The sequence below is a fragment of the Cetorhinus maximus genome, chromosome 13, assembly GCF_964194155.1.
Source record: "Cetorhinus maximus chromosome 13, sCetMax3.hap1.1, whole genome shotgun sequence".
Lineage (NCBI taxonomy): Eukaryota > Metazoa > Chordata > Chondrichthyes > Lamniformes > Cetorhinidae > Cetorhinus > Cetorhinus maximus.
This window is the reverse complement of record NC_135891.1, coordinates 114814064-114958242: the sequence shown is the minus strand read 5'-3', so window position 1 is coordinate 114958242 and position 144179 is coordinate 114814064. Positions and strand designations below refer to the sequence as shown.

The window sequence follows — 144179 nt, the reverse complement described above, 5'->3', positions numbered from 1 at the left end:
GTTCCCCTCCAAGCCACTCACCATCCTGACTTGGAAATATATCGCCGTTACTTCACTGTCGCTGGGTCAAAATCCTGGAACTTCCTGCCTAACAGCAGTGTGGGTGTACCTACATCACATGGACTGCAGCGGCTCACCACCACCTCCTCAAGGGCAACTAGGGATGGGCAATAAATGCTGGCCCGGCCAGCAACACCCACATCCCGTGAATGAAGGAAAACCCCTCCGTGGGTGGTTAGTCCTGTACAGTGGGAGGGTCTTATGGGCTCTCAAAATCCATAAGCGGTATGGGCGCTATCCCACACCCACCGGGTCTAAGCATCCTTTTGAACATTAACCAGAAATCTGAGCCCAAGCTCTGGTGTCGATTTGCTGTGGCATTCTGGAATGGGGTTTTGATTCTAATCCAGAGGCAGGAATCCCAGAAGGAAGAAACTTTTCGGACCAGTACCCTGATTTCCCAGTTTTTACTGGTGTTCCATTTTAAGGTATGCAAGAGCAGTTCGGACCAGTGTTCTTACCACCCAGTCTTTACTGGGTTTTTTTTTCCCCCTTCTGGGATGCTCCCACTGGGTTAAACACCAGCTCCGGCTGAAGGGTTACACTTTGTTCAGCCACATTCGCCTTTCGACGGGTTTACCCCCTTCTGTCGTGTCCGTTTCACACGCACGATCCTGGTTTGTGCTCAGGCCTGTGCCAGAGTTTGGGGAAAACCCTGTCAGTGGAATCCTGGACAGACAGTGGAGCAATGAACGGCTTTGACAGTAACAGACGTAACCCGGGCCCCCTGTGCAACCACCGACCCAGAGGAGGGTTCAGACCCTCCCCGGGGCTGTCACTGATATTTTTTGCTGCGAGTATTGTTGGAAGTGTGCAAGACCCTTTCATGTAATATCCACTGAATTGTGGAAAAAAAAATACAGCCGGCAAATACAATTGCAGATTTCCACACCCACCCCCCCTCTCTGTTCACTGAAAGCTGGACTGTGCCCATAGGGGTGGGGATTTAGAACATTATTGCTGGAGGGTATTTGAGGTGAGTGGCGCATCAGAAGCATGTCGTACAACATTGGCATTCACTAGCTGAAATGTGATTAATTTTTCGGGGAATGCATTCCTTCCAATGTGCTTACTGTGTACACAGTGTGGCCAATGATTCGCTTAAGCTCGTCTCAGTGCAAGAGCTTTATGGTCAGCCGATTGCTCAGGGGTCCGCTGGCTTTGTGTTCGCGGCGTAGGTGTGGGGTGGACAAGCAAAATCCGAATTTTAGAGTCTGAAAGTCATTACGGCACAGATGGAGGCCATTCGGCCCATTGAGTCCGTGCAGGCTCTCCGCAGGGCAATCCAGTTTTAGCTTAAAGGAAGTACTCACATTTGTACAATGCCTTTCACAGCCTCAGGACATTCCAAAGTGCTTTACAGCAAATGAAGTGCTTTCTGAAGTGCAGTCGCTGTTGCGTTGCGAGAAATGTGGCAGCCAATTTGCACACAGCAAGCTCCCACAAACTATAACCTGACAATGACCAGATCAACTGTTTTGAGTGATTGTTGGCTGTGTCTGCTGCAGGAGATTCCCTGATATCTTTGGAACTGAAACTCAGGCTGTGGAACTAAACCCCAATGGGAGCCAGCACCTTCGGGAGAGGAGAAAACGTGAACAGGGAATAAAATAAAAAGCTTCATGGTTTGATTAAAGCCGACCTCCCCTGTCAGAGTAACAAGACGCTAAAGGATCTGCACGCACATCATGGACCTTGAAAGGTTGATGGTCAGGAGGATAGTGGGGGAGCTGGATGTCTTTCGGAAGCGATAAGTCTGTCAAGGATGACGCGGGGGGTGGTCTCATGGAGTTACAGGCAGCAATTCAAGTACGTTCTGTGGGAAGAACTGCAGCAACTGGAACATCATGAGGTAGCCAAGAGGTAGATTGACAATGAGAACGAGGAGTCGTTTTTATTTATAGCAACAATACACCAGTCAAGGCTTCAGTTGCAAATCACAAACTACAAGGACCAGGCAGTGTGGTGGAAATAGGCAGTCAGTAGGATTATACATCTGTAAAATAGGCAGATGTCCTCAGGGTATCGCAGAATGGAAATTTAAAACCCAATTCACACAACCCATCTGTTCTGTTCACTCCGCAAATTGCAGTCGATGGGACCTCTCTGATATAGCTACTTCATTCCCTTTCAATTGATGAATTAGGCATTCTGATCTCCCTCGTTTCTCAGTAAGTAAAGGTACTGCCACAACTCTATCACCAGGCAATGAAAGATCGGCTAAAGAGAGCGAAACTGTTTCCACGTGTTAGTTGTGGCTCAGTGGATAGCACACTTACCTCTGAGTCAGACAGTCAGAGTCTGGTTCAAGTCCCACTCATAAGACTTGAGTACAAAGATCTAGCTTGACATGCTCAGTGGAGTGCTGCACTGTTGGAAATGTCGTCTTTTGGGTGAAACATTAAACCGAGGACCCAACTGCCCTCTTAGGGGGATGTAAAAGATCCCATGGCCTGATTGCAAAGAAGAGCAGTGGCCTGACCAATATTCGTCGCTCAACCAACATCACTAAAACAGATTACCTGGTCATTATCGCATTTTTGTTTGTGGGAGCTCCCTGTGTGCAAATTGGCTGCTGTGTTTTCCTACATTATAACAGTGACTACACTTCAAAAGCCCGCCATTGGCTGCAAAGCGCACATCTTGAGATAGTGAAAGGTGTTAACAGAATCCAAGCCAGTTGGTGAAGTCAAAATCAAAACACAGAGCTTTTCTTTACCAAGAGAGTTTATTAACTTTGTTCAGTCTCACAGCTCTCCTTCTTCGACACCTAGGGCCGAATTTTATGTTCCGCAGGCGGGCACACGCCCGACCCGATTGGGCATAAAATCGCAAGAGATGATGTCAGGCGAGTGTCCCGACGTCATTGTACACTTGTGCAATATTTCACTCGGCGGGCACACACAACAGTCGGAAGCACGCCCGCCGACAATTAAGCAGGCAATTAAGCCCATTAACGGCGCGATTGTGATTTTTCGTGGCCCATCCAACCTTACGCTTGGCGGACGGGCGAATCGGCCAGGCGGCCTTTACATTTTTCATGACACCTCATCCAAGGGCGGGATGAAATCTCCGTTAGGAAATAAAATAAAAAGAAATATCTGGGGATAGCATTTTTATGAGGTATGCTGTCAAGTGCTTGATTGTGATGTATGGATGTTTTTTGTTTTGCAGCTTTTTAGCGCTGTATTTTATTTTTTGCAGGTCTGCAGCTCCTTGGGGCAGCTGTCTGTCTTCAGGGAGTTCAGTGGAAGTGCTCACCTCCACCTCTTCCCGCCCCCACAGTGCTGAACTTTCCAGTGCGTGTTTCACGCTGACTGGCCGTTAATTGGCCAGCCAGTGTGAAATCGCGGTCAGGGCCGATTGCAGTTTGGGGCCCGTTTCCCGGCTGCTCCAGGGCCTGTCGATCGTGCATGCCCAACAGGGAGAAATTCAGGCTCCAGTGTCTCAGCTGTCCCTGGTCAAAGTACTTAAATAAACAATGCCCTTCACCTTGTGTCTTAACAATATAATTAACATACTATGAAAGGATTCCCCTCTCTTTCTTGAAACCCACTCTCTTTAGGGGAGGCGGAGGCATAATGGTATTGTCACTAGCCTCATAATCCAGAAACCCAGGGTAATGCTCTGGGGACCTGGGTTCAAATCCCACCACAGCAGATGGTGGAATTTGAAATTAATAAAAATCTGGAATTAAAAGTCTAATGATGACCATGAAGCATAGAAACTAGGATCAGGAGTAGGCCCTTCAAGACTGAACCACCATTCAATATGATCATGGTCGATCCTCTTATCTCAATGCCATATTCCTGCTTTCTCTTAATAACCTAATCCAAAAATTTATCAATTTCTTTCGTGAATATACTCAGCGACCCGTCCTCCACGGCCTTCTGTGGCAGAGAATTCCACAGGTTGACCACCTTCTGAGTGAAGAATTTTTTCCTCATCTCAGTCCTTAATGACACAAAGATTGGCCAGGTGGTTAACAATGAGGTTGAGTGTCTTGGGCTACAGGAAGATATAGACGGGATGGTCAAATGGGCAGATAAGTGGCAGATGGAATTTAACCCTGAAAAGTGTGAGGTGATACACTTTGGAAGGAGTAATTTGACAAGGAAGTATTCAATGAACAGCATGGCACTAGGTTGTTCTGAGGAACAAAGGGATCTTGGCGTGTGTGTCCATAGATCTCTGAAAGCAGAGGGGCATGTTAGTGGGGTGGTAAAAAAGGCGTATGGGACACTTGCCTTTATCAATCGAGGCATAGATTACAAAAGTAGGGAGGTCATGTTGGAGTTGTATAGAACCTTGGTGAGGCCACAGCTGGAGTACTGTGTGCAGTTCTGGTCACTACATTATAGGAAGGATGTGATTGCACTGGAGGGGATGCAGAGGAGATTCACCAGGATGTTGGCTGGGATGAAACATTTAAGTTATGAAGAGAGTTTGGATAGACTTGGGTTGTTTTCGTTGGAGCAGAGAAGACTGAGGGGCGACCTGATCGAGGTGTACAAGATTATGAGGGACATGGACAGGGTGGATATGGAGCAGCTGTTCCCCTTAGTTGACGGGTCAGTCACAAGGGGACATAAGTTCAAGGTGAGGGGCAGGAGGTTTAGGGGGGATGTGGGGAAAAACTTTTTTACCAAGAGGGTGGTGACGGTCTGGAATGTACTGCCTGGGAGGGTGGTGGAGGCAGGTTGCCTCACATCCTTTAAAAAGTACCTGGATGAGCACTTGGCATGTCATAACATTCAAGGCTATGGGCCAAGTGCTGGTAAATGGGATTAGGTAGGTAGGTCAGGTGTTTCTCACGTGCCGGTGCAGACTCGATGGGCTGAAGGGCCTCTTCTGCACTGTGATTCTGTTAAATGGCCTGCCTCATATCCTAACACTGTGGCCCTTGGTCCTAGACTCCCCAACCAGGGGAAACATCCTCCCTGCATCCAGTCTGTCTAACCCTGTTAGGATTTTATATGTTTCAATCAGATCCCCTCTCATTCTTCTAAACTCTAGTGAATACAGGCCCAGTCGAACTAATCTCTCCTCATATGACAGTCCTGCCATCCCCGATATCAGCCTAGTGAACCTTCACTGCACTCCCTCTATGGCAAATATATCTTTTCTTAGGTAGGGAGACCAAAACTGCACGCAACACTCCAGGTGTGGTCTCACCAAGGCCTTGTATAACTGCAGTAAGACATCCCTACTTCTGAACTCAAATCCTCTTGCAATGAAGGCCAACATACCATTAGCCTTCATAATTGCTTGCTGCACCTGCCAGATCCCTTTGTACATCCACATTTCCCAATATGTCACCATTTACATAATACTCTGCCTTTCTGTTTTTCACCCCAAAGCGTATAACTTCACATTAATCCACATTATACTGCATCTGCCATGCGTTTGCCCACACACACAACTTGTCTAAATTGCCCTGAAGCCTCCTGGCATCCTCCTCACAACCCCACCCAGTTTTGTGTTGTCAGCAAACTTGGAAATATTGCATTTAGTTCCCTTATCCAAGTCATTTATATATATCGTGAATAACTGGGGCCCAAGCACTGATCCCTGCAGTACACCACTAGTCACTGCCTGTCACCTGGAAGAAGACCCATTTATTCCCACTCTCTGTTTCTGGTCTATCAATCAACTCTCAATCCATGTCAGTATATTACCCCCAATCCCACGTGCTTTAATTTTTCCCACTAGCCTCTTATGTGGAACCTTATCAAAAGCCTTCTTGAAATCCAAATACACCACATCCACTGCTTCTCCCTTACCTATTCTACTAGTTACATCCTCAAAAAATTCCAGTAGATTAGTTAAGCATGATTTCCCTTTCATAAACCCATGTCTTTGTCTAATCCCGTTAATGTTTTCCAAGTGTTCTGTCACCACGTCTTTTATAATAGACTCTAGCATTTTCCCCACTACTGATGTTAAGCTAACTGGTCTGTAATTCTCTGTTTTTTCTCTCTCTCTTTTTTTAAATAGTGGGGTTACATTTGCCACCCTCCAATCTGTAGGAACAGCTCCAGAGTCTATAGAATTTTGGAAGATAACCACCAATGCATCTAATATTTCCAGGGCCACTTCCTTTAGTGCTCTGGGATGTAGATTATAAGGCCCTGGGGATTTTTCAGCCTTTAACCCCATTAATTTCTCTTGCACCATTTTTTTTACGAATACTGATTTTCTTCAATTCCTCCCACTCACTAGACCCTTGGTTCCTTAACATTTCTGGGAAATTATTTGTGTCCACTTTTGTGAAGACAGAATCAATTCTGCCATTTCTTCGTTCCTACAATAATTTCCCCCATTTCTTACTGTAAGGGACCTACATTTGACTTCGCTAATCTTTTTCTCTTCACATATTTATAGAAGCTTTTACAGTCAGTTTTTATGGTCCTTGCAAGTTTACTCTCATGTTCCATTTTCCCCTTCTTGATCAATCTTTTTGTCCACTTTTGCTGAATTCTAAACTGCTCCCAATCCATTGTCGATTGTTGCATCTGGTTCACTAATGTTCTTTAGGGAAGGAAATCTGCCATCCTTACCTCATCTGGCTTACATGTGACTCTGGGCCCACATAATGTGGTTGACTCTTAAATGGCCTAGCAAGCCACTCAGCTGTATCCAGCGGCTAGAAAGTCAATAAAAAATGAAACTGTATGGACCACCTGGCACCGATCTAGACACCGGAAACATCAAGGCAAATTAAGCCCTGTTGATCCTGCAAAGTCCTCCTTGCTAACATCGGAGGGCTTGTGCCAAAATTGGGAGAGCTGTCTCACAGACTAGTCAAGCAACTAGTCATACTCATGGAATAATATCTTACAATGTCCCAAACACTACCATCACCATCCATGGGTTTGTCCTGTCCCATCAGCAGGACAGACCCAGCAGAGGTGGTGGCACAGTGGTGTACAGTCGAGAGGGAGTTGCCCTGGGAGTCCTCAACATTGACTCTGGCCCCCATGAAGTCTCATGGCATCAGGTCAAAACTGGGTTAAAAAACCTGCTGATCACCATGTACCATACTGCTGCTTGACTGGGTCAGGTGCTACAGGAACAAACGAGAGAAAGACATACTTGACCTCATCCTCACCAACCTGCCTGCTGCAGGTGTATCTGCCCATGACAGTATCGGTAGGAGTGACCACCACACAGTCTTTGTGGAGACAAACTCCCGCCTTCACATTGAGGATACCCTCCATTGTGTTGTGTGGCATTACCATCATACTAAGTGGGATATATTTCAAACATATCTAGCAACTCAAGACCGGACAACCATGAGGCACTGTGGGCCATCAGCAGCAGCAGAGTTGTACTCAACCACAATTTGTAGCCTTTTGGCCCAGCATATCCCCCAATTTACCATTACCACCAAGGCCAGGGGATCAACCCTGGTTAAATGAAGAGTGCAGGAGGGATGCCAGGAGCAGCAGCAGATATACCTAAAAAATGAAGTGTCAACCTGGTGAAGCTACATGTCAAACAGCATGAGCAACAAGCAAGAGACAGAGCTAAGTGATTCCACAACCAACGGATCAGATCTAAGCTCTGCAGTCCTGCCACATCCAGTTGTGAATGGTGGTGGGCAAGGAAACAACTCACTGGAGGAGGAGGCTCCACAAATATTTCCATCCTCACTGATGGGGGAGCCCAGCACATCAGTGCAAAAGACAAGGCTGAAGCACTTGCTACAATCTTCAGCCACAAGTGCCAAGTGGATGATCCATCTCGGCCTCCTCCTGATGCCAATCTTCAGCCAATTCGATTCACTCTACCAAGAAATGGCTGAAGGCACTAGATACTGCAAATGCTATAAGCTCTGACAACATTCCAGCAATAGGACTTGAGCTCCAGAACTTGCTGTGGCCCTAGCCAAGCTGTTCCAGTGCAACTACAACACTGGTGTCTACCCGGCAATGTGGAAAATTGCCCAGGTATATCCTATGCACAAAAAAGCAGGACAAATCCAACCCAGCTAATTACCACCCTATCGGTCTACTCTCGATTATCAGTAAAGTGATGGAAGGGGTCATCAACAGTGCTATCAAGTGGCACTTGCTTGGTAATAACCTGCTCAATGATGCTCAGTTTGGGTTCCGCCAGGGTCATTCAGCTCCTGAACTCATTACAGCTTTGGTTCAAACATGGACAAAACAGCTGAACTCCAAAGGTGAGGCGAGAGTAACTGCCCTTGACATCAGGGCAGCATTCGACTTGGGTGTAGCATCAAGGGGCCCTAGCAAAACTGGGGTCAATGGGAATCAGGGGGAAAATTCTCCGCTGGTTGGAGTCATACCTAGCACAAAGGAAGATGGTTGTGGTTGTTGGAGGCCAATCATCTCAGCTCTAGGACATCACTGCAGGAATTCCTCAGGGTAGTGCCCTCGGCCCAACATCTTCAGCTGCTTCATCAATGGCCTTCCTTCCACCATGAGGTCAGAAGTGGGGACGTTCACTGATGATTGCACAACTCATTCAGCACCATTCGTGACTCCTTAGGTACTGAGCAGTCCATGTCCAAATGCAGTAAGGTCTGGACAATATCCAGACTTGGGCTGACAAGTGGCAAGTTACATTCGCGCCACACACAAGTGTCAAGCAATGATCATCTCCAACAGAAGAAAATCTAACCATTGCCCCTTAACATTCGTTAGTATTACTATCGCTGAATCCCCCACTATCAACATCCTGGGGGTTACCATTGATCTGAAGCTGAACTGGACTAGCCATATAAATACTGCGGCTACAAGAGCAGGTCAGAGGCTAGGAATCCTGTGGTGAGTAACTCACCTGACTCCCCAAAGCCTGTCCACCATCTACAAGGCACAAGTCAGGACTGTGATGGAATACTCTCCACTTGTCTGGATGAGTACAGCTCCAACAACGCTCAAAAAGCTTGACAACATTCAGGACAAAGCAGCCCGCTAGATTGTCACACCATCCATAAATATTCACTCCCTCCATCACCAATGCACAGTGTCAGCAGTGTGTATCATCTACAAGGTGCACTGCAGGAACTCACCAAGGTTCCTTAGACAGCACCTTCCAACCCCATGACCGGTACCATCTAGTAGGACAAAGACAGCAGATAGATGAGAACACCACCACCTGAGCTGGAAATATATCCATATATATGTTGTCGATGGGTCAAAATCCTGCAACTCCCTCCCTAACAGCACTGTGGGTGTACCTACACCGCATGGACTGCAGCGGTTCAAGAAGGCAGCTCACCTCCACCTTCTTAAGGGCAATTAGGGATGGGCAATAAATGCTGGCCTAGCCAGTGACGCCCACATCCCATAAATGAATAAAACAAAAATCATAATACAAGATGTCCCTCTTCTGGGACCTCCAACAATTTCTTCAAGCAAGCATTCCTTTTTGTAAAACAGTTCAATAATTGGTGACTTGTGTCAACCCATCATATCTTAGAGATCTCTTTTCTCGCTAACATTTCTTTTATGCTAGCAAAGTCAATCCATAACCTTTTCTCAAGCACACTCTTGTTGAAGGCATATTATCCCATTTAGAAAGGATATCCACATAACATTCAATGGGCAAACTTTTCTCAGAATGCCTGTTGGATAGGATTTCCCTCAAAATGTTTGAAAAGTAAATTCCCATATCTACTGCTTCTACTAGAGCCAGTGTTTCTGCAGCTAAGGTACTTTTAACTACTTTTTAAAATTTCCTTTGCTTCCCAGGCCAATGGACAACATTTGTTATTGTTTCTCACCAAGAATATGATGAACCCTGCTGTACTAGAAATCCATTCTGGAAGATCAGCATCCCTAAAAATGATCAACTTCATATCTTCTGGATCACCCAAGGCTGAAACTTGAGTGTGCATTTCTCTGAATTAAATTTCTTAAATGCATTACTTGCTGTCAGAACTTCCTCAACTGTAGCATGTTTCATCATATTACTCGGTTCCAATACATCATAACTAGCATCAGGTCTAGTCTGAGTGCACAGTTACTTCAACTGCCCAATCAAACTTCTTAATTGGTCCATTTCTTCCTTGGATGCAGGATCGTCTTTTTGTGCAGATCTGGCCCAATCTTTTGGGATGTGTTATGACATGACAGGTGATGTGTGCTAGGCAGACCAAATCCACAAGGAAAACTTGGCCATGCTATCACAATGGCTTTGCAATTTGTAATTATTACAAGAAGATGTGTGCACTGAATTCAGAAGTAATGAGTCCACTAAGACCTTTAGAGATGTTTAAAACTAAATTAAAATATTTATTAACAAAAGAAAAGATTTCAAGCACATGCATAAGATTACAGTTACTTAATGTGATAACAAATCCTAAAATTCTTAATTAACCTAACTCCCAACTATCCACCCCCCCCTTAGGCAACAGTCCAAAATAGATTTTAAATTTAAAAAGCAAGCCAGCATGTTACCACAGCACCCACTCAACAGTGGAACTCCAAAGACTTTTGTCCAACTTTAGTTACTGGACACAGCAGACTTTTGCAAAAATGGCTTGAGGCTTATTCAAGGCCATTTCACATACTCCTCTTATATCTTACATGGTCCCCCAACATAGCCTTTCATTCCCCTTTATATATGCTGCTCTCTCTTCAATCTGCAAATTCCATTATTCCATATGCCTTTGCAAATTTACTTTTCCCATAGTATAAAAATCTTTCATGTTACCAATATGACCTCTTTCCTTTTGGGAAAAATAAACACACTGCTTGACCTTGCTTATCTTACCAGTGTAAACATCATACCATCCCTTTGAAATCCAAACAACTCCTTCGCTTATCTAAAAGTGCAAATTTCCTTCACACCTTATATGCTAAAACCTCATCCATGTTTACTCTTTAGCATTTCAAGTACCCTTCTACCTAACTCCTTTTGATAATTTCAAGCTTGCAGTCTAGCTGACTCCAATTCAATTAAACCACACAGACTGAATCACCCATACTCACCCCTTTAAACTTACTTTACAATAACCCACAATAATATTATGAAAATTATTATAGTTTCATAACAGATATAATTGATACTTTCTACATAAGACTGTTGATTAAAGGTCACTCCCAACTTATTCTGCTTAATGTCTTACCCTATATATTTAAAGGCCTCCAAAGCCTGACTTCTAATCTTAAGCTCCTTTTTCATTTTATCTATCGCCCATTGCTTAAATTCTGCAGAACCTCCCCACAGAAAACCATTAATGTGTGTCATGAAGATGCCTGCTAGTTTATCTTTGTGATGCCAATAGAACATTGCTAGGTCTGCTTTTAGCTGAATACAACCCATTTTCAACAGGACGGAGCTAACTGAAAAATACCACACCCTTGATGAATCATTCAACCCATAAACACACCTGTTTAATTTCCAATTTCCCTTCCTTGCCGCCAGCTTGTTTTAGGTGGTTTCAAAACACTTCCCTTTGAAATCTCTCATCCTGCAAAAAATGCAGCTTTTATATCAATCGATTTACATTCCCAGGAACATGTTGCTAAAAGAGCTGAGAAAATCTTCAAGCTCACTTTTCCTGCAGTAGGGGAGCCCACTCTGACATCTTGATCACCAAGTCTCTCTTCAAAACCCCGAGCTAATAGTCTAGCTTTAGCCTGATATGTGCTGTCAGGAAGCACCTTTTCCGTACATATCCACTTGAGAGATAGGCTGGCTATCTCTGTCTGGTATTTCAGTGTACACACCGAATTCTTTCCAACTCATTTTGTTTGGCATCCTTTATCAACTTATCTTCTAATTTGTTGTAGCCACTAAAACTTCTCAATCATGAGGGCTTCTACCTCTAGTGGCATTCCTAGCCTGTTCAATAGTCATTGTTCTTGTCAAACTATGACCTCTACTCTCCCTCCCATCTCTTTCTGAACTTCTACATGATCTCTCCCGCTTACGATCAGAGTCCCTTTCACAAGTCCATGATCTTTTTCTAGGGCTGTAACCACTTCCCAGTCCCAGAACTCTCACATCTTTACCTCGTTTTGCCCATCCATGGGTCTTACCTTCTGTCCTTCATCTTGCATATTCAGCCAATGATTGTATTTGCTGGTGGTGGCTTCTCCTGCTCTCCCTATCATGGTGGCATCCTTCCATTCACTGACCCCTACTGGTATATAGGTTACTCTAATGCCAACTTTGGGTAGCTGTTCTTTGGGATAAATAGCCCTTCAATTAGCCCTTTATCTAGCATAATCTGCTCCTCATAATTATCCAACGTATGAATATGTGAAGTGCACGGTGCCTCTTTGCTTTCCATTATCTGTTCAGTTTCTGTAACTGTATAATCAGTTAGCCTCGAGGAATGTACCCTAACAGTTTGATTTCCATGTTGTAAAGTTACAGTTTTTCCATTACTGCCTATAACATTACCCGGGCCTTTCCAATTTTTCTGCCCTTCTCTTTTGTAACATATCATATCCCCGGATTAAAATTTACTTCTGGTGGCCTTATGCAGAGCCGTAAGACTTGCCGAATTTTCTCTGAAACTTCAGCCTTGATAAATGCCCTTCTCCCTGCATGCAGGGGACTGAGGTACTCAGAAAAAATCGAACTAATCATAGTCCCCTTCAAGGCTGGGGGGTGATCCCACATCATCGAGGTTTTTTTTTTGGATTTCTTCAATAAATAAATTGATAGGGACTGTCGCCCCCTGCCCCCCCAACCATTTGAGGTGAATTCTTCTCGTGGGCTGCCCACGCTAGGGTAGATGTCAGTGGACAGCTCAGTTGGTCAGCTAAGATTTTGTGAAGCATCTCATCAATTACTGTGTGATTTCTTTCACAGCCCATTACTAAAGGTACTTTCCGCTGCTGTGTTCATTACAATAATGTTCATATTTTCGCACATTCTTTTAAATTCATTGTTGGTAAAATCCCCCCCCATTGTCAGCCAGGATTTTAGCTAGTGCTTCCAGTCCAGTTCTTATCTATTTTCCCATTTTTGTGTCCACAATTACCTGTTAGCCTTTACTATATATTACTGTTGACGGACTGAATCTAGTAGCCATGTCTATGAAACGTAAGAGAAAATTGATTTTGTCCTTATCCCATACCTTCAAGTTCAATGCTACAATTACATTAAAGTCTCTTGCTATTGGGAGACTAACTGCGGCCTGTGATAGTATCCACCTATATTTTTTAGAAATATCACATTTCTCACAGATCTCTTCTTTAAGTTTAGTATATTCATCATCCATTACCCTGCATCCTTTAGTAGGATTTTTAACCTATGAGAAGATGGATGTGCAAACTGCTGATGTAGCTTTAAAACAACTTGACATTTTTCCTTTAAACCTCTGCCTGCTGATGTCATCAACATTTCTTTAACACAGTGATTAGAAATGTTAGGTCTTGTTATAATGTCCCAAAAATGTCCCAATTGTGTAAATTGTAAATCTACAGATTTTCCAAAAACAAATTGCTTTATCGTGGTCCAATCTAATTTCATTGAGCCTTTTTCATAGATGGTTTACTCAATAGCAAGGATATTTCACTGGATAGTACATCCGTACTGATAAAATAGTTTACATCTCAGCTATTTTATATGGAATTACCACTCTCTTTAGTGACTTTGATGTGTTATCATTTCCGAACCTGAAGGAAGCAGAACTTCCATATTCCTTAACCTTACTTCAGTTTTTACTATATAGAGAATCCAGGTAAGACTTAACCAATCCACTCCACATACTGTGGGCATGCATCCACTGTCTAACACAATACAATTGAATGAGTCCACGACTGGAACACGCATTACCGGACTAAAGCTTCTGGTGGCCAGTACAATTCCTTCTGACTGATCACTATTGCATATTCCCCTTCCGAATCTTCCTTGTCATGCGTCATTTCAAAAACCCTGTTATTCCATTTTGGACAATTCATCACAATATGATATTTCGTGTCACATCTGAAACAGCTGTTTGCTGTTCCTCAGTTATTCCTGGAATTCCTTCTCCTGCCATTGTTACCCATTTCCTGTAAGTTGTTAGAGCAACAAAAAGAGTTTCTATCCTCATTTCTTTTGTTTGCGGTTCTTCTTTCATATTGATGCATGTGCCCCATATCAAAATGGTCGTGAAATGTTGCCAACATCGAATCCTCCATCTTTTGTGTTACCTCTGAAGGTCCCATTGGTGCCATGAGAGTAGCTGGAAGTGAATGTTCCCCCCAATTTTTTTTTTTTAAAAGCTTCAGACATCTGTTCCAGAAGCATATCTCTTTCTGAGAATCTAACTCCAATCAAAACCAGGAGCCTAACTATGTTCGATACTTTAGCACAATCCAACGATTTGAAAGCAAGCACTGAATTAGGGATCTCCAAATAGAATTTCTGCGATATTGTATATAACCCGTTAAATTCCATAATAATACCTTCTTATGGAATAACCGTCCATCCTTCTAAACTTATCAAAGCTTGACCATGCCAAATATGCATTTAACAGGTCATCTTTCTTATAAATTTTTGCCCATAAATTTTAAGAGATTATCCAAACCTTCCTCAGTGTCCGGTTAATGAGCCTGTAGCTCTGAAAATGCTTTGCACCTGATTCTGTTTCTGGTGGGAAGTAAAAATGCTAAGGCCATACCTTGCCTTTTCTTTGGTAAGGACATAACCCATGTCCATATATCCACAACATTCATCCATTGGTCAAAAGGTTCAGCTTCACAGAACAATGGTGGAAAATAATACTCTGATACTTTACAATTGGTTTCAGCCTTTCTTCTCCAAAGTAACTCCAATTACAACCTTCTGTCTGAAAATAAGTCTTGGTTTCCAATCTTCACCTGTAGGCCAACCATTGTCTGCTAACAATGTTAACAGAATCTAAACCCATTGGGGAAGTCAAAACCAAGAGACAGCGCTTTTCTTTACCAAGAGAGTTTATTGACATTATTCAGTCTCATGCCTCTCCTCTCACACTCAGTGTCCCAGCTATCCCCTATTTATACTCTTGGTAAAGCCATTTAATAAGGGGGAAAAAAATAGCGAATTGAAGTGATAGCCCCCTAAAGGGGCACGAGAACAAAAGGACAAAAATGTATCTAACCAAATTAAAGTGTCATTTTCGGAGCTGATGACGCACTCCAGCTCCCACAGCACCCTCTCTTTATACTCTTTTGAATTGATCAGTTAACCAAATAACTGATTAAAAAACAATTAAACCAAATGAATACCCCCTAAGGAGCACTTAACTAAAGAAAAGAATTCAAGGAACCTTTACCAAATTAAATCAGAACATCTTTTTGTGGGATGAGGAAGCACTCCAGCCCCTGTGGTGCCCACCAGTCATCAAGTCCCCTATTTATATATGTGATCAAAATAATATCATAACAACATAAATATAATGAACGTATTAACAAACGATGTTATATAAATGCAAGCTGTCTTTGCTATTGGCAGGAGGGACGGTATCCAGAGGACTGAGATTAAAGATAATTGGCAAATTGGAGATGAGGAGAATTTTTTTTAAACACAGTGAGTTGTTATGACCTGGAATGCAGTTTCTTCCAATAGTAGCTTCCAAAAGGAAATTGGATAAATACTTGGAAAAAAATGAATTTGCAGATCCATGGGGAAATGTTAGGGCAGTGGGATTAATTGGATAGCTCTAACAAGGAGCCAACACAGGCATTATGGACCGAATGGCCTCCTGTATGGCAAGATTTCTCAAAATGAACGATTCTCTCTCCAGGGGAGAGAGTGGTGTGAAATGCGGCAGTCATTCAAATTCAATGGATAGTTTCTTACATTAACCGCCACACTAGGAGGTGACTGGCACTTTCTCACACGAAGGGTGATGGAAATCTAGAACTTTCCCTCCTAAAAAATTGCTGGGGCTGAAATGACCCTTTGTTTCCTGCCACTGATCCAATTTTGTATCTAGCTTGCTACATTTCCCTGGATCCCATTGGGCTTTTATTTTTAAACCAGTCTGCCACGTGTCTTCAGCCGCGAGGACAGGCACAAAATAATTGTTCAACATCTCAGCCATTTTTTTCATTCCCCATGATAATTTCTCCTCTCTTTGCTTCTAAAGGACTGTTTACTTTGACTATTCTTTTCCTTTTTATATAGTTCTTACAATCTTCTATATTCCTGGCTACTTTACTCTCACATTCTATTTTTTTCCCTTTTTATCAACCTTTTGGGGGCTTTTCTAAAACACTCCCAATCCTCATTATACATTATAAGCCTCTTCTTTTAACCTAATACTATCCTTAACCTCCTTAGCAAGCTACAGATGGATCTTTCTCACTGTGTTTTTGTTTTTCAATGGAATGTATTTTTGTTGAACATTTTGAATTATTTCTTTAAAATGTTTCCCACTGTTTATTTACCACAACTTTTAGTCCATTTGCCCAATTGACCTTACCCAGCTCTCCCCTCACACCTATGTAATTGGCTTTGAGTTTAAGATTCTTGTTTGCGATTGGAGTATGTCATTTTCAAACTTAATGCGGAATTCGATTGTATTATGATCACTATTCCCCGGTGGATCTTAGACTATGATATTACTAATTAACCCTGCCTCATTGCGCAATATAGATCTAAAATAGCTTAAACCCTAGTTCATTCCACAATGTATTGCTCCAGGAAAGTGTAACAAAATTATTCTACAAATTCATCCAGGCCATCTTTGCCAATTTAATTAGTCCAGTCTATGTGAAGATTAAAGTCCCCCTCAAATATTACATGACCTTTGTTACAAGCTCCAAGGATTTCTCGTTTAATGTCCTGTCCAACAGTATAACTACTGTTAGGAGGCCTGTAAGTTACTCACACCAGCATTTTTTGGCCCTTGCTATTCCTAATCTCACGTATACTGATTCTGCTTCCTAATTTTCTGAGTCAAGATTCTTTCTCACTAATGTCCTTATGCCATCCTTTATTATCAGGGCTACCCCTCTTCCTTTTCCATTCTGCTTGTCTTTTAGAAATGTTGTGTACCCTGGAATATTTATTTCCCAATCTTGGTCACCTTGTAGCCATGTTTCTGTAATGGTGATTAGATCTAAACCAGTTATCTCTATTTATGCTTCTAGTTCACTTATCTTATTACACAAGCTCTGTGCATGTGGTAAAGTGACTTCAATTTCTTTTATTACTATTCCCTGCATGGGCCTTACTCTCCAATGCACTATTACTGTTAAACTCTTTGTCCCTTCCTCTCCCACTCAGCTTGTCTTTATCCACAGTAATATACTTATTACCTCAATTTAATATTTGGATTTCAAAATCTCCCTTCACCTAAATCCCCCCACGCCCCCTCTGTTTAAAGCATTTTTTTCCTTCTCCCAGCCAATGCTGGTGCACTCATATTTGTATGCTCTGTCACGCACTGGTTTCCATCACCCATATCATTACCCTGCACTACTGCCTTGTTCTTTTTCTTTAACTTTCCAAATCTTCCTTCATTTCCCCTTGCTGTTCATAGTTTAAAGCCCTCTCGACAGCCCTAGTTATATGATTCTAAGGGATATGGAGCAACGGTGGGTAAAGTGGAGTTAAGATACAGGTCAGTCATGATCTAATTGAATGGCAGGGCAGGGTCATGGGACTGAATGGTCTCCTTCAGTTCCCATGTTCCTATATCAGACCTGAGAACACTCGGTGTTGGCGCACATCCTGTATCCTCTGGAAATGTACCCTTGATGGATAGCGGAAACTCTCACAGCCCCCACCCCACCCACTGAATCCCGCTGGCATTACTCACGATTCAATGGGTCCCGTGCCACTCAATTTTCTATAAACTGCTACTTCCCAATGCATATCCTTTACATACACAGAGTGAGACTGGTTTCCTGTAACTGTGTTGTACGTGTTGTTTGGGAGAAATGCAGGAAATGTATGCAGATATTAGCTTCATAATAATAAAATGGAAGAAGAAAGTGCGGTCATTAAAGATAGTCCATGCCAAACCCTCCTCCAGAATTTATCACAGAATTTTAGAATAGTACAGCACAGGAGGTGGCCATTCGGCCCGCCTAGCTCACTTGAAGACCAATCCAGTTAGTCCCACTCCCTCACTATTTCTTCATATCCCTACTTTTTTTTTCTCCTTCAATTATTTATACAGTCCTCACTTGAAGGCTACTACATTGTGCATGCCCTCCAGCCCCACAACCCTCTGAGACATGCACATTCCTCTGATTCTGGACATGTGAACATCCCCGATTTTAATTGCTTTACCATTGGCGGCCGTGCCTTCAGTTACGAGGTCCTAAGCTCTGGAATACCTTTCCTAAACCTTTAAGACACGTCTTAAAACCTACCTTTTCCGACCAAGCCTTTGGCCACTCCCCCAATACCTCTTTATGTGGTTCGGTGTCAAATTTTCTGTGATAACACTCCTGGGAAGCACCTTGGGACATTTTACTATGCTACAAGCATGATATAAATGCAAGTTGTTGTTGTATTCCAAATCCTATCCATCCATTGCACAAAAATCATCTTCCTTATGTTGCCTTTGGTTCGCTTGCCAATCACCTTTGGCCTGTGCCCTTTGGACATCGACCCTTTAGCCACTGGGAACAGTTTCTCCAACTTCTATGGTTTTAAACACCCCTAGAAAATCACCTTTTCGCCTTCCCTGCTTTCAGCAGATCAACCCCACCTTCTCCGGTCTCCCCGCACATCTGTAATCCCCCATCCCTGGAACCATTCTCGTAAATCTATTCTGTACCCTCTCCAAAAACTTTCACTCCTTCCTTAGCCACGGTGTCTGGAATTGGACACAATACTCCAGCCGGGGCTGAACTTGCAGGAATCTCCTTGCCCACATTCAGTCCAAACTGTTCCAACTCCACAAAATGGTTGCGTGCACAAATATTATAGGTAGTATTGGTACTAAATGGGGCCGCCCACTTAAGACCGAGATGAGAAGAATTTTTTTCTCTCAGAGGGTAGAAAATCTTTGGAACTTCCTTCCTCAAAAGGCAGTGGAAGCAGAGCCTTCGAATGTTTTCAAGGCAGAGGTAGATAAGATTCTTGATAAACAAGGGGATGAAGGGTCATCGGGGGTAGAGAGGAGGTTACAATCAGATCAGCAATGATCTTATTGAATGGCGGAGCAAGTTCAAAGGGCAGAGTGGCCTACTACTGCTCCTTGTTCATATATTCGCAACTGATCCATTTTTAGGCCAGAAGATGCAAAGTTAGAGCCCTAGTCTGTGACGAGTTAACTGATCTTGGTTCTGAGTTTTTTTTTTGAGGCTCTACATTTCTTAAAAATACAATCTGAGGATATGGGCGGCACAGGCAAGGTCAGCATTTATCACCCACTCCTCGTTCCCCTTCAGAAGGTGGTACCGAATCACCATCTTGAACCACTGTGGTCCTCGTGGTGTAGGCCCACGCAGTGCTGTAAGGGAGGGAGTTCCAAGATTTTGATCCAGCATCCATGAAGGAATGATGTTATACAGATTGAGCATCCTTCATTCGAAACCCGTGGGGCTGATTGCATTTTGGATTTCAGATAATTTCGGTTTTCAGATACTACATATAAACTTACATTACAATAGTCTAAGCCTGGCTAGCTATAGTCTAAAGTAAATCAAATGACTAGAAGAGTAAGATGTATCTTTGAATAATAAATACAGCTAACCTGTAATAAGTTTCTTTTTGATATGTTCACAAAGTAAACACAGCAGACAAACAACTAGACTTCCCACGCTAAAGGTCGATGAAGGTTCAAAAAAAGTGCAGCATTTGGATGTGTTCGATTTTTGGATTTATAGATAAAGGATACACGATGTGTATTTCCAAGTCAGAAAGGTGTGTGGCTTGGAGGTGGTGGTATCTGCTGTCCTTCTTGTTCTTGCTGGCAGAGGTCACAGGTTTAGGAGGTGCTAGCAAAGGAGACCAAGTTGTTGGAATTTCAACCTGCGGATGGTACACATCTGCAGCCACTGTGCGCCAGTGGTGGATGGAGTGAACGTTTCAGTTGGAACTTAACTCCCCTGCTCTTCTTCAAAGTAATGCCATGGAATCTTTTACATCCACCTAAGAGGATCCTGGACCTGCATCTGAAGTGCTGTAACCTGCAAGGCTACGGCCCAGGTGCTGGAAGGTGGGATTAAAATGAGCGACTCCTTTTATGGCCGGCACAGGCTAGATGGGCTGAACAGCCTCTTTCCGCGCCATAACTTTTCTATGGTTCTATGGAGGGGGCAGATAGAGCCTGGGTTTACCATCGCATCCAACAATGCAGCACCTCCAACAATGCGGCACTCCCTCAAAATTTGCACTTTAGTCTCTGGAGCGTGTCTTGACCCAGAGGCGAGAATACTACCCGCTGAGGCATGGTTTTGCACCTACTTAAAACAGCAGCCTCTTTCCTTCAAAAGCGTTAAGGGTTAAAAGTGAAATATAGATTTGTGCAAAACAGCCCATAATTCAGCAGTGAAGCACTAACTGGCAATAAATTGGCTGCTGCAGTCAGAACAGGTCACAAGGGGTGAAGGTGGAATTATCAGAAAGCAGGGAACAAGAGGAAGCTGTGTGGTTCTTGAACCTTCTGCCTTCCCCGTACAGTATGTACCGCTGTAGGTTCTCTTCAATTAAGTTCATCTCCTAAAGAGATTAAAAAAAATACTAGGGAAAATTTCAGAACGACGAGAGGTCTGGGAAACTTCTGTTACCCCCCCCAATCGGTCCGGCCTTTGCAAACCCTCAAACCGCAGAAGGCAGAAGGCATTTTCCCTCAGCCTGATATCTGAAGAACACTTATAGAATCTCAGAACGATGCACGGAAGGCTATTCGGCCCATCACGTCCGTGTCAGTCCTTTGAAAGCGCTATCCAATTTGTTCCATTTCCCCTGCTCTATCCCCCATAGTCCTGCAAACTCTCCCCTTCAACTATTTATCCAATTCCCTTTTGAAAGTCACGACTGAATCTGGTTCCATTGCTCTTGCAAGGCAGTGCATTCCCAATCACAACAACCCACTGCATTAAAAAACATTCCCTCTGTTCTGATTCTTTTGCCAAATGTCTTAAGTCCATGTCTTCTGGTTATTGACTGGTGCTGCCAGTAGGAATCCTCAAGTTACCCTCACCAAAACCCCTTCGTAATTTCGAACACTTCTATTAAGTCTCCCCGTAATGAGGAGCTGAATGCCCTCCTTCTGTGCTGTGATTCAATGTATTCAGCAGCTAATTTGTCATGGATCGTGTGCAAGTTTTGTCTTTTTTCAGGATACGAAGTGGGAACAATATCAAACGCTTAAATATCAAAAAAAAATTGAAAGAAACACAAACTGTTAATGAGACGAGGACACAGAAATGTGACGGCAGCTGATGCAATGCCCTGCAGGTCTAAAGCTGTGTCGCCATCCTGAGGCCATCTATGGTACCACAAGCCAATATCCCATTAAACATTCAATATTCTATTAAATCTCCCAACAGAAATAACTACAAGTCGCAGGAGCAGTGGCTATGCCAAAACTGTTTTAGCCAGACACACACATTTTAGTGCAAAGCACCTCACACACAATACCGGCAAATAGTCACTTGGTAATACAGAACTTGAGTGTTGCTGAAAAGAAGGAGACATGCTGTCGAAGCTTTCCATCTTGCACTCATCAGGACAGATGGAAGAATACCAAATTTTAAAGGGAACAACAATTTATACTGCATGAGAAAAGGGACTCCAGCTGGTTGAGGTGCTGCCATGGAGAATGCACCAGGTGTCTTGCATCTCTCCTGATGAAGTGCAAGGCAAAAACCTTTGAAAGCACGTCCCTCTTCAGCAATAATCAGGTAAATATAGTTCATAAGATGTCTATTTACATATCACTGGTTAAGATCTGGAATGCGCTGCCTGATAGGTTGGTGGATTGAGGTTCAGTAGAGTAGCTTTCAAAAGGGAATTTGAAGGAGAAATTTGTACAGAGTGGGGGACTGGGACTAACTGGATTGCTTTTCAAAAGAGCCAGTGCAGACTCGATTGGCCAAAGGGTCTACTTCTGTGCTGATTCTATGAACATCTAGCAGCAGTCAGTAACCATGAAAGTGCAGCACCCACAAGGGTCATCCCAAAAAAAAGACACACACTGCTTTTCATCTGACCATTTTACCAACAAGTACACAAAATGGTTAAAGTTGATATGCATATACCATGTGGGATCGCACAACACACAACTGTATCCATTACTCATTTCTTATTCACTACACAATGATGCACTTGGCCACATGTGGCTTGTGGCTATAGAATTGGGCAACACTACACAGTTAATGCAGTAAACGTGCACCCACAAATGCATATCAGTGGCTTCAAATTTATGACAATATAGCAAGAAACCACTCAGTCTATTTTTTTTACTGTGTTAATTAAGAGCCAGTGATGCACCATTGCCAGATCAGATATTCTAGCTTAGCGATGCGGAAAGATTGGAGAAACTTGGGCTTTTCATGACATCCTCAGGAGGGTTTGAATTCCCAGCAGCTAACATTTATACAGATCCTTCAACATAGTAAAATGTCCCAGGGGGTTTCACAGAATTATTGCAAATTAAATTTTGGCACTAAGCCACACAAGGAGATATTAAGGCAGGTGACACAAAGTTTGGAGTGTCTTAAGGGAGAGAGGTGGAGGGGCAGAGACATTTAAACAGGGAATTTCAGAGCTCAGGGCCCAGGCAGCCTAAGACAGGGTTGCCAATGGAGGAGTGATTAAAATCAGGGATGCGCAAGAGGCCAGAATTAGAAGATCATAGATATCTCGGAGGATTGTGGGGTTGGTAAGAGATTACAGAGCTGGGGAAGAACGAGGCCACAGAGGGGTTTTAAAACAAGAGTGAGAATTTTAAAAATTGAGGCATTGCCTGACTGGGATACAACATAGGTCAGCAAGCACGAGGCTGACGGGCGTACGCGACTTAGAATACGGGCAGAGTTTTGGATGACCTCAAGTTTATTGAAGACTTGCATTTAAATAACACTCCAGAGACAAGTGGAAAACAGATGGCAATCTGAAAGAAAGCGAGGGATTGGGAACGGATAGGCCAAAGAGCTAGGAGATTAAGAGCAAAATGGGACAAAGGAAGAGGAGAAGCATTAAAATGCTGCATTACTCCAAAGTGATCCATGACAGCAAGTTCAAACAGGTGAAAGGCATATTTACGACTGGCATCAGCAAGTTTCTCACACAAAGATCAACCAAGGGATAGGATATAAAATAACACAGTGGGTGTGAAACGCAAGAAATGTGGTAATTCCAAAATTGGACCATTTGGCCCATCGAGTCTGTGCTGGCTCTTTCGAAAAACAATCCAGCTAATCCTAGCCCCTACTCTTTACGAATTTCCCCATCAAGTTATTATCCAATTCCCTTTGGAAAGCTACTCTACTGAACCTGTATCCACCAACCTGTCAGGCTGTGCATTCCAGATCCTAACCAGTGATATGTAAATAGGCATCTATGAACTATATTTACCTGATTATTGCTGAAAAGAGAGATGTGCTATCAAAGCTTTTTGTCTTGCACTCATCAGTTTAAGATCCAGCGGGAGGGTTGTTATAGGGGAACCGTAGGAACTTTAGATAATTTTGCAGGAATCAAAAAATATTTTTCATCTGGACAATTCACATGATTTATGCTGGTTTTATTTTCACTTTTAGATCAATCTTCCTTCATTAGTTGAATGCGCAACAGCACCATTGAAGCACTGGGTTTCTCTGGGGGGGGGGAGGTGACCCTAGGTATCTCTGGAATTAAATGACCAGATAATAATTTTTTCCTGTAAGATGCTGATTGATGGATAAATATTGGCCAGAACATTGAGAACTCCTGTGCTCTTCTTCAAAATACTGCCACTGGACTTTTTTTTAAAACAACCCAAGGGGACAGATGGAATCTTATCCAAAAGATGACACTTTTGAAACTGTAGCACTCCCACAGTGCTGCACTGGGAGCGTCAGCTTAGATTTTGTGCTCAAGTATCTGGACTGGAGCTTGAACCCACAACCTTGCGACTCAGAGGCAAAAGCCACTGAGCCACAGCTGACACCACACTCAGTTTTAATTCACTAATTTCTGGGACAAGTGTGTTAGGATTTAGTTAAATGAAAGTAACGTGTCAATATTGCCACTCTCAAAACCCAATAACTCCCAACGAGTAGAGGCTTAGCTTACAGTCCCCAACTATAAACTTCCAGCTCCAGCAATGCAAGGAATGCCAATTCCTGTTTGAGCAAAGGCAAATTTTAACTAAAGAACTCAATGCTTGGGACCCACTTTCAATGGGGTGCACAAGAATGCAGGGTCAGAAACTCTATAGGTTTCTCATGGGCCCTAATGGCACAATTCCAATAAGAAAGGCGGCAGAATAAAGAAGGTGGTTTAAAAATTTTTTGGAACAGTTACCAATCGTAACCCCTTTCCAAACACAGGTTTTCTCCTCACCGCCCTTTAGGGTTCCCAACACTGGTTGGATGCATTCCTGGAGGTTTCGTGACCTTCCACTAGCCCACCCCGTGCTCCCTCCCACTACTGACCACCCAAGGCGGCCATCCTCAGAGACCCATCGCCATTCCCAGGACCAACTGGAAAACGCACAGGCTCTTCATGCTTCAGTTGGAAGATAGCGGAATTCTGGAACTCTCATCCGCAAATGGCAAATGATGCTGGGCCGATTGTTCGTTTAAATCTTCGATTAATGGATTTTCATCATCCAACATTGTAAAGGGGATTTGGCAAAAGGTATATATGGAGTTAGCATGCAGATCAGCCATCATCTCAACGAGTGGCAGTAGAACAACCTCGAGGAGCTAAATGGCCTCCTCCTGTTCCTAAACTGTTTACAGCCATTTTACCCACAACTCCTAACTTTATACAACTAATAAACTAAACAGCTCAAAGAAAATGATCTTTAAAAAAAAAAACTCCTATGGCTTTTCTCCCCAAACTGCTCGCAGCAGAATCCAGATTAATCTTCAATTCCTGGAATCTCTATGACAAGGGAGAGATAGAGGTGTAGTGGTCATCCAGAGGCCCAGATTTTATGTTGAGGACATGGGTTCAAATCCCACCATGGCAGCTGGTGGATTTTAAATTCATAAGTTAATAAGTATAAGTAATAAATATGGAAATGAAAGCTAGTCTCAGTAATGGTGACCATGAAACTATCAATTGTCAGATAAACCCATATGGTTTGCTAGCGTATAAAACACTGGTTCAGACTCAACTGGAGTGTTGTGTCCAGTTCTGGGCACCACACTTTAGGAAGGCATTCGAGAAGGTGCAGAAAAGATTCACAAGAACAATTCCAGAGATGAGGAATTTCAGTTACGTTGAAAGATTGGAGAAGTTGGGATTGTTCTCCCTGGGGAAGTTTGAGAGGAGATTGGATAGAGTTATTAAAAATCATGAGGGGTCTCGATAGAGGGAGAAACCGCTCCCATTGGAGGAAGGATCAAGAACCAGGGGGCACAGATTTAAAGTATTTGACAGAAGATGCAATGGCAACATGACGAAAATTTTTTCATGCAGCAAGCGGTGAGGATCTGGAATGTGCTGCCTGAGTGTGTGGCAGAGGCAGTTTCAATTGAGGCAAAAAAATAAAGGGAATTGGATAATTATCCGAAAGAAAACATTTGCAGGGCCATGAGAAAAAGTAGGGGAGCAGCACTAAGTGAATTGCTCCTTCAGAGAGTCGGCACGGGCACAATGGGCTGTGCTGTAACTGTGTCAATTCTATGATTCTAATACCCTTTAGGGAAGGAAATCTGCCATCCTTACCCGGTCTGGCCTAACATGTGACTCCAGACCCACAGCAATGTAGGTGACGCTTAAGCGCCCTCTGAAATGGCCTAGTAAGCCTCACAGTCAAGGGCAGTTCGGGGTGGGCAACAACTGATGGCCTGGTCAGCGATGCGCAGGTGAAATAAAGAATTCTTCCTTCATTCCCATGAAAGAATAAAATAACTTGCAGGGAGTTCACCCAAAATCACAGCAGAGGTAAAAAGAACTTTGATGAATTTTGAAATGAAAGCAAATTTTTGGGGATGCGCAGTCGCTTACTCAGCATTGCGAAAGAGAAAAAACTTAAATCACGATGAAGGTTTCTCTCCATCACTGAACAAACTTAAGTTTCAAGACTGTCAACAGGCTGACTGCTGGCATCTGGTGGACACCTACAGCACTGCAGCCAAAAAGTATTGAACTGCATCTCAAACCTATTAATCCCACTTCTCGACATTCATCAGAGGTGAGCGAGATTCGATGCAGACTGAAAGCTCGGCGGTTAATAGCTGCCAAGAGAAAGCATGCTCCCTAACTGCACTGACACCCAATTAAAGATTCAGTCGGGCTTGCAAAGTGGCTCACTTACGCTCGCTGGAAGCTACGTACATTCATACACAGGGTCCTGCTGTCCTCTGCAGCCAAAAGGAACACGTCCTGGCAATTTTGAATTAAACAAAAAAGCATAGGGGGACAACAGATTCCTGGTGCATTCTCCATGGCAACACCTTCACCAGAGTCGACTTGCCACCGACCAGCACTTTTCTCCTGCAGTATATAAATTGTTGCTCCTTTTGAAATTTGGCACTCTCACATCTGTCCTGATGAATTCAGGACGAAAAGCTTTGACAGCGTGTCTCTTTCCCGCCCCCCACCCCCCCCACCCCCCCCCACCCCACCAGCAAGGCTCGCTAATTGCTTGAATTCACACCATCGGAGTTCACACCGGAGTTTAATCGCCAAATGTAAGTCATACACCCCTTAGAGCAAATATACAACCATCACGCCCTCAGACTGTACGACGGAGGATGGGCAAAGTTTACAAGAAACCGGGCAGGCAACTTTTAAACAGCAAAAAAATATAATCAGACTGAGAATGACACCACAGCAGTATCCGGGTGGAATTTACAAACTGCTGATATGTTTCAAACAAGGTGAATTGGAAATTCAAAGAACAGTTAAAATAACTCACATGGCTTCATAACTTTAGATCCATAATAGTTACTGGGCCTTAATTTTGAGAATCTTCTTACCTGTTTCCAGAAGGTTCTGCTGCTTACTGGGGGTACAGTTTCACAGTTAGCAGCCCTTTTTTTTTATTTGTTAATGGGATGTGGCCCATCGCTGGCTAGGCCAGCAGTTATTGCCCATTCCTAACTGCCCTTGAGAAGTGAGTCTAGGCCATTTCGTAGGGCAACCAAGAGTCAACCACATTGCTGTGGGTGTGGGTCATGTAGGCCAGACTAGGTAAGGACGGCAGATTTCCTTCCCTAAAGGACATTAGTGAACCAGATGGGTTTTTACAACAATCGACAATGGTTTCATCGTCCAGGTTTTTTTATTGAATTCAAATTCTACCATTTGCCGTGGTGGGATTCAAACCCGGGTCCCCAGAGCCTTCAGTGGCAATACCAGTTTGCCACTTCCTTGTACTGGAGTGGCAATTCTTCAGCTGTCAGCCAAGACACCGAGTGTCAGCAGCATATCCAACTGCTGTTCTGCTGAAGGGTCATGAGGACTCGAAACGTCAACTCTTTTCTTCTCCGCCGATGCTGCCAGACCTGCTGAGTTTTTCCAGGTAATTTTGTTTTTGTTTTGGATTTCCAGCATCCGCAGTAGTTTTTTGTTTTTAGCCAACTGCAGAAGCCATCACAGCCAAACTCTATCCCGTCCTTGCACAATACATGTGCACTTTCCAACTGGGAAGTGACTGGAAGCTGATCAGGAGCAAAGATCCTTGCTGATTTTCCTCTCCCCTAGCTCTTGGTGCTACCTGACAACCCAGCCCATGCCCACAGAGCTTGAACCTGGAGCTGCCCAGGTCTGCAAACTATGGCAATGCCTGCACCCAGGAGAGACTGGCTCGGTAACTCTCGTCCCACTTTGGACAGACCATAAGTGAGGCTTATGTCTGAACCATAACAGATTTTTAAATTCTCATGTGTTCAAATCCCTCCATGGCCTTGCCCCTCCCTACCTTGGTAACCTCTTCCAACCCTGCAAATCTCCAAGATCTCGGTGCTTGTCTAACTCTGACAGCTTGCGCATCCCTGATTTTATTCACTGCACCATTGCTAGCCGTGCCTTCAGCCTGCTAGACACTGAGCTCCGCGATTCCCTTCCTGAACTTTTCCCCCTCTCTTTTCTCCTTTAAGATGCTCCGTAAAGCTACCCCGCTTTTGGTCACCTGTCTTAAATCTCTTTACGTTGCTCAGTTTGATGATGTTCCTGCGAAGGGTATGTTTTACTGTGCTGAAGGTGCTATAAGAATGCAAGCTGTACTTGCTGAATCTCAAAACAGACCTTGGAACCAACCGCGTCCATTTGACTAGCTGTTACACGGATGCGTTGCAGATTCATAAGTGTTTTAATAATTTTTGCAAACATATCAGTGAAAATTTAGGAGCACAAATGTAATAAAAGTCCATCATTGAATATATTGCACCAGGGCAAGAGGAAAAGTTAGCAGTTTTGTAATCCTGTAAATAGATGTATGTTTAAATTACTGGTTAATCTTTAGGCCTAAAATCCTTCTCTTGCTGCGAGGGGCCCACGTGCAGTGGATTCGGGGGTAGATCACGCCGCGTTCGCCCTCTACGTTCCACTCCTCCGCTCAAGCCCGTTCCAGCTGCAGCACTGATGAGCGAGTCCGTCAATCCAGTCAGGAGGAGAAGCAGGACGACCTCTGTGGGCTGAAAGCTATTTGAACCTCCCCAACCCCCGCTCCCCGCCCCCCACCCCTCTCAGTGACCTGTGCGCGTATGGTGTGGTCCAGATTGGCGGGGGTGGGGGGCTGGAAAACAACGATTCTTCGGTCACCTGAGCTTGGGGAAGATACGGATGAAGAGGATCATACTGATGAAGGTGAAACACACCACGACCAGCATCAGCCACAGCAGCCAGTTGACCGATTTCTTCGTGTGCTGCTCCAGACGCTCAGACTCCACCTTCAGCTTCTCAAAGTTCTGATCCGCCATCCGCAGCGACTGGGTCAGCGTCTGCGCACAAACAACACAGGCTCAGGGGTGCATTTCACCGGTTAAAAGACGCTCTCTTCTCCACCCCCCCACCCCCCCTCCACTCCCCTTCAATCCCAACCACTCTCGGCTTTACACCCCTTCCTCCCCTGAAGCCACTAATTCTCGCGGGGAGGAGGTTCAGCACAACGGACGCCGGCCAGCATTTACTGGCAGCTCGCCTGTGTGGCAATGAGCGTTGGCAGGCTGTTCAACTGCAAGAGGCCCCACAGCCAAACTGATCATGCCCTCGCACCGACTCCGGGCAAGACCGGTCGGTGAGTATTCACTTCCCTAATCCAGGAGTGAAAAAGGTTACTCGCAGCTTCCCCGATCCGTGACAGGAGTGACCAAGGGAGACTTACCCAGGGGGTTGTTAGTTGTCTAGGCAGTGCACATCTAATGAGACTCCCTCTCTCCCTTTACCACATTTATTCAGCGTGCAAGCATGAGAGGGAGGCAAGGGAGTTAAGATATTGAAAAAAAGGGCAGGCAAGTGGGATACAAGCTTTAGAGAACTCATTTCTGGGGTAAATTCTCTTAGTAATTTAGATCTATTTCATAATCCCATTTTAAAGTAACTGAAGCAATTTGGTGTCTCATCCACTAGAAACTCAGATGGAGGAATCATTCATTCAGTGGCGATGGTGTGTACAGATCACATGGAGTCCGAGTTGCTGAGGCATCATACACTTCTACACGCATGTTGCAGTCTGGAGCTATGGATAGTGATGGTAGAGGCTCCAACCTTCTTTCCATCACACGGCTGACCAGGAATCTCTCCCACTCTTACTGCCTGCCACTGTCGTGTGTTGGAAGGAGTTGCAGGTTGATACTCAATCTGTTTAACCATGTTATGGTCACACCTTCCTTAGCCACCAACTCCTGGGGAGGGACTCGAACACAGAGCTTCTGGCTCAGAGGCAGGGACACTACCCACTGTGCCACAAGACGTGCTTAGTCATTCAGTACTAGGTTACTATTTTATCATGTGTGTAGAATACAATCTCCAGCTATTTTTTAAAATGTTTCTACCCAACTATAACAGTTAAATTAACCTTCTTTAAACCATCAAATTTACAGTGCGGGAAACCATTCAGCCCATTATTCCAGTACTAGCTCTTCAAACTGGTAACAGCTACTCTGATCCAATTTTCCTTCTGTTTTCCTGCTTTTCATTTCAAAAACACTTTAAACAACTTCCCTTTAAAGCGATGATACTGCCTCGGCCTCAGTCGCTCCTGTGGTACAACGCTCCATGTTCCAATGTGTGAAACTATTTCTTCTGACCTCACAAATTCATCCATCTATTCGGAATCTTTCATTTGCACCTCCTGCTACCAATTCGCCAACAAGGGGAAAGAAACTCTCTCAAAACCACAAAACATTGGTAAAATTCCTCTGTCTGCCCCCATTTAAGCGTCTCTGTTCCAATGGAAAAAAAAGAGCCATTTTGTCTTTTCCCTAACAATAAGCAGTCATTCCTGGTGTTTTCTTACTTTATCTTCACCCTGCCCTTTTCACTTGTGAGTGAGTGCGTGCCCAAGAGGAAGGTGAGTGTTTTACTTCCAATGAGATTGACAAATCAACTGAACCTTTATAGTTTTACTATAAAGAGAGATCAAGTAGAATGGGCCTCTAACTACTGCATTTGAAAGAATAAGAGGTGATCTCAATGAAACGTATAAAATTCTTAAGAGGGCTTGACAGAGGAGATGCATTGAATATAAGTAGATCATTGAATATTTTTAAGGCAGAGGGAGATAGTGTCTTGTTAGGCAAGGGAATCAAAGGTTATCGGGTATATATGAGAATATGCAAATCGAAACACAAGGTCAGCCATGATCTTATTGAATGGCGGGGCAGGCTTGAGGGGCCGAATGGTCTACCCCTGTTCCTATTTCTTATGTTCTTATGCTAAGCACCTGAGTACGTTCAAAGCAGAGTTTGATAGATTTCTAGATACCAATGACATCAAGTGTTATGGGGATAGTGCGGGAAGATGTTGTTGGGGTAGAAGGTCAGCCAAGATCTAGTTAAATGGCAGAGCAGGCTCGAGGGGCTGAATGGCCTACTCCTGCTCCGGCTAGTTGGAGAGTCTAAAATTAGAAGTCATAGTCTCAGGTTAAAGGTGTCGGCCATTTAGAACGGAGAAGATGAAAAATTTCTTCCTAGGGTTGTGAACCTTTGGAATTCTCCACCCCAGGGAGCTGCAGATTCTGTTATTGGATTAATATTCTTGGGCACTAAGGGAATAAAAGGATTTGGGGATATTGGAGGAACCTGGGCAAAAATCAAGAGGAGAAAGAACAATAACTGGGTAATAACGAGATGCAGATGCCGAAGTAACAAGAAAAGGACAAAATCAGGGGGTCAGTGAAGATTACAGGAGCATTGAAGAAAGTAGCTGAGAAGAGATTGAAATGGTGTGGTCAGCGCGAGAAAAATGTGGTGAGGCGAGTGATGGAGATGGGACTTCCAGGAAGAAGGAGAAGAGGAAGGCCTAAGACCAGTTGGAAAGATGCAGTTGTGAGAAGGTTGCAGCTGGGTTGGAAGAGGAATGGATGACTGACAGGATATGAAGAAGAGTGATCAACTAGCACTGTGCTGACCCCAAGTAAAATGGGGAGGGAAGAGGAGGAAGAAATAGCGGAGAAAGCGTAATTGGGAAAAGATCAGTCATGATCTCACTGAGCAGGCTCATCATGGCTCAGTCCCACTTATGTTCTTCTGCACTCACTGATGTGATCAACTAAGGTTTGCTGCAATTAAATCGCAGTTTAACTCTTACCCTTTCGCCATTTTATATCAGGATATTTGTAAATGAATTTGCGAATATTGCACCCACACCTGCTAAGCATTATGTGCACTCTACACGAACCACACTTGGCCACAAACATAGGTAGCAAGTTTTATGATGAACATAAATTTTACACGGATCCTCACCCTGCTTCTCCTTTATCCAACACACGTGAGAACGCAACCGATATCAACGGCTTGTATGAGTGATGACTGCATCAGCAACCTGCCTGAAATTGATAGTATCAGAATGGAAATTAACTGCGCGTTCACCTTCCGACGAGTGTCACTGGCTGCAGGCGAGGAGCCGGACTTCTGAGTGATTCTCCCTCATACCCTCCCCTTCCCCCACAAATCTCGGAATCAAGATGACCAAATGCTATGTAGTTACATAGCATTTGCAGCACAGAAACAGGCCATTCAGCCCATCGGATCGATGAAGGTGTTTACGCTTCACTAGAGCCTCCTCCCACTTGATTTCATCTAACCCTAATCAACCTATCCTTCTACACCTTGCTCCATCGCGAGCTTACACATCTTCCCCCTTAAATGCCTCCGCTGAAATCGGCTAACTCAGCATAAGAGTGGGGTTCGAGGCGGTGACCTGGTGTGGTGTTGCCTCATCCTCAGTCGCGGCGTTGGCGCAGTCGGGGCCTCACCCAACGCCACTGATCCGCGGCCCCTACCTGGTTGTCCTGTTTGATGACGCTCTGCGCCGCCAGCGTGTTGTTCTTCATGTTACGGGCCAGGCTCAGCATCTCCTCGGCAAGCCTCTCCTGCATATTGTGGTGACGGTGGAGAACGGAATCCAGGTCAGTGGCAGATTGTTTCCCCTCCTCCAGTCCACTGCAAAAGAGGAGAAAGCCGGCGGGGGGTGCGGGGGTGGTGGTAAATAAAAATGAACAAAAAAAAACATTACAATAAAAAGGTGTAGTCAGTCTATCTGATCCAGTTTCTCTGATTATTATTACTGCTACACCAAGAAAGACTGCGCTGCATTTATATAGCACCTTTCATGACCGCAGGACGTCCAACGCACTTTACAGCCAATGAAGTACTTTTAAAGCGCAGTCACTATTGTAAAGTGGGAAACACGGCAGCCAATTTGTGCATAGCAAGCTCCCAGATAATGACCTGAATCTGTGTTTTTGTTTTAAAAAAGTGATGACGACGATTGAGAGATAAACAATGGCCAAAACGCCGGGGAGAATTTTACTGCTCTTCTTCAAATTGCAGCACTGGAAATTTGTTTGTTTTTTTTTACACATCCACCTGAGAGTGTAGAGAAGGCCTTGGCTTAATGTCTCATTCAAAGCCGGCAGCACTGACCACACGGCACTCGCTCAGTACTGCACTGGAATGTCACCGCGGGTTTCGTGCTCGGGCCTCCGGAGTGGGATTGGAACCCACAACCTTGCGACCGAAAGGCGAGAGTGCGACCGGCCGGGCCACAACTGACACTGAAAATTCAAACACGTGCTCGTGTGAAATTCCTGTGCTGGCCATTTTTCACGGGGCTGCTAACAAGACATTTAATTTGAGTGTGATATGTGTCCCTACAGTAACATTGCAGACTGTTTTATTAATCTAAATTGGCCATACACCACTCCCTTGCGATTAGCTGCAAAATATTGCTTTGTTAATGCAGAAAGATTAATGTTTATGTCTATAAGGGGCATGTTACTGGCAGACAGACAGTACCAAGCAGACATCTGCTTGTTCAACACATCTCCAATGCAAATCTGTGCACCAATGTCAGTGCTCAGCAGGGCTTCCTCAGATAAAGATGGTGCTGGAAAGGGCACAATAACACTTTCACTTACATGGTCTTTAATCTAGGAAAGCGTCCCATGGTACTTTACACGAGCATCTAGATAAAGGGACCACATTAACAGATAGAAGCAAAAGGTCAAAGGTAGCCAAAAAGGTAGGATTTATAGGGCATCTTAAAAGAGACAGAAGCAGAGGGGGCCGGGGGGGGGAGAGACGGGCAGGCAGACGAGGTGGGGGGAAGAGGGGGAGACGGGCAGGCAGGCGGAGGGAGGGGGGGTGGGAGACGGGCAGGCAGACAGGCAGGGCTGGGGGGGGCAGACAGGCAGGGCGGGGGGGGGGGGCAGACAGGCAGGGCGGGGGGGGGGCAGACAGGCAGGGCGGGGGGGGCAGACAGGCAGGGCGAGAGCGACACGCAGAGAGAGAGACACACACACACACAGAGACAAAGAGAGACACACACACAGAGACAGACAGAAAGAGGGAGACAGACAGAGGGAGGGAGACAGGCAGAGGGAGGGAGACAGGCAGAGGGAGGGAGACAGACAGAGGGAGGGAGACAGACAGAGGGAGGGAGACAGACAGAGGGAGGGAGACAGACAGAGGGAGGGAGACAGACAGAGGGAGGGAGACAGACAGAGGGAGGGAGACAGACAGAGGGAGGGAGACAGACAGAGGGAGGGAGACAGACAGAGGGAGGGAGACAGACAGAGGGAGGGAGACAGACAGAGGGAGGGAGACAGACAGAGGGAGGGAGACAGACAGAGGGAGGGAGACAGACAGAGGGAGGGAGACAGACAGAGGGAGGGAGACAGACAGAGGGAGGGAGACAGACAGAGGGAGGGAGACAGACAGAGGGAGGGAGACAGACAGAGGGAGGGAGACAGACAGAGGGAGGGAGACAGACAGAGGGAGGGAGACAGACAGAGGGAGGGAGACAGACAGAGGGAGGGAGACAGACAGAGGGAGGGAGACAGACAGAGGGAGGGAGACAGACAGAGGGAGGGAGACAGACAGAGGGAGGGAGACAGACAGAGGGAGGGAGACAGACAGAGGGAGGGAGACAGACAGAGGGAGGGAGACAGACAGAGGGAGGGAGACAGACAGAGGGAGGGAGACAGACAGAGGGAGGGAGACAGACAGAGGGAGGGAGACAGACAGAGGGAGGGAGACAGACAGAGGGAGGGAGACAGACAGAGGGAGGGAGACAGACAGAGGGAGGGAGACAGACAGAGGGAGGGAGACAGACAGAGGGAGGGAGACAGACAGAGGGAGGGAGACAGACAGAGGGAGGGAGACAGACAGAGGGAGGGAGACAGACAGAGGGAGGGAGACAGACAGAGGGAGGGAGACAGACAGAGGGAGGGAGACAGACAGAGGGAGGGAGACAGACAGAGGGAGGGAGACAGACAGAGGGAGGGAGACAGACAGAGGGAGGGAGACAGACAGAGGGAGGGAGACAGACAGAGGGAGGGAGACAGACAGAGGGAGGGAGACAGACAGAGGGAGGGAGACAGACAGAGGGAGGGAGACAGACAGAGGGAGGGAGACAGACAGAGGGAGGGAGACAGACAGAGGGAGGGAGACAGACAGAGGGAGGGAGACAGACAGAGGGAGGGAGACAGACAGAGGGAGGGAGACAGACAGAGGGAGGGAGACAGACAGAGGGAGGGAGACAGACAGAGGGAGGGAGACAGACAGAGGGAGGGAGACAGACAGAGAGACAGAGAGAGAGAGACAGACAAAGAGAGAGAGACAGACAAAGAGAGAGAGAGAGAGAGAGACTGAGAAAGAAAATTTAGAGCTTAGGTCCTTGGCAGCTTAAGGCACCATTGGCAATGGTGGAGTGGTGAAAAATATGGATGGAGCACAGAGGTCTTGAAGGGTTGTTGAGTTGGAGGAGGTTGTATAGTTAGGGAGGGTCGAGACCATGGAAGGATTTGAAAACAAGGGTGAAAATTTTAAAACCAAAGTGTTGCTGTACTGGAAGGCAATTTAGATGAGGATTTGTGGAGATGATGTGTGAACTGGACTTGGTGTGAGTTTGGATGTGGGGGAGGAAAGTTTGAGTGTGCGAAGTGACAGGCAGCCAGGAGAACATTGGAATAGTCCAGTCTGAAGGTAATCAAAACCTGAATGAGGGTTCCAGCAGCAGATAGGTTGAGGGAGGGCAGAGACAGCCAATATTCTGGGAAGTGGAGGAGATGTGGAATCAGATACTCAGCTTAGATATGTTAGAGAAAGTGAAAGAGGAGGATTAACTGCACTGCCCTCAAACAACAGTGCACTGCTACCTACTGACAGGGCTCTGGGTGCATGTTTTCTGTATTGATTCCCAGAACTGTTTGTGTTGGGAAACCAAAAAAACATCCTGACTGTTAAGACAGACTCTCAAAGATATTTATAAACTTAAAAAAAAAATTCTCACCTTCGTTTTCTCAATTCAGTGATTTCAGAACCTAAAAAACAAGCAAGACAAAAGGTTTATTTCTTTTAAATCCACCTCATCTCCTGACTGATGAATTTCCTTACAAAGAACAACAGTTATTGTATTAGGTGTCTGCATCCAACCATTAAAAAGGGAAAAATAATTAAGTATTTAGCGATGGTAACAACTTCCATTTCAATATCACACCAGGCTCAGAAATGTCTCAAAATGTGAATTGAACGGCTTTGATGTGGAAGAAAAATGCAGCAGTGACTTTGCACTTGGGAAGAAGGTCCCTCAGTTAAAAACAATGTGATGACTGATCAGCTGATCTAGTGAGTCAGATTGGAACAAGGTAAACAGCAAATAAAAAACAGAGAATGCTGGAAGCTCACAGCAGGCCAGGCAGAACCTGTGACGAGAGAAGCAGAGTTAACATTTCAGGTTGATGATCTTTGCCTCAGAACTGGGGAAAGTTAGAGATCTAACAGGCTTTAAACAAGCGCAGAGGTGAGGGTAGAGGGGAGGGGAAGAACAAAATGGGGAAAGTCTGTGGATTCAGGAGGGATTAAATGATAAAAGGGATACAAATAACCGTTTGGTAGTACAGAGCTCGAGTATTGCTGAAAAAGAGAGACGAGTCAAAGCTTTTCGTCTTGGACTCATCAGGACACTTTGCAAGAAAACAGTGAGATTGAAAGCAAACAATTATTTTTTGATCGGTCTAATTAATACATTGGTAGCATTCCTTCCCTGGGTCAAAGGGGGAGGGGGTCTCGAGCCGCACACCACAAACTGAGCTGGCGCCCCTGTGTGGCCTAGTGGGACAGCAGCATTGCTGAAGATGCCACCTTTCAGCTCAGACGTTGAACAGAGCTCCTGATCAGATCGCCAGTAATGATCTCGGGGGTGGTGTCTGACTAAGAGCAGGAATGTCCCCTGGTGGCTGAGTCCACATTCCTCTCTCAGCGAGCATCAAGGAGAAAACATAAGATTAACTGGCCATGCATCTTATTAACATGGGTGGGGGTCTTACAGTGTTCAAAATGGCTGCCATGCTTGCCTACATTACAGCAACTGGGCTACAAATGAATTCACTGCAACATGAAGCATTTTGGCAAAGCTTTGTGACATGCTAATGCACTTATATAAGCAAAAGCCACCCAATTAACACATACTGACACAAAAAAGGGGATCCTTCTAAAGGTAAGGCTACTGTTTCCTCTCATCCCATCAGTGTGGCGAGTTCGCCTTACAGCCACCTGCATGGCAATCTTTTCTCCCCCATTCTGCTTCTATCCCCTGCCCACACAAAAAAAAATGCATCACTGGGGTGGATGAACGCAGATGGAAGCATGGGGGAGGCGAGAAATCGATTTCAATGGGCTTCACTCAATTGCCAACAATCTGATAGAAATTTTATTTTTAATTCATTCCCAGGTTTTGTGCACAACTTGAAAAGTTGGCATTGATTGCCTATCCCTAGTTGCCCTTGTACAAGGCTCACTCAGTCACTCAAAGGGCAGTTTACCGTCCAACCCGCATTGGTGTGGGGCCAGAGTCACGTGCAGTCCGCACTGCCTAAGGACGGCAGGTTCCCTTCCCTAAAAAAGGCCATTCGTGAACTAGTTGGGTTTTAAAGTCAGTCCAACAGCTTCATGATGGCTTTTACTGATCCAGCTTTTTATTTCCAGATTTCTGTATATATATATTTTGCAATGTGGATTAAAATTCACAGTAGCCCAATTTGAACTCCTGTTCTTTAGGATTATTTGCACAGGCCTCCATGACTAGCCCACTCAGTTAGCCATTACACTGCTGTATCCCTGTGGCAACCAGGATTAAGAAAGCAACATTTTTTTTCAAAACTTAAACAATCCTCTAAAGTACGCAGCATTCATTTGCCAATAGAGTGACAATGCTTTGAGGTCAGAACATGATTAAAGAAGGTTAAACTGATCACCAAGCTGGCAAGGATTAGGAATTGGTGTTTACTCACCGTCAGAAGACAGGGACGGCTGCAAAACAAGAGGAAAAAAAAAACGGAATAAGGTTGCACTGTTTTGTTGATTTGCTTGTGCAAGGAACAGAAATGAAAACATCACCACCTTCAGAGCCCAGTGTCAAACAGAAATAAAATCCCTTTGATGGGATTTTGCTGTGTTCAAAAAAAACAAGGGGCTGCACTAGGCGCATTTCGTGATTTAGGCATGAAGCAGAATTGGTCAACAGACAATGCATGGAATAGCTAGGATTAGTACTGTTGCTCCCCGCCCATAAAAATTTAGACATCCTGTCTTGTGGAGAACAGTTCATTCCTCCTCCCTGCAGAGGGGGCTCATTCCGGCTCATTACCTCCCCACGAGTGGGTGACAGACACCACGTGTGGAGATTAAAGTCAGCTTGCGACCTTTGGACGTTGCTGGGACGGCAACAGGTTGGATCATTTCCAAAGGGTCACATTTATTTCCTTTTTGTATTACTCCCCCACATTACAGTTCAAAGGATATACAGTGCGTTTGAAAACCAATCATTAGGTCTTATTGAAATAGAAGATTCTGAGGGGGCTCAACAGGGCAGACGCTGAAGAGGATGTTTCCCCTCCTAGGGGAAATCTAGAACTAGGGAGCCCTGTTTCATAATAAGGGGTCCCCCATTTAAGACAGCTAAGGAGGAATTACTTCTCTCTGAGGGTCATTAGTGTGTGGTGGCTGGGTCAGTGAATATATTCAAGGCTGAGTGAGACAGATTTTTGACTGACAAGGGAGTCAAGGATTATGGGAGACAGTGGAGTTAAGACCAGATCAGATCAGCCATGATATTATTGACTGGTGGAGCAGCCTCGAGGGCCTAGGGCAGTGGTGTAGGAAACAGAAGAATAGCCACTTGATAGTACAGAACTTGTGTATTGCTGAATACTGCATGAGAAAAGGGGTCCAGATTGGTTGGTAAGTCGGCTCCGATTGGTTGAGATGTTGCTATGGCAAATGCACCAAGGAGCTACTGCTCCCCCGTGCTTTTGTTTATTCGAGAAAGGTGCAATGTCTGGACACATTCCTTTTACAAGCAGAGGACAGGTCCATGCATACGAATATATGTAGCTTCCAGCAAGCGCAAGTGAACTACATTGAGACTGGCTGATAATCTTAAATTGGTTGTTAGTATAACTCTTAGCACACTCAGGATTGTTCAGCAAGTGCTGCCCAATCATGGAATCACATTTAACATGATGTTCTGAGCTTTGCAAGCACAGGTTGGTTGAATACAGTCAGTATTCTGCTATGTCGCTGTTCGCAATAGGCAGAGTACTGACCATATTCAACCAACAGGTTCACATTGTAGCCCCTTTTCTCACACGGTATAAATTGTTGTTCTTTTGAAATTTGGCATTTTTGCAACTGTCCTGCTGAGTGCAAGACAAAAAGCTTCGACTGCATGCCTTTTTTCAGCAACAAACAGAAAAGTCTTGCACGTGCAGTCAGAGGGCTGAGGTTGGCAGAGGATAAAATAAGATTTACCCTGCAACTAACCATGTTGCGACAGATGCTATGTGTCTGCAACAAACTCTTCTGGGACACTGAACTGAGCTGCTCAGTCCTTGAGCCTATGCTACTATTCAATTAGATCTCCGCTGATCTGCATCATAACTCCACATAACCAGATCTGTTAAACTCAGTGCCACAGGCTTGTGTGTCAAGACCAGGGATGTTGGTGTGACAAGCAAAGGTTCACAAATAAAAACATGCGAATTGCGAGCTGGTTTTCAGACTTGCGCAACCGGACATGACTAAAGTTGCCAACCCTCCAGGATTGGCCTGGGGTGTCCAGGAATTAAATATTAATCTCCTGTGCACTGCTGTGAGTGACACTGGGAGAAAACTCATAGCGCTGTTAAAAATTTGTGCTTTTGACATTTTCTTTAAACTTTTTTGCTTACTAGTTACAATTTTAAAAGAAAAAAACTTTGTTTATAAAAAAAATCTCTTTTCCTGAGGTGGGGCAATTGAAGGCAGGAACTTATGTGATGCAACCTCCAGGTATGCAACCCAACCAGGGTTGGCAACTGTAAATGTGACTGATTGAAACCACTTGTAGTTTAAAGCTGGAGCACGCACTCACCAGGCCAAGGAGCTCACTCCTCATTTCCCCCGTGTATCTGGCTTTTGTCTGGAGGTGAACTGTTCGAGTGGCAGATATCCTCTCCTTTCCGGTTGTTGATGTCCTCCCGGGAGCTAAAAACTGATTGGCCAGAGCCTTCTCTGTAGGGTTAGGCTGGAAACCAAAAAGGGTGAAAGTTCAACGGAATCCGCCACACTTTAATCCGCAACGGGTGTGAGGAATTGCAAATTGTACAGTACGTGGTTTGTGGAGGGATAACTATTGGCCAGGAAGCCATTGAAAGTACACCCATCCTTCTTCGATAAAGTGCTGTAGGATTCTTTATGTCCGCCCAAGAGGGCAGACAGAGCCCCAGTTTAATATCTCAGTAACTTTTTTTTTTAAAATTAAAAACCACTTGAACAGGCTTGCCATACAGGAGTTTTGTCTTTCAGCCTCCTCGTTCTCCCCGTAAATACCGCTTTCAGTAATGCTTCATTGATCTTCCAGGATGAGAAGGCATCACTTCCAGGGTGTGAAATCAGGACCACTGCTGCAGGCTCACTCGAAGAGCTTACTCCATCACACCAACTTTAAAATATTCTATATTGGTCTCTCACAGCATGTATAGACGCCTCTTCCTTTGAACATACAGGATGATAGGGAATATCTACTTATTCCATCCCAGGATAGAAAAGTACCAAACCTATGAATTAGCAATGACAAACAAATTGCCCCTACCAGTTTCTCAGCCTCCAAAAGGCCTTTCATAAATTCCACTTTGCGGGTATATTCATTTAGTACCTCAGGGGCTGGTTTGCTGCAGACAAAAGAAACAGGAAACATCATTAGCTTCAGAGCCCAATAACATACCATGTTAAAGGCACTATATGAATGTAAAATATTCTGTTACAAACGTGGGACTTTCCACGGCAGTTATGTTTTAAAATGTTTCCTTTAATTTAATGTGAATTAGAATGCTCTGAATAGGGGAATGGTGATCATATTAACTCTGGCCGGAGACAGGCCCATGTGATCTGCTTGTCATGGGGAAAGATACCCAAACCTACCAAAAATCAAGTGACAGGTTCCACACCTTGACAGAAAGGATGGGCAGTGGCTTTTTGGACACAGAAGCACACAGAGAGTGACAAAGCAATTACTGCTGTGGGGGACAGGCAGCAGCCACTGCTGTGAAGATCAGGGTGAACTGTGTTTGTGTCAATAACGAAGGAGAATTCTCATAAAAGTTGGCTTTCTGTTCAAAAGGAAGGGAACAGGACTTTTGTGATTTTTAGATTTAAGGAACAAAGAGTTGCCAAGGTGGGCCTTGCTGGTAGAAGCCTGTTCTTGAATACTGAGTTTGAGTGGAACGATTTTCAAGCAACACCAGAAGGTTTGATTTCGCTTGACAGGGAGAAGTGAGCCTTTTAGAAGGTGGGAGTGCCTTGAGACTTAATCTTGTATTGCTACCCATCTGCTAGAAGCGTGGTGTAAATGTTTCATATGGTAAATTTTGAATGATAATTAATTAATGCAAAAGTACCTTTTAAGTTGGCGTATTAGCTGCCTGTGGAGTAGTGTTTGATCCTTGGTGATTTTAGTTTGCTTGTTACAGTAAAAGTCTTAAAATGTGAAATTGTGTCCTTTGTTAATTTCCATTGATGGCTGGGAAACTCATTCCTTTATTAAAAGTTATCAATTTCTATGAGGATCGTAACAATTCCAAGGCACTTCACAAGAAGCAAAATTTGACGTGAGTCACATGAAGAGACATAAGACAGATGATTAAGAGCTTGATCAAAAAGGGAGTGTCTTAAAGGAGGAGAGAGAGGTAGGAGGTTTAAGGAGGAAATTGCAGAGCTTAGGCAACTGGAGACATGGCCATCAATGGTGGAGCAATTAACATCTGGAATTGCACAAGGCCAGAATTGGGGGAGTACCGAGATTCAAGAGGGTTGCAGAGATAAGAGTGGGCGAGGGATTTGGAAACAAGGGTGAGAATTTTAATATGAGGTTTTGCCAGACCAGGAGCCAATGTAAGTCAGTAAGCACACAAGTGTGATGGAAGAACGCGATTAGTGCAAGTTAGGACATGGGCAAATTTGTTGATGAGCTCAGGTATATGGAGGGTGTAAGATGGGAGGTGAGCCAGGAGCACATTAGGATAGTCAATTCTAGTGATAGCAAAGGCAGGTATGGCTGAGGGCACACAGTCAACCGAAGATCACTCCAAAAATCAGTTCAATATTCCAGGGAATTAATTTCCACTGATTCTGTTGACACAGAATTCCTGACCCGAGTATCAGGTCGATTTGATTACTGCACCTTTTCACTTCTGTTCAAGCTAAGAAAAGGGGTAGCTGTCTTATCAAATAAAAAGAAAAGAACTTGCACATTAAAAAGCATATTGCAGGAGCTCAGGATCTCACAATGTGCTTTATGGCGCCTTATTACATCTCGCAGAAACCTGTCAAAAGCACTTCACATACAATGAATTCCTTGTGAGTGTTGTGCATGGAACAAGCAAATGCAGTCCTCATTTCTGTGCAGGCAAGATCGCACAAGCAGCAACACAATGAGCTAACAGAGAAATAGGAGTAGGCCATTCAGCCTCTGGAGCCTGCTTGGCCATTCAACCCTGCTTGGCCATTCAACTAGATCATGGCTGATCTTCTACCATAATGCCATTTTCCCACACTATCTCCATATCCCTTGATATCTTTAGTATCTAGAAATCTATTGGTCTCTGTCTTGAACATACTGAATGACTGAGCTTCCATAGCCCTCCGGGGTAGCGAATTCCAAAGATTCACCACCCTTCAGCCTGATTATTGGTTACCATATAAATCAGACAAACATCGCTCTTTCTGAATATCTTTACTATCCACCTAAACAGGCGGATGGGGCCACAGTTCAACTTCCCACAGGACATACAGTGTAGCACTCCCTCAGTATAGTCCCCGCCACTTACACCCTCCGCGCTTTGCACAGGCAGCGGCCTATAATCGAGTATAGACAGGCCTGATTGTCTGACATATGCTCCCATTCAGGGTATGAGAATGACAGCATTACACCTCATTTCAGACCTAGTCTTCAATTAAAATGTTCTGTATTCATATAACTGCTGAGGGTCTCTGGAGTGCAGTTTGTATCCAAAACCTTCTGGCTCAGAGCCAAGAGAGTGTTACCACCTATTTGCTTTTATTTAAAACCTACTGGTTTTGCATCTTTGCTGTTTACATCACACCTCTGCGAGAAAATATAACTTAGGAAATCTTTAGACTGACAAAGTTGCGGCTGGAACCAATTGCTGCAGGATTTCCTTACCTGACCTGCTTCTTCATTTCAACCAACATTTCTTGAAGAGCTCCTACATACTGGGGGGGAAAAAAAAAATCACAGAGCAGCCATTAGCAGCATGTAACTTCACAAAACATTATTTTAATCTGGTTTCATTCAAGGTTTTGCTTCTATTTATAAGCTTGCTTTTGTTTGTTTGAGAGATGTGGGCAACACTGGCAAGGCCAGCGTTCGTTGCCCGTCCCTAATTGCCCTTGAGCCGAGTGGCTTGCTCGGCCATTTCAGAGGGCAGTTAAGAGTCAACCGCATTGCTGTGGGTCTGGAGTTACATTGTAGAGCAGGCCAGGTAAGGACGGCAGATTCCCTTCCCTCAAGGGCATTAGTGACCAGATGAGTTTTTACAACAATCAATGCCAGTCACCTTACTGAGGCTAGCTTTAAATTCCAGATTTAAAAAAAATTTAAGGTAAATTTTGTGGGATTTGAAGACGTAATTAGCCTGGACTTTGGGGTTACTAGTCCAGTGACATTACCACAACGCCACCATCTCCTCCTGAACACAGATTCTTTTCAAATCAGTATTCACAGGAATAATACGCGTGCAACAAGACGGACTCACAACAAAACGATGCATCAAATATCCTGGCACTAAATGAATAAAGCCTCTGGTTGCAGGGGAACTGATCACATGCAGCAAGTCGGCAAAGGATGCCAGTGGTGACTTGCTTTACCTAGTACCATAATCCTATTTTCAGGACCCTCCCAAAGCGTTTCACAACCAATGAATTACTTCTCATGTCCAGTCACGGTTGCCAAGGAGGAAATGCAGCTCTAATTTTCACAAAATGGTTTCACAAAACAATAAACAAGATGAATGGCCAGGTGATCTTTTTTGAGGGAGGAATGTAGGCCGAGACACAGAGAGAACTCCCCTATTCTTCTCCAAATCGTGCCATGGGATATCTCACCTAAATGGGCACACGGGGCCCACTGTTTTAATGTCTCATCCAAAAGACACCCACAACAGTTCAACGTTCTTTCAATGCTGCACTGAAGTGCCAGCCTACATTATGTTCTAAATGCCTAGAATGGGGCTTGGACCTGATTTAGAGGCAAGAATTATATCACTGAACCAGGGCTGACATTTAGAACATGTTTCCTCTTGAGCAGGTCAACCACGGCGAAGTACAAATCGTCCCCATCATCTCAGAGAAAAACACCCACCCAAGAGCAGGACTATAGATGGGGCCACTGGAGGGTTGGGGAATGCCACTCCACTTTGTAAAAACACCATCTCAAATCCAGTGTCCCAAAGAGCGTATGTTGAATCATATTTTCCATGAATAACACAAATTACTTTCCTCCTCTTCAATTAATCATAAGTCTTCCCTCAGTTCCTGTTTAACGCCTGCCCAAGCCATAATGTGGAGGTGAACAATGCCTCATTTGCTGCTGGCCCACCTACCAGATCATGTTAAAACTTCCAAGGTAAGAAATTCAAAGTTCCTGGTTTATACAATTCTAAATTTTTTATGTTCAATTCTTCAGTTAGGCGATTGGTTGGGATGGCCCAATGCAATGAAAATCAACATGGGTCACTGGCATCACTGAATATTTGCAGGGACTGGGGACAGAACCCCGGATAGCTCCCCCAAACTCTCTGAACCCACTCTCCTTGCAACTACCCAAGGCTGCCTGTGGTTGTGTTACTCTACCTACAGCCCCAAACACTATGCACAACAAAACAAAAACAGAATTACCTGGAAAAACTCAGCAGGTTTGGCAGCATCGGCGGAGAAGAAAACAGTTGACGTTTCGAGTCCTCATGACCCTTCGGCAGAACTGAAGTATAGTTAGAAGAGAGGTGAAATATAAGCTGGTCTACGGTGGGGGGCGGGGGGAGAGAGAAGTTGAGGGTGGGGTGGTTGTAGGGATAAGCAAGCAGTGATAGGAGCAGATAATCAAAAGATGTCACAGACAAAAGGATCAAAGAGGTGTTGAAGGTGGTGATATTATCTAAGAAAAGTGCTAATTAAGAATGGATGGCAGGATACTCAAGGTACAGCTCTAGTGGGGGTGGGGTGGAAAAGACTAACAAGGTTTTAGTTTTAGATTTAAAAATAATGGAAATAGGTGGGGAAAGAAGAATCTATATAAATTATTGAAAAAAAAGAGGGGGGGTGGGGGGAGAAACGGGGTGGGGATGGGGGGAGGGGGAGTTTCAGATCTAAAGTTGTTGAATTCAATATTCAGCCCGGAAGGCTGTAAAGTGCCTAGTCGGAAGATGAGGTGCTGTTCCTCCAGTTTGTGTTGGGCTTCACTGGAACAATGCAGCAAGCCAAGGACAGACATGTGGGCAAGAGAACAGGGTGGAGTGTTAAAATGGCAAGCGACAGGGAGGTTTGGGTCTTTCTTGCCGACAGACCGCAGGTGTTCTGCAAAACGATCGCCCAGTTTGCGTTTGGTCTCTCCAATGTAGAGGAGACCGCATTGGGAGCAACGAATGCAGTAGACTAAGTTAGGGGAAATGCAAGTGAAATGCTGCTTCACTTGAAAGGAGTGTTTGGGCCCTTGGACAATGAGGAGAGAGGAAGTGAAGGGGCAGGTGTTGCATCTTCTGCGTGGGCATGGGGAGGTGCCATAGGTGGGGGTTGAGGAGTAGGGGGTGATGGAGGAGTGGACCAGGGTGTCCCGGAGGGAACGATCCCTACGGAATGCCGCCAGGGGGGTGAAGGGAAGATGTGTTTGGTGGTGGCATCATGCTGGAGTTGGCGGAAATGGCGGATGATGATCCTTTGAATGCGGAGGCTGGTGGGGTGATGAGTGAGGACAAGGGGGACCCTATCATGTTTCTGGGAGGGAGGAGATGGCATGAGGGCGGATGCGCGGGATATGGGCCGGACACGGTTGAGGGCCCTGTCAACGACCGTGGGTGGAAAACCTCGGTTAAGGAAGAAGGAGGACATGTCAGAGGAGCTGTTTTTGAAGGTAGCGTCATCAGAACAGATGCGACGGAGGCGAAGGAACTGAGAGAATGGGATGGAGTCTTTACAGGAAGCGGGGTGTGAGGAGCTGTAGTCGAGGTAGCTGTGGGAGTCGGTAGGCTTGTAATGGATATTGGTGGACAGTCTATCATCAGAAATTGAGACAGAGAGGTCAAGGAAGGGAAGAGAAGTGTCAGAGATGGACCATGTGAAAATGATGGAGGGGTGTGCAATGTGGAATGTGCAAAATCCTTGCAGGATCAGGACACCCATTTGGATTAAAGGAACGTAATGGCGCAGCCCATCAATCTGGAAATCCATGTTTCTCCCACTTCCCCACTTCTTCTTTCCTATTTCCCTCAGCAGCGAGGTCAATAACCAGGGGCAGAGATTAAAGTAATTGGTAGATTAAAGGAAAATTGAGGAGTATTTTTTTCACCCAGAGTGTGGTAAGGTCTGGAACTCAGTGCCTAAAAGGGTGGTAGGAGCAAAAACCCTCATCGCATTATAAAAACACTTGGATATGTACTTGAAGTGCCAGATCAAGAGCTAGAAGCTCGGCTGGGTATTTTTTTTTGGTCAACACTAACACAATGGGCCAAATGGCCTCCTCCCGTGGTGTAAATTTTTCAAAGTTTCAATCTCCCAATGACTTGGGGACATCAGTTAGTAAGTTCTTCAATGAATTTTCAAAAGACAACTTTGGAGCTCTAACCATAAGTCCCTTTCTGTCCCATGCCGCACCCAACACAAAGGAAGACAGTTGTTGTTGGAGACTGATCATCTCAGTAGCAGGACGGTGCTGCAGGAGTTTCTCAGGATCCTAGGCCCAACCATCTTCAGCTGCTTCATCAATGACCTTTCTTCTATCTTGAGGTCAGAAGTTGGGATGTTTGTCGATGATTGCAGTGTTTGGTCCCATTTGCCCTTCTCAGATAGTGAAGTAGTCCATGTCCACATGCAGCAAGATTGGCAATATTTAGGCTTGGGCTGATAAGTGGCAAGTAACATTTGTGCCACACAAGTGGTGCTCAGTGACCATCCCCAACAAGAAAGAATCTAACCATCTCCCCTGGACATCCAATAGCATTACCATCAGTGAATCCCCCACCATCAACAGCTTAGGGATCATCATTGACCAGAACTGGGCCAGCCATATAAATACTGTGGTTACAAGAGCAGATCAGAGGTTGGGATTTTCCAGTGAGTGATTCATCTCCTGACTCCCCAAAGCCTGACCGTCATCTGCAAGACACAGGTCAGGAGTGTGATGGAATACTCTCCACTTGCCTGGATGAGTGCAGCACCAACAACACTCAAGAAGCTTGACACCATCCAGGACAAAGCAGCCCACTTAATCAGAACCCTATTCAACACTGGTGCAGAATGACAGTAGTGTGTACCATCAACAAGATGCACTGCAACAACTCACCAAAGCTCCTTCAACAGCACCTTCCAAACCCACGATCTCCACCAGCTACGACAACTAGGGCAAATACCACCACCTGCAAGCTCCCCTCCAAGCCACACAGCATCCTGACTTGGAATTACATCACTGTCCCTCCACTGTCACAAAGTCAAAATCCTGGAATTGCATTCTTAACAGCTGTGTGGGTGTACCTAAATCAGTCGAACTGCAGGAGTTCAAGGGGGCACCAACACCTGCTCAAGGGCAATTAAGACATGAACAATAAATGTTGGGACTTGCCCACATCCATGAATGAATAACAGAAAACACACAATGACCTGACTGGGCTTGTACTTGACAAGAGGTGGCAACTCAATTCAGGAGCTTCAGACACCCACTCCACAAAGCCACCTAGTGGCCCAGAGCCTGCAATTACGCTGTGACAGTTGACATAGCAAAATTGAATGAGACATATAGAGACAATAGATAAGGACTTCAAGACAGAAAATGCCAACTCCATACAACAGTTACACCAATAATCCGGTGTTATCGCTGGGTGTTTCTGATGAGAAGCTGCAGAAAGTGTTCAGGTGCAGCTCCATAGCAACTCCTGTGACGTGGCCCCTGCCTCAGAGCCAATATTTAACCTCAATCTCCAGCCAGCACCGGCCCTCCCGGTATCCTCATCTCCCGGGTACCTTATCCAGCCGCCAGTCCTTCTCTTCCCTCTTTTCCGCCGCCATTGTCTCGCATCTCACCAACAGCCGCAAGAAATTCTTCTCCAACCTGGAGGTCGCCATCTTTGCGGCAGCAACTTCCGGAGCACAACCTCCTAAACGTCACTTCCTGTGGCTGATGACACCATCTTTAGCACTGGCAAAAAAAAAACAACGAAAGCTGAGATACGGCAAGATGGTCCTGATTCTCTAAACCGTCTGTAAATCGAACAGCGCCATCTGGTGTCTAAGGGCGCCTGTCGCCCTAAAGCTGTGAATATTCACCTTTGATTACATATGAGTCAAGACCCCCCATCTATTTCATTATGTTCACAAAAATAATGTCCTATATTATCATCAAATTGTTCTTCCTGTTAAAAACATAGCTGGGAGCTCCTGACTGAGGCAATTGCAAGAACATTTTCAGCTGGGTTTGCCAACCCTCCAAGATTGTCCAGGAGTGCCCTGCCAGAATTGATTTTCCACTGCTGCAGGCAACTGAGGAGAGAGACCATCAACCTGAAACATTACAAAAACAGAATTACCTGGAAAAACTCAGCAGGTCTGGCAGCATCGGTGGAGAAGAAATCAGTTAACGTTTCGAGCCTTCATGGCCCTTCGGCAGAACTGAAGCATAGTTAGGAGAAGGGAGAAATATAAGCTGGTTTAAGGTGGGGGGGCGGGGGGAGAGAGAAGTTGAGGGTGTGGTGATTGTGGAGATAAGCAAGCAGTGATAGGAGCAGATAATCAAAAGATGTCACAGACAAAAGGATCAAAGAGGTGTTGAAAGTGGTGATATTTGTCTAAGAAAAGTGCTAATTAAGATTGGAAGACAGGACACTCAAAGTACAGCTCTAGTGGGGGTGGGGTGGTAAAGACTAACAAGGTATTAATTGTAGATTTAAAAATAATGGAAATAGGTGGGGAAAGAAGAATCTATATAAATTATTGAAAAAAAAGGTGGGGGGGGGGGAAAAGAAACGTGGTGGGGATGGGGGGAGGGGGAGTTTAAGATCTAAAGTTGTTGAATTCAATATTCAGCCCGGAAGGCTGTAAAGTGCCTAGTCGGAAGATGAGGTACTGTTCCTGCAGTTTTCGTTGGGCTTCACTGGAACAATGCAGCAAGCCAAGGACAGACATGTGGGCAAGAGAACAGGGTGGAGTGTTAAAATGGCAAGCGACAGGGAGGTTTGGGTCTTTCTTGCGGACAGACCGCAGGTGTTCTGCAAAACGGTCGCCCAGTTTGCGTTTGGTCTCTCCAATGTAGAGGAGACCGCATTGGGAGCAACGAATGCGGTAGACTAAGTTAGGGGAAATGCAAGTGAAATGCTGCTTCACTTGAAAGGAGTGTTTGGGCCCTTGGACGGTGAGGACAGAGGAAGTGAAGGGGCAGGTGTTGCATCTTCTGCGTGGGCATGGGGAGATGCCATAGGTGGGGGTTGAGGAGTAGGGGGTGATGGAGGAGTGGACCAGGGTGTCCCGGAGGGAACGATCCCTACGGAATGCCGTCAGGGGGGGTGAAGGGAAGATGTGTTTGGTGGTGGCATCATGCTGGAGTTGGCGGAAATGGCGGAGGATGATCCTTTGAATGCGGAGGCTGGTGGGGTGATAAGTGAGGACAAGGGGGACCCTATCATGTTTCTGGGAAGGAGGAGAAGGCATGAGGGAGGATGCGCGGGATATGGGCCGGACACGGTTGAGGGCCCTGTCAACGACCGTGGATGGAAAACCTCGGTTAAGGAAGAAGGAGGACATGTCAGAGGAGCTGTTTTTGAAGGTAGCGTCATCAGAACAGATGCGACGGAGGCGAAGGAACTGAGAGAATGGGATGGAGTCTTTACAGGAAGCGGGGTGTGAGGAGCTGTAGTCGAGGTAGCTGTGGGAGTCGGTAGGCTTGTAATGGATATTGGTGGACAGCCTATCATCAGAAATTGAGACAGAGAGGTCAAGGAAGGGAAGAGAAGTGTCAGAGATGGACCATGTGAAAATGATGGAGGGGTGGAGATTGGAAGCAAAATTAATAAATTTTTCCAGGTCCCGACAAGAGCATGAAGCAGCACCGAAGTAATCATCGATGTACCGGAGAAAGAGTTGTGGGAGGGGGCCGGAGTAGGACTGGAACAAGGAATGTTCCACATACCCCATAAAGAGACAGGCATAGCTGGGGCCCATGCAGGTACCCATAGCCACACCTTTTATTTGGAGGAAGTGAGAGGAGTTAAAGGAGAAATTGTTCAGTGTGAGAACAAGTTCAGCCAGACGGAGGAGAGTAGTGGTGGATGGGGATTGTTGGGGCCTCTGTTCAAGGAAGAAGCTAAAGGCCCTCAGACCATCCTGGTGGGGGATGGAGGTGTAGAGGGATTGGACATCCATGGTGAAGAGGAAGCGGTTGGGGCCAGGGAGCTGGAAATTGTTGATGTGACGTAAGGTGTCAGAGGAATTACGGATGTAGGTGGGAAGGGACTAGACAAGGGGAGAGAGAAGGGAGTCAAGATAACGAGAAATGAGTTCCGTGGGGCAGGAACAGGCTGACACGATCGGTCTGCCAGGACAGTTCTGTTTGTGGATTTTGGGTAGGAGGTAGAAGCGGGCCGTCCGAGGTTGGGCGACTATCAAGTTGGAAGCTGTGGGAGGAAGATCTCCAGAGGAGATGAGGTCAGTGACAGTCCTGGAAACAATGGCTTGATGTTCTGTGGTGGGGTCATGGTCCAGGGAGAGGTAGGAGGAAGTGTCTGCGAGTTGACGCTTAGCCTCCGCGAGGTAGAGGTCAATGCGCCAGACAACAGCAGTACCACCCTTGTCAGCGGGTTTGATGACAATGTTGGGGTTGGACCTGAGAGAACGGAGTGCAGTGAGTTCAGAGAGAGACAGATTAGAATGGGTGAGAGGAGCAGAGAAATTGAGACGGCTAATGTCACGCCGACAGTTCTCAATGAAAAGATCAAGAGAAGGTAAGAATCCAGAGGGAGGGGTCCAAGTGGAGGGAGAATATTGGAGGTGGGTAAAAGGATCCGTTGAACGTGGAGAGGACTCCTGCCCAAAGAAGTGAGCACGGAGACGAAGACGGCGGAAGAAGAGTTCAGCATCATGCCGAGCCCGAAATTCATTGAGATGAGGGCGTAAGGGTATGAAACTAAGTCCTTTGCTGAGCACTGAACGTTCAGCATCGGAGAGGGGAAGGTCAGGGGGTATAGTGAATACGCGGCTGGGGCTGGGATTGGAAGATGGGGTGAGGACGGAGGGACAAGCAGGGATGGAGGGTCCCAGATGGGTGTTGGTGTCGATGAGTTGTTGGAGCTTGCGTTCCTTAGCACTTGAGAGAAAGAGAAAAAGTTTCTTGTTGAGGCGACGGATGAGGCGAAGTGATGCTTTCAAGTGAAGCAGCATTTCACTTGCATTTCCCCTAACTTAGTCTACTGCATTCGTTGCTCCCAATGCGGTCTCCTCTACATTGGAGAGACCAAACGCAAACTGGGCGACCGTTTTGCAGAACACCTGCGGTCTGTCCGCAAGAAAGACCCAAACCTCCCTGTCGCTTGCCATTTTAACACTCCACCCTGTTCTCTTGCCCACATGTCTGTCCTTGGCTTGCTGCATTGTTCCAGTGAAGCCCAACGAAAACTGCAGGAACAGCACCTCATCTTCCGACTAGGCACTTTACAGCCTTCCGGGCTGAATATTGAATTCAACAACTTTAGATCTGAAACTCCCCCTCCCCCCATCCCCACCCCGTTTCTCCACCCACCCCCCCCTTTTTTTTCAATAATTTATGTAGATTCTTCTTTCCCCACCTATTTCCATTATTTTTAAATCTAAAACTAAAACCTTGTTAGTCTTTTCCACCCCACCCCCACTAGAGCTGTACTTTGAGTGTCCTGTCTTCCATTCTTAATTAGCACTTTTCTTAGACAAATATCACCACCTTCAACACCTCTTTGATCCTTTTGTCTGTGACATCTTTTGATTATCTGCTCCTATCACGGCTTGCTTATCTCCACAATCATCCCACCCTCTACTTCTCTCTTCCCCCCCCCACCCCCCCCACCTTAAACCAGTTTATATTTCTCCTTTCTCCTAACTATGCTTCAGTTCTGCCGAAGGGCCGTGAAGGCTCGAAACGTTAACTGATTTCTTCTCCACCGATGCTGCCAGACCTGCTGAGTTTTTCCAGGTAATTCTGTTTTTGTTTTGGATTTCCAGCATCCGCAGTAGCTTTTAGCTTTTTGTTTTTAACCTGAAACATTAACTCTGTTCCCCTCTGCAGTCTCCACTGCCTGACCTGTTGAGCATTTCCAGCATTTTCTGTTTCTATTTCAGATTTCCAGCATCCGCAGCATTCTGCTTTGCAATTATTGTCTAATTTACAGCCACTCCTCTTCAAGTAATGCCCACCTTGAAGAAGTTCTGTTTTTCTCGACTACGGGATTTCCATTTGCCTCGGCTCTTTTATCCGGTTCACCTTCATTGCTATTAATCCTTGCCCCACCCATCCCTTGCTCATTACTTTTCCCAGACCTGATGAAAGGTCATCGGCACGAAACGTTAACTCTATCTCCATAGATGCTGCCTGGCCTGCTGAGTATTCCCAGTGTTTTCTGTTTTTATATGCGAACCATAGGGTTGTTTTTTTGCCCATTTTCATTTCCCATGATGCGTACACCATCCTGACTTGGAAACATATTTCCGTTTTTTCATTGTCACCAGGTCAGAATCTTGGAACTCCTTCCCTAAAATCGCAAAATCCTGGAACTTTCCCCCTACACCACATGGATCACAACAGTTCAAGAAGGAAGCTCATCACCACCTTCTCAAGGGCATTTAGGGTGGGTAATAAATATTGGCCTTACCAGCAGCGCTCACATCCCATACAGGAACGAATAAAACAAAGTCCATTTGACCCCTCAAGCCTTTTTTGTCCATCAGTAAGATCATGGTTGATTGGCGACCTAACTCCAAGCCATTAATAACTTTGGTTAACAAAAATCTATTGATCCTAAATTAACCATTTACCTAGCATCAACGGACATTTGCAGAAGAAATCCAAATTTTGCATGCGGAAGTGTTTCCTAATCTCAGTCCTGTAAGGTCTGTCTCTAATTTTAGACTATGCCCCTTAGTACTGGACTTACCAACTAGCGTAAATAGTTTCTCTCTGTCTACCCTGCGTTCCCTTTAGTATCTTGAAAACATCAATCAAATCACCGCTTAAACTTCTAAATTCCAGGGAATGCAACATTAATTTGTGTAATCTCTCCTCATAATTTAACCCCTGAAGTCCAGGTATCATTCTGGTAAATCTACGCTGAACAATGTGTGATCTCTGCGAGAATGACAGTACCTATAAAGAGACCATTAAGCATGTTGGTTCAATCTTTGTCCTTGTCTTGTGCATTTTTAAATAAACAGAATATAATGGTTTTTCAGAAGACCTTCAATGAAGACTGGTCCTTAAATTTCATCCTCGCACGCATTGTACTGCCAAAATCACAATTCTATCACAACAGTTTAGGATCCTTCAGACATCCCAAAAGCACTTCACTGATAAATTACTGTTTTTAAACGGAATCAGTATTGTTACGTAGGAAACAAAGCACTTGTATATAGCAAGTTCCACAAAGAGCAAGTGAGATGAGCAACTATTACTGTTACATTCCCTGCCTTTTGTCATGCCAAGCCTCATTATTGTCCAGTCCTGATATAGGCCGCTTTATTATTGGAAGAGTTCTGATTGGAGCTGAACACATATGAACATATGTACATACCAACATATGAATTAGGAGGAGCAGGCCACTCTGCCCTTTGAGCCCCCTCTGCCATTCAATAAGATCATGGCTGATCTGATTGTAACCTCAACCCCACATTCCTGCCTCCCCCAGTGACCTTTCACCCCCTTGTTAATCTAGCTCTTCCTTAAAAATATTCAAAGACTCTGCTTCCACTTTAGAAGAAGAGTTCCAAAGACCATTGACCCTCTGGGAGAAAAAATTCTCCTCATATCTGTCGTAAATGAGTAACCCCTTATTTTTAAATAGTGACCCTTAGTTCTAGATTCTTCCACAAGAGGAAATATCCTCTCCACATCCACCCTGTCAAGACCCCTCAGGATCTTAAAGGTTTTAATCAAGTCGCCTCTTACTCTTCTAAACACACTAGGCAGGCTGACTTTATGATGGACACAAGGACATTGATAAAGCAACTGAAGATGGGTAGATTGAGAATATTTCTCCAAGGAACTCTAGCTGCAGTGATTAACTCTGACAAGCACCGCAATCTTTATTTGTGTCATGTGTGACTGTTTTTGCCTCCACTTTGACTCAGTTTTATTGCAACCTCCAATGGAGGTTGAGTTTCAAAACATGTAAATCTGCCTGTCAATGAGTCGCATAAGGAATTCGAAACATGGATACATCAGCCAGGGTGTGCTTTCGAGGGTGATGAAGGGCTAAAGATATTTTAAACATTTTATTTTTATTCAAGATGGCACAGCGCTGGGACTGCTCATTAATAATTGATTCACTTTCCTGTAATTACTTTTTTTTCTGTCTTCCAATAGACAATTAGCAATTATAAGTAAAGACGGGCAGCATTTTCCGGTCGGCGATCGGGGGTGGGGCGTCCCAACGTCACCCCACATCATTTAGATTTTCAGTTCGGCGGACACGCAGTCGAGTCTGACCTGTCAACAGCCTATTAAGGCCATTAAAAAAGCGATTAAAATGATTCATTCACCTTAAGGTTGGTGGGCAGGCAAAGAGCCCAGGCGGCCTTCCAAAACAGCATGAAACCTCATCCACGGGCAGGATAACGTTTCATGAGGAATTTAAAATGTTTGGAATATTTTTAAATAAAAGTAATGGACATCTCCCAGCTCATGTGACAGTGTCACATGAGGGGAACGTCAGGAAAATCTTTTCTTACCTTTAATAAATTTTTTAAACAGGGAGATCTGTGCACTCTTCCGCGCACAGACCTGCTCAGGGAATCCACCAGCCCCGGCACCCCCCCCGCCCCCCAACCCCCGCACTGGCAGCGCGCAACGCTTCTGGGCGGACATCATGCTGGGCGGGCCTTAATTGGCCCGCCCATGTAAAATGGCAGCGCGCGGGAACTCGCCCATTCACGCCCACTCCCGCACAATCCCCCCCACCCCGGATAGGGGGGGAATTGCTGCCCATAAATTCGTCATTTGGTAGTACAGAACTTAAGTATTGCTGAAAAATGAGAAATGTTGAAGCTTTTCATCCTGCACTCATCAGGATACTTCGCAAGAATATCAATATAAGGGGAAACAACAATTTATACTGTATGTGAAGAGAGTGCTGATTGGTTGACTCCTGTCAGCGTCCACTTGACTACCATTCAGCACTCTCTTCTCATACAGTACAAACTGTGTCCTGATGCCAAAAAACTTCAACATGTCTCTTTATTCAGCAGTACTAAAGATAAATTATAGGGCTTAATATTCCCTCTTCATTATCCACAGAATTTTACCTTTTAAGTTTTTCATTTTTCTTTTTCATTTCCTGATGTTCCCCTCATGTGACACTGTCACATGAGCTGGGACATGTCCATTACTTTTATTTAAAAATATTCCAAACATTTTAAATCCCTCATGAAACATTTACCTTTTCAGTTCCATTCACTGGCTTAAAATGCAGGCACATTGCCTTTAAACATCTACTTGTCAGGTAATTGCACATTGATTGCAAGTTAGGAAAAAGAAGGAAAAAGACAGGCTTTAACATTTATTACTTTTATTTTTTACAAAGTATTTATGTCCCAATATCATATGGTTGCAGTGATCTACTGTAGATCAGGAAGACATGCAGAAACAGGCAAGACAGTTGGCACACAAATGACAAGAGTCAAGTCATTGAGATCAAACCTTTAAGTCTATTCATGGTGATGGGCAGCAGGGAGGGTAGGGGAAACAGGATTATCTTTTGCTGGTACATACAGAAGGACATGACCATCACCTGAACTGCTGCCTCAGAGTGGACGTAGTCAAGCAAATGAGGATTATCCGAAATGTATCCAGCGCAAAAACGTCTCCTAGCTACTGCCTGATTCTTGGATGCTCTTACCCAGTCCAAGGGATGGAGAGAAGACAGCCAAGGCTCTCATTCCCGATTTCTGCTCAGTCCCTTTCCAATTCATGTGTCAACAGCAGTTGTTGGAAGAAGTACCAGGGATTGTCTGGTGTCGGAACAACTATAACCCAGATTGGCCTAGTGCCTTGGGTGCAAATTGGACATAAAATAAAGAATAAAACCCCCCAATGCCATCATATTACGAATTGGTGTGATATAGACTTGGCAACAGGTGAGCCACTTGTGTCTTAGTTACTCTGATGCCTCCCTGTGAATAAGCCCAAGATGCACAATGGAATCCACCAAACATTTCACAGAAATTGGACTTTGAGTCAAACAGGGCTTCTCAAAAGGAAACTTTTCGTCTCATTATCCTATCCAGGAGGTGTGGGAGGAGCAAGAGGTGTGGGGGAGCAGTGGGCATGGCCGGGGGGAGGGGGGGGTGGTGTTGGGGTGGGACAGGGAATGGAAAAGGGATGGATAATGAAGTTGCTACTTTGTAAAAAGATAAATGCAACTATTGGGACCAACATTAAAATATTGGATAATCACTAGATTTTCGGTGTTAGTGCAGAAAATATTTGTTATCCTCAAATGAATAAGGAAGGAACTGGGAAAACTTTAATGGAAGATGAGATAATTATGCATAATTGAAGCTTAGCTTTGAGTGAAAAAAAAAGAGTTCCTTCACCTCAGTTCCATTCACCGGCTTAAAATGCAGGCAAGCAACTCGCCTCCAGACCTTAGTAACTGGTGCTCCTGATCCAACCCCAGGGACTTGGTGCCATTTCCAACCATCAGGACTTGACCCTGTTTTTAACTTCAGAAATGCTTCCTCAGGTTGGAAGACATGAATGAAGAGGCTAGGTGTGCAATTCAGCGTATCACAGAAGCACCATGTTGGATCTTATTAATTTCCATGGATGTACTCAATTCCCATCCCCCACCACCGCCCCCACTTTCCTCTTTTTGATCAAGAGGAGAATCACTGACTGATTTTTCCAGTCTTTGTGCAGAAGTCCGATTTCAGTATCCCAGCTGGGTGAGACCAGCTATCCCTGCTCAGGCCACGACCAATCCAAAGACCCTCTGATTTTTTTTTTTTTAATGGCGCCTTGGGTGGTGGCTTCACCAGGAAGTCCATCAGGGAGCTGGTGGTAACTCTTCAATGTTGGCAAGTGTGAAATAGATTTTTAAATGGCGGGATTCCCAATTGGCAGGATTCACACTGATCACACTTTGACCTCACGTCTGGCCAGCAAGTACAGGCCCTGCCATCTTGCGCCCTCCCTCGTTATGTTTAACAGTGTCAAGCATCTGAAGGATTGATTCATTTTCATCATAGTCAAACCAAGCAGGATGTGTTAATCCTTGTGCACCAGAAGACCCCCATTTGGCACCTGGTACTTCTCCTCAACAGATTTCCTCTACTGAACAAATGTTTGACACAGTAACAGGAGGTTGCGATTTATGGGATTTAATTTCCCTTTTTTCTACCCCAGAGAGCTGTGGATGCTTAGTCGATGGGCATATTCAAGACTGAGCTTGACAGATTTTTGGGCACTAATCAGGAATCCAATGATAAGGAAATAGGGCAGGGCAGGAAAGTGGAGTTGAGGTAGAAAACCAGTCATGATCTTATAGAAGAGTGTAGCAGGCTTAATGTACCCAATGACCAACTCAGCTCCTATTTCTTTCTCCTCTTTCTAGAGTTGTTGTCTTTCTTCTCACTTTACAGTTCCATAGTTACCAGTCAGCCTCCAGTCCTTCACCCAACCACCCATTGTTCCTACGCAAGCTTGAATGGTGGCTTCTGAAAGGTTCTTCAATGGTGGAGAGATCATGGTTGAGCTTGATCCTCCCCTTGGGAGATACGCACCCGTCAACAGGGTCAATGAATCGTGATCGAGAGCCAGAACCTTGGATGTTCTCCTCTTTAGCCCAGTGACATGGACAGTAATTAGATTTTACAGCCCTGTCGTGGTGGGGGTGAGGCCTTAAAATGCAGCGAGCTATTCAAAAGCCATTGACTTCAGTAAAATCCCGCCACTGTAAAATTCCACCCATAGAATACTCATTTTCTTCACTCAGACGATCTTGGAAATCTGGAACTCCAACCTCCCACCCAAAAAAACGCTTTTGAGGTTTGACCGAAAATTTAAAAACTGAGGGTGATGGATTTTCATTAGGCCAGAGAATGAAGGGATATGGAACTGAGGTGGGTACATGAGAGCTAAGATATAGATCGGCCATGATCTCATTGAATGGCGGAGCAGGCTCTCTAAGGGCTGAATGGCCTCCTCATGTTCCTATGCTCCAAAAGTCAACCCAACTGAGTGTACATTGTGCTTTGAGATGAAGCATCCTGGTAAGTGCTAGTCAATCAGAAGATGGGGTCAGGGAGGGTGACGGAAGCAATGAATAATGGATCGCTTTGGATAAAGGGGAACGTTACCCATTGAAATAATACAACGCCTATCTCAGATCAGAGTCTATCAAGGTTAGGGAGCAGCTTTCATTGTCATCTTCGTCCCTCCATAATATGGCGTCACTGACCCACCCCAGACCAATGGTAGCTGTTTACAGCATTTGTCAGTACTCATGGTACTACTGATAATTAACCCTCAACGGGCCGGGGGCCATGTGGCCTATTTGAGCACACAGGCCCTGTGGCTTGGGGAGCCTCAGCCAAATATGGAGCCCCACCCAGGCCAAGATGGCAGGGGGAGGGGGTAGTTTTATTTTCGCGTCGTATATTGTGCTGGGATTTGCAGTATTATTGATGAGGTGTGTAAACATTCCACGGGGGAGGTCTTGTGGCACAGTGGGTAGCTTCCCTGTCTCTGAGTCAGAACCTCCAGGCATAAGTCCCAATCCTGGAAGTTGATGGCCAAGGGAAGGTGCATTCATAACGTGGTTGATTATCAACCTGTAAATCTTTCCGATATGTCTATGACAGGCAGTAAGAGCGGGAGAAACTCCTGGTCAGTCGTGTTTGATGCAGGAGTTGCACCGCTCAAATTATAGCCTCTGACAACAGGCTAGCAACCTGTTCCAGGAGAAACTAGCTACGGGAACAGAAATAAGCACATGCTATGTCTGCCTTATGTGCCACTAGACGTGGGAAGAGAATAGAAGAAGAAGAAACATTCCTCGGGCCTTTGTGCATTTTATTGCAGGTTTGCATCAATGGATATGGGAGCCATGGAGGGAAAGGTTGCGTGGGATGTGCAGTGGGTCCCTTTAATGTCCCTGGTGTCCTGTTCTGGTCAGAATTCCTAATCCCACTCTGGGCCAAGATGAGCTAACCTCAACACAAGCCAGGGAATGGACCTCGGACTGTCGCAGTGCCAAGGGGGCCTGTTTCATTCAGGGTCCTGGGTAGCAATGCAAGGGGAGCAGGACCGTTTCGGGGATCCTATTGAACTGTGTCCTTGGCAGCAGGGGCTTTATAAACAGGGGAAGTTTAAGCAGTGGGGGAGCTCCAGCCCCATTGGAAACAGGCTTCCTCCGAAAGGAGTGGGTGGCAAATCTAAGTACAAGGGTCTCGAGAGCTCAATTCAGCCTTCACAGCAACACATACGTTTAGGTGAGGGAATTTTGCTGGTTTTGACAGTGTGCTAGCCATGCAGCCTTTGCAAGACATCGCGAAACGTTCACAGTAAAAAAAAAATTAAGACACGAGTGAGTGTGTGAGAGGGAGAGAGAAAGGGAGAAAGAAAAAGAAAGAAAGAGAGAAAAAGGGAGAAAGAGAGAGAGAAAAGGAAAAGAGAGAAAGAGAAAAAAAGAGCGAGAAACAGAAAGAGAAAGAGAGAGAAGAGAGAAAGAAAGAGAACAAGAGAGAGAGTGAGAGAGAGAGAAAGTAAACCCAGAAGCTTCCAAAGTGGCCCCCGAGGGTGGGGGTGGGGGGAGAAATCAGACATCGAAACAACAGGTGCTCTACCAGTAGAACTTTTCCCATTGTGGTTTCAATCCCAGTCGAGGAAGTTGCAGACAATCAGAATTAGAGTCAGCCCTTAATTCAGAGCAAATCCAGACTCAAAGGTCCTTGGAAATACAGTGATGGAGGTGGTGTCAGGATGTCTTCCAGCTATATTATAGCCGTTTGTGCACGACAATTCCATTCCTCTGGCGCATTCTGCAAATGGAAATAAACACGGAGATAGATCAGCAGTAACTAGGTGCACTAATGAGAGAAGCAAGGGATTGACCAAGTGTGTAGGACATCTAGAGTTTCAGAATCAAGCTGGTAGATTTCTGTCAGTTGAGGTTTATTGAGAGACATGGAGCTGGGGTAAAGGTCACTCATGATCTCATTGAATGGCGGAGATCCAAGGGGCTGAGATATATCGAGAAAGAGGACAGCCTTGCTGCTTCTATTGGCTACTTTCTAAAACTTCTGTGATGAAAGCACAAGAGCAGCCCAATCAGAATGCCAGCGGCTCTGCACACCGGCAGTGCCAAGCAGGAGCGGTGGCCACTGCCGGTACTGCAGGTAGGTTAAGGTGGCGGCTTTCAACGATGAGCCTGGACATTGAGCTAAATCCAATATCTTGCTGGGGCCAGGCTGACAGGCGGGGAGCATGTTGGACAGGACAGGGTAGAGCGTGGACATGGGGAGGCAAACCTGTGGAGGATGCCCGGAAAGGAGGCAACCCCCACCCCATGTTAAACCTGCCAGGTTACACGTTGTCAACCATTAAATCAGAACAGTGGTGGCATTAGGCCCTAAATTGGGGGTTTATTATCCACAAGGACCTCAACTGGGCTACAGGCTGGCAACCCACCCAATGCCTCCCCCATCGCCTGTAAAATCGTGGCGGGGCCAGGTGGACCGATGCCACAGTGCCCTACAGGCAGGTGGCCTGTAAAATTCAGCCCTATGGCTCTACAATTGTATCTTGCAGTTTCCCTTCTGTTTCACTGCTCCACCCAGTAATTCATTGAATCTCATACCCATCTTTGCAGGAATTCTTCAGATAAAGATGATTGTATTTCTTGCACACCGCTGGACTGTGACTGTCCTCTATGTCATATTCTCGGACATCGTTCACCTCTGTAATCTGACCGGTCAGGACCTTCATCACCAGCAGGATGATATACTGGAACAGAAGGAGGAATCACAGGGCACAAGTCAAAGCTGGTTGACAGGGCTTCAGAGAAACAGTAGTTCACAGCCTCTTTGCTTCCTCTTCCCTTATTAACCCCTCCACCCATTGGAAACTAGAGCTGGACCATCAAATGAAAGGGCAACACTCTGATATTCTACAACTAATACTTTAACTTGCTTCCCATTTTTAAGGCCAAATGAGAGTCGAGACCAGCTGATGTCAGAGAGCTGCACTTGACTAGTGGTTATCCCACAGACCAGTGTCATGTCTCGCACAGCCATAGGCCTTTCTGGAGGGCTTCAGGTGTCCATGGGCTTCCAATCGGTTTGCTCAGGCTGCCAAACTTTTGATCAAGCAGAAGCTTAGTTCTGGTGTCTCCTTTACTTTGAGCTCAGTTAAAAGGAAGACACCTTCATCCGAGCTTAAGATATAAGTGATAGAAGCAGGAGGAGGCCACTGAGCCTTTCAAGCCTGAATCATTCAATAGGATCTTCTACCTCAGCTGAACTTGTTAAATTAATCTCAAGCCAGTTGGTGAAGTATGAAACTCGACACTAATACTTTTCTTGATAATAGGTTTATTTACAGAATGCTGCATTACATACGTTTGCTTCCTACCTATTAACCCAGTGTCCCAGCGGTCTCTCTTTACACTGTTTTGAATAGCATGCAAACAAATAAGCTAATTAACTAATAGACAGCCCCTTAAAGGGGCACTGTAACAAAACAAAATAAAACTTTAAAGGAAACATCAGATTAAATTGAAATGTCATTTTGGGTAAAAGTAATGTACTCCAGCCCCTGCAGCACTGGTCTCTCTTTATAGATGCTCAAGGTACTTAATTAAGCAATGCCTTTCACCTGTGTATCCTAACAACATAATTAATATACCATTAACAGAACCTTACCACATTGTCCCCATATCACTGGATTTCCTTGGTATCTACCTCTGATTTGAGTAGACTCAATGGCTTGGGGAGGTGGTGGCGAAGTGGTGTTATCACTGGACTGGTAATCCAGAGACCCAGGATAATGCTCTGGGGACCCGGGAAGGTGGCGGTGAGCTGCCTTCTTGATATAATGTGACTGGGACCAATAGTTGATCATGTGGAGGATTGTAGGTCTATGCCCCATCACTTTGTAATGCAGCATTAGTGAACGAGTCATTGGTTGGGAATGTGGCCCTCACCTAAAATGGACCGTAAATGTAAAGCTGAGGGACAATCCATGTTTAATTTCAGCCCCAAAATTCTATCTCCTTTTCTCCCCCTCCTCTCCATAGATGAGGAAAACAACATAAAAGCATTCAAGGCAAGGCTAGATAAGTTCATGAGGGAGAAAGGAATAGAAGAATACGCTGATAGGGTGAGATAAAGTAGAGAGGAGGCTCATGTGAAGTATAACCATCAGCATGCACTAGTTAGGCTGAATGGCCTTCTGTGCTGTAAACACCATGGATTCCTCTGTCGATGTTGACTTTCCTTGGGTTACAGACCCTTGGGCACCAGCAGTTCTTGCTATCTTTCCCAGATGATTGAGAGGATTAACTGTGGTAAACCCTGGCAAGTTTCAGCTCCTTCATTAAAAATGGAGGGGGATGCTAACAGAAAACTGAGGGAGGGCAAATATTCCGCAGCAGTTCCACAGTCACTGGTGGGAGTTTTATTGTGATGTTAGTGTGCGATGAAGAGGAGGGATCATAAGTTGAGTATGTGTCTGTTGGTCACACTGGCACTGTTCAATATGTTGACCACATGTGCCAAATTGGGAATCCAGGTGTGGTTCATTTCATTCCCATTTTAGGAAATGAAAACTGAGTAATGGACATAGTCATTGATCATGCAATCTCAATACACAGCTTACCCATGTGAACTTTAACCTTTTTGTGTGTGTTTATTGGTACAATAGTGAGACTAAAACCAGAGTGTGAGAGTGTCTTTTCATCATTGCTTTACCTCTTTGATTACTGAATGGCAATACATGTTTCAGTAAATGTACATCAGAAGCGTTGGAGGCTGTTCAGGGGAGGTTTATTAGATTGATACCTAGAATGAGCGGGTTGTCTTATGAGGATAGATTGGACAGGCTGGGCTTATTTCCACTGGGGTTTAGAAGAGTGAGGAGTAACTTGATTGAAGTATATAAAATCCTGAATGGTCTTGACAAGAAGAACTTGGAAAGAATGTTTCCTTTTGTCGGTGAGTTCAGAAGTAGAGGGCCACTGTTTTAAAATTAGGGGTCGCCCTAATAGGACAGAAATGAGGAGAAATTTTTTCTCTCAGAGGGTTGTGCAGCTTTGGAATTCTCTGCCTCAGAAGGCGGTGGAGGCGGGGTCATTGAATATTTTTAAGGCAGAGGTAGATAGATTCTTGTTAGGTAAGGGAATCAAAGGTTACTGGGGGTAGATGGGAATGTGGAACTCGAAACACAAACAGATCAGCCACGATCTTATTGAATAGCGGAGCAGGCTCGAGGGGCCAAATGGCCTACTTCTGCTCCTATTCCGTATGTTTGTATGTAAGCGTATTTACCTGTACTGTGCGAGTGTGCACAAGGCGTGTTCTATTAAATTGAGCGCAAGTAGTTAAAGCAGTGTTGCTGTATTGGCACCAGCGGTTAGGAAGCGATCTCCATCAGACAACACCGGGTAACGTGATAAAGGCAACAGAATAAAATACAGTTTCCTAGCTCACACCCAAAAGTTAATTAAGGACCTGTAAAGCTGGAGGAAGTGCCCAGCTTTGACTCCCAAGTTCGTGCTATGTTAGCTGACTCTGGGGGTGACAGTGAGAATGCTGCAGTTGGCCCCAGCACTGCTGATGGAGGCGACTCCCTCACAAAGGACAGAACAAGGCTCAGATCTGATGCACACCGTGACTGAATAGCCTGACAACCCCCGCGGTTAAGGCTCACGTGCAACTAACGGCTACTTAGACGAGGGACTGCTGACCATGAATGTGCTCATCTGGAAGACATGAACATAAGTCGGGGGTGGGAAGGAGAAGACGGTTCCAACAATAAATGACTGCCTATTTTAAACCACAGGGTCCCCACTGGCAACTCAATATTGAAACATTAAATGTTAAAACAATTTTGGTTGTATCTGTGGGAGGATTCTGGAGACCAGGGTAACCCATAATAAATATATTTGACAAGCCACCAAATTCAGACAGCTCGAACAGGAATACATACATTTAAGGGGAAGCTTGAGGAAGGAATCAAAAGGTTATTAAGATAGGGCCAGAGGAAGTAAAGCGGGAGGAGGCTCATGTGGAGCATAAACACCAGCATGGGCCAGCAGGGCTGAATGGCCTGTTTCTGTTCAGTAAATTCTATGGTATATCGAGGAGATTATTGCCACAATTATAAAAACCAATTCTTTCTCCATTCCCACCCCCCACCGACCACCATTCCCGTCCCCCTCACATGCACGTATACGAAACGTATCACCCATACCCACCCTGTCGTGAATTTGCACCTCACTTACACTGGGACAGGTTAGAGGAAGACAACGAAAGGAAGATAGGGAAGAGGCTCCAGACTGCAATTACTCACCAGAAACCAATAGATATTCATCAGAGTGAGGACAAGCAGCAGAATGTTGAAGAAAAAGTAAAAAGGAATATTGGGAACAGACTGGAGACTGGAGTAACAGGTGGCATACAGCACTTTGAGGGGGAACCAGTAAAGTCGGAACCAGAACCTACGAGAAAAAAAAGAGGGAGAGTGTTGCAGAGAAGAAAATTCACGGAACTCATTATAACCATGAGGCTCCCTCGGTATCGCAAGGCAGGATTCTCAGCTTCCAGAATGGCAAACACCAGAGAATATGCATAACTGGCTTGTGTCATAGAGTTTGGAAAAGCTCGTCCGTCACAGTCTTAGCAACGTCACAAAGTGCTTCACGGCCAAGGCTGTACTTTGGACCAGTGGCTGCACTACTCGGTGTAGGAAACGCAGCAGCCAATTTGAGCACAGCAAGATCCCACAGCGATAAGGTAACGGCTAGATAATTGGTTTTAATTACGCTTTTGTTGAGGGATATGTATGGGCCAGGACACAAAGGAGCATCTCCCTAACATAAAAGCAAAATACTGTGGATGCTGTATTTTTTTCTCTCCACAGATGCTGTTAGACCTGCTGAGTTTTACCAACGTTTTCTGTTTTTGTTGGAGCATCTCCCTGTTCTTCCTCCAATAGTGACTGTGGAGTCTTTAACACCCACCAGAGAGGGCAGACGGGGCCTCGGTTTAACATTTCATCCAACTGACAGAATACCAACTGTGAGGCATTCAGGGATGTGAAAGGCGCTATATCAATGCAAATCCTTTCTTCCTTACATAGCAATACCTATCATTTCAAATATTTCTCTCTCCCACTGACATTTGAAATGCCCATTAATGTGCGATTCCCAAGCACTTTTATTTACATATTGAGCCTTAATGTAGTAATGGCCCATGCTACTAAACGGAAAAGAAACAGAGGCCAAACAAGATGAGGAGATGACTTGACAGTCCAGCTGAAGAGAGATTTGTAGGAGGCTTTTAGAAGGCGTTGATTGGTGACAAAGCAACAGGTTTCAGGAGTGGAACTGAGGAGACAGGAAACTCTGCTCTCAACAGCGAGGCAAGAGGGAAACCGTGGGAACTAGACAGGTGGCCAGAGTTGAAAGGCCAATGAATGTTTGGTCAGTAAAGGCTGGAAGAGGTTGTGGGAGGCCAGGTGCCGATTAGTTCACTGCTCAAGGTCCACTCTCCATTTTTCAGTGAGATATTTCTGTTCAGTGAGGAGGGCTGTTAGATAGTGCGGTTGGTAGTAGAACTTAAAGAATGGGCCCACCCATCAGATGGAGAAACACCAAACTGGGACAACTTACATTAGCATATCAGCAACAACAATAAACCATTATTCCTGTTCCATTATTCAATTAGATCACGTTTGATCTGTACCTGAACTCTATTAACCTGCCCTTGCTCCATATCCCTTGATAGCCTTAGCCTAATGACAATCTGTCGAGCTCAACATTGAACATTTCAATTTTTATGAGATAAAAGCCACCTCATTTCATTCCTCAATGACCCAATTTGAAGATTATGCCCTGTTGTCCTGGATTCTGTCCCACCGCTCCCAACAGCGGGAACATTTTCTCTCTATCTACTCTATCAAATTTTCCGTCAGTTTAAACGCCTCGTTTAGATCACCCTTCAGCCATCTAAACTCAAGGAAATACAAACCAAGTTATGCAACCTGACCTCATAATTTAACCCCTTAAGCTCAAGTCTCATTCTTGCAAATCTGTGATGTACCCACTCCAAGGCCAATATATCCACCCTGAGGAAGGATCCCAAAGCTGAACACTGTACTCTAAATAGAGCCTAACCAAGGTATGACTGAGGCATCATTTCGTCCCCTTTCTATTCTAGGCCCCTTGAAATAAAAACCAACATTCCACTGCTCTTTCTGATTATTTCTTGTGCCTGCACACTAGCTTTCAGGGCTCCTCCACAACGCTCACTAACTTGCATTTGTGTAACCACTCAAACAGGTGTAAACATCCCAAGGCACTTTGTAAAGGGGAAAATAACATAGAGCAGGAGTGGGTCCAAACCACTGTTGAAGAGACAGGGCAACTCCTTCTGGACAACAGTCAATCACAATAGGGCTGCCAATCTGCTGGGAAGCATCACTAAGGGATCAAGCGAGTGCAGACTCTTACCAGCTTATAGCAAAGGTGCAACATCCAATATTGGAAACGACATCGTTTAGGCTGTGGCGAATACCAGCTCTGTTTTTGAAGTAAACATTGAGTTTGGTGAATTCCAGCAGAATGTCATTTACATCATGTAGGAAGAGAACCAAGATTCCAACATTGTGATACCTGCAAGGGAGGGGAAGAAAATTGTTTTAACTGCTGTGGTACTTTGCCAGAGTGGTCGTTAGCAACAGTAGAATGTTTTGGGCTACAAGAGGCATCAGTCCCGATCCTTTTCCTACAAGTCGTTGAGGAGTTATGGACTGCAGCAGTTTAAGAAAGTGGTGCACCACCACCTTCACAAACGCAATAAGCACTGGCCTTTCCAGCAACCCTCACATCCCAGAAACAGGTAAAATGATGAGTAGAAACCCTGCCTAATCCCCTTCCACTGCCTAGCCTGGGGTGCTGAGGTTAGCACATTCCTAACTGCTATCCTGCGACCATTCTATTCTGTAAGGTTTGGTTCCAAACAGAGCTACTTATTAACAGACCCGTGGAGGTGCCTGATCCCCAGTTCTGTTGATATTGAACAAATATAAACAGTGAAGTTATGCCAATAGGTGCTTGATTTAGTAAAAGGTTAAAGAAAAGAAAGAAACCACAGATTGAAAAGGGAATCTGAAAAGATTGTAAATGTAACACTTCAAAATCCACGGTGCATTTCGACCTCCCTTCCATATCCTGAGGATGTGAACGGTGCTATATAAATGCAAGTTTTTTTTACTCTACTGGTTTGAATCTCTTGATGACACTAGGCTCCATCTCCCATTAGAGGTGAGATACATGGAAGAAATTGTACATGGCCTGTGAAAAGAACAGGTTTGATGGGTAAATGGGCCATTCCTCATCCTCATCCAGTTTGAATTCAGTTAGGATTGATCTGTTCTCTGTTGCTCATTACCATACTCAAGTGAAAAGTGAAGTTGAGGTCAAAGATCAGCCATTATTTAATTAAATGATGGAGCAAGTTCAAGGGCAGTATGGAGGTGTCAGCTGTGGCTCAGTTCATAGCACCCTCGCCTTTGAATCAGAGGGTTGTGGGTTCATGTCCCACTCCTGGAAACCAAGAACTGTGATTGTACTCGAAAGAGTTGCAATCTGTGACTGTTGATAACTCGAAAGAGTTTTAAGGGCAGTATGGTCTACTCCTGCTCCTAGTCCCCAAGTCCTTGGTCTTTTTCTTTACCCAATTCACCACTGGATGGTGGGGGGGGGCTAAGTCTTTTGCGAAGATGGATTTTTTTAAAAAAGTATTTTTGGGAATATGGTGGTATTCTGTAAAGAAGGGAGTGAGAGAGAGATGAGAGAAAGGGGGGTGGGGGGTGAGAGAGAGAGAGAGGGGGGGGTGAGGGAGAGAGAGGGGGGTGAGAGAGGGAGAGGGGGTGTGTGAGAGGGAGAGGGGTGGGAGAGAGAGAGAGAGAGAGAGGGGGTGAGAGAGAGAGAGAGAAGGGTGGGAGAGAGAGAGAGCGAGAGGGGGTGAGAGAGAGAGAGGGGATGAGAGAGAGAGAGAGGGTGAGAGAGAGAGAGGTGGGGTGAGAGAGAGGGGGATGAGAGAAAGAGAGGGGGGGTGAGAGAGAGAGGGGGTGAGAGAGAGAGAGGGGGGTGAGAGAGAGAGGGGGGTGTGTGAGAGAGAGGGGTGAGAGAGAGAGAGGGGTGAGAGAGAGAGAGAGAGAGGGGTGAGAGAGAGAGAGAGGGGGTGAGAGAGAGGGGGGGTGAGAGAGAGCGAGAGAGGTGAGAGAGGGGAGGTGAGAGAGAGAGGGGGGTGAGAGAGAGAGTGGGGTGAGAGACAGAGAGAGAGGGAGGTGAGAGAGAGAGGCGGTGAGAGAGAGAGAGAGAGAGAGAGGCGGTGAGAGTTTAATTAAACAAGGGGAAGGTTAGTCAATACAGCTTGTCTGTGGGAGTAGAGAGAAATGAAAGGTAAAGGAACTAAATGCATGCATTTGTAATGAGAGGCTATGGTGAAGTTGAATGTATGAATAGGTTGGGTTTGAAATTTGCATTATATGATATGCAGGAACTTGACTTTTCAGCTGTTAAATTTCAAAGGGAGTTTAGAAGTGAGAAGAGATTTTTACAACTTACAAAGGTTTCATAAGTAAACGAGGGAAGGTTATTATATATTATTTTACCCAAAAGCGGAGACAACATGAAAGACTCCTATATTTTAGAAAAATTGAGTTCAAAGAGGTGCCAACAATGGAGTCTAAGATCAAAGAGGAAAATGATATTTAAGGAAAAATGTTTATTTGAGTTGTGTTGGCTACGTGGGGGAGATGTCCAGAGACCAGCTCTGTGCTAAGAAAGTTGTGAATTTGAAGCAGCCATCCAGTTTCAACCCAGAAAAGTCGTTGTTCTCTGAAAACAGTCTGTTTCTGAAGTTTGATCGGTTTTTCCACAGCAGAGTGGAAGAGAGTGAGAAGTCATGTGGTACATCTTTTACTAAAAGGACAGCCATTTTTGCCTTGGGTAATATTACTGGATTTTTATGGTTAAAATCTATAAGCGAGCTGTTGCCAAGTAGTTTACATGTGTGTTCTGACCAGGTAGGGTTTTTTTGGGGAATGTTTTGTAAGACTGTTTAGCTGTGTAATGTTAATCTTATGTGATTTAAGTGTTTTTATTCTTGTCAATAAATCTTTTAATTTTACAATTCTGAAAGCGTAACTGGGATTATTAGTTTCCCCCTCATTTTCAAAATACAAAAGCAAGTTTTGATCAGTAAGACAAGTTTCCCTCTGGGATTTGGCTTGCTCAACGAATAACATCGGCTCAGTTGTAACATTTTCTTCTCATTCCTGATGAGGAGAGTAACAATATTAAAATATCTTGTGTTTGCAAATAAAGGGAAAGTTTTTGGGAGTTGCGGAACAACAGTCACTTTAAAAGATAAAAATATTAAATATTTGGAAGACTGAAGGCATTCTTTTTGGTCCCAGTTCTAAACTCCATTCCCTACCTGCTGATTCCATCCTTCTTCCTGGCAACAGTTCGAGTTTAAGTCAGTTTGTTCGTAACCTTGGTGTCAATTTGACCCTGATTTCATTTCGTGTCATGTGCCTATTCTCACCTTTGTAACATCGCCTGATTTCACCTCATCTTCCACTGAAACTCTCGTCCGTTCTTTGTTACCTTTAGACTTGACTATTCCAACAAAACGCCTGGCTGATCTCCCATATTCGACCCTCTGTAAACTTGAGCTCATCCAAAATTCTACTGCCCGAGTCTTATCTCGCAGCAAGTCCCGGCCTCCGGTCACCGCTGTGCTCGCTGACCCTACATTGGCTCCCAGTCAAGCAAGATCTTGATTTTAAAATTCTCATCCTTGCTTTAAAATCCCTCCATGACCTCACCCCTCCCTATCTCCGTAATCTCCACCAACCCCACAACCCACCGAGATCTCTGCGCTCCTCTAATTCTGGCCTCTTCTGCATCTCCAATTTTAATTGCTTTACCACTGGTGACTGGGGCTTCAGTTGCCTGGGCCACAGGCTCTGGAATTCCCTCCCTACACCTCTCTGCTTCTCTATCTCACTTTTCTCCTTTAAAGCACTTCTTAAAACTCACCTCTTTGACCAAATTTTGGTCAATCTGATCTAATATCTCCTTACGTGGCTCAGTGTCATACTTTGTTTTTTAATGCGACTGTAATCGCGGCTTATAAATCAACCCCATTTTCACAGCCTCAAAAATCATGTTTTTGCATATACTCAGCAGATAAGTCGACCCACCCCTTTGCAGCCACGACATGCTATACTCGCATTAGTAGTCAGCCTCAATTTTCCTCCCCACAAATAGATGTTTTACTTATCAGAACCTTATAATGGGGCGTAAGGAATCAAGCAGGCAGTACCGGGCCCATGTTGTAAAGATGCTCATGAGTTTAAGTCATGGCCACTCTTGGCATCTAATGCAATGACAATGAATTTGATGGGTTTTAAAATGCTTTGATTGTGGTTAAAAGCATATTTGTACAGTTAATGTATTCATAAACCATGTCGCATAAATTTAAGATGAATTACCGCTGTTACATTTTGCGGACCACCCACACTGGCAGTTCGCTTTCGTACGCGGCATATAGGTCAACCCCTGTTTCTGGAGGGATTTTTTGAGGCTTAAAAGTCAACCTATTTGCTGGCATCCAAAGCACATTAAATATATAAATATAAGGCGTTGTTGTTGTCCTGCAAACACTCAATATGGTGGATCATGACTCCTGTCATTGATTGCTTAACTCCACCACTGAAGATGGGAGGAAGTTATGTTTTCACCCCTATTCGTTAATCTGTTTGTGTGTAAACAATAAATCTCAAAAACTAATGGATGGATGTCGACTAAACTTAGTACACAGATAGGGTAAGACCCAAGGACAAACTTATTAGTTTTTGGCGAAGATGTTGATCTGGATGATTGATTGAAACCTTTAAGATCCTGAGGGGACTTGACAGGGTGGATGTGGAGAGGACATTTCCTCTTGTTAGAGAATCTAGAACAAGAGGTCACTGTTTAAAATTAAGGGGTCGCTCATTTAAGACAGAGATGAGGAGAAATTTTTTCTCTCAGAGGGGAGTGAGTCTTTGGAACTCTCTTCCTCAAAAAACGGTGGAAGCAGAGTCTTTGAATATTTTTAAAGCAGAGCTAGATCGATTCTTGATTAACAAGGGGGTGAAAGGCTATCGGGGGTAGGCGGGAATGTGGGGTTGAGGTTACAATCAGATCGACCATGATCTCATTGAATGGTGAAGTGGGCTTGAGGGGCCGAGTGGCCTACTCCTGCTCCTAATTTGTATGTTTATATGTTCCTATGTATGTTCGTGTTCTGGAATTTAAAGGATTCATTAACATTGGGAGATAGGGAGAATTGATTTTTTTCTGAGAATGTTGTGGATTTTCTCAGCTGCTGTGGTGGAATTTTTTCACAGTTGTCAAAATGTTAGCAGAGTTTTCAGAGCAGGCTGTTGCTTGTGGATTGCCCTGAAACCCCCTCATAAGAAGGAAACTCTTAATAAAAAGATTTCTATTTTCAGCTTTGTTGTTACAGAGCATCAACTAGGCATGGAAAAGCCTCAAGGAAGAATTACGTAATTGTAATAACATTAACACAGCGTGATGGGGGTGTGTGTTTTACTGAGTGTCTTCTTCACTTGTTCCCTCTAGGGTTGCCAACCCTCCAGGATTGCCCTGAAGTTTCCAGGAATTGCAGATTAATCACCCTGGATATGGCGGCAAACAGACTCTAGGAGAAAAATCATAGAAGCGTTTAAAAAAAAATGGCATGTTTATTTTTCCATTTTCTTTGATCACTTTAGTTTATCAGTTGTAAAAACGTTGGAGAGGAAAGAGGGTGTTTGACTGTAGACAGGATGTTATGTGATGAAACTACTGGGATTATATCCAATGAGTTGACAATGCTAACACATACACAAACACACACACACTCACCTGAAGGCATAGGAGAAGGCAATAAGAGCCAGCGTTATCACATGATGGACCAACATCACAACAGAATCCTTCCTCCAGGCATCCATGTAGACAGTGGCATAGATGGCGTGTCCGTAGAAACTGCACTGAGCCAAGTAAGCAATTGCTATGTCTTTAGGGACATCAGCTGTTGCTCTCCATTCTGAAAGATGAACATGATAGTTAACTCCTTTGATGCCTTTGTGGTATTTTCTGATTGGAGCACAATCATTTTCTCTCGTTTGCCCTGATCCATCACACCAGAGTGTGGTAATAATAATCGTGACTCAAGGCTCACTAGGGCGACACCAGGGCTCAGAGCACTTAGAGGCAAATGTTCCAATGGCCAAAATTCAGATACATTAAAGTTGCTTAGAACCATGCAGCCCAGAAGGAGACCATTCGGCCCATTGTGCCTGTGCAAGCTCTTTTCAAAGAGCTGTCCCACACCCCAGTTTCTTCCCCATAATCTTGTAAATTAGTGCTCTGCACATATATATCCCATTGCATTCCGATAGTTCCTATGGCATCTGTTTCCACCACCCTTTCAGGTCTCAACAACACCGTGTCACAAAAATAAAATCCTCCCATTTCCATCTATATCTCCTGACAATTCTTTGAAACCTATGACCTCTGGTTAACCACCCACTAGGCAAAAGAACCCTTTTCTTCCTGCTTGCTCTATCTAAACCACTCAAATTTGGACCCTTCTCTCAAATCCCCCCTTAACCTTGTCTACTCTGTGCAGAACAATCCCAGCTTCTCCAATCACTCTACATAACGGAGGTCCTGCATCCCTGGTTTCACCCTTGTACTGTATTTCTTAACTAGAGTTAGTGTCTGTCTAAACAGAGACTATGGGCGGGGTTTTCCGCACCCGCCCACCACCGGGATCTTCCCGTGCGGCTGCAAGTCAATGGACTTCTGGCTGGGGCACTGCCTCCCCCACAGCGGGTCGCAACCTTGACGGTGCTGTAAAGTCCTGGCCTATGAATGCAATAAGTGCAGGGGCGGATTTACAATGAAACACACTGTGCCCCCGCCCCACCCCCCATCCCCAGAATGAATGTGTTTCAAAACATTCAAACTCGGGTGCGTGAACGGATGCTGCAACAGCCTCTCCCACGCAGGCAGCTGAGAGATGTGAGGTGAGAGCCTTTTCCTCGGTGTTTCTTCTGGCTTTGCTGCAGTTGCTCAGCCCCATGTGGCCGATTTAATTTCAGGTTAATTGCGCACGTTTCCCGCGGTGCTGAGGCTGTCAGATCGATGACCCCGCGGCTAGCCTGAATTAAACAGCTTGCCTGAAAATCCCGCAAACCGTCTAGAGGCTCAGGTACAATGTGTTATGGCGCAGCGGATGGCAAATGCTGAGCTGCTCAAATCCCAGAGGGAAGCTTGAAACAGCTGCCACAACTATTTTGCAATTTGCACTTTATTTCGGGATGCATGTCTTGAATTTAGTAGTAATAAGTCCACTGAGTCTTAGAGGTTTTTTACAAAACTAAATTAAACATTTATTAGTAGAAGGAATGCTTTTCAGCACGTACATTGGTCTACAAATTATGACTATAATAACTTCTAATTCCCCTAATTAATCTGACTTCCGGTTACACCTCCATTAAGGCAACAATAAATACAAATACATCTCAACAGACCCAGGCAAAGCACCAAATGCCCTGGACAGTGATATTCACAGTGAGTTTTCTTAGCTTCAATTCCTGTCGACAGCAACTTGATGCCGAAAGGCTAGAGGCTTTTCAAACTTGTGTTAGATCTTAGAATGCCACACAACCTCATTCCCTTTGTACATGTTTCTCCCTTTTTAATGTAAATTCCATTGTTCCAATATGTCTTTGCAACTTTACTTTTCTCATAATAGGAGTACTATGAAAGATTTATATTATATTATCAGTAACCTTTGGGAAAAATAAACACACTGTTTGGCTTAGCCTCTTATGGCTAGGTGTAACATCTCATCATCTCTTTGAAATTCAAACTACTCTGGTTTATCTAAAAATTCAAATGTTCCTCACACCTCACGCTGTAAAACTTCAACCATGTTTACGTATTTAGCATTTCAAACCTAGCTGCCACCCCTCTTCAAGAAATGCCCTCTTTGAAGAAGTACGGCTCTGTCCTCCAACAGGATTTCCGACTGTCTCTTCTGCCCTGCTCTCCCTTCTTCTAACTATGCTTCAGTTCTGCCGAAGGGCCATGAAGGCTCGAAACATTAACTGATTTCTTCTCCGCCGATGCTGCCAGACCTGCTGAGTTTTTCCAGGTAATTCTGTTTTTGTTTTAGCTTCCCTTCTGATAGCTGGTCTGGAGCTTTTGAGTTGTCTTCAATTCAATTGAATCCCCACACACACACACACACCTACACACAGGGAAACTAATCCAAACCCCACTTTTAACCCACTTTTACAATAATATTATGAAAATGACTATACTTTCATGACAAATGACCCCATCACTTGGGTTTATTATCCATATTTTAGGCTCAGTGGGACACCTTGTACACTCAATCTGCTCATCCCTCATCCCTCAAATTTAAACTGAATTGCTGGTTAATTGAAACTCGAGACAAAATATTTATCACTGCTGAGATGATATAGTCAGAACCGGGCATTCTGTGTGTTGCACAAACGGATTTCCAAACGGACTTGTATTTAATAATGGTTGCAAATTAAATGTAAATTAAAAAGCAATGGTTTTCATACACAATGTTAAATTGGCAAATGTTTAACACATTTTAGACCCTTCCATTAAAAGAGAAACTATTCTTTGTAGTGTTCATGGGCAGTGGCTGTCGGTGTTTGATGAAGAAAGCTGGGGGGGATGGGGTCGCAGTCTTGCTTCACTTCATGTGTTGTGTTATGAAACATGACCTAAAAAAAGTCGGATGACTTAACTACAATACTCAGAAAGCTACATGATTCACTGAACTGACCACACAAAAATCCATATCCGGAATTATCAATTGAGGAACTATTAATTCATAATCGATCACTTCCTGGTGTCACATGGCTGGAGCTCCTTTTTTAACTGTAAGAGCAAACACATGCCTGGAACCACAGGGTTGAACTCATAGCCCTGTACACCCACACGTTCATTAAAGGCAGACAGTTGTGGTGCAGAAAACTCCAGCTGATCACAGTCAGCACAGAGGCAGAGCTAGACAGACATCCTCCCATATACACTCTCTCTCTGATACAAGGCGTGATGCTTGCTAACAAGCCTAGAGCAGACAGTAGGGGCACACGGTGAGCCAATTAGCTTTACCCAACAATAGTGAAGTTCGTCCGCTCCCCTCAGCGCCATGATCGCCAATGCAAGTAGGGAGCTCACTCACTGGCTCTCTGGGTCGGACTGTTGTGGGTTCAACTCCCACTCCTGTCCACAGGCATTTCAGGGGAGTGCTGACCTGTCAGAGATGCCACCTTTGGACGTAAAAGATCCCATGAGGCTATTTTGAAGAAGAGGTGAGATACCCTTGTTGTCCTGGCGAATGTTTATTCCCCAATCAACATCACACAAAACAGATCCTGGTCATTATCACACTGTTTGTGGGAGTTTAATGAGTGCAAACTGGCTGTGGCTTTCCCCACATTCCCACTTCAAAGTACTTAATTGGCTGTACAGCTTTGGGACTTCTGGTGGTCATGAAAGGTGCTACATAATTGCAAGTCTTTAAATTTCGGTATGGCTGTGAGGTGTTTTAAAAGAACCAGCCCACCACTATGGGACAGGAGGAATTGTAGACCATACACACACACACACACACACACGCTTACAGCTAGCTTCTTAACCTCAATATTGCCAGGTTAGACTCACTAACAGGAAATAAATAGAGACAGATTTGCCTGGCACTGCTCCAGCCTACATTCTATCAGCTGGTTTCATAGTCACATCTTCAGAATCATTCCTTGGCTCTTACGGACCATGGTCAGATGTTGGAGGGAAGATCCTGGGCAGCCTCAGAGCCTCACTCCACACGTTCCCATTTTCTCTTAATAATCAGCAAGCTTTGATGGGGAGAGGAGTTTCAGTAAAACCTCGGCCAGTTTGGCCAGGGGTTGAAACATTGACCTCGAGCCGAGTTTTACTTTGATTTTAATTTAAATGGTTGTAACGGGGACTGGCCTAGCCTGAAACCACAACAGCAGCTCATGCTCTTCCACTGAGTGACACTGTTATGAGATTTTCCAGTGAGTGAAAGGAGGAGGGGTGGGGGTATTGGTTAAAGAGAGCATTGCAATGCTGGAGAAAGAGGATGTTCCAGAAGACTCAAGAACAGAATCAATTTGGCTAGAACTAAAAAGGGTGTAAATATATTTCTCAGTGTAGTCCAGAGACAACCAACTACTGGGTAGGATGTAGAGGAACAAATCTGCAGGGAAATTACAGAGAGATGCAAACATTATAGAGCAGTTAAAATTGGGGTGTTTAATTACCGAATGTAGACTGTGATAGTGGTAGTGTAAAGAACGGAGGGGCAAGATTGTGTTCAGGAGAATTTTCTACAGCAATAGGTGTCTAGTCTAACAAGAAAGGACCTGGTTCTTGGAAATGAGGTGGGCCAAGTAGACCAAGTGTGAGTGGGGGAACATTTAGGTGACAGTGATCACTGTATCGTAAGGTTTAGGATGACAATAGAAAAGGACAATGGGCAATTCAGAGTAAGAATAATTAACTGGGGGAAGAGCCAACTTCAATGGGGCAAGAATGGAGCTGGGCCAGTTAAACTGGAACCAAAGGTTGGTGGGAAACTCTGTGGCTGAACAATGGGATACCTTCAAAAAAAAAGAAATGGCTCAGGCACAGTCAAGGTATATTCCCTCAAAAGGGAAAGGCAGAGCAAACAAATCCAGAGCCCCTTGGATGAAAAGGAGATAGAAACTAAGATAAAGAAGAAAAAGGGTGCTTATGACAGGTGTCAGGTAGAAAATTCTTTTGGTTAAGAACCAAGCTGAATACAGAAGGTTCAGAGGAGAGGTGAAGAAGCAAATAAGAGAAGCAAAGAGGGATTATGAGAAAAGACTGGCAGCCAACATATAGAGGAATCGCAAAGTCTTCCATAGGCACATAAATAGTAAAACGGTGGTAAAAGGAGGAGTAGGGCCGATTAGTGACCAAAAAGGGAATTTACACATGAAGGCAGGGGCATGGCTGAGGTGTTAAATGAATAATTTGCATTGGTCTTTATCAAGTAAACTGATGCTACCCAGGCCGTGGTGACAGACGAGGAAACTCTGTCACTAGAAGGATTCAAAATTGATAAGGAGGAAGTGTTGGATAAGATGTCAATACTTAAAGTTGACAAGGCACCGGGAGCGGGTGAGATGCATCTAAGGATATTGAAGGAAGTGAGAGAGGAAATTGCAGGGGCACTGGCTATAATCTTTCAGTCTTCCCTACACTCAGAGGAGGTGCCAGATGACTGGAGCATTGCAAACAATACACCTTTGTTCAAAAAAGGTTGTAAGAATAAGCCCAGCAATTACAGACCAGTCAGTTTAACTTCAGTGGTGAGGAAGCTTCTAGTAACAATTATTCAGGATAGAATTAGTAGTCACAAGGAAAAATATGGGTCGATAGGCAAGAGCCAGCATGGATTTCTAAAGGGGAAATAGTGTTTAACTAACCTGGAGTTTTTTGAAGAGGCAACAGAGAGGGTTGATAAAGGTAATGCTGTCGATGTGATGTACGTGGGCTTTCATCAGGCATTTGATACAGTGCCACACAACAGACTTGTGAGAAAAATTATAGCTCATGGATTAAAAGGGACAGTAGCAACATGGATACAAAATTGGCTGAGTAATAGGAAACAGCGAGTAATGGTTAATGGATAGTTTTCAGGCTGGAGGAAGTAGAATTCCCCAGGGGTCAATATTAGGACTCTCGCTTTTCCTGATATATATTGATGATCTAGATCTTGGTGTGCAGGGCACAATTTCAAAGCTTGCGGATGATACTTTACAATGCTTCCAAGTTTTGTATGAGGAGGACAGTGTAGAACTTCAAAAGGACACAGACAAGTTGTAGAGTGGGCAGATAGGTGTCAGATGAAGTTCAATACAGAGAAATGAGAAGTGATGTATTTTGGTAGGAAGAACATGGAGAGACAACATAAAATACGGGGTACAATTCTTAAGGGGGTGCAGGAGCAGAGGGACCTGGGTGTATATGTACATAGGTCATTGAAGGTGGCAGGACAGGTGGAGAGAGCAGTTAATAAAGCATACAGTATCCTGGGCTTTATTAATAGGGGCATAGAGTGCAAGAGCAAGGAGGTTGAACTTACATAAAATACTAGTTAAACCTCAGCTGGAGTATTGTGTACAGTTCTGGATGCCACACTGTTGGAAGGATGTGAACACATTGGAGAGAGTGCTAAAGAAGTTTATAAGAATGGTTCCAGGGATGAGACACTTCAGTTACGAAGATAAATTGGAGAGGTTGGGACTGTTCTCCTTGGAGAGGAGAAGGCTAAAAGGAGATTTGATAGAGATGTTCAAAATCACGAGGGGGCCGGACAGAGTAGATCGGGAGAAACTGTTCCCGCTCATAAAAAGATCAAGAACGAGAGGGCACAGATTTAAAGTGATTTGCAAATGTAACGTGAGGAAAAGCTTTTTTACACAGTGAGTGGTTCGAGTCTGGAATGCACTACAAGAATGCACACAAAACAGGCAAGTTTTAAAGTTTCAGATGTAACCTTTTATCCAAATTGGAAAAGTGATACATTGATAAGAATTTAAATAGGATCAGAACTAAGAGGGAGTGGGGGAGAAAACGTACACAACCACAAACATGCATACATGCAAACTCCAACACGCACAGTACATTCTCCATCCATTTCCACACACCAACCACACGCGCACACAGTTAGTTAGCACAGACTATCTTCATGTTAGATGAGAAGGCATAAAACAAAAGGAGTTCAAGACACAAAAAGAGAGGCTGCAGTTTATTCAGGATAGGGGTCAGACTTGGTGAGGGGAGATGGAAGATCCTTGGAACAACCCTCCCTCTGAACCTTATGCTTTGGGAGAAATTTGTGTTCCTGCTGCCGATCTTATGGGTCGCTTGCAATGTTTTGACAGTTCCCCTCTTCCTATTTACAATTTGAATTAGATAGTCTTCCTCTCTTTTCCCCCCAACGGAGTGGAGGAGAATTTTTTTCTCTCAGAGGGTCTTGAGTCTGTGGAATTCTCTTCTCCGGAGAGCGGTGGAGGCAGGGTCATTGAATATTTTTAAGGTTGAGTTAGATTGACTCCCTTGTCAATCATGATTCTAAGGGTATGGGGTAGAGAGGAAAGTAGAGGTGAGACCACAATCAGCCATGATCTTATCAAATAGCAGAACAGGCTCAAGGGGCCAAATGGCCTACTCGTGCTCCTAATTTGTCTCTAAGTTCGTGATTTGTCTTTTTTTTGATATGCTTCATCTTAACGTCTCACTATCTTCCACCTCATCACACCATCGCCTGTTTTTCCTTCAAGTACAGCTTAGATCATTTCACCCACATTTCAGCTCTTGCTTAACTTTTCTCCCCCTTTCCCTCTGTATCACTCATACCTCCAGGAAAAGGAACAGTGGGGAAAATGGGCAAAACAACTTAAATGGAGGAATTTGGGTCAATTGCTTTGCAATGGGTACATCTTTATCCGTGGAACCTGTAGGTTAGTTCAGGTGTTCTACACTCCCTGCTGCATTTCTGTAGCAACTTTCATGACCTCAGGATGTGCCAAAGCATTTTCACAGGCAATGAAGTATTTTTGAAGTGCAGTCACTGTTGCGTAGGAAATATGGCAGCCAATTTGTGCACAGCAAACTCCCACATAGAGCAATGTGATAATGATCAGATGGTCTGTTTTGGTGATGTGGATCGAGAGATAAATATTGGCCAGGACACAGGGGAGACCACCCCTACTCTTCTTTAAAATTGTGCTGTGATCATTGATATCTATCCAAGAGGGTAGAAGGTGCCTCAGTTTAACATACCATCCAAAAAAAGACATCTTTGACAGTGGGTGCAGTGGAGTGTGGGCCTAGTGCTCAAAGGCTGCTGGAGTAGGGATTGAACCCATAAGCATCTAACTGAGAGGGAACACTGTTACTGAACCACGGCTGTCAAGAGGTATGCTCATGACGAAACCAAACAAATGTAAAAGAAGTGCTAATCTAGTAGGCTGGGAAAGCTCTTAAAGTCACAAATGGACTCCAAGAAAGTGATGAGGTGCAAAATGAAAACATGGGAAAAAAATTATAGGGGCTAACAAAGCTAACAGTTCAGGTTTTTAATATATTAGGCAAGGAGATGGGGCAAAAATGTAGGCTCAACTGAGAGAACAGAAGTTTTTTACTAGATTGATTCCTGGGATGAGAGGGTTGTCATATGAGGAGAGGTCAAGTAGAATGGGCCTCTCTCACTGAAACATATAAAATTGTTAGAGGACTTGATAGGGCTCTTTCCCTTAGCTGAAGAGTCTAGAACTCTGGATCGCAGTCTCAGGATCGGAGCTTGGCTATTTAGGACTGAGCTGAGGAGCAATTTCTTCACTCAGGTGGTGGTGAATCTTTGGAATTCTCTATCCCAGAGGCAATGGATGCTCAGTCATTGAGCACCAAGACTGAGACTGGTAATTTTTTTTTAGGTATTAAAGGAATCGAGGGATAGAGATAGAGTGGGGAAGCAGACTCGAGATTGAAGATCAGCAAGGATTGTATTGAATAGCACAGCAAGCTTGAGGGGTCATATATGGACCACTCCTGCTCCTATTTCTCATGTATCACCAGATTTTGCCAATATCTGCTGCTGTGTGTTGAATTCAGTTCAGCTGCGACTGGTAGAATCAGCAGGCAGAGAACCTGCTTAACTTAACCCCGCCGCAGCTCCTTCCAATACTCATCATTCACACTAAGTGACTCTAATGATATATCATCGGCGCAGTATCTGAAATTCAGTACAAATCTAGGACCCAGGTTCCAGGGCTTAAAAGGATCACTTGATTAAAATATTTTTAGATGCAGCCATTTGATATTTAAGCCGCAAATTGTAATTCATATTGATTTAATTTCATATTATGCATTCTTCCACTTTATCCTATGAAAGCGTACACTCATTCGACTTCAGAGGTTTTCCAACATATATATAGTTTTTTTTCAAACATTTCAAGAGATATGAAGTTTTTTTGACAGAGACAAACTGTTTCTGTTATGTTATTAAATGTCTTTTGGATGTCTTATTGAGTTTTCCATACTTGGCAGCCAGGCATTGTGGGATAACAGTCCATGTTAGTTCGGTTACTGCAGTCAATAAACGAAGCACCTTGTTCAACCTCCTCTGCACCTAAGTGAGCATTTATCAACCTCTAAACGTCTAATCGGCAGTACCAATAGTTAAACATAACAAATTGGCGACGAGGATGACGGACCTGTGCAGTAATGCCACTCGAACAATGAAGCAGATAGTAAAAGGAAATTACTAGTACAAAAAACAGTGCGCCCGCCAATATTCCCGAAGCACAAGGGTTAAAAGTAAAGCTCCTGTAGAGTTAAATTAAAGAAAAAATTGCTGCTGCTCTGAAGATTAAAAGAAAAAAATAGGCAATTAGAGCAGGGAGCAGTGCGGCAGCTCTGGGTTTAAAGAATAAACGGGCCCCGATCCAACCAGCTGAGGAGTCTCCTGGAGCGCTCCCAAAGTTAAAAAAATACAAAGGGGGTCTGCAAGAACAGAAGTTAAAAGGAAGAACTCGCCAGCGGAGAAAGTGCTGCAGTGATTTTTTTTTTCCCGCCCAAACACTGAAAGAAAGAAGAGACCCACAATCGCGGGCATCCCGAGAAAAGCGTGGGGAAACCACAATGGCGGGGCCGACGGCTGCAGACAGCCCCCAAAGTTCCAAAACAGGGCCAACAGGGAAAAGGAATGAATCCCAGAGGAAAGAAGTGCTCCTACCTTGAAAGTTTTAAAAAGTTTAGAAAAGGCGGCCCACGATCACTGGGAGCCTGCCAAAAGCAGAGAAGCGCGGGAAGAACCACAGAGACATAACCGGCAGCTGCTGACAGCCTGAGTTTAAAAAAAGGGTACTGTCTTAAAGTGGTAACAGCATTTAAAGTGGGTAGCTACAAGGAAAATGGAAAAGACAGTAAACAAAAAGAAAATAAAAATGACTAAATTCACTGGACCTATGGAACATTTCAATGAGACTGTTGAACAGTGGAGCTCCTACACTGAATGCTTTTGAGGTTTTTGTCCTTGCAAATGGAATTGAAAATGATAGAAAGGTGGCAACTTTCTTAAGTGTGACGAGAGCTAAAACCTTTGGCTTACTAAGAAGCTTGGTGCCGCCTGACAAACCTGGCACAAATCATGTGGACATTGTAAAAGCCCTGGGGCAGGATTTTGCCCTTGGCAGGAGTGCTCGGCAGGGGCGGGCAGGAAGACAACCGATGCCCACAATCGGCACCGCACCGCGATTTTACATGGGTAGGCCAATTAAGGCCCACCCAGCATGGAACGTGTGCGGGCAGGGGGAGCAGGCCTAGCGTGAAATTCGCACGTGCGCGTGAAAGAGCGCTTCAATCTCCCTGAGGCATGGAGCTGCCTCAGGGGATGAAGCGCTGTTTTAAAAAACTAATTAACAAAATAAAATGTCATAAAACATGTCCCCTCATGTTTTAAGACACTGTTTTAAATTCAAGTGTAAAATTTCTCTTTTACTTTTATTAGCTTTAGGCAACCTCGTCCCGCCCATGGATGAGGTTTCCTAAAAAGTGCAAACGCCGCTTGGCGTTTTCGCCTGCCCGCCAGCCGTAAGGTGGGAAGGGCAGCGTGAATTTGAATTTAATTACCTTTTTAATGGCCTTAATAGGCCTTTTAATTGTCTGCAGGTGCGCCGAATGAAATATCGCGGGACTACGCGATAACGTCAGGGTGCTCGCCCGACGTCATCGGGCATCATCTTACGCTCGGCCGGGACTGGCGCGCGTCCACCCGCCAAGCTCAATATTCTGCCCCCGGGGACGCATCTTTCCCCTGAGCCACTTGTCATAGCAGAAAGATTTAGGTTTCACAGAAGAAATCAAGAGGGGGAAACAGTTGCGCGGCATGTTGCAGCACTTAAAAAGCTCACTGAACATTGGGAGGTCAAGGAAGTACTGAACTATACCCTCCCCGTGACAGGTTGGCCTGTGGCCTTTGAACTGAAGCATTCCAGAAAGGTCTCCTAATGGAGGCTAACCTCACTTTGTAGAAAGCCATAGAGATTGCAGTCTCCATGCAGCGGGCTGTAAAAGAAGCAAAGCATGCTGAGCGCATCAACTCGAGTGCATATGGGCATGCACACCAGATAGCAAGCAGCCAGGGTTACCACCGTTGTGGAAAGCCTAGTCACCATCCATCTGAATGTTGGTGCAGAGACTGGTCAGTGTGGCAAGAAGGAACACATTGAGCGTGCCTGTAAAAACCAAAGTAACGGTGCATCAGAAAGGCAAACCAGAGAAAAGAGAATCTGCCGTCTGACGTAACGAGAAGAAAAGTCTGCATTGTCGTGGAGCAGGAGCGGGAGGACCAGAGAGTGACACTGAGTCTGAAGAAGAAGGGGGCCCTCCACATCTCGTCAGTGGCAGGTGGTTCACAGGGCTTCTGGGTAACACCGCTGCTGGAGGGCCAAGCAATACGTATGGAACTGGAACAAAAACAAAAATACCTGGAAAAACTCAGCAGGCCTGACAGCATTTGCGGAGAGGGATACAGTTAACGTTTCGAGTCCATATGACTCTTCACCAGTTCTGTTGAAGAGTCATGCGGACTCGAAACGTTAACTGTGCTCCCTTCCGCAGATGCTGTCAGACCTGCTGAGTTTTTCCAGGTAGTTTTGTTTTTGTTTTGGATTTCCAGCATCTGCAGCTTTTTGCTTTTATTGTATGGAACTGGATACAGGGGCTGCTGTTTCTCTGGCCCCAGATGCTTTGTATAAGGAGAAGCTTAAACATCTTCCCTTGATGCAGGCAAAAATCATTCTGAAAACCTATAGAGGGGAATCTGTACCTATGATGGGCAGAACGGAAGTTAAAAGGGAACTAAATGGACAGGCTGCTAAGCTACCACTGTTCGTGGTGAAAGGCAACTACCCAGCTTTAGTTTGACGGTCGTGGCTTGAGAAGGTCCAGTTAAACTGGGCAGAAGTACATAGCGTTGCAGAAGACGACTCTGGTCTGACAGCTGTTATAAAAAAAAATGCCGTTGTTTTCAAAGGAGATTTGGGAAGCATGAAAAGAATTACCATAAAATTGAATATCAAAGCTGACTCTCAAGCAAAATTCCTGAAGGCCAGAACCGTGCCTTATACCATACAACCAAAAGTCGAAGCTGACCTGGAGCATCTGGACAAGATAGGGGTCTTGGTACCCGTCTCCCATAGCGCATGGGCAACACCCATCGTTCCAGTGCACAAGAAAGAGGGCTCCATGCACATCTGCGGAGATTTCAATGCTACTGTTAACCCCGTGTTGTGTGCTGAACAATATCCACTTCCCCATATTGGGGACCTTTTTGCTGGCCTGGCTGGTGGACAGAAATGCAGCAAATTAGATCTATACCAGGCCTACTTACAAATACACGTTGATGAGAAGTCATAAGAACATTTGGCCATCACAACACACAAAGGACTGTACCGATATGGCCAGTTGCCTTTTGGAATAACATCAGCTCCAGGCTTGTTTCAGAGGGGCCATGGACCAGCTCCTGAGTGGCTTGCCTGGAGTTCAGTGCTACCTTGACGACATCTTGGTAACGGGCAGGACCGATGAGGATCATCTCAGGAACTTCGATGCCACTCAACACAGACTAGAGAAGTATGGCCTACAGGTTCGCAAAGACAAGTGCGAGTTTTTTCAGTCCTCTGGAATATTTGGGACATTTCATTGACGCTGCTGGGCTTCACAAAACACCCTCCACAATCAAGGCTATTGAGGATGCTCCAGCTCCTCAGGATATCAGCCAGCTCCGCTCCTTCTTAGGGTTTCTGACTTATTACGGGAGATTTATTCCACAGCTGGCATCCCTGCATGAGCTTGTGTGTCAGAACAAAGCCTGGAAATGGACAGAAGGCTGTGACACTGCGTTCAAGAAGGCCAAAGCAGCGCTGACAGATTCCGCGGTACTGACGCACTTTCACTCCTCCTTACCTCTACAGCTTGCATGTGATGCGTCGCCTTATAGAGTTGGGGCCGTTGTTTCACACGTAATGCCCTCAGGGGTGGAGAGGCCCATCGCATTTGCTTTGCTTAAAGTCTGTAAAGCGGGGAGCCAATACACTCAAATCAAACGCAAAGCACTGGGAATCATTTTCGGAATCTGGAAATTTCACCAGTACCTGTTTGGACGGAAATTCGTGCTGCTTTTCTTTTGAATAAACCAATTAAATTAAATTAGGAAAAACGAGGGACAAAACAAGATGCAGCCTCTTAAAGGGACAGTGCAAACTAAAAGTCAAGCGTTAAAGGAAACTTACAAACATTAAACCAAAATGTGATCAAAGGGGTCTATGAAATACCCCAGACCCCACCGAGCACAGAAGGCCTTAATCGTGCCAGAGGATACTGTGTCCCTCTCCAGCAACACCCAGCCGCAAACATAGCCGTGGAAAGGGGTAAGACAGTCAGGCTGGACGACCCCCCCAGTCGCTCACTGCCTGTTGATGGCCAGCCTGGCCAGGCCCAGAAGCAGGTCCTCCTCCCCCCCCCCCGTCCCTCTCCACATCGGATGAAATTCACACTGCTGACCGGTCATCAACAACTCACCTCAATATTCAGTCCACACACAGGCGTCCCTGCTTTAGCTGCAAGCAGGATGCAGTGTTGGGCATTGATGTTGAGTGCTCACACATATGACATCAAATATCGAAATCTACCTTGTATGGCAATGCGGACGGCCTTTCGAGGCTGCCGCTACCAGTCAGCCCTGTGAACACTGCTCAGAAAGACATTTTCTACTTTGCGCACCTAGAGGACACACCCATCACTTCAGTCCAAATCAAGAAGGCCATTCAAGTGGATCCAACATTGTCCAAAGTCATGGACCTTGTGATGCATGGCCACTCTTCCCCAAACTTCTGAGTCTGCCCTGACCTTCATCCTTACGTTTCCAGGAGGATGGAGTTGTTAGTCACTTCAGGATGTTTGCTTTGGGGTATACGAGTTGTTATTTCACCAACATTGAGGAAACCGGTGTTGGACCAACTGCATGTTGGACACTGTGGAATGGTTCATGTGAAAGAGATTGCAAGATGCTACTTTTGGTGGCCCGGTCTGGACCAAGACATTGGAGCCGGTGCGAGATCTTATTCTTCATGTCAGAGAGTGAGAAACATGCCTCAATTGACACCCCTCCATCCATGGGATTGGCCGGAAACCCGTGGCAGCGTATCCACGTTGATTCTGCTGGACCATTTGAAGGAACAATGTTCATGAAAGTTGTGGTACTCATTCCAAATGGCCAGAGGTTTCAGTGATGTCTTCTGCTACCGTTGAGAGTACAATTCAAAGGCTAAAGAGAAATGTTCATCGGTGCAGGTTACCAGAACAACTTGTGGGCTGACAGCGGACCTCAGTTTGTCTCACAGGTGTTTGAGAACCTTTTGAGAAGTAACAGAATCCATCACAACACCTCAGCACCAGACCACCCATCACCAATGGATTAGCTGAGAGATTTGTTCAAACCATGAAACACGCTTTAAGTTTGGCAGGAGTACATTCCTCCATTCAAAAGCATCTGGACACATTTCTGCTGACATACTGAAACACGCCACATGCTATAACTAAAGCATTTTCAGCATTCCTACTAATGGGACAGCAACTGCACCCTTGCTTTGATCTGCTGAGACCAACAAAAACCCAAGTTGTATAATATCAACAACACAACCAAGTGGAGAGAAGAGCCGAAAGATCAAAGCCAAGAATTTTCTGTTCTGGACAAGAAGTTCTAGCTCGTAGTTATGCTGCCGGAGCTAAACGGGTTCCTGCTACAGTGATTGCTCAGACAGGACCTGTTTCGTACACAGTCCAAACTGCGAATGATCTCACCTGGAGGAAACATGTTGACCAACTGTTGCCAAGTCAGGCACAATCTAAGGATACACCTCTTATGGAAGAGCCATCTCCAATCAAGAAACGCCGACTCCAGTCTCATCTCCTCAGTCTAACTCGACTGAAGTTGAGGGCGTCTCACCTTCACCTGCATTGGACACAGCTTCGGATTCCGCTGCAGGTCCTGGGTGGCTATCGGTCTCCGATGAGCATTGCTCTATCAAAGCGCCGGAAGTCCACCACAACCCACACCGGGAGAGAAGGCCTCCTGAGCACCTGAATTTATAAAGTTAGAGACTGGAGATGGGTTCAGCGGGCATAGAGGCAATCTACCCTCTTTCCCTAGTCCAGAAAATGTTTTGTTGAACTGACATTTTCAATAAGGTGGGAGGAATATGTTAGGTATTAAATGTATTATTGAGCTTGCCGTACTTGGCAGCCAGGCATTGTGGGATGACAGAGTCCATGTTTATTTTGGTTAGTTCAGTTGCTGCAGTCAATAAACGAAGCACCTTGTTTAACCTCCTTTGCGCCTTTGCGAGTATTTATCAACCTCTAAAATGGTTAATCGGCAGTACCGATAGTTAAACATAAGTTTCCACTGGCAGGAGGGTCAGTAACCAGAGGACAAAGATTTAAGCTCATTGATAAAACCACCAGCAAGTTGTTGTGATCAAGAATGCAGCGTCTGAAAGGGCAGCAGAAGCAGGTTCAATAGTAACTTTCAAAAAGGAATTGGATAAATACTTGAAAAGGAATAATTGCAGGGTTATGGGAAAGAGCAGGGGAGTGGATAGCTCTATAATAATTGGGTAGTTCTTTCAAAGAGCTGGCACAGACATGATGGGCAAAATGGCCTCCTTCTTTGCTTCCGTGTTGTCAGAGCACCCTCTTCTGGTGGCTTATCTGGCCACAGCTCAGCCTCAAAGCAGAGACTTCTAAAGTTTGAGCCCCTGAGACTCTGCTGAGTTGCTGATCTTAACCCAGTCGAAGTACAATTCGCTTTAGCACCATTGGGTTGGGCACAGGAGAAAACGCCATCCAGGATTCTCCAGCTTTGCTACAAAATGTATGTGTGCGAGAATCCCTCCCTGCCAGGCAGCTCGCCAACACTGCCCGCCCCTTCTCTAGGGATCAGGATCTCATGGAAGGGGGGCTTGCAGGCTTGAACCCCCACATTTTACCCTTGGCAATGTGGAACATTGAAGCAATGTCGCCGGGCATATCTACATTTTAAAAGCTGGAAGCCCGCAGTGTCCTGACACCGCAGTGAATTTAGACTGTAGCTCAGATTACAGGAAATCAACATCGACACCACTGGATGCCTTACGCTGCAGATTCTTGGCCATTACAAGTTTAAAGGGGAATGTCCATCTTGGAATGGAGTTTGTCAATCACTGGTCAAACAAACACACGCCCACACAACACAGCAACCTTCTTCAGAAGGAACAAAAACAGAATTACCTGGAAAAACTCAGCAGGTCTGGTTTTTCCAGGTAATTCTGTTTTTGTTTTGGAAGTCCAGCATCCACAGTAGCTTTTAGCTTTTTGTTTCTTCAGAAGGAAGTTCATCCTGAATGAAAAAGGCTTGTCTTGCTATCGCACCTTTCATGATCTCAGGTCAATCCAAAGGGCCTTACGGCCAATTTATACTTTTGAATGCAGTTGTTATTGTAATGTATGCAGCATCCAAATTTGTGCACAGCAAGCTCCCACAATGTGATAAAGACCAGATTAATCGTCCCAGGCCAAGAGGGAAGCTGCAGAGAGTTTACGTTTGACTACTTTGCACAGAGAGCACTGAACATAATACATTCTTGGGATGTGGATGTCTCCGAGATGGCTGGTATTCACTACCCATCCCTAATTGTCCTTCGGAAGATGGTGGTGAGCCTTCTGCTTGAACTAGGGAGAGGTGGTGGGGTAGTGGTGTTATCACTGGACTAGTAGTCCAGAGACCCAGGTTCAAAATCCCACCATAGCAGATGGTGAAATTTGAATCCAATAAAAGAAAATCTGGAATCAGTCTAATAATGACCATGAAATTATTGTTGTAAAAACGCATCTGGTTTACTAATGGAAGGAAACCTCCTATCCTTACCCATCCTACAGCAATGTGGTTGGCTCTGAAATGGCCTAGAAGCCACTCAGTTCTCAAGGGCAATTTATGGATGGGCAATAAATGCTGGCCTAGCCAGCGTTGCCCACATCCTGTTAACAATTTTTTTTTTGAGAACTGCTGCAGTCCATGGCCACCCATAGTGCCGTACGCTATAGAGTTCCAAGATTTTAACTCAGCGATGATGAAGGAACTTGGAGGGGAACTTGCAGGTGGTGGTGTTCCCATGCACCTGCTGCCCTTGTCCTTCGAGGTAGCAGAGGTCATGGGTTTAGGAGGGTGGAATTGATTGATCTGGGTGTTTGGATATATATTTGAGGGAATTGACAATTTTGGATCTTTAGTTTTCAGGACCAGTCAGAGGAATATAAAGTCTTTTGAGGTCTTTCACTTCCCTCCGTTGCTGTGTCAGACAATTTCTCCTTTAATTCCCCCAGTTTGACCTAGTCAGCATTTTGGTCAAATAGTGTAACACTGTAAATGATATTGTATCCAGGCACAGATTGGCTGTTCCAGCAGATTGTACCATTAAAGGGCTAAGGAGAGCTCGCTCTCTATAATTGGTGAAGGTCTTTCATGATTACATTTGAACCTTTCTAGTTGCACAGTTTGCCAGCACGATGTTCATTTTTCTAAGATCTTGTAAAAGGACTCAGTTCTGCCCACACTAATAAAGTTAAACCCTCTGCAAGGGCTCATTTGACAAGATCTACCCTTTAGCAGCAAGCAGTTTGACAAACAAACCTCTTCACTGACAGGACACAATGATTCATTAATTGGGCCCTGAAAACATTCCACTTCCTAACAAGCTCCAGGGACAGGGGAGGAGTTGGAAGGGGAGAGGTGTATTACAATGACTGGGCAATAAGGAATATTGGTATTTATATAGTATCCTTCACATCACTAATACTTCAAAGAGGATCATGAATGACTTTTAAGCATGGGGATTCACAACGTGGGCAAACAGGACAGCCACTGTACGCACAATTCGCAGCAAAATGGATGACCAGTTAATCTATTATTTTGAGAGCTTAAGGGATGGAATAATGTTTAAGGGAGGAATATTGACCAGGACACCAGAAGAACTCTCCTGTTCTTCAAGTAGTGAGGTGGGGTCTTTAACATGAACAGTCCTGGTTCGATGTCTCTTCTGAAGGACACACCTATAACTGCATAAGAGTGTTAACCTAATGTATCTGCCCACATCATGCATTGGGGCTTAACCCTTTTTCATTCTGTACCAACAATGGCTTATATTCATAAAGCAACTTTAAAGCATTAAAACATTCCAAGGACACTTGGCTGGTGCGTGATCAAACAAATTTTAACAATGATCCATATAAGGAGACATTAGGTTCAGGTAACCAAAGCCTGGTCAAAGTAAGCAAGCTTTAATGAGGAGAGAGAGTACAGAGGCAGAGAGGTCTTGAGAGGGAATTCCAGAGCTTAGGGCCCAGGCAGCTGAAGGCACAATCGTCAATGGTGGAGTGAAGGAAATCAGGCATGTGCAAGAGACCAGAATTGGAGGAGTGCAGAGATCTTGGAGGGTTGTAGGGGTGGAAGAGCCATCTCTTCAAGACCTCTCTCTCTCTCTAGCGTATCAAGGTAATCTACCATTAGTTTAACTAATGTTGGTGAACCAAGAATGGAGAGAGAACTCTGCTTCAGTCTGAGCGACAATGACCTGGGAGTAAAAAGATAAAAGCAAAATACTGCGGATGCTGGAAATCTGAAACAAAAACAAAAATAGCTGGACTCAGCAGCTCTGACAGCATCTGCAGAGAGGAACACAGTTAACGTTTCGAGTCCGTATGACTTCATCAGAACTAAGGTAAAATAGAAATGAGGTGAAATATAAGCTGGTTGAGGTGGGTGGGACAGGTAGAGCTGGATAGAAGGCCAGTGATAGGTGGAGGCAAAGAAGAGATTGCCAAAGATTTCATAGACAAAAGGACAAAGAGGTGTTGACGGTGGTGACATTAGCTAAGGAATGTGCTAATGGTGACATTAAAGGGTAGAAAGCAGGACGAACAAGGTACAGATAGCCCTAGTGGGGGTGGGGTGGGCGGAAGGGATCGAAATAGGCTAAAAGGTGGAGATAAAACAATGGATGGGAATAAATTAAAAATTAATAGAAATAGGTGGGAAAAGAAAAATATATTAAAAAATATATATTTTTAAAATTATAAATTATTGGAAAAAGGGGGATTGGAAAGGCGGTGGGGATGGAGGAGAGAGTTCATGATCTGAAGTTGTTGAACTCAATGTAAAGTGCCTAATTGGAAGATGAGGTGCTGTTCCTCCAGTTTGCGTTGAGCTTCACTGGAACATTGCAGCAGGCCAAGGATGGACATGTGGGCATGAGAGCAGGGTGGAGTGTTAAAATGGCAAGCGACAGGGAGGTCTGGGTCATGCTTGCGGACAGACCGAAGGTGTTCCGCAAATCGGTCACCCAGTCTGCGTTTGGTCTCTCCAATGTAGAGGAAACCGCATTGGGAGCAGCGAATGCAGTAGACTAAATTGAGGGAAGTGCAAGTGAAATGCTGCTTCACTTGAAAAGAGTGTTTGGGCCCTTGGACGGTGAGGAGGGGGGAAGTAAAGGGGCAGGTGTTGCATGGGAAGGTGCCGTGGGAGGGGGTTGAGGTGTAGGGGGTGATGGAGGAGTGGACCAGGGTGTCCCGGAGGGAAAGGTCCCTACGGAATGCTGCCGGGGGGGTTGAAGGGAAGATGCGTTTGGTGGTGGCATCATGTGGAGTTGGCGGAAATGGCGGAGGATGATCCTTTGAATGCGGAGGCTGGTGGGGTGATAAGTGAGGACAAGGGGGACCCTATCATGTTTCTGGGAGGGAGAGGAAGGTGTGAGGGCGGATGCGCGGGAGACACGGTTGAGGGCCCTGTTAACCACCATGGGTGGAAAACCTCGGTTAAGGAAGAAGGAAGACATGTCAGAAGAACTGTTTTGGAAAGACCTGGGAGTGCTTGATGCTGACACTGGATATTAAAATCTATCTTCCACTTAGCACTGAGCAGCTTGACCTCAAGTAACAGAATGTTTAAGAAAAACACGCCAATGCAACAGTTATTATCAAGCCTGTATGAATCATACTGCTTACCGTACCGTAAAATACAGATGGCGGGTCATGGAAGAAGGGGTAATCCGTGAGGAAGAGTAGGTAGGTGCTGTAGGACCAAGAGACTGTGTAGAAAATCAACTTCCACGCACTTTCCGGCATTTTGGCTGCATCTCTGGGTGGCAGGTCACACCTGTGGGCTAATGGCTAAAAGAGAGAGAGACACACACACACACAGAGAGAAATGGCAATTGTCACCACTCCTGGTCAGAAGCAGATCACTAACTCAGGCACTAGTTACTCTGCATCGTGGCCGTTCCCAACCCAGAATTTTTTTCTCCGAGCAATTTCATGCTGGGTTATGGGGGGAGTGCAAGATCAGCTCTACACATCCAGGTAAATCCTACGTTCCCCCAGCCCAAATTGGAACACTTTGTGCGTGAATCTCAACAGTAAGGTAGCCTATTTGCCCATGGGAGGCATCACTGGCAAACCCAATTCTCTCATCACTTGAGAACGTGCACAAAAAAGTCACAGCAACACAAGAGGCCATTTGGCCTATTCAGTCCATGCTGGTTCTCGAAAGAGGCCAGGATTTTAGCCTCGAGGGAAGTTTAGCTGGAGTGCAGTAGCCGAGGCTGTTGCAAGGTTGGAAAACCTGGGAGAATGTATTTCTCAATCCCAGTTTGTAAACAGGGCTCCTTTTAAAATATTTCCCTATTGGATTCCCACCCACAAGAGAGCCTGATTAACACCTCCCATCACAAGGCTGAAGCCTACAGGAGCACGCAAGTGCAGTGGGCGAATTGCTGTGGGGTTGGAGGAGATTGCAGAGACAGGAAAAGTGAGGCCTTGGAGGGGTTTGCAGACACGGATGAAAATTTTAAAATCGAGGCGTTGCTTAACTGGGAGCCAGTGTAGGTCAGTGCGCTCAGGGCTGATAAGTGAACAGGGGTTGGGACAGGTTAGGACACGAGCAGCAGAGTTTTGGATTATCTCAAGTTCATGGAGGTTGGCCAGGATGGTCTTTGAATAGTTAAGTCTAGAGGTGGCAAATATATGGATGAGGATTACAGTAGGTGAACGGCGGCATGGGTGATGAGACGGGTGTCTCCTGTGTCTTGCTGATGGGGTGGATATGAGATTGGAAGCTCACCTTGGGATCAAACGTGACACCAAAGATTGCAAACAGTTTGGTCCGGCCTCAGACAGTTGTTGGTGGCTGGGGAACGGAGTTTGTGACAAGGAGCAAACACAATGGCTTCAGTCTTCCCAGTATTTATTTGGAGAAAATTACTGGTCTTCCAGTACTGGGTGTCGAAAGACAGCCTGAGAATTTTGAGATGGTGGAGGGGTCGGGAGAAAGGGTGGAGGATGTAGAGCTGGGTGTTGTCAGTGTATATGTGGAAAGGAAAGCCGTGTTTTCAGATGATGTTGTTGAGGGGCGGCATGTAGGTGAGAAATGAGAAGGGGCCTTGGACAGATCCTTGGGGAACACCAAAAGTCACAGCACAGAAGGAGGAAGCCATTTAGCCCATTGTACCTATTATTTTCCCTTTCAAGTATTCATGGGGGTTGGATTTGATCAGTAAAATCCCGACTATTTTTGATAAGGATATAACATTTGGTAAATGGTTTAATTTTTTTTCCAGCTATCAAAGAACGAACCCAGTTACAAAAAAGGTCACAAATTAAATATTTAAAGAATGTGACAAATACAGCAGAGGGAGACATTTAAGGGGGCGCGAGGAGGAGTGGGAATAAATTAAGTTCTTATTGAGCTGACGTAGACCCAGTCCTCCCACACAACAAAGCTCGACAGAAATTGGAGGCTTTTCACAACACCCCCCTCCCCCCCACCAGCTTCCTCGGAGGATGCAGAATCCTGACGAGGTACAGTTCCAAGGGTGATGGGACTACCTCAACACCATGCCTCTCCAAAACCCTACTCGCACCCCCCAAGAGGCCATTCTTTGTGTCTGAACCTTGGCAGTTAAGTGCTAGTGGACTATTCAACTGTGGGGACATCACAACTGAGCCTCGATTCCCACGTCTGCAGAAGTACACATTCCAGCAGCAGGGCATCACTGGATCAGGAGCGGGAACCCTGGTTCTTTAAGACACTGAAGATATTTAAAGTCTCCCTGCCAGTGTCCTGACAGATTGGAGAATTTGGCACAAACCTGGATTCCAACCAAGTACCTTCCAACAGGCCACCTTGTGAGCAGACAGTAACCTGTTTTGGTTGGCGTGGGGTTTTTACTATCCATACTGCCTGCAGGTTTGTTTTTTAAATGTACTGTGAAGAAAAGCGTGAAATTAAAATAATAAAAATGTCAGCTGCATATTGACTCCTGCTGGAAAGTACCATTGAAGCCCACCACAGTTGAATAGCCTTTTTTTATTCTTTCATGGGATTAGGATGTCACTGGCTAGGCCAGCATTTATCGCCCATCCCTAATTGCCCTCGAGAGGGTGGTGGTGAACTTGCAAAGGCCCTTACAGTTGCATAGCCTGCCAATACTCAGCATCCAGATGTGCACTGACAAAGTGACCATTTTTCCAAGGCACTGGAGAATGGGCAGTGCCTCTGAATCTCCACTCCCAGCGAGAGTCAAGTCTTCAGGTGAGAAAGTATACGCATGCAAGGGGGAAGAGAGGGGGCACCGGGGGTTGAAATGCTCAACTTTCTCATAATAGGCCTTGTGACATTATCTGAACTGCCTTGCAACACTCTCCTGGCTCAGGACAGTTCTAAATGGTGTTGGTTGCTGTGACTAAATTCCTGCACAGTCTGACTGGCTGGTATCAATAGCTCAGTGGCTATGTGCATTCGTTGTACCATTTTGGATGATGATAAGGGCTGTAATGCGTCAGCACTGACAGCAAGTGGGCAAAAATACACAGAGCACAGAGATCTCACATCTTTTTATACCACACATGTAAAGACTGGGCTAGTGACCATGCGTAGAATCATTTAGGAGTAATTATAGGTCTATTTTTGAAACCTTCACCCTCTCACCTTAACTCACTCCTTCTCACCTCAGAGTCACAAAGGTCATGTGGGGTTCAAGCTCCATTCGAGAGACTTTAATACCTAATCAAAGTTGGCACTTCACAGTGTTGAAGGAATGCTGTAGTGACGGAGGTACCCTCATTCAGATGAGATATTAAATTGAGCCCCTAACTGGCTTGGTCTGCACGTGACTGAGGTCCCACACCACGTGATTGGCTCTGAGGTTGCCTGGGAAACGCCCAAAGTACAAAAACAAACAAGAGAAATAATGGCAGGGCCCATCCTTCATTCGTGCCGAGTACTAGGCCAGAATTTTACGGCCCTGTTGCGGTGGGGACAGGGCCATAAAATGCGGCGAGCCATTCTAAATTCCATCGACTTCGGCAGGAACACAAAATCTCACTGCCACAAAATTCCACCCCTGGTCTGGGAACTCCTGACGTAGTACCATCACCATGAGTGCCACAACAGTTCAAGATGGCCGGCCACCTTCTCCGGGCAGCTGGAGGCGGGCAATGAAGGCTGGCCCGATTAGCATTGGCCAAATCTCAAAAACAAAAGTTTTAAAAAACACATAGCTCAGGAATTTGCGTAATCAGTTTTGGGAAGGGTTCATTCCCATCAGAAATAGTAGCTGTAGATCTTACTGAAATCTTTAGTGTTTTAAAGAGCTGACTCAACTCAGAGAGATAGCAGGCCCGCATTTATATTGCCTCTTTCATGACTTTCCAAAGTACCTTACAGCCAATCAAGCATGTTTGATGGTAGCCAATTTGCAGACAGGAAGCTCCCACAAACAGCAATGTGATAAATGACTGGACAATCTGCTTTAGCGTTGTAAGTTGAGGGTTAAATATTGGCCAGTACACTGGAGAGATCTTCCCTGGTGTATTTCGGAAATAAAGCCATTAAAGTCTTCTACATCCACCAAAGTAGAGCAAAGGGGGCTTCAGTTTTACATTGCAACTGAAAGACAGCACCTCCAACAGTTCAGAACTCCCTCAGTACTGTGCTAAACAATACACCATTCACTTCTATGCAATATCCTGTGTGTCCAGTTATACACTATTTTCTGTCCAAAACATTCCCTATATCCATTATACACCATCCTGTTACACACACCCTCTATGAAGTGCCCTTTATTTACAGGCCGGGATTTTCCACCCCATCGTAGTAGGACTGTCGTGGGAGATTCGGTGGGCCAGCCAGAAGTCCACTGACTTTCAGTGAGACTAGATGATCCCAGCAGCAGGAAGGGCTGGAAAATTCCCCCCCCTCCACCCCCCACAGATAGATTTGAGTAACCGAAACTGCAAAACTCAAAGTCCTGCCGGATCAGTGTTAAAATCCAACATACCTTCAGGTCCCATCATGTGTTTGGAATATCTTTCTTCCTATGCCATGGTGGATCCTATCCCTTTCAACTTCAAAGAGCATCAGAAAATTTCTACATGAAAGGCACTAGCTGCCTCATTAAAATTGATTAAAATTAATGACCCGTTATTTAATGATCTGGTATTTATTATAAATGAGAACAGGGACACTGGTACACTTTACCTCCAGTATAATCTAATGTTATAGTTATACATTTTTCAGTGGAAACCATAAATTACTGGATTTTCTCTTCTCGATGCTTTTACCTCAGGTACTCCTGACAAAGCCAACCTCAATGACGCTGCTACACTAAGGGTGCCAAGATCTGCCTATAGTGTTTGAATGACCAGGGGTAACAACAATGTTAATACTATCTTGCATATCAACCTTGGCTCTGTTGATAGTATGTGTACTTCCAAGTCAGAAGAACTTGGGTTCAAGGCCCAATTTAGAAACTTGAGCAGAGCATCGAGACAGACAAGGGAATATCTATTGGATATTAAATAATCGTATGTCTCCATACACTTTCTGCCTTTATTTTTTGTCCTGCTTTTGGGTCAACAATCTTCATTATAAATCTGGACCTAGGAATTTCCAATGGTACTTGCCTATATAAACCTGTTACCCTCCCACCAGTAGTGGCACTTTAGCTGACAAGTGGCAGGTAACATTCGTGCCATGCAAGTGCCAGGCAATGACCATCTCCAACAAGAGAGAATCTAACCATTACGCCTTGGTGTTCAATGGCATGACCACGACTGAATCCCCCACTATCAACATCCTGGGGATTACCATTGACCAGAAAATGAACTGGACCAGCCATATAAATACTATGACTATTAGGGCAGGTCAAAGGCTAGGAATTAGGAATCCTTTAGTAAGTAACTCGCCTCCTGACTCCCCAAAGCCTGTCCACCATCTACAATGCACAAGTCAGGAGTGTGATAGAATACTCTGCACTTGCCTGGATGAGTGCAGCTCCTACAACACTCAAGAAGCTTGACACCATCCAGAACAAAGCAGTCACATGATTGGCACCCCATCCACAAACATTCACTCCCTCCACCCACCAATGAACAGTGGCAGCTGTGTGTACCATCTACAAGATGCACTGGAAGAACTTACCAAGGCTCCTTAGACAGCACCTTCCAAACCCACAACCACTACCATCTAGAAGGACAAAGGCAACAGATAGATGGGAACACCACCACTTGGAAGTTCCCCTCCAAGCCACTCACTATCCTGACTTGGAAACATAATCACCATTCTTTCATTGTCATGGGTCAAAATCCTGGAACTCCCTCCCCATCGGCACTGAGTGTACCTACGACAGTGGTTCGAGAAGGCAGCTCATCACCACCTTCTAGCCAGCGAAGTCCACATACCGTGAATAAATTTTTAAAAATTGAGTTGAGCTCCAGCCTACTCTTCAGCTTATAGCGCAAAGACACCTCTGCTTCCCAAACAACGTCTTTTTTAAATTTGTTCAAGGGATGTGGGCGTTGCTGGCTAGGCCAGCATTTATTGCCCATCCCTGATTGCTCTTGTTCAAAGGCATTTAGGAGTCAACCACATTGCTGTGGGTCTGGAGTCACATGTGGTAAGGACGGCAGATTTCCTTCCCTAAAGGACATTAGTGAACCAGATGGGTTTTTACAACTATCGACAATGGTTTCATGGTCATCATCAGGCTTGACTCCAGAATTTTGTTGGGTTTGAATTGAGCCAACTGCCATGGTGGGATTCTAACCCAGTCCCCAGAGGATTACCCTGGGTCTCTGGAATACTACTTCAGTGACAATACCACTATGCCACCACCTCCCATTAAATCCAATTCTTCTTGGATAGAATGTTATGACTTTAAAATGCATTACATCTGCATGCCCCGGTCCAGTTATCCCTTTCGGTCCAACCTCCTTTCACCTGAAAATTACACTTGATCTTATTTGCGCAAGACCAGAGTAGAATATAAGAAACTAAATTCAAAATGTCCAGCTCAACCTTCACAATTCCTATTTTAAGAATTTATGATCAGTAACCAGAGGAGACAGATATAAGGTAATTGGCAAAGGAACTAGAGACAGGGTGAGAATATTTTATTTTTAAACTCAGCAAGTTGTTATAATCTGCAATGACAACCTCGAAAAGGAGGTGGATGCAGATTTAATCTTAACATTCACAAGGGAATTGGAAAAGTGCAGGGCTATGGGGAAAGAGCAGGGGGTGGGGCTAATTGGGTTGCACCTTCAAAAGAGCTGACACGGGCATGATGGGCTGAAGGGTTCCTTCCCAACTGGTCAATTCCAAGAGGAAAATGGCAAACCGTTCATTTTTCTTCTCACCATTGTTCACCCAGCCAAACATGTCCTTGGTGGATGTAGATTCGTGCACATACAGAAAGCACCTCCTGCTAAGGTAGACCAAACTCAGGTCAAAACTTTTGATGTGTGTACATGTTGTGCTCCTCAAATCAGGGACAGAATTGAATAGGCTGGGCGTGCAGTGGAGTTGGCCAAAGTCAATGGCAAGCCAGGAAAATTCAGGAGTGTCAATGGTCTCAGGCAGTGGTAACCGGAATCCTTGGCTCGGATTACTCTCCTCTATTGCACAGAAGTGGAGGGCAGGAAAGTTTGACTGGCTTACTTTCTTACTGTATTTAACAGTATTCCAATCCTGTCATTTTCTCAATGAATATCCTTGCAGTCCCAAAGTTTACAGCTGCAACTACATTCAAGAAGCCCGACACAAGCAGTCCACTGAATTGGCATCACTGTCAACATTCTAACCCTCCACCACTAGTGCATCATGACTGCAGTGTGTACTATCTACAGAATGCACTACAATAACTAAAGTTTCATTAGCAGCACATCCCAGATCGTGACCTCCATTATCTAGAAGGAGGAGGGCAGCAGATGCTTCCAAAATCCCCTCAAATTCAAACACCGTCCTGACTTGGAACTATAATCGCAGTTCCTTCACTCTTACTGGCTTAAAATCCTGGATTCCTTTCTGACCAAGGAACAGAGATATATTTCCAAGTCAGGATGGTGTGTGGCTTGGAGGGGAACTTGCAGGTGGTGGTGTTCCCATGCATCTGCTGCCCTTGTCCTTCTAGATGGTAGAGGTTGTGGGTTTGGAAGGTGCTGCCGAAGGGGCCTTGGTGAACTGCTGCAGTGCATCTTGTAGCTGGTAAACACTGCTGCATGTCGGTGGTGCAGGGAGTGAATGCTTAAGGTGGCAGATGGGGTACCAATCAAGCGGGCTGCTTTGTCATGGATGGTGTTGAGTTTCTTGAGTGCTGTTGCAGCTGCACTCATCCAGGCAAGTAAAGAGTATTCCATCACACTCCTGACTTGTGCCTTGTACAGAAAATGTAGGGAGAATGCCCCCGCAATCTCCAGCAGTGACCAAATATGAATTAAGCACAATCTGCCAGGCTAACACTTTTACAGAGGTTTTACAGATAGCCCCAGCAACCCTGCTTCTTGTGTGTTAATTGCACACAGCCAGGCAATAACAGATTCCCAGCTTGCTGGGACTGGAAAGAAATAATTGACTCACACGTTAACTGACTGTCCAGCTGTTTTCATTCTATCCAGCCTTAAATTTCTGTCCCTTTGATGGTTGCAATTTTCAGTTTGTCTCCTTAATCCTGTTCACTTCAAACTTGGCTCTTTCTCTCTCGTTTGTGATATTTGTTTGATACAAGTATTTATCTATTTTTCATTTGCCGTTTTCTATTTAACAATTCATCATGCCAGTTGTGGCTGAGTGGGCAACAAGGAGAAAACTTGCCTCTGAATCAGAAGTTTGTGGGTTAAACCCTGAGTTCAGAGACACAAAATCTAGGCTGACACTCTGACACAGAATGGAGGGAGCGCTGCGTTGCCAGAAGTGCCATCTTTCGAAAGCAAGGTTACACCAAGTTCTTGTCTGCCCTCTCAGGTGGATGTAATAGATTCCACGGCACTATTCAAAAAAAAAGGAGCAGCAGGATTTGCGTCAGTGCCCTGATCAATGTTTTAACCCCTCAGCTGACATCACAAAAACCAATCATCTGGCCATTATCACATTGCTGTTTGTGGGATCTTTTTGTGCACAAAATGGCTGCTACGTTTCCTACATTACAACTGGCTACACTTCAAAAAAAAAGTACTTCATTGGGATGGTTATAAAAGGCATTATATAAACGCAAGTTCTTTTGCCTGGTGCCCAAATTTGCTCTTGGGTTTCCTGCGTTACAACACTAATTACATACAAGTATTTCATTGGCTGGAAAGTGCTTAGGGACATCCTGATGCCATGAAAGGTACAATACAAGTGTAAGTCTTTCTTTCATTTCACAGGATGTGGGTAACACTGCTGAAACTGTATTCCTGTGGCTAGTGGTTCTGAGAAGGTGGTGGGCTGCTGCAGTCTTCCTGATTGTGTCAGTACAATTAAGTAGATAATTAAGTAGATATTTCCAAGACACTGACCTAGTAAAGATCAAGGGACAGCAGCAAATATAATCCCAAATTAATATGGTGTATAACGTTGATGGAAATTTGGTGGTGATGGAGTTCCCAAAATATTGCTGCTCCATCCTTCTCAGTGGTCGTCTCTCAGGACAGAGATGAGCTGTTGAAGTAACCTCAGTGACTTACTGCAGTGCGTTCTGTAGATCATACATGCTGCAACCACAGTGTGATGATGGTGAACAGCTCAATAAAGGGGCTTCTTAGCACAAGAGAGCTTTTTAAAGAAAATTGTTATTTTGCCTATTGTGTCTGTGTCAGTTCTCTTAAACAGCTCTCTCCTTAGTCTCTTTCTCTCTAAAGTATTAATGTTTAATTTTTTTTTTACACGTTTACCATTTCACTTAAAATTACATACTGTATCCTGTTTCCATCGCTGTTCCTGATTGTATTCCAAACTCTAACAACCCTCAAGGTTAAAAAAAAATCTTCTTCTAGCCTTCCTTTTTGTTCATTTCATGTCAACCTTAAAAATGTATTCCCTCTAACTGGATGCACTGACTTTCAAATGCCCTGCAACCAACATATTGAAGGGGAAGCTAGCTAAGTACATGAGGAAGAAATAAAAGGTTATGCTGATAGGGCAGAATGAAGTAGGGTGGAAGAAGGCTCACACGGAGCATAAACTCTGCCATGGACCAGTTGAGTCAAATGGCCTGCTTCTATGCTTGACCCCTCACTGTATCTAGATGGTGGGATTCCTTATCCAGCACCTTGGATTGGATGAGCAGAAATTTCCTCCAATTAAATATTGGGAAGATTAAAGCCATCACCTTCCATCCCCACCACAAACTCCATTCCCACACCACCACTTCCATCCCTCTCTCTGGCAACCGTCAGGGGCTGTTCTACACTGTTGCTACCTTGGTGTCATGGTTAAGCCCAAGATGAGCTTTCAACCACAAATCCATGCCATCACTAAGCCCAACTGTTTCCACCTCTGTTACATTGCCTGCCTCAACACATTTGCTGCTAAAACCAACAACCATGCCTTTGTTATCTCCAGGCTTGACTATTCTAACACACTCTGGCCGGCCTCCCACATTCAACCCTCCCTAAACTCGAGGTCATCCAACACTCTGCCGCCCATGTCCTAACTTGTACTGAGTTCTGTTCACCTATTCCCGCTGTGCTTGCTGAGCTACATTGGCTCCCAGTCAAGCAACATCTTGATTTTAAAATTCTCATCCATGTTTTCACATCTTTCCATGGCCTCACAACTTCATATCTCTAAGCTCCTTCAGCCCTGTAGTATAAGGGTCTGGCACATATAGGGTTAACGTGGGACTGAGTACAGTACCGCCTGCACAGTAACTTAAGAGAACACATGACACGACATCTAGTGTTGGAGAAAGCCGTGTGGACAAGCAAGCATACAGTCAGCTCCAAGCTTGAACCCTTTACTGTATATATATATATACGTAGCTCTTGTAGTCAATAAATGCATACAGTTAATCTTAAGATTACGAAGACTTCATTAAGACCTATCGAACAGTATCCAATACCCTACAACAAACCCCACAAACCCCTGAAATTTCTGCATTCCTCTAATTCTGGCCTCTTGAGTATCCTTGATCTTAATCACCCCACTTTACCATCAGCTGTCTAAGCCCCAAGCTCTGGAGTTCCCTTCCTAAACCTCTGCCCCTTTCTTACCTCGCTTTCCTCCTTTAAGGCACCCCTCTTTGACCAAGTCTTTGGTCAGCTGCCTTAATATCTCCTTATGCGGCTTCCTGTCAGGTTTTGTTTTATAATGTCTCTCTGAAGCATCTTGGGACATGTATTTATATAGTGCCTTTAACATAATACCAAGTTGTTTTATGCTGCAAGTTCTAAAGAATTTTAGTTACCAATTCACCAACCAGTGGAAATAGCTTAGTGGATCAAAACCTCTGAGAACTGTGTCCTAAATTCTATAAGATCGCCTCTTAACTTTCTTTGCCCTCATGAATATTCTAATTCTTCTACAACACCACCACAGCGCCATTCTATAACCAGACAACAGCTCTTGTGGGTCTCTCTGGGAGTGATGTACCCTGGAATGGTTTTGATTTAGTACAGTTTCCATCTCATATTTCTGATGCTGAACTTGGAAATCTTCTGTGAAGATTTTAGAAGAGAAAAACAGTGCTTAGGATGGTACCAGCATTGGAGGAGATGGAGGTGGGTGGGTGAGCTCACAGTGGCAAATAACAGACTTGAGGACAGAGGATGGGGTAGAAAGGGGGGGGTGGAGAGAAAGAGAGAGAACCCTTGGGATGGTTGGGTGGGTGGGGGGGGGGGAGATGGTGAGCTGCCTTCTTGAACTGCTGCAGTCCATGTGCTGTAAGTACACCCACAGTGCTGTTAGGAAGGGAGTTCCAGGATTTTGACGCAGCGACAGTGAAGGAACGGCAATATATTTCCAGGTCAGGATGGTGAGTGGCTTGGAGGGAGGACCACCATCTGCAAGTTCCCCATGTGCCTACTGTACTTGTCCTTCTAGGCAGTCCAGGTCACAAGTTTGGAAGGTGCTGTCGGAAGGAGCCTTGGTGAATTCCTGCAGTGCGTCTTTTCCACTATCTGCCCATTGTGTTGCTTCAGGTGGATGTTCAAGGTGTCATGGCTGCTAACTGAAGAGATGCAAGAAGCTCTCCCAATATCTTGGCCAACATTCTTCCCTCAACATCACCCACAAAAACTGGTCTTTCATCTCACCACTGTTTATGGATGGTTGCTGGACAGAATGGCTGCCTTATTTGCAGATGTAACAAGAGCCTCTGCATATTGTGTGACCTGCTCAGATGTTTCAACACATCAAATCACTGCATGAATTAAGATGCTCAAATGACATGATAAACCACACAAGAGCAAAAATCAGTTTGTGAATATTTCAAATCCACCTCACTGCTATTCTATATGAGCGCACATTGGTCCCTATCTTACTTTCCTACTCACTGTACTGTACAGTTACAGAGCCCATTGTGGATGCAAAGCCTGACATTGTCTGCAATGATCTGTGAAGGGGTCACAGTGGTGTTGGCTGGGGAAAGATTCTTCAGGAACCTCTGCGGACATATCTCTGCCACTTAAGGGCAACCACCTGCCTACTAAAAATCTAATTACTAACTTTGCCAAAGCACATGAGCAGACATACAAATTGAGAGTCCCTAACCTCAGGGGGAAACAAGCCCATTTTAAAACAGAATTGCATTGTAAAGGGTACGATGCTTCAGAGGTTATAAAAAAGGCAATGAGCAAATCTCAATCCAAGAGGCCCATTTTAGTCTAACAGAATGAAGTCCACCCAAAATATTCAGTGCTAGCTCTTCAGTACATTCCATCAGATATAAAAAATAGGGCACCAACATTGGTCAGATAAAGATAAAAGCAAAATACTGCAGATGCTGGAAATCTGAAATAAAACAGAAAATGCTGGAAGAGGAGTCATATTGGGCCAGAAGCGTTAATTCTGTTTCTCTCTCCACAGATGCTACCAGATCTGCTGAGCTTTTCCAGCATTTTGGTCTGATAAAGGTCAGTTGGTTACATTATTGGTCATATTTTACACAATTATTTATAAATGTATTGATTCAAAACCTAAGTGAAATAGCCCCTTATATACATCATATTTATCACGTTTCGTATATGGAGAGATTTAAATAGGCTGTAAATCTATCTAACAACAGTTATCTATATATAGATTAGAGAAGTGTGACAGAAGAGATGAGAGAGATAAGACAAAGAGGAGGGAGAGAGATGAGAGTTGTGATAGATATATATACAGTATGAGAGGGGAGAGAAATAAAAGGAAGATATGAAAGGGAGATAAAAGGACGAAGATATGAGAGAGATAAAAGGACGAAGATATGAGAGATAAAAGAACGAAGATATGAGAGAGAGAATATAGACATTAGGAAGTAAAGATGAGAGAGGTGTAAGTCATTCTGTTTTAATGTATGTTCAGCCCACCCTTTCTTAGGTTAAGAGCACACACATGTTCAGCAAATATATTGAGGGACGCAAACGCTCACTCACTGACCTGGAAAAGGTAGCGCGAAGCAGCCTTCCGTAGGAGGGTCCACCCCATAGCACAAATCAGGAACAAAAGCCCTTCGGTAGCGGTGAGGGAGGCATTTTCTAACAGGGTCCGTTTAGAAAGCTCAATTCCGCAGTCCCTGCACTCCGCGATCGCAGTGTTCATACAAGAAAAGCTTTTCACCAGCACCTCGGCATAGCCAGGCATGGGCTGCACCATCCGTACAACCTGCTTCCGACCCTCAGCCTCCATTGAACACCAATTCCCCAGTCGATCGAAAAATATAAATATTAACACAGGGAATGAATCAAGAGGGAAACACTGTTTACACCCTCAACAAGACAAGAGGCAAGAAGGGGGAATACTGTCCCTTTGGGTTGAAAAGGAAACAATGTATCTGATCTGCCAGCTTTAAACAATGCAATTATGTATTCTTGGATACAAAGTATCTCCCGGGAATGTTGCAGTTTATTGCTCAGTGCTCAAGTCTGCATCTTGATACAAAACCATCCCAAGTCTCTCACTCGCCCGCTCGACAAAATAAAATAGCGCAATGGTTGGGCAAACCCCGGTCATGAATTATTCAGGAATAATGGATATGATCCTCTTGGTCTTTAGACAGTAGCAGAAGATTTCTGTTCTGATGTTGCTCGGGTCCCGGGCCCAGTTAGCTCTGCGCTTGGATTCTAGCCCCTTCCCTCTCGTCAATTTAACCCGCTCCTGGGTCAATTTCACCAGAAAAGCCTGAGGACTAAATCCCTCTCCAGCTCCTTAGCTCCTGCCGGTTGCTGCAGTGTATCAGCGCTTCTGAAATACAAGACCCAGATTTGACAGGCTAGTCACGTTTCTTTTCCCACCCCCCCCCCCCCCCCCAACAAACACAGAAAGCAGAATGACTCCTCCTTTACAATCTGGTCACGTTCAGATGGTACCAAGACCCGCCCACTGCAATAGAAAGATATGCAGCAAGTCCCAAGATACCACAACCCATGTGACTGTTCACTTTACAATCCTTAAATATCCTTCACCAATCCCTTCCCACCACCCTTCCTTGTCCACCACCTCCCCTCCCCCCCAATTACAATCACTTAAGGGAAAAGCTATGATTTCTGACAACTGGTTCTGAAAAAGTCATATTGGACTCGACAAGTTCATCCTGTTTCTCTCTCCACAGATGCTGCCAGACCTGCTGAGTATTTCCAGCACTTTCTGTTTTTAATAACTGATAAGGCACCTGGGGCGTCTGGGCACAGTTCCACTCGGTCCACTGGTCCAGAACTCTCTTTTCTCTCCAGTGTCAGTTTTCCTTACAGTTTTATCCTGGAGATGGAGCACAGGGAGGGAGACAATAAGTAAAACAAAAAACTGTCCCACTTCAGGGCTTGATCCAAAAATCAAGGCTGACACTCCAGTGCAGCACTGTTGGAGGTGCCATTTGGGGTGAGATGTTAAACCCCGGGGCTGCATCTGCCTGTTCCGGTGCATGGTGCTATTTCAAAGAAGAGCAGGGGAGTTATCCCCAACATCCTGACCAATATTCATCAACATCATAAAAAAAGGCTACCTGAACATGATCACATTGCTGTTTGGGAGAGCTTACTGTGCGCAAATTAGCTGCTGGGTGTCCTACATTACACAGCGACTACACTTCAAAAAGTACTTCATTGGCTGTAAAGCGATTTGAGAAGTCCAGTGGTCGTAAAAATGACTATATAAATGCAAGCCTTTTTTTTAAAGTTGGAATTTTGAAATAAAAGACATGCATTCACATAACACTTCTCACAACCTCAAGACTTCCCAAAATGCTTCATGGCCAAGAAAGTACTGGAATCACGGTTGTAATATGAGAAATGGCAGCCAATTTGCACACAACTCCCATAGGCAGAATAAGAGATACGGCAATCTGTTTATATTTATGTTGACTGAGGGATCAATATTGAGCAGGACACTAGGCTAACTCCCCTGCTCTTCTTTGAAATAGTACCCATGATCTTTAATATCTACCCATGAAAGCAGATGGGGCTTCGGTTTAATGTCTGATCTGAAAGTGGCACCTCTGACAGTGCAGCACTCAGTATTGCACAGGAGCATCAGCTTTGATTTTAGCACTCAAATCTCTGAAGTGGGGCCCAAAAAGGAGATGCTGGAAATACTGGTAACAAACCTATAAATGAAGCATAGGGGTTATTTTCTACAGGAATATAATTTAAGCATAGAGAAGTGTATTGAATATATTTTGAACTTTGGCTAGACCACACTTCTAGAGTACTGTGCACAGCTCAAGCCTTCAGCTTAAAAAAATGATAAGAAGCAATGGAAAGTGAAAATAAAGATTTACAAGGGAGATACCAGGGTACAGCTATCAAGAAAAAGTGAACAGGCTGGGGCTTTTCCTCCAGAAAAGGCTAAGGTGTGACCTTATAGAGGTCTTACACATTATGAAGGAGTTTGACAAGGTAGATGTAGAGAGATGCAGGGAACCCAGAACTGTATAGTCATTAATGAATCCAAGAAGGAATTCAGGAGAAATTTCTTTACCCAGAGAGTGGTGAAAATGTGCAACTTGCCACCACATGGAGTGGTTAAGGCAAATAGTATGAATATATTTAAGGGGAAACTAAATAGGTACATGAAGGAGAAAGAATAGAAAGATATGGAGATTGGGCGAGGTGAAATAAGGAGGAAATTTGTGTGGAACATAAACTTTGAGCCGAATGGCCTGTGTCTATCTATAATTTCTATGTAATTCTATGAAATGGTCAGGATCAAATGGTCAGAAAACCCTTGGTTGCGTACTGAAAATGAGGTGCAATGCTGCTTCATGTTACAATAATTCAGCAAGTTAGGTTGCAATTGTAATTAGTTTGCAAGAGGCACCCCATGTATAGGGGTTGGTGGGTGACTTGTAAGTGTGACATGGACTCGATAGGTCACATGGATTTCACTTTCTTAGCCTCATTGCATATCTTTCTTCTGGTGTGGGCAGGACTTGGTGCCATGTGAATGTGATAAGTTTGCAAAGGAGAGGTCACCCCTTTTTTGTATAACTATTCTTAATTTAAGCATCTACTATTAAAACAAGACTCATTACTGTGTCATTTCCCACACTAACCATCCAGATAGTTCTACCAAGTTGAATAATAGGTGGTGCAGTGATGTGGGTTTCTGAGGATTCATTAGGAATTGTTCAGAATCACTCGTTATATTTTAACAGAGTTAATTTGCCCTCCTATTTATTTTGTAAGATTGTCAGTTTGGCTCAATTGCTTATATATTCAACTCTAAAGAAGATTAGAGGTTCAAGTTCTATTGCAGATCTAATCTAGGCAGTCCCATAAGAGCTGAATTGTCAGAGGTTTCAAATGTGATGTCTGGCTGCACAGGAGATCCCATCAGTGAAGGAGAGCTGAGAGGTCTCCCAGTGATCTGGACAATATTTATCCCTCAACCAACACAGATTTTTTTTAAAAATTCAATCATGGGCTGTGGGTGTTACTGGGAAGGTCAACATTTATTACCCATCCATAATTGCCTTCTTGAACCGCTGCACTGGCGTCTGTGTGGTGAAGGTACTCCCACAGAGCTGTTAGAGAGTGAGTTCCAGGATTTTGACCAAGATAGAGGTACAGTGATATATTTCCAAGTCAGGATGCTGCGTGACTTGGAGGGGGACTTGGAAGTGGTGTTCCCATGCACCTGCTGCCCTTGTCTTTCTAGGTGGTGAAGGTTGAAGATACCTTAGCAAAATTATCCAGTCATTTGCTGTAGTCAAATTGGCTGTCACGTGACTGTACTTTACAAGTAATCCATTAGCTGCAAATGCTTTGGCATGCTTGGAGGACAGGATAAGTGCTACATTTAATGTAAGTTCTTAAGGTATGCCTTAGGTTTCTGCAGACATCATCATCTAATGTTAAATATGTTCCTCATTAGAACGTGTAATTAGACCTAGCAGGAACAGGAACAATTACAAACATGCATACAACTTTTCTTTATATAATGTGAGAAACTGAGTCTCACAGCATTGGGCACCAAGGTTGAGCTGATTTAAAAAAAAACTAAATCACAGAATACAATGTTGGCTTGTAAAAGCCTGAAGATTACACAAGGAAGAAAACACAGAAGGAAGGCAACAATTTGAGGTTATGTGGGATGGGAGGGGAGAACATTAAGTTAGATGTTGGTATAAAGTGTCTCCATTTCAACAGAGTGGAAATAGTGTGAAAGAGCCTGTCGGACAGTGCGTGCATCTCAAGAGAATGAGAAAGGAAAGCTCTGAAGGGCATTGACTATAGGGTACAAACAACATAGACCCTTTGAAAGGGAATATCGGAGGGTTACCAGGATGGGGGTCTTTGGTTATCTGGAGGGATTGTAGAAGCTGGTTTATTTGTTCTTCGAGTAGAGAAGGTTACAGGGAGACCTAATAAAAAGTCAAAATTATGATGGGTTTCCTCTAGCAAGTGGATCAGTAACTAAAGGACATAGATTTAAAATAATTGGCAAAATAACTAGAAGGAAAATAAGGGGAGGATTGTCCAGATCTGAAACACACTATCTGAAAGTATGATGGAATCAGATTTCTTAGGATGTTTTGAAAGGTAACTGTGCGTGAATGCGAAAAGAGCTCATTTGAAGGGTTGAAAGCAGAGATGTGAAACTAAATTGAACAGCTTTCTCCAAGAGGTAGCATAGACACAATGGGCCAAATGGCGCCTCTCAGCCGGTTGGTGATTCCATGAGCTATACTTCACTCTCACGGCCTTTACAGAATACATAAAGTTGCGGGGGGCGGGGAGCACAAGGCTGGGAACTGGGAGAAGCCATTTCACCTGAGGTACACAATACGGGCATTTAAAACTTCTAATAGCGTAAAATCTGTTCAGTTTGTAATGTTCCCAAATGTTGTCTGCTGCGATATTGCTTTTCTATCAAATCCCAATTCCCATGTAACGTTTTGAACAAAAAAAAATGCAGTGAAGATTTTATTCCCCTCACAACAGAAATAGTAGAGCCTGGCTTGGAAGGTGTCAATGTCTGTGTTACATTGATTCAATATTTTTTGTTGTCCGAGCACTTTGAAGCAGTCTGAAGGATGTATTACACATCAAGTTAAGCTTGCAGCAACAGATTGATGCACTGCAAACAAACAAGGTTGATTTCTTTCCCAATCTACATTCAAAAGGAGACTGGCAAACCCCTTCAATTGTCAATGCTTGTTCCGAGGCCGAGGGAAAGCTGACACTGGTGGGCAAACTGGTGTGGCAGGAGATCAAATATATCGGTACCAGCTCTGGCTCCAAAATTGAGGAGCAGTATAGCATTCAAACCAAATCCATTGGCTGTCATTCCCTCCTTTTAAATGGCAACATTTAATTTTCAGTGGTCCTGCTGCACCTGCACTCTCAAGTGATTGGAGCCAAAAATTTCTATGTCCCAGTCCAGTGTTGAGCATCATAATTCCATGGTAAGGATCGTTTCGATGTGTCAGACATTATGCCTGTGTGAGATTGGTTACTTGTTGTGACAATAGTATTTCTACTGCTGCATATTTGGTGTGTAGGGGAATAGTGGGGTTTCCATGAACACTGGCCTGTGCTCACGCTCTGGTTCCAATGAACACAAGTAAGCCCCTCATCCCACTACATGAGCCTGTGGCACTATTCATATAGATCTTGGCTGATCTGTGTCATAACTCTATACATCATTTTGATTCTGTATCCTTGCCCAACAGATATCTATTACATAAGCACTAGATAGAACCTGGCTGCACAGGTTCTGTCGTGAAGAGCCAGTGCCCGTTCAGGGAGTTCTGCTTCAGCACAATAATACTTTCAGAGTCGGATGCAGAACTGGCTCTTAGTAGTTCCGGCCTTTCCTCCTGAGCTGGAACTTAACCCACACACTCTGATTCCCCTCATATACTATAGCAGTTGGTGGTTTGGTTGCAATCAGCTGTATGGGTTAAGTGGAAAGAGCTCTCAATTATTCAAACATTCCATTATCTAAACTAAGCCATTTTCAGAAATAAATTGAACATTTAAAAATCCACTAAAACATCAAGACTATTGCAATGGCCGTTAATGTAGTAATTTTTATTCATATTTTACAAATAAAAGATATTTAACAAATTAATAAAATAGGAGGTGATCATGACTCAGCTAATGGAACGGAGTAGTTTAGTTGCATGTACACAGCTATAACATACTTGGGCTGTAAAATAACAAATAATCGATTGTAGTCATAGAAAACTGGGATGGGGATGAGAAGGGGGAGGAGCAGTTTATTGGAAACCACCTCCCCTTCAATCCTGGCTCCTCAGCACAAATCTTTGGGCCTCCATTCAGCGCCTGTCCAATCGATGGGTTCTCCGAATCGCAGGTCGCACGTCATCCTACAAACAGAATAATTCATGTTTTGCACAACCACAGAATAAAAGACCGTGTAGATGTTAAAAAAAGTCAACAAGATGGGTTACAGCCATCAACACTGATTTTGGCCCAAGGCAAAAGTAATGGAGCTGCCTATAAGCTTGATGCCTAGAGTGATGGGACTCTATGGAGGCACAAAATAGGGTGGAGGGAGCACAGGACAAAAATAGGAGCTGCAGTAGACGCCACGCACCTGCTCTACCATCCAATAAGACTGATCTTCTCATCAACTCTGCTCTCCTGCCTTATCCACAGATCCTTGAGTCCCTTAGTCCCAAAGAGCTATCGATCCCAGGCTGAGATATACTGAATGAGCACCCATAGCCCTCTGGATTAGAGAATTCCAAAGATTCACATCCCTCTGAGTGAAGAAATTTCTTATCTCAGTCCTAAATAGCCAACGATGACCCCTAGCTCTACACTTTCCCATCAGGAGAAACTGCATCTACCAATTTCAATGAGATCACCTCTCCTGTGAATATAGGCTCCATGTCACCTCAAAGTGAATTTAGCAAATGTGTCACACAAAGCAGCAGAATTAAACCATTGTTTGTCATAGGCTGACTACAGGAACAGGAATGGGTACCTCCTTTTCCCACACTCAATATCTTCTTTAACTAGTTATTTCCTGTAGGCATTAGGAACAGCAGTGGACTTGTCAGTAGATCCCATCTCTGATTTGTTCAAAACCCACCAATAATTTTAAAATCTATTTAGGCCTCCCAAGCTACTCGCTGTTCCCTGGATGAACAACTGAGCTGTTTATGTATTCCCAAGATTCTTCCAACATCATTCCAGTTGCCAGGCTGCCATTGGAAATATCTAGGATAATTTACTCTCTAGTTTAAATCTGTACCATGCAGAAGGATATGACATCAGAGGAAAGGAACTTCTCTTAAAAATAGGTGAATGGGGACAAGAGGGAGCTAATGACTTGATAATTACCATCACCCTAGCTGTAAGGAGCTGGTCATTGGTGAATTCCAAGGTGCTTGACTGCCTTCTCGATCTGGGAATTGCACGTAACAATAAAGATGATGAACGATTTGATTTTTTTATTTAATCTTTCATGGGATGTGAGCATTACAGACCAGGCCAGCATTTGTTGCCCATCCTTAATTGCCCTCAAGAAGGTAGTGGTGAGCCACTTTCTTGAACCACTGCAGTCCAATAAAACATCAACACTATTGCAGTGGCCATTAATGTGGTATCTTTTTGTAAATTATGAATAAAAATGATATAACAAGTTAATAAAACAGGACAGAGGTGATCATGACTCAGCTAATGGAGCTGAAAAGTCTCTTTTTGACCTTTCCGTGTACAACTGAGTGGTTTTCTAGGCCATTTCTGAGGGCAGTTAAGAGTCAACCACATTGCTGAGTCTGGAGTCACATGTAGGTCAGACCAGGTATGGATGGCAGATTTCCTTCCCTAAAGGACATTGGACAATTAAATGGGAGGAAAGAAAATAAAACTATTTCACCTAACTCATTTTCTAAGTCTAGGCCCATAAGCAACAACAACAATTTGCATTTTTATAGGACCTTTAATGTAGTAAAGCATCCCAAGGTGCTTCACAGGAGCATTAAACAAAATTTGACACTGAGCCACAAGAGGAGAAAGCAGGACAGATGATCAAAATCTTGGTCAAAGAGATAGGTTTCGAGGAACGCCTGAAAAAGGAGAGGTGGTGTAGAGGGGAAAAGAGGTTGAGGGAGGGAATTCCAGAATGTGGAGCCTTGGCAGCTGAAGGCACGGCCATGAATGGTGGAGCAATTAAAAGCAAGGATGCTTAAGAGACCAGAAATAAATATCAACTTTGGATTCTCACCAACACGCACCAGTTCTGCCAATTTCTGCAAGAATGGGATGAGTTTCCGCAGCTCCTGGTCTCTTGGATCTTTGAACCAGCTTTTGATTTGGATTCTATTTGCAATCTAGGAAGAAAAACTGGAAAGTTTCTAAAAGGACACCAGTGTCCTGGCCACAAAGCTCACAGAACCTCATTTAGTGGTAGCATTACTGTCCTGAACTGTGGGATTCAAAGCCAGGTTTTTAGTTAAATCAGATCAATTGTTTTCATGTAGCAGGACCAATAATACTCGTTTGCCAACATTTTGTGCCATGGACACATAGGATATTAGTTAATGCCAAAGATTCCCTTGCACAGGGTTACTCATCTCAGCTTGGCCATCATGGGGAAAAGCTCAATATAACTCCATGTTTACCACACAGAGAAAGAAAAGCACTTGAATATGGTTTCAATTCCCCTTAAGCATGCACTCTCTTTCTGTGCAATGTTTTCTTGTAGGACCTTTGCAATATTGGACATATCTAACTCAGTTTCTAATGAGAAGGACCCACAATGCAAGGTTACAAATTCTTAGAAGCCCCAGAGACTAAAACCATTACCCCAGCCACAGAGAATGTTGAGCGACAGCCAACCCTTGGGCTTGTGTGCGCACGCACACAATCTAAAATCCTCAGGTCAGTCAGAAACAAAACGTGCCTTCAATGTTGACATTCCTTAAATATAACCAAAACGAGAATCTGGATCTAACTCAATGAGTTAATGCAATGTGATTGCTGTCCCTTTGAGTTTAGTCTCACCTCATCTCCCAACCTAGTTCATGTCACATGTACCCGATTCCCAGATAGATTCAGTGTGGGCTCTGCTGATTAGAAGTGATTGCTTGTTTTGAATCAGGGCCTTAAGCTATGACTAATATTAAACTCGTAACAAAGAGGTTGGTTTAAAAGGAACAGAAATATCAGAGAAAAGATCAGAAGTATGGATACCCTCATGGCAACTTGAGTGTGCCCGCACCAACTGATCAACAATGTCATGAGCACTCACTGCCCTCTCGTGCCTCAAGTGAGTGTATTCAACGTGAGTGTAGTCAAAAGGCTTTTTGAACATGGAGGGCATCACAGCTGATTCCGTTCAGTCACTCAACATCCAACGTATGCATTTCTGTGCAGGGATCACAAGATAGTGAACCCCCGTGTGGAAATTGTGTTTAAATTTCTCCCTGGCTGTTTTGGAAAAAGATGTCCCAGAGGGGACAGAAGATATTTAAAGTGAAATTAGAACAATACTTTGATATGTCAGGGCAATGAATCAGAGGGAACAAGCTCAAGGTTGTAAAGAAGACATTATGGACAGGTACCAGGAAGGATAGTAAAGCCCAAGACACTAGGTTCATTCAAGGAAAACAGCCTGTACCATGAGTCAGGGCTCAGGAGAGGAGCTGCTAATCACTGGGACCCAAGCCTTGGGCAGCATCGTCTCTCTCTCTCTCTCACTCAAGTGGCCATCTCACACCCGGTGGGGGGTTGTGAGTGCTATGTGCTCTCAGGGGGCTCGGGGCCCTGGGTTTGCAGCTTTTGCTTTACCAGCAGCGCCACCTCTCAGCTCAGGCAGCAGACAGCCACATACACAGGCTGCACTGACTGTCCCAAATCTGAAACCCGGCCATTGTTCCTGATTTGACAGAGCTCCTGGACATAGCATACTAACTGGCTGCTGGCTGGGCCAGCATTTATTGCCTATCCCTAATTGCTCGAGAAGGCAGCAGTGAGCTGCCTTCTTGAACCGCTGCAGTCCATGTGGTGTAGGTACACCCACAGTGCTGTTAGGGTGGGAGTTCCAGGGTTTAGACCCAGCGACAGTGAAGGAATGGCGATATATTTCCAAGTCTTCAGACAGCAGGATGCAGCACTGGAACTGCTGTGGGCCAATGCTATATTGAGTACATGAAAGTTGAATGGCCTCTACTTAAATCTACATGGGTGCCATTAGGTCATGAATAGTGGACACCTCCCCACCCCTCCAAAAAAAAAAAAAACATTTTTAGCCCAATTTGTTGGAGGAACAATGTTGAAAACAATTGATCAATTTGAAACACTGGGGGGGGCGGAAATCAGACGATTTTCCAAAAAATGTGTAGATTAATTAGGCTGCATGAGAGAAAATTGATGGGAGAAAATTGAAAGGAAAAAATTGCTTCATCATTTAAAGTTACTTCCAAAGATTTAACTTGGTTCTTAAAGTGGAAGTTTTAATTATATTGTATTACAATATAAGGCTGTAAAATGCTGAAAATTGACGTACGTAAGTAGTGTTAACAAAGTAGTGGAGAAAGTGGGAAAGGAGATGCCTTGAGACTGAGAAACAAAAATAGAGTTTAAACAGGTTCCTGCACAAACTATGGAGAGGGTAGAAAGATGAGCCACATTCTTCACAAAGCTTATTGTTCATAGTTCAGAAAAATAGTTTCCAAGCCAGCAGAGCCTTGAAGTGGCATCAGGACCTGGAAATGGTCCCAGCTTGCAATTATTTTCTAAATTCAGGAGAAGAGGAAAGCCCAGGTTGAAAGGCAATCCACTTCGGACCCCCACTTTTGTACAAGTTCCACGGAGGCTGCTGGGAGCGTGCGCCGCAAAAGGTGAACCCAAGGTCAATGTTAGCTAAACCCCAACTCCTTAGCTCGGCCCCAATCCCCTTCCCTGACAACCAGGACTTGGGGCCACTTCCAGCTCTACTTCTTAAGCAGAAAGGCAAAAAAAGCTTTATTGGTTAGCATAGCTGCTTGGCACTTATTAATGGCCATTTTTATTAATTATTCATTTTTAAAATCATCAATTTATTGTTTTGACAATTATTTTTTTTTGCTCAGCAAGATGTTTCTGTTTTCTTCAAACCTTAACTTTTTTTTTGAAATTCACGTTTAATGTTGTGCCAAACCAGATCTCAGGCAGCTGCTGCTGGGTTTATTGGTGAAGGGGAATGAGAGGCTCACAAGAGTCTGATTGCTTTTTGGGAGGCTGGAGCAAGGGGTTATTTTTGCTCTAATAGAAATGAGAAGTGCTGGAAATGCTCAGCACATCTGGCAGCATCCGTGCAGAGAGGGGTCAGTGAGCTTTGTTCAAAACTAGTCAAGATCATGGACCTGAAGCGTCGACTCTGTTTCTGTCTCCACAGATGCTGTCTGGCCTGCAGAGTATTTCCAGCATTTTCTATTATATGCTTCAAGCTGGGTAAGTGTGGTTAGTTTCAATTAACATTAAAAAATATTTATCACTCAGTGCAAAAGTATAATTTTTCTGTTAACAAAGCCACTTGTGTGGATAGAAATAGCACATGAAGATTGCAGGTGAATGGTGCTAATTTACTGGAAGGTTTTGCCATTTTTTAAACTTGGAAGTAAAACCAAGAGTTAGACACCAATAGAGTGCGTCACTGAGTTCAAGATATTCTCATTTGTACATGGGATTATTGTTTGTGCTGCTTGAGGTTCAAGTCTGTTGGATGTTGCTGTCCGGATATTGCATAAGGCCAGGGTCAAAGAAGTGGAACTGGTAGCATAGTATGAACGACCAAGTTTGAGTGATAGTCTGACAAAGCCATGGTTGTAAAGTGCATCATACTGAAACCTGAGCTTTCAATGGGCTTTATAAATGGAGACATTGAGTACAAAAGCCAAGAAGTTCTGCTAAACCTTCTAAAACTGTTTAACTCCACTGTGACTACGGTTCCCAATTCTGGGCACTGGAAGAATGGAAAGGCTTTGTGGAGGCTTCAGAAGAGATTTACTAGAATTGCTCTAGGAATGAGGGATTCCAGAGAAGCTGGGGTTGATCTCCTTCAAGTCAAGAGTCCTGAGGTTAATAAGATTATGAAGGATAGAGATATAATAAATAGAAACTGTTTCCAATGCCTGAAGGATCGATAATCAGATGGCCCAGATCTAACTTCATTTAGGTAGATTGGCAAAACAACCAGAGACAACGTGAGGAAAAACTTTTACATAAAGAGTGGTTAGGATTTGGAATGCACTCCTGCCCTGACATTGTGGTGGATACAGGTTCAAATTAGTGTTCAAAAGGAAATTGGATAAATACTTGGAGAAAAAATATATATATAGGGAAAGAACAGATTCCATGAGGTGGGGTGCAGTGGTAGGACTGATTAGATTTCTCTACGAAAGAACTGGCAGAGATTCGATGGGCTGAATGGCCTCCTTCTGTGCTGCACTATTCTTTCGAATAGGACCCAAAATAAAGGCGCGCTGTCAAGGGTTTAAAAAGAGAGGAATAAGGGGTCTGGAAACAAGAGAAGCACCAGGGCCTATGATTTCTCTCTCTAGCCCTGCTACAAATTGTAAAACAGGATAGGGTTCAACTGCAATGCAAGTCATGGTTGAATATTTAGAGGAGACTACGTGATTCCATCTTATGCACCTCAACAACACAGCACTTGGCTACTTAAAACAAGGCAATTTTAATCAAGTGAAAATATTTCCATGGAACACAATAAAACATCTTCACATACCTGACAAGCAAAAGTCTCAGCTGAGCTGTCTACAACAACTGTCTTTGCCAGATCCCTGCCAAGGATCGTCAGTTCCCTGATGTAGTTCCCCTGGACACAAACGCAGTGTTTCCGATATAGTCGATGCCTGCAACAATTTTATGGTTTCATTGACAAGGGACGTTTTATAGGGACCACCATTTAAAAATGGACCAAGCGTAAATTATTCTAAACTTATTGAATGGCCTCTTCTATCCAATTTTATGCAACACAGCAGAATCGTAACAACCGAGTGATTGGTTTTGAGATTTTGGTTTTATTCATTCTTGGGATACAAGCATCATTGGCAAGGCCAACATTTGTTGCCCAATCCTTACTACCTTTAAGTGGTGGTGAGCCACCTTCTTGAACCGCTGCAGTCCATGTGGTGTAGGTACACCCACAGCGCTGTTAGGGAGGGAGTCTCAGTGACTGTGAAAGAGCGGCAATAATAGTTCCAGGTCAGGATGGTGGAGGACTTGGAAGGGAACTTGTAGGTGGTGGTGTTCCCATGCATCTGCTGCATTTGTCCTTCTAGGTTGTAGAGGTCGCAGGTTTGGAAGGTGGCATCAAAGGGCACTTGGCGTGTTAATGCAGTGCATCCTTTAGACGGTACACATTACTGCTACTGGTGGCAGAGAAAGTGAATGTTCATGGTCAACATGTTTATGATTTCAGTATCCCCATTTAAAAGAATGCAAGTACATCAGGATCTGTAATGGGAGCAAGGTTCAGCTCAAGTAAGTGTTAATCAAGGTTTTCTGCTCAAGTGTGAACTACTTGCCTGATCATCCGCCTGTGGGGGTCCAGTATGTCCAGCAGTTTGTCAGCATAATCCTTTGTAGCAGTAGTGAAGAGGATGATCTAATAGAGGAAGAGGCAGAGGTTAGGGAGAAGACCATTGATCTGTCCAAGGCTCTGTCAAAAATTAAAGCAGCGACGAATGTGAAAAGTCACCACCACAGAGGAGATGAGAAAGGGGCAAAATAAGGAAAAAGGTTCGCGATTCACTGTGGGCTAGTGTCACACGCCTGTCAGCAGCTAGCTTAAAGCATTGTTTGTGGCTTCTTCAATGTCTAGTATTGCACTGAGCCAAACAAATCAGGAAGGTGGCAGGTACAAATTTCTCCCCCACCCAACCCTATCTTAGCAGATCTCAAATGGGACAGCAATTGGATGTAAAAATTGACCTAGGGTTCCCTCTCCCCATCCAGAGCCAGAAAGTACATAAATGTCAGGTGCCAACAGGATATAGTGCTCAACTGTGACACCCCACTCTTGTTTGAATAGTCAGAGTTCCTATGAAGGATGACCATTATGATGCACAGCCAGCACTTGTTGAACTACAGTCTACATTTTCTGCCAGTTCATAATCAACAGGTAAACTCGAGGTGTGACAGCACAACTCAGAATCTATTTTCCTTCTGATTGCTAAGGGGTTAGATATTTTTTTTTTTTAAAAAGTGGATGACATGGTATTACATAATTTATCCCGTTCCTAGAATCCTTCTTTCTCACTGGGATATATGTTTTGAGAGTCACAAACTATTTTCTTAAACATCTGCCATTGTTCATCAACTGTCTTTTCTGCTAAACTCCTTTCCCAGTCCACTCCAGCCAACTCTGCCCTCATTCCTTTGTAATTACCCTTATTTAAGTTTAGCACAGTTGTTTCTGACCCAAGTTTCTCGCTTTCAAACTGAATGCTAAATTCTACCATGTTTTGGTCACTGTTTCCTAGGGGATCTTTTACTTTGGGATAATTTATTAAACCTACACATTACCAGATCCAAAAAAGCCTGATCCCTGGTTGGATCCAAAACATATTGTTTTAGGAAACTATCCCAAATACACAATGAATTCTTGCTCGTGGCTACCTCTGCCAATTTGATTTTCCCAATCTACACAAAGATTAAAGTCACCCATGATTAATGTACTGCCTTTTTTACATGCCATCATCTCCTGATTTATTCTCTGTCCTACAGTATAGCTACTGTCAGGGGGCCTATAGACTACTCCCACCTCCGTCTTCTTCCCCTTGTTATTTCTTACCTCCACCCATATGGATTCTACATCTTCCGATCCAAGATCTTTTCTTACTATCGTACTTATTCCATCTCGTACTAACAAAGCTACCCCACCATCCTTTCCTTCCTGCCTATCCTTTTGAAAAGTCACACACCCCTGGATGTTTAGTTCCCACCTTTGATCTCCTTGTAACCATGGCTAGAAGATCATACTCATTAACCTCCATTTGTGCTATTGATTCATTTATCTTGTTCCGAATACTATATGCATTTAAGTAAAGAGCCAATAATTTTGCCTTTTTAACCATTTATCCCCCCTTTGACCCTATTTGCTGCTGTTGTTTATGTTTGTACACTCTGTCCCTTCCTGTCACATTCTGGGAAGCATTACCTATATAGCTGCCCTGCAATGCTGCCATATCCTTTTGTTTTGTAAGCCTACGTATTCCCTCTCCAGAAACCTCCCACCTCTCTATTCAGTTTAAAATCCTCTACAGCCCTAGTTATTCGATTCACCGGGTCACTGGTCCCAGCACGGTTCAAGTGAAGCCTGTCCCACTGGAACAGCTCCCTTCTACCCCAGTACTGGTGCCAGTGACCATGAACTGAAACTCATTCCTCCCACACCAATCTTTGAGCCACGCATTCAACTCCTTGACTTTATTTATCCTATTCCAGTTTGACCGTGGTTTAGGTAGTAATCCCGAGATTACCATCTTGGAATTTCTGCTTTTTAATTTAGCTCCTAACTGTTCAAATTCTTTCAGCAGAACCTCCTTTCTAGCCTTATCAATGTCATTGGTACCAACGTGGATGATGACAACTGGATCCCTCTCCTCCCACTCCAAGTTCCTGGCACTGGGCAGGCAACACAGCCTTCGGGACTCACGCTCACAGCTGCAGAGAACAGTAGCTGTCCCCCTAATTATACTGTCCCTTACCACTACTATGTTCCTATTTCCTTCCCCCACTTGAATGGGTCCCGAGACCATGGTGCTGTGGTCAGTTCGCTCATCCTCCCTGCAGTACCCGCTCCCGTCCACACAACTTGCAAGAACCTTGTAACTGCTGGACAATCGCAGGGGCCGAGGCTGCTCAAATGCTACCCTCTGGGTCCCCATACCTGCCTCACCTACAGTTACACCCTCCTGTCCCTGAGCACAGACCAAATTTGAATGACCTAATCTGAGGGGTGTGGCCACCTCCTGCAGCAAAGTTCCAGGTAACTTTTCCCCCTCCCTGATGTGGCGCAATGTCTGCAGCTCGGACTCCAGCTCCCCAACTCAGATCTGAAGCTCCTCGAGCTGCAAACACTTACAACAGATGCGTTCGCTCTGGGTCACCTTGGTGTCAGCAGCTCCCACATGCTGCAGCAGCAACACATCACCTTTCCCAACATCACTATCAAAAGTACTTCATGGGCTGTAAAGTTCTGGGGGTATGAAATGTGCTATATAAATGAAAGTATTTCTTTAAAATAATGCCCAAGAGGCTACCTGCTACGTGCACACAATCAGGCCAGATTTGGCAATTAACCAGCTAAGGGATAAGGGTACAGCTACTTCCACATTCTCTGTTCAGGATAATGTAATTAATTAACAACTTGTTTCCCAATTATCAAGAGGAATAAAAATCTTCACAGAAGCTTGCCTGACAAGATTTTTAAAAACCCTCTCATTTTGAAAGGTGAGCAAGCTGACTGGACTAGTGTGTGAGACAGTCCAAATACTTGTCAAGTTCTAGAAAACAAATCACAGCATCTTGGGTTTAAAAATGCTGTGTCAAAAAAGTAATTTTGTGTCCTCTCTGAAGGACCAAGAACCTCAATGATTTGATAAGTTGGTCTCAAAATTGCTTTAATGCGCTAATGGAAGAGTATCATTTGATAGATTCTCTCATTTTTCTGGATAGCTTTTTAGAAAGTTATGTCAGCATTTTATGGCCTGAATTGTACAGTCCATTAGAGCGTGTGTGTTTTTTCCATCGGTTGGAGTAACCAGGAGTGCATGGAGATGTTATTTCTGATGCTGAGCCTCTCAATGGCGAATGGGGTCACCATTCAGCCAGTGACCTGTTAATCTTGTCAACTGTGCAAACAATGTCAAGTGTTCATTCACAGAAGGTACAGGTTTGGCTCTGGAACCTGATTTCTAACAGTAAAATTAAATTAAGTTCAGTTTGTCAAAATAGAATTCTACCCAAAGAAGAAACTTTTGCAGCACTGTGGGGGAAACAGCAGGGGCCATGGGATTAACTGAATAGCTCTTTCAAAAAGCCAGCACACACGTGATGGGCCAAATGGCCTCCCTCTCTGCTGTTAGGCAGAAAGCAAATTCCTCTCACAACAGGAACGCAAATCACAATATTAATCCCAGGGCAACTCATTCAGTTGGGACTTGGCCTCACAGCTACAGTTATTGAAGTCATTATATCACAGACAACGCAATCAAATCCATTCTGTTCACTGTGTTTACCTCATAGAACTGGGACAGATTTTCAAGGAACTCCTTGCAGTAGGGCCTTGACCTCATATAAACCTGAAAAACAGAAAGGGACAGAGGAGAAACCCTTTTAAAAATCCTTCAAACTTTTACCTTGGCTTTCCTCTTTCCAATACCCTCTCCTAACTTTGAGTCAGCCGTTAGAGAGTGTTTGCTGTCCTACATTAGCGCCCGCTCCAATGCCATGATTTCAAAATTCTCATCTTGGTTTTCTCATCCCTCCATGGCCATGCCCTCCCAACCCCATTTCAAACCACTTCCAGCCATACAACCAGATATCTCTGCTGCTCTCATTGTCCTCCTGCGTACCTCCAATTTTAATCGTTCCACCAGAGGTATGGCCATACCTTCAGCTGCAGAAGCCCTGGGTTTTGGAATTCCTTCCAAAAACCCTTTCACCTTTCTACCTTGCTTTTCTCCTTTAAGATGCTCAGAGTGTCTCTGGAGTGGGACTTGAGCTCAGAACCTCTAAGACAAAACTTCCTCCGATTCTCTTGTGGAATGATTCGATGTACCGGACCAGTTTCTACTTTCAAACAGATAACTTTATTACAGAGAGCTTTTCAAAAGCTACCTGCTTGAACCAGGTCCTCAACAAGAAAACCACGCCCCTGGATTATCCACACTTGGGGCTCATTGTTCTTGGAGACTCCGACCAATCACGTGACCCCTGATAGGCAGTGGGAAAGGCTATACTTTCAATTACTACATTTCCTCCCCCTTTAGATTTTTTACGGTTTGTATTTACAGAGAACATTTGAATATCCCACAACACAAATATCTACAACTCAGGTGATTAAAGATCAAGTCCCTGAGGTGGTGGTTTCCTTATTTTCGGTTAGAGCGGTGTAGCTCTACCACCTGAGGTTCTTCCACTGGATCAACATGATCAGGAACTGCAGCATCAGATACATCATTAGAAAGTGGCAGTTCAGGGTTAGGCATGTCTATTCTAGGTCAATCTGTCACCTCAGGGATTAATGGTTCAACGTTAATTACAGGCGGAATAGCTGGTTGTTGGAATGTCTCTATTCCCATGATGATCCACATGTTTTTGAACAATTCAGTCTTCCACTTCCACCTGGAAGGACAAGGGACCAGTTTCTGAGACAATTGTACCAGGAACCCAACAAAGGTCCACTTCCAAAATTCCACATGAAAACTGTATCTCCTGCAGTGAATCTTTGAACTTTGCTATGAATATAGTGTCCCAATTTTTGTTACTTTGATTCTTCTCTACCTTCCCCTCGAAGTTTGGAAACACCAGATTTAACCTTGTATGTAGGCAACTTTTCATCAATAATTCAGGAGGCGTCGAACCCATAGTTGAATGGGGCAAGGAGCAAGTGGGAAAGTCGAGTTTCTGGAGTACCTTCTGATAACTTTCAAATCTGGAATGAGGAAGTTTACACAGCTCTTTCAGCTAAACCACTTGAGGGATAGTGCTGTTTTAATATATCTGATTCCATTTAAACTCTCAAACTCTGTACTGGTAAAGACTGTACCGTTATCTGAAACAATGACTTCCAGTAGGCCATATATACTGAAATAAAAACAAAAAGCTAAAAGCTACTGCAGATGCTGGAAATCCAAAACAAAACAAAAACAGAATTACCTGGAAAAACTCAGCAAGTCTGGCAGCATCGGCAGAGAAGAAATCAGTCAACGTTTCGAGCCTCCATGGCCCTTCGGCAGAACTGCAGCATAGTTTCAACAAGGGAGAAATATAAATTGGTTTAAGGTGGGTGGGGGGGCGGGGGGGAAGAGACACATTGAGGGTGTGGTGTGAGCATATATACTGAAACATTGACGCAGCTTTTCAATAGTTGCGCTCGATGTCAGTGATCTGACTTCATACACATCACTTAGAATGCACATCTATAATCAATAAAAACAAGGTACCTAAGAATGGTCCTACATAATCAATACGTAGTCTAATCCAGGGCCGACTAGGCCACTCCCACGGGTGCAGGGGAGCTGAAACAGGCAACTTCTGTTGTTGCTGACAATGGAGACAGTGTTTGACCATGCTTTCAATGTCACTTTCAATGCCTGGCCACCAGACATAGCTTCAGGCAAACATTTTCATCTTCAATATGCCTGGATGCATACTGAAGCTCTGAGAAGAGTGGTTCTCTTCCTTGTGAAGGGACGACAATTCTTGATCCCACAACAAGATTCCATCTTGACAACTTAACTGTTTTTCAGGCATGGAATGGCCTCGTGTCTTCAGACACTGGTGAATTCAACCACCCTTGCAATACAAGGTCTCGGACTTCAAAAAAATTGGATCTCTGTTCATCTAATTTACTTCGCACACACAGGAGAAGAATCCAAGAAATTCAGTGCAAGTATAACTTCTTGTGGCACTAGAGCATGTACAATGCTATCTGGTAACGGAAGACGACTGAGTATGTCCGCTTTTGCAATATGCGAGCCAAGGTGGTGAATAAAGCTTTACACAGATAATATCAAAGCTCAAAGTCGAATTCTTGCTGATACGATTGGCAGAATGGCCGTATCCTCACTGAATAAACCCATTAATGGTTTATTGTCCGACACAATGGTGAAATGTTGTCCATGGAATTTCTTCACTCCAAATATCAATGATAAACCTTCCTTTTCTAGTTGGGAATAACCCTCCTCGGCTGTGGAGAGGGTTCTGGAGACATAGAAATCAGATCAGGAAGGTTAATTGGCTGACTTTTCTGGCCAAATTTCTCTCTGGTAAAATCTTAACTTGATTCAGTTCAGTAGTTGAGCTACCCATGGCTTCATTATCCATTCACTTCTTGGAAAGTTCTTCGACTTTTTCTATTAATGCTTCTTTTGTTTCATTCAGCAGATCCTTCGGTTCTTCCTTGTATCTGGCTTCCTCCTGGAATATTGAACATTGATGATTCTTCTCTGCCAACTGTTTCTTCAGTTTGTTCAGAGTGGCACTAAATTCATTTTGTTTCTCCTCACGATTTTCCAGAGGAACCAACTCTGACCTTGAGGGATCCTTGCAGCATGTGCAGGTCCTACAATTCTCCTAACTCATTCTAGAGTATACTGTCATATTTCCTTAACAATTCAGGAACTCCTCCTGTTCTCAAGTGAAATATTTCAGACCAGTTGAGCTTAATTTTTTGTAACCATTCTCAGCCCAGAAGACTAGGTCTGTCATTATGATCACTGGAAGTCATAGAGGTTTACAGCACAGAAAAAGGCCCTTCGGCCCATCAAGTCTGCGCTGGTCAAACAAGTACCTAACTATTCTAATTCCATTTTCTAGCACTAGACCCTTAGCCTTGTATGCCATGGCACCACAAGTGCACATCAAGGAAGCTGGGCTGTCTGTTGCCTATAAGACAGGTAGTGTGGCGATGCCCTTTTCCTGTATGGATTTTCCAGTCTGTGTCTTCAATTGACCTGTTGTTCGCTACAGTGGCTGGGTACCTTTGTTTAGGTATTTAAATGTATGCTCTCCCACCACTGTGGTTGAGGCTCCTGTATCTACCACCATTATAGTGGCTTCCCATTAACTTGGATTGTGACAGTAATAGGGTTCGGTTTTTACAGCGGTGACATTGTACAGGGAATAGTTGTCGGTATCGGCAGCTTCAGACTCTGTTGTATTACTCAATTCAATCATATTGGTCTGCTACTTTATGGGCTGTTTCGAATTTGCCATGCATTGCTTTATTACGTGACCTTTCTTAGGCCAGTACTGGAATTCTGCCCCCTCGAATTTGCAGGTGTCCAGTCCGTGGTCACCCCCACATCTATAACAGATTAACATTGGAGTTGCTGTTGAAGTGTTCCTACTAGGCCTTATTATTTTTCTAGCAGCAGAGATTGCCTCTCACTTCGCTGCTGTGTCTCTGGATTTCAGACCATGCCCAGTGGTAGGTTCCCACCCCACATGAAGAACGGCACCATGTTGTACATGTTGTAAAGCCTGCGAGTCTCTAGCAACAATTTCCATGGCGCGCTTCAGATCGATGTTGACTTCTGTGAGTAGACGGTGCTGAATGCCGTCATCGTGAACGCCACAAACTAATCGGTCCTGCAACATATCATTGGGTGTGTCCCCGAAGTCACAGCACTCAGTCAACTGCTTCAACTTCGCTATATAGATTGCGATGGACTCTCCTGGAGCCCTTACTCTAGAATTAAACTTAAACCTCTGCATTATTACAGATGGCTTTGGCTGGAAATGCGTTTTCACGAGGTCTACTTATTTGTTAAAAGATTTAGAATTGGGCACATTCAGGGCCGTCGGGCTGCAGATGAGATTGTATGTCTTGCTACCACATACCCTCAAAAGGATTGCTTTCTGCTTCTGCTCCGCAGCAATTTCATTCGCCACGAAATAAAAACCAAGGTGCTCTACATACTGGCTCCAGTCTTCCATAGTCACATCGTAAGGATCGATTCTGCTGAAGAGTGGTAGGACTGATGGGTATACTTTTCTTTTTTTTTCTTAAGATCTGATTTACTCACATTCACAAGGCGAGGTGCAGCGTCAGAGCTATTTTACACTCGTCGCCAATTGTAATGACTTGATGTACTGGACAGATTTCTACGTGAAAACAGATAACTTTATTAGAGAGTTTTTCAGAAGCTACATGCTTGAACTAGATCTTCGACTAGAAAGCCACACCCCCTGGATTACCTGTGTTTAGGGCTCATTGGTTAGAGCCTCCAAAGACAATCACGTGACCCCTGATAGGCAGTTGGAAAGGCTATACCTTCAATTAATACATCTTGTTAATGCCCCAACACCAAAAGCCATTGCCACACAGCAATATGACAGAAGTAGTCTCAGTTTCTGCACTTCTGGTGTTCAACTATGACACTGAATTCAGCATCAGCCCATTTGGCAATGGTCCCTTTTTACAGGGGACAAAAGCTCCTGACTATTGTGAATGACCCTGTTTTCTAGTACTCCCCACAGATTGACCACAGACAATGAGCAGTAGTGCAGGTGCACAGTGCGTGGGCTCTGGGGACATCCCAAGCAGTTTATAGATAACAAATTCCACTATTCAGTGCAACACTAGGCTGAATAGTCTATTATCAGAGCTCATAAGAAAGCATTAAATAAATCTTCTTGTTCAGCTCTGTAGGGGGACTGAATGTGTGCCAATTCCATAAACCAGTGGGTTACATTCTGTCACAGTGAAACAAAAGTCAATGATGGCCAGTGACTTTTTATCCCCCCCAAGTTTATTTACGACATTCACTTACATATCGGGTCTAATCAGTCAACACAGCACTCAAGCAACACTTCATACATTATTCATGGCATACAGTTGCATGCCAAGTGCCCTAATGATCTTTGCAAGAGGGTTAAAGTGAATAGCTGCGGCTTTATGATCAGTGCAGATAATCCAGGCCCGGTTAACCTTACCACTATGAGGGGCTAAGAAGAAAGGTTATTCTATTCTGTTGCCATTTTGATGAAGGGAGAGGTGATACACATTCAGACATCACTAATTATCTCCACAAGAACACAACTCGGATTGTTCGGGTATTTGGCCAGTTCTAGTCAGGGGCTAAACATTATTTAACAACCCTACAGCCAAGCCCACACAGCGAAGTTAAACAAAAAGTGACAGATTGCACACTTCTAATCCCACGGCCAGCAGACTGACAATTTAGCCTGAAGGTAGAACTCAGGAATTAGCGAATGAACTTCAACGTGGATAAGTGCGAGATGGTACATTTTGGTAGGAAGAATAATGAACTCCTTGGAATATAATTGTCTAAGCAGGTGAGAGGAACAGAGGAATTTAGGGGTATCAATACACAAACTACCACAAGTAGTGGCGCAGGTTAATAATGCATTAAAAACAAAGGTTCATTTCTGGATGGATAGAATTAAAAAGCATGAAAAATAAGTTAAACTTATATAGAAGTTTGATTAGTTTACTCTGAAAATAGGTCATTCAGCCCTTCGAGCCTTCTCCGCCATTCAGTATGATCATGGCTGATCCTCCATCTCAACACCATACTCCCGCTCTCTCCCTATTCCCCATTGAAGCCTTTAGGGTCCAGAAATCTATCCATTTCCTTCTTAAATATATTCAGTGACTTGGCCTCCACAGCCTTCTGTGGTAGAGAATTCCATAACTTCACCACCCTCTGAGCGAAAAAGTTTCTCCTCATCTCAGTCCTAAATGGCCTTCCCCATATCCTGAGACTGTGATCCCTTGTTCTAGGCCCTCCAGCCAGAGGAAACATCATCCCTGCATCCAGTCTGTCCAGCCCTGTCAGAATTTTATACTTTTCAATGAGATCCCCTCTCATTCTTCTAAACTCCAGTGAATATAGGCCTAGTCAGCCCAATCTCTTCTCATATGACAATCCTGCCATCCCAGGAATCAGTCTGGTGAACCTTCGCTGCACTCCCTCTGTGGCAAGTATATCCTTTCTTAGATAAGGGGTCCAAAACTGCACACACTACTCCATGTGTAGTCTCATCAAGGCCCTTCATACTTGGAACAGTGTGGATAATTCTGGTCTCCATATTATATATTTTTTTAAAAAAGGGTATAGAGGCATTGGAGAAGGGGCAAAATAAAATTTACTGGAATGATACCAGAACTGAAAAGATTATACCTATGAGGAAAGATGGAGCAGGCTGGGACCCTTCTCTAGAAAAGAGAAAATTGACAGGTAACCTAGTAGAGGTCTTTAAGATTAAGGAGTTTGATCAGGTAACTTTGGAACAAACATTTCTCCTTGTGGGCCAGACCAGAATGAGGGGTCATAAATACAAGGTTGTCGTGAGTAAATAAATCCCGTAAGAAATTTCTTTACCAAGAGTGCAGAGAGAATGAGCATGCTACCACAGGGATGAAGTGAGGCAAATAGCAGAGATGCATTTAAGGAGAAGCTAGAGAAACATATGAGGGAGAAGGGAATAGAAGGATATGTTGATGGGGTAAGGTGAAGAGGGGTGAGGGGGGGGATTCTTGTACAGCATAAACCTGTTGAGCCAAATGGCCTGTTATACACAAACAAACTAAAGATTGACAAACCTGGTAAGTTCTATCCTGAAAGTGGACAGGGAATACAAACTCCATGTTCTCCATGGCAGTCAGCTGGCAATGAGCAAGGGTCTCATCCTGCAGTTAGAGAAAGATCAAAAAGCAAAGGATTGCAGTTGGCTGGAAACTGTTACACCCATTGACTGTTTCTTCTCCTTTGAGGCTTTGTACATATCAAGGTGCCACATTTGGTTTTGGGTGGGGATTGGAGAGTGGTAGATGGACGAGGGACGAGGGAGGTAGGTGGACGAGGGAGCTGGTTCTGTAGTTTGGATTCCATCAAAACTTTCATACAAAGTGTCTTCAATGATGGGCACAGGCACCACGTAACCGAGAGAAGTACATTCCAGCCAGCATCAGATTCTCAACACTTGCACCCACGGTTTGTCATTATTTGAATGGTGGTTTGATTATTAAGGGTGTAGGGTGGCGGTGGTGATAGAGAAGAGGGGAACATGTTCCATAGGTAGCAGTCTGACTCTCATTCTGCACCCACTGACCTTTCTTTATGGGTACAGCTTTCACCAATAAACATTGCTGGCACCTTGTTTACATTTGCCTCTTGCCCCAGTTCAATCAGAAATGAAGTGCCTAAAAATAGATCAATTTCGCTCATCTAAATATACGAGTTTAACTATCTTCTTCATCCAGCCAACCCAACATTGACCTTAATAAATTATTCCAGCTCATTTGTAGAATTACTTTCCCCTCACAGGGGCTTTAGCTCAAAGAGACACTGCTCATTAAGCCTTACATCTTTAATGGGTGGAAGGATGACAAGTCAAAAGGCCTCTGTTTATTTGGCTTATTGTAACAAAACAACACTTACCAGCCCCAGGACAAGTGAATAATCAGGAATGCTGCGCGTTTTCAGAGGAAGGATCGATTTTTGCAATGTCATTTTCATTGAGCTCTGCAGTTCTTTAATGAATTTGTATCTGAAAAAGAGCGTGTTTGAAATCTGGGATCACAGTAAAAAAAATGATAGATCTTAGACCTTTCACCTGACACACTCAGGGAAACGCAGCCTAATATGCATACCAATATTGCTGACTAGTCTGTGTAATTCTATAACAAAACCTGGAGCTTTAACATTTATACTTGAGCTCAGTGCTCAGAATAGAACTTTTCTTTCCCACCTCAAAAGCATTCTCAGATTAGTAGTATGTTGGACAATGCCCACATCTGCAGCTTAAGTGATTGCTATAGACTTGAGGGCTGAGAGCTCTCTCACTGCCCTGATCAATATTAATCCCTCAACCAACCCTCCAAATAATGCATCGTTCGTTTCATTTCTAAAATTCTATGAAACCGTGATTGCCATGTTCATAATGACTGCCACATTGTTTTGAAGTGTAATTAATTTGTCCAGAACAATTAATTGTCTGAGAGGAACACTTTAGAATCTTTTAGAAAGATACAATGTGCTATACAACAACTTGTATTTATAAAGTGACTTTAACATAGTAAAGTGTCCCAAGGAGATATTGTGGCAGAAGTGGGGATGTTCGCTGATGATTGTACAATGTTCAGCACCATTTGCGACTCCTCAGAAACAGAGCTGTCTTTGCCCATATGCAGGAAGACCTGACAACATTCAGGCTTGGGCTGACAAGTAATAAGTAACATTCATGCCATACAAGTGGCAGGCAATGACAATCACCAACAAGAGAGTATCTAACCATCTCCGTGACATTCAGTGCCATTACCATCGCTGAATCCCCCACTATCAGCAGCCTGGGGGTTACCATTGATCAGAAACTGAACTGGACCAGCCATATAAATACTGTGGCTACTAGAACAGATCAGAGGCTGGGAATTCTGCAGAGTGTAACACACCTCCTGGCTCCCCAAACCCTGTCCACCATCTACAAGGCAAAAATCAGGGGTGTGATGGAATACTTGCCACTTGCCTGGATGCGTGCGGCTCCAACAACACTCAAGAAGCTTGACACCATCCAGGATAAAGCAGCCTGCTTGATTGGCACCCCATCCACCACCTTAAACATCCACCACCACTCCCTCCACCACCAATGCACAGTGACAGCAGTTTGTACCATCTACAAGATGCACAACCAATGCTCCTTCAACAGCACTTTCCAAACCCGTGACCTCTACCACATGGAAAGACAATGGCAGCATATACATGGGAACACCATCACTTGGAAGCTGCCCTCCAAGACACTCACCATCCTGACTTGGAAATTTATCACCATTCCTTCACTGTCACTGGGTCAAAATCCTGGAACTCCCTTCCTAACAGCACTGTGGGTGTACCTACACCACATGGACTGTAGTGGTTCAAGGCAATGGCTCACCACCATCTTCTCAAGGGCAATTAGGGATGGGCAATAAATGCTAGCCTTGTCAGTCACACCCATATCCCATGGAAGAATATTTTTTTTAAAAGACCAAATGTTTGATCAAAGAGGTAGTTTTTAAAAGGAGGAGTGTCTTCAAGGAGGTAAGGGAGATGGAGAGATTTAGGGAGGGAATTCCAGAGTTTATGGCTTAAGCAGCTGAAGGAATGTCTGTCAATGGTGGAGTGATTAAAATGCCCAGGAGGCTAGTTTAAATCAAGTTTTTGGCTTTCTATAGTGCAGACTACACGTAAAGTTTGAGGTTAAGGAAGTTTACTAAGGCAATGTAAAATAATCATCTTACAGCATTTGTAATATTTCAATTTCCTACATTCGCAACCCTTGCAAATATTCAGTAAGTATTACATTTATGGTCAAATCTGTGGTGTGGAGAAGGTAATTAGGAAGTGTGTTAAAATTATCCAGTCTTGTTTTACTTTAAACACTCACTCAGCAGATCAAACACTTGCAAACGCCAGAATGGGCTGAAATTAAAATTCTCCCAGCGCTTCCGTCAGAATTCAGGTCCGCTAGCGTTCTTCATGCTTCGCACGCAAACAGTCAGTCCAGATGAATAATAAGTTGCAATTCTCGTTGACAACTCATTATACTCAACTCTATTAACATGATAAAATTATTTACACAAATACAATTCTTTTTTGAGGGGCAGAAAGACATTTAGTTCTGACTGCACCTAACTTTTGACGTCAAGATTCTTCTTCACTTTCAAATCCCCCCCAACCCAGTTGAATGTTCTTCCTCACTCGCACATCTCAACCTAAACCTCCACTCCCCGACTTCAGACTACTGCACATGTGAAAAAAAACATATTTTCCAATTATGCCTTCAGTGTCCTCCTCTTCACTCAGGCCTTTTCAATTCCCTTCCTTCCTCATTAAGAATAAAGGGGGGGGTAGAAAGAGTTAAGATACACCAGCCATGATTTGATCAAATGGTGGAAAAGCTTTGATGGGCTAAACGGCCCTCTCTTGGTCCTAACTTTCTTCCCAATGTTCATCTCTCCTTTTAAAGCACATGTTTTTTTTTTAAATAAATACTTGGAGGTTTATAAAAATAAAAGTTGCTGTAATCAAATTATGTACAAACCAACAACGTATTTTTTAAACCTTGCGGACTGATCAATGGCATTTCCTCCCTTACCAACCAAAGGCAAATGCCATCCCAGATCCGACAGTGTACCGGTTTTATATTGACTAGCCCGGCAGGTAGAAATTTTGTCCTCCACTCACTGATTAAAGTCCTCTCTCTCATCATAATGGCAGGACGAGTCCACTGAGAAATTTGTGGAGAAAGTCATTTCCATGGGGTCCAAGTCTTCATCCAAACCTCTATTGGCCTCCAAGTCTGTTGGAGCAGAGAGAATATTTTCAAACAGCTGGTAATGTAGAGAACCAAACTAGCAAAACCATTAGTTTATAAAAAGGAGCCTATTAGTTGTTGACTATTGGAACATAAATTATTCACATGCATAATTCTCACAAATGGAAGGAGGACTGCAACATTAAGACAGCTCCCCACCACCTTCTCAAGGGCGATTAGGGATGGGCAATAAATGCTGGCCGTGACCCTGATAACCACATATCATGAATGAATGAATTTTTTTTTTTTAAATGGATGTCTGCACTTCAGGAGCTGCGTGGTGAGGGAGGAGGGGGCTAGGTTTGATATACAACAACGTGAAAGGAAGGCATTAGAGTTCAGGCTGATACTAGGAGATGGAAAGAAATCAGTAAAATGGATATAATGTCTTTTCAGTTATGAAAATTTGAAAGAACCGATCACATTTTTGAGTCCAATTCTTCTTCGCTGAACCATGATTGGAGGAGGGCAAATGCCCAGAGCATTTTGTGCCGACTACCAGAACGGTGGAAGGCGAAGGAGATAAACCATTTCAATTCACCACCTTGGTCTCATGCTCATATTTCTGTGCTCAGCCTGTTCCAAAGTTCCAGTGAAGTTCAATGCGAGCTGAGGAACAGCATCTCATCTTCCAATTAAGCACTTTACAGCCTTCTGGACTCAACATGGAGTTCAACAATTTCAGGACATAACTCTGTCCCCCATTTTGATTATTTTTTTGCTATAAGCCAGTCTGAACCTAGTCTTTCACGTTTTTGCTTTCAGAGAGCTGATATTATATGGCCATTAACACTCAATCTGGACAAAGTCTTTATCCTTTTGCCATAAAATAAAAAAGCAGTTCGGAAGAAGTCATTTTGGACTCGAAACATTAACTCTGTTTCTCTCTCTCCACAGATGCTGCCAGACCTGCTGAGTTTTTCCCAGCGCTTTCTGGTTTTTTTTTAGATAAACATTGGGCCATTTTCGTCCAGAAATTCCTCCATTTCATTACATCTGAAATGAAAATGGCTAAATCCCTTAAGAGGAGGATGGTGCAGAGCGTTGGGAAGAGAAGAAGAAAGTGAGAATAGTTGTTCCAAGTTTGACCCAAGGCCACCTGCATAGCCTGTATGTGTGCTGGAAATATTTATGTTTCAGATTTGCTGGTGACATATGTTTCCAGGTTTTGTTGGTTAAAAAATTGTCATGACAGAAGAAGAAAAACGTCTCCAGTTTTATATTCAACATCCTAAACTTACCATGGGATATAGGAGGAGAGATCGGAAAGAGACAGCGAGCTCGGTTGACCTTGGTGTTGCCGCTGGTTATAAGCCTCTGATGTTCATCCCAAAATCGCACCCAAATGTTTAATTTTGTTGCATTGGGAGTGCATTCAAACCCTGGAAGCAATAAAATACAGTAAAAAGATGCAGGGTTGAGAGAGGAGTCAATAAAGCAAAGGATGAGTTTGTAAGATGTAAAAATACTTCACATTTTATTGTTTCTGTGACAGTCAGTGCTTCAACCACCTTTCCCTCTCTGTCCCCAAGGTCTCACCCATACAGGAATCCAATTTCATTAGCATCACCCACATGTCAACCTCCTCCCCTTAGAAACACTACAGGGCGGGGGTGACACCAATTACACTGCTCTACAGAACCATTCGCAGGGAAACCTCCTGCTTATCCACATGGCCACACTGCCTCTTCTGGAAGCTGCCCTCTGGTATTTCTGTCAAGTCATTCTTTTTTCCTTCATTCCACCATTGATGGCCGTGCCTTCAGGTGACTGGGCCCTAAGCTTTCCAATTCCCACCCCAAACCTCTCCACCTCTCTCCTCATTGAAGATGCTCCTTAAAGCCGACCTCTTTGACCAAGCCTTTGGTTACCTGTCCTGACATCTCCATACATGGCTTGGTGTGCACTTTTGTTTGATAATGCTCTGTGAAGCACGTTGGGATGTTTTACTGCATTAAAGGCGCTATATAAATGCAGGTTGTTGATGTTGTATGAACCTTGACAATGAGTTCAGGCAGGTTATTCCATCATTGCATTAGAGAGCGTGCAGAAAAGATTCACAAGATTGGTCCCAAGGATGAGGAACTTCAGTTATGTATAGGGGTTGAAAAAGAGAAGGACAAGTGGAGATTTGATTGATGAATTCAAAATCATGAGGGGTCTGGATAGAGCACATAGGGAAAAAATGCTCCCACTGGTGGAAGATTCGAGAACAAGAGGACACAGAGTTAAGGTAATTAGCAAAAGTATTAAAGGGAACATGAAGAGAAGCTTTTTCACGCAGTGCGTGGCTAGGATCTTGAATGTGCTGCCTGAGTGTGTGTGCTGGAGGCAGGTTCCAATGAGGCATTCAAAAGAGAATTGGACTGTTATCTGAAAAGGAAGAAAGTGCAGGGTTATGCGGGACTAGGTAAATTACTCCTACAGAGGCTTGGTGCAAACACAATGGGCCGAATGGCCTCTGCCTGTGCTGTAACCATTCTGTGATTGCAACTCAGTCTGACCACATTACAGCCAATGCCTGCATAACCATATTATCCTACAGGGCACCAAATAGGGACAATTCCCTGATTGATCCTCCTCCACAGCCTAGGGTCATTGAGGCAAAATAAAATGTCAAGGGATTGAGCCTAGGAGTTTCTGATCTGTATAGATTGGTGTTACACTGGGCAATTCAGTGAAGCATTGGAGGATTGTGTGATGTTTTTAAGACGGAATTAGAATTCTACCTAGTCACATAACAAATGAAGGTTAACCTGGTACCTCTGTTCAGCTCTGTGTTCTGCCAATGTTTGCCTGGTAATCTTGTTGCTCTGGGTGTGGTTGTAAATGAATCAGATTCATTATGATGCTCTTCTGAAAGGACCGGACCAAATGACACACCTTGAGCCGTCTGGTCCAGGGAGAGAAAGAAAAGATTGAGAACAATATTTAATTTGAAGAGTAGAAACAAATTTACTACCTGACTCCCATCCTGTCAATTCCTGTGGAAAGTGTGTCATGGGTGAACACCAGGTGAGAACAGGATCAGCCTCATCGGATTCCTTCCACAGCTGAATGGCCAGCTTGCTACCAGGCTCACATTCCAATAATGGCCACATGAATGAGGTACCAGCTGGAGGCACGGATGCCAGCGTGATTAAAATTGTGGATACACAAGAGGTCAGAGGAGTGCCATGTCCATGGAACCAGATTCCAGAAAGTAGTGCCTCTCTGGGAGAATGGCAGGAAAGTTAGAGATACGCTGACAAATGTGATTCTCTTGAGTCTCATTATTTCACATGAAAAAAATTAAAATTACAATATAAACACACACAAGAAAACACAACCCATATCCTTGGCATGTGTGCCCATATAGCAAAGTGAGCAAAACATATTGCAATAAATTTGAAATAAAAACAGGAAACAATCAGCATCAATGGGGAGAGAAATAGAGTTAACATTGGAGATCAACTGCAAAGTATTTAATGCTTCTATGGGGGAAACGCTATTATTGCTATTGTAATTTCAAAATTGCCCAGCAAATAGTCCAGTTGCGATGGAAGCATGTATTTAGTTAATCCAATTGAAGGCCTCAAGGTCCATAGCATTGTACAAGAGGTGAAAAAGAATAAGAAAAGGCAGGAAAAACCAGAAAGTACTGCCCAAACAACAAGAAGCCAGAATTTTAAAGGATCACTACTTGTAGGAAGAAGGGGAGGCACAGCAAGTTTCATAGTTTTGAGGACCTGGGAAAGAATGAACAGAATTTCATTTTCTGAGTATTGATTTCAACACTGAGGATATAGAAAATAGGAAGAATGCATAGGGTAGTGTATATTTCCACATCGGTAATTTTGCCCATCTCCACCTCACCCACCTTAGCTCATCTTCTACTGAGACCCTCATCTCCTTGCCTTTGTTACCTCTAGACTCGAATGTTCCAATGTTCTCCTGACCAGCTTTCCGCTTTGTGCACTCGCCCAGCCCACCCCCACCCTGAACTTGAACTCGTTCAAAAATCTCGTGTCCATACCCTAACTTGCACCAAGTCTCTTTCACCCATCACCCGTTGTGCTCACTGAACTACATTGGCTTCTGCTCCAGCCATGCTTCAAGTTTAATCATTTTATCTTTGTTTTCAAATCCTTTCATGGCCTCCCAGCTCCCAATCTCTAATCTCCTCCAGCCCCACAACCTTCCAAGGTCTCAGGGCTCCTCCAATTCTGGCCTCTTGTGCATCCCCAGCATTAATTGCCCCATCATTGTGCCTTCAGCTGCCTGATTCCTGAGCTCTGGAATTCACTCTCTAAATCTCTCCATCTCGTTTTCTTCAGAAACTAGCTCTTTGACCAAGCTTTAGGTCCTAATATCTTAAGGTAGCATGGTGTCAAATGTTGTTTGATAGCCCTCCTGTGAAGCGCCCTTGAACGTTTTATTATGTTAAAAGACAACGGAAATGCAAATTGTTGCATTTGGAGGTAGTTGGATGGAACGAGAGAAAACAATTTAGAAGATGACAAGCATCAGCTGTTGGAAGTTTATTTGGCTGTCCAAATGGAACTACTACTTGGCGTGAACCTTCCGTGCCCGGTGGGCACCGCGGGGACTGGGGTGTTTTGTTGACCCCTTTAATCACATCTTGGTTTGATGTTTGTAAGGTTCCTTTAAAGTTTTTCCTTGATTTTACAGCTGACCTGACTTAGGGGCTGTGCTTGATTTCTCCCTTGTTATTGTTAATTTAGTTAATTGTTTTAACTCTACAAGAGTTACTTGGCGTGAAAAAAGAACAAGGAAATTCCCTTCTTACCTTCTTGGAGCTTTTTTGTGACGCTTTCCTTGTAGAACGCGGAGTCTTCAAAGTATCACTAAGTTCTCTTCCGAGTGGTGTTGTCAGAGCCCTCCCTTGACCCTTGGCGCAGCCTGGAGTCCGAGGGGTGGAAGGTACCGCTGACGTGGCTTTGCCTGACCGCAGATTCATTCTACACCTGATGGCTGTCTGACCCTGAAGGAAATGGACCAAGAACAGTGTGATATCCAACAAGCACTTGGGTCAGCCTCAATAATGTTCCATATCTGGCGCGTTAGGTCCAAAAATAATCAGGGGATCTCTACGAACCGCTCGACCTATAAACTATATCCTCCTGAAACATGAGTTTATATTTGGACCAAGACAATTCAAGCTATTGGAATCTTCATCATCATTGGTAAACTGGACAATCATTGTTATGAACTTTGTTTTATCCTCAAGCTCTGAAGACATTATCACACATGTTCCTCTTTCCAACATTTCAACACAAGAGGAGTAGGTCATTCACCACCCCCCTAACCCATTCACTTAGATCACAGAAATCCATTTACCGGACTTTGATCCATAATCCCTTACACTTAATAAAGACCCGTTGATTGTTTTGAAACTTTCAGGTTGACCCCAGCTTCCAGTTTTTTTGGGGTGGTGGTGGGGGAATTCTAAAACTTGCAATATCTTTTGTGTGGAAAGTGCGTTTCTCGAGCTTACTCCTAAATAGCCCACCTCTAATTTTAAGATTGTGGCCTCTTGTTCAAGATTCATCCTCCAGAGAAAATCTGTACCTAACCTATCAAATCCTTTAATCATTTTAAATACCTCAATTAGATAACCCCTCCACTTTCTAAACTCAAGTCAAGTTTCAAAGAGTCTTGTAGCACATAAGGAAGCCATTCAGCCCATCATACCTAGGCCAGCTCTTTGAAAGTGCTTTCCAATTAGTCTCACTTCCCTGCTCTTTCCCCACAGCCCTGGAAATTTTAAGTATATATATATCTAACTTCCTTTTGAAGTTTATGCAATCTGTCCACATAATTTGACTCTATAAGCTCTAGTATAATTCTGACAAATCTGCATTCTACACCATCCCATCCCAATATGTGACTGGGTGATGGGTTACATCACTACCCTTAACCTCTGCTTCACCAAAGTTCACGTCCAGCTCAGAATATTAAGAATAAAATGGCTGATTTCTTACCAGCTTAGAAACTACACACCTAATTTTTCTTCTTTTCCCCACCTGAGCATATTCACTTTTCTGTATCTAGATGGTGTTTAACCCCATAAAGACCTGTTCTTTGGAATTGCAGATCACACTTGTCTTGTTGCTGATCTCAATGATCTGATATGTTATTTGCTGGTGCATTCAGCATTCAAAGGGTTAACCAAATAGCCTGGAATGATTATTATCAGCTGGGGTTTGTTTGCAGCACACACCCAGCTAATTCTGTGTAAGTGCATCCCTGTTGAAAGGAGGGAGATTCCTCAGTGGCCATACTTAATATGTGAGCTAGGCTAGGTGGTGAATTCTGACAGGCTCTTTTGGTATGAGGGCATCACATCTTGGCCTGATTCAATCCTTATTCAGTGTTCCATCAAGAAACACAAGTTAGCGAACTGCAGCAGTCGTTGTAGCTGACTTTTCCCTTTCTTAATCCAGCGATGCATGGGCCAACTCTAATTAACTTAGCGCTGACCTAGGATCTCCATCTTCTGTACCTCTCAACAGCACTCAAAGCATTTGCCTACCCATGTCCCAGAGAAAACTTCCCTAAGAAGGTTCTTGACAGAAAAACCAGAACAGAACGTTGACTTAGCATTCTGTAAAAGATAATTTGAAATATTTGTAATCTGTGTGAGGTTAAGATGTGCCTCCAATCATCATGTAGTTACATTAAACCTGAGAATGAGCATCACACCCATCTTAAACTGATGGACACTTGCACATGAATGTCGCCCCCAGATGTACACAGGATCTCTCCCCTTCTGCCCCTAGAAACTTCTGGAAAATATACAGGAGGACCATCGATGGACAACTTTATGGATCTGATGAAGTGCTATGTTAAGCTGTATGTAATTCTGGCACTGTCTGCATTTATTGCAGGTTTCCAGTGTCAAATTTCTTCTCTTCATATTTGCTGTTTTAAATGATTTTTTTATCCTTTGCAGTACAACACAAAACATCAGTGAAATGATATTGTACAATGAGACAGGTGATTACATGAATAGTCATTAAACAGTCTAGTATGGGTTAGTTCACAACAATAGTTTAGAAAGAAAGAAAATAGCTTTCAGTGGTTGAAGAGATAAACACAATGTCCATCATTGGACTGAGCTCTATGGATCAGGAAGATCCCAGATACCACCTGTCCAGCAGGAGGGAGGGTGTTACAGTTGCAGTCCTGTTGACAAGGGAGAAATCAACCAATGTTCATGCTCTTGATTTTTATCTCATGATATCTTGCTAGAAAATGCATGTGTCTAGATTAGGATGGGCTACAATTAGGATTAGCCTAACTACAATATTTGCAATAATAATAATAAACTACAAGATAGTCTACCAGTGCTCACTCTGTTCCCATAAGATGATGAGGCACTGGGGAAAACCAACACACACAGAACTTCACTTTACCAAGAGTCAACTTCTCAGTCATGGAAGGGATGAAATTAGCAGGTGGAAATGACTGATTAAGAAGCGCCACAGAATAATTTATATTCTATCCATGAAGCAATTTGAGTAATCATAATTGATGAGGAAACTTACCAGATGAGCTATGGTAGTTCCCATGGATATCACATGTTTCATATCTCCTGGGTCTACCTGTAGTCTGTTTACACCATGCTTTGATACTAATCAACAAAGAGGTGAGTTAAATGGTGCAGTGTATTCCTTTGTGGTTTGGTTTCAATGTTACTGAAGGCAATATGGATGCTAATAAGGCTAATTATTGAAGTGCTCAGAGAAATGTAGTCATCCCATGCAGAAAACTCTGCTTTATAGTGATGTTCTACTTTTAATTGAGAATAACATTAAATTTAATTGAGAATAACATTAAATCAAACTTCCTCTGACAGCTCAGTTGGTAAAGGCAGTCCATGCAGAGCAGAAAGGTTCATCCATAGTCTCTGTTGAGTTAGATGATCTGAGCCAAGGGTGCAACACTTGTTTTCAGTGCCCACGTGCTCAAGAGTTCCTACTTGAAGGGAGGAAATTTTGACTTTGTGCAGTACTGTAAAATGGGCGATAATGAATCAGTAGCCCACTTTGCATCTCTCCCGATTTTTAATTTTCATTGCCCTCCCCACCAGAATATGAATGGGATACGTGTCTTAAGAAGACAGGGTTGATATTGACTATGATGCTCCCAAAGTGAAATAGCCTATAGACTCAGATTTGAAGCAGGCCACATGAGTGAAGGGTAACTGACACATGCAGAACTGTGCACCTTAGTCTTTTTCAGGAGAATATTAGAATAAGGTTTAGAGGTTCATTGCACCTGCAGGTTTCCGTGTAGAGAATTACTATTTTCAGAAGCTGTAATAGGCAGATGATGAGTTCAGTTCTGGTGCAGAGCATTTTCACAAGGCAAGGAAGGAAGAGAGGAATCATGGAGAGAGGAACAGAGTTAACCTTTCGAGTCCATATGAGTATTCTTCAGAGCTGAAGAAGAGTCAGACTGACTCAAAATGTTAACTCTGTTTCTCTCTCCACAGATGCTGCCAGACCTGCTGAGTTTTTCCAGCATATTCTGTTTTTATTTCAGATTTCCAACATCTGCAGTATTTTGCTTTTATATAAGAGAAGAACCATACTAAGCAGAACTGATGTTACCCCTGTCTGGGAATATTGGAAGCAATGGGAGTGGTGGGGGAGAATAAAACACTGGAGAAAATAATTTTAAACAATTGTATGAAAAATAAAATTCCTCTTAACCTTCTTCTTGAGTTCTCTGCCCAGAGGCAAGTCCTTTGATTATCCACCAAAACCACAGCGAGGTGCCATGATTTATTACTATGGGTGGGCCACGGAGACAGGCCCCGAGTCAAGCCAGCTGAGCAAACCAGACTCTTCTTCCTTAACCTAAACACAAAGAAACCCAACTTAATGTGCCTGCTGTTGTCTCCCTCACCATTTGGAAATAACTGAGCTTCATCTAAACAGTCTCGCATTTCGAGTTTTAAACTTTTCAATGAACGCCAGCGGATTATGGTCAGTGTAGGTTAGTGTTTCTTTGTTATCGTGTCGGACATAAGCTTCAAAGTGTTGAAGAGACAACAACAATGCTAGCGTTTCTTTTTCTACTGTAGAGCACTTCCTCTGATATTGATTCTGTTTCTTGGAAAACTACCCCACCGGCTTCTCTTCCTAATTTATCATCTTGTCAAAGGACTGCACCTACCCCCAGGTCGCTAGCATCAATTACCATTTTAAAAGTCAGGGGTGGCCAACACTGGTTCATTTATTAAGATTGTCTTCAGCTTTTCAAAGGCTGCTTGGCATTCTGCCAACCATACCACTTTTGCCTCTTTTCTTAACAAATTGGTGAGAGGTGCGGCTATTGTGCTGAGGTTAGGCACAAGCTTCCTACAAAATTCAGACATTCCCAAAAATCTCATAATTTCTCGTGCTATTTTACATGCTCCTGTGAGTCTTTCTAGAAACAGACACGTAATCCAACATGGAGGATTCATCTTTCTGCTTTAGGAACTTTTCCTTAATCGCTTTTAATGGACCTCTTATTTCATGACCGCAGATCAATTCAAATGGACTAGATCCAGTAGACTCATTTGAAGAATCTCTGGTAGCAAATAGTAAGTGATTTAATCCTTTGTCCCAATCCTTTGGATATTCATGGCAATAAGTCTTAATCATGGTTTTGAGAGCCTGATAGTATCTCTCTAAAGCTCCCTGTGTCTGTGGATGATAGGCAGTAGACTTTGGTTGTTTGATATCCAAACTGCTGATTGTGTCCCGGAAAATTTGAGACATGAAATTAGAACCTTGGTCAGATTGTATTTCCATTGGTAGGCCATAACCAGTGAAAAACTGTGTTAACTTTTCCACTACCACCTTAGCTGTAATTGTCCTTAAAGGAATAGCTTCTGGAAATTGGGTTGTCAAATCCA

At 44.2% G+C, this 144179-nt stretch overlaps 3 protein-coding genes across 3 annotated transcripts; all 3 read right to left on the bottom strand.

Annotated features, from left to right (window-relative positions):
* Window positions 1–28380: 28380 nt before the first annotated feature.
* On the bottom strand, window positions 28381–48653 carry use1 (unconventional SNARE in the ER 1 homolog (S. cerevisiae)). Its single transcript, XM_078556059.1, has 8 exons — window positions 48537–48653; window positions 43474–43523; window positions 40885–40963; window positions 40165–40317; window positions 38045–38063; window positions 36046–36076; window positions 32534–32693; window positions 28381–29030 (listed from the first exon to the last, which is right to left on the bottom strand). The coding sequence occupies exons 1-8, from the start codon at window positions 48636–48638 to the stop codon at window positions 28848–28850; spliced, it is 777 nt and encodes a 258-aa protein (XP_078412185.1). The 5' UTR covers window positions 48639–48653; the 3' UTR covers window positions 28381–28847.
* Window positions 48654–56298: 7645 nt separating this feature from the next.
* On the bottom strand, window positions 56299–107111 carry cers1 (ceramide synthase 1). The gene is made up of 8 exons (XM_078556058.1): window positions 107058–107111; window positions 106179–106982; window positions 93298–93457; window positions 72950–73130; window positions 67472–67633; window positions 65311–65458; window positions 61601–61746; window positions 56299–60782 (listed from the first exon to the last, which is right to left on the bottom strand). Exons 2-8 carry the CDS (start codon window positions 106425–106427, stop codon window positions 60740–60742), a joined length of 1089 nt encoding a protein of 362 aa, XP_078412184.1. The 5' UTR covers window positions 106428–106982; window positions 107058–107111; the 3' UTR covers window positions 56299–60739.
* A 5139-nt stretch (window positions 107112–112250) lies between these two features.
* Window positions 112251–140404, bottom strand: LOC144688978 (CTD small phosphatase-like protein 2). Its single transcript, XM_078556057.1, has 11 exons — window positions 139056–140404; window positions 137030–137159; window positions 135508–135648; window positions 134137–134251; window positions 131356–131464; window positions 130518–130604; window positions 123460–123522; window positions 119743–119822; window positions 118941–119067; window positions 114448–114543; window positions 112251–112569 (listed from the first exon to the last, which is right to left on the bottom strand). The coding sequence occupies exons 1-11, from the start codon at window positions 139224–139226 to the stop codon at window positions 112519–112521; spliced, it is 1170 nt and encodes a 389-aa protein (XP_078412183.1). The 5' UTR covers window positions 139227–140404; the 3' UTR covers window positions 112251–112518.
* Between the last annotated feature and the right edge of the window lie 3775 nt (window positions 140405–144179).

Excerpts from the sequence above, each read along its gene's own strand:
- LOC144688978 (XM_078556057.1), bottom strand. The coding sequence starts at position 139,226 with ATGAATCTGCGGTCAGGCAAAGCCACGTCAGCGGTACCTTCCACCCCT. Across the intron at positions 135,649-137,029 it reads GAACACAGAGCTGAACAGAG|GGTTTGAATGCACTCCCAAT; the intron begins GTACCAGGTTAA and ends TATTGCTTCCAG. Across the intron at positions 123,523-130,517 it reads TTCAGGATAGAACTTACCAG|GTTTATATGAGGTCAAGGCC; the intron begins GTTTGTCAATCT and ends TCTGTTTTTCAG.
- use1 (XM_078556059.1), bottom strand. The coding sequence starts at position 48,638 with ATGGCGACCTCCAGGTTGGAGAAGAATTTCTTGCGGCTGTTGGTGAGA. Across the intron at positions 43,524-48,536 it reads AGGACTGGCGGCTGGATAAG|TATGTAGGAGCTCTTCAAGA; the intron begins GTACCCGGGAGA and ends TTTCCCCCCCAG. Across the intron at positions 40,964-43,473 it reads GAAATGAAGAAGCAGGTCAG|CAAACCAGCCCCTGAGGTAC; the intron begins GTAAGGAAATCC and ends TTTTGTCTGCAG.
- cers1 (XM_078556058.1), bottom strand. The coding sequence starts at position 106,427 with ATGGAGGCTGAGGGTCGGAAGCAGGTTGTACGGATGGTGCAGCCCATG. Across the intron at positions 65,459-67,471 it reads TGCACCTTTGCTATAAGCTG|GTTCTGGTTCCGACTTTACT; the intron begins GTAAGAGTCTGC and ends TTTTTCTCGTAG. Across the intron at positions 60,783-61,600 it reads AAGAATTCCTGCAAAGATGG|AATGCGCCAGAGGAATGGAA; the intron begins GTATGAGATTCA and ends TTCCATTTGCAG.